Source organism: Melanerpes formicivorus, unplaced genomic scaffold, assembly GCF_026170545.1.
Source record: "Melanerpes formicivorus ecotype bairdi unplaced genomic scaffold, bMelFor1.0.p_v2 SCAF_23, whole genome shotgun sequence".
In the NCBI taxonomy this organism is placed as follows: Eukaryota; Metazoa; Chordata; class Aves; order Piciformes; family Picidae; genus Melanerpes; species Melanerpes formicivorus.
In genome coordinates this window covers 12,035,641-12,162,124 of record NW_027142375.1, presented here as the reverse complement: position 1 = coordinate 12,162,124, position 126,484 = coordinate 12,035,641, and the positions used below count along the sequence as shown (strand labels likewise).

The following is a 126,484-nucleotide window of genomic DNA, read 5'->3' as shown; positions in this document are numbered from 1 at the left end:
TTTAATTGGAATTCACCCTTTCAAAAAGCACCCTCATTAGTTTTCTTTCCTGTAACTGAATCACTCTTAAAATAATTAATATCTGTTACCTTTTCCATTAATAAATCAAGCTAGACACAAGACAAGTCTTTATTTTCTTTCGCTCCACCATTTAATTAGATCATTGTTTGATAGATCTTTAAAACAGCTGACTGTACTCACTTGTAATAGGGTTATAAATCCTACTAAAGATCAAATTATACATTTCTTATTATTATGCACATCATTTTAAAATGTCACCTAACTCTTTGTGTATTCTTTCTTCCTAATATTTCCATAGCCGTTGCCTGGAAATCTCACGTTGTGTAAAACTGGTTGATGTTTTTGTTTCTTTTCTTTTCCTTACCCATTTTGCAACACAACTGAAAATAACTGATACACTCAATAATACAAATTAGAATGTTTTGTTATACAACTGAGTGTAACTGTGTGCTAATTCTAGCAATAACAGAAACAAATAAAGCTATCATATGAGAAATAAATGTTGTGTTCTCTGAAAAAGTTACCCCTGCAGACCAGATCTGCTCAAATCACAGGCATTTAAGAGGGCTAAATTTACCACTCAAATCAGCATTTCCTTATTCAGGATATACGCAAAAATAATTCTGATATAAGCATTCTTTCAAGTTTCCTTCTCAGAATGACAAATACTGATTTTGCTGCAATGCTCCCTGAAAAGCTTTGCCTGAATCTAACACCCAGCAATTTTCAGCCCAGTGAGTCAAGTCTGACAAAATAACAAGGAACTGAAAACAGGGCCTGATAAGCTGAAATTGCTAAGGAAACTTACCTACAGGGCAGCCTTACTTGCCAGCTCTGCCTAGTATGGGAGGGATATTGAAGTATGGGAAGATGTACCTGCTGCTGTTGACTTGACTCACCCACAATCACAATATATTCTGACACGTTCAGACACAAAATTGGAAATTCATGTGAGTTTCAACATAATTTATCATTTAAGTATGACCATTCTTGATAGAAATCTTTCCATGTATATGGGAATATTAGTTTAATTCTTTCTTTTTGGACCTTTAAAAGTATTAGTGAATTAGTAAGTTGAATTTTAAGTATTTGCTCTAGAATCATGAAATTCTACTTATAAAATACACGAATACACAGTCTTAATTAAAGACCATCAAATGCAGTCTCCTCTGTAGATTATGCACCAGTGGTTTAACTTAACCTATTGGAGACACACAACAGGCTGTGAAGAGAGAGGTGCTTCTAGAAAGTTAAACTCTATCACTTTGTTTGGCAGTCCAGATACTGCCTGCTGAAAAAGCAATTTGTTGTGGGAAAATACTCAGCTTTTTCCCTAGAATGTGACTTTACTTATCATATTCTGTGCTTCTTTCCACAAACATCCTGTATACTGTGTATGGCTATCTACCATTCTTTACCTGAGGTCTCTACATGCCAGAAAGAATTAGATGCCGTATTTGCTTTTTCATTACTGTCTTCCTGATTGTCTTCAAGATTAATATAGCAAGCTTTGCCTGGATCCATCCCAGACCTCCTCGGTCCTGCTAGATACTGAGAATTATGACCCTGAGCTGGAAAAAAATTACACTTTTGCAAGGTCTTAAACACAAGGCTAGTATTGTGCCAATGGATGAGCCCTTTGGGAGAGCTATGGACAGAATATCTGCCAACACATTGTGATTCCTCATATGGGAATAGCTTATTAGTTTATATCTCCTGCTGTCCAGAGACCAGGGTCTGGCAAATCACTACAGATAAAGAGCCCACTCTGATCCTGAATATGCATTTTCTTGTTTTTACTGACTGCAAAGGAGGCAGAAATTGGAACTAGGGCAGCATTTAATAAAAGCGCTCTGATGTATTTGTGGATTTAAGCTCTTCCAAAATACAGAAATAAAATTAAATTAACTTTTTTTTTTTTTTTTTTTAGAAGAAGCTATCCTGAACTAATTATTTAGGGTAACACTTCTAAACAACAAATGATAAAAATAACTACAGCTAATCACCTAAAAGATACTATTTGCTTGGACGAGACACCTAAAAGAACATGACCACAAGTGTAGCGATGACAGTCCTGCAATGCAACAGATGGATGCCCTTATGCACGGAACCACCAAGGAAGTGGAATCAATGTGTACACATTAATTCAGCTTTATAAATAACCTTATTTGAATGGGTGTTAAAACGTTTTTCAACCATTCATAGTCCGTGCCCTAGAGGGTGCTTTGTAAAGGTATTAAATAGAATCACAGAATCATCAAATCCCAGGTTGGAAGGGACCACAAGGGTTCATCTGGTGTATAGTTATTGCGTAACCTTTAGAAAATTGTAACATATATGCTTCTGTGATAGTTTTCAGCAGTTGCCAACGCAGTAAGTTATGGTACCCTCTCTTCATGTGATTTTCCTTCCGAAATTTGAAACAATTCAGATATGGTTTTCGCACAGGTGTTGCAAAGCACTTTTCAGAGGTACTCCTGGTAGGGGTGTGCCAATGCATGGAGTGCTCCAGCACACAGGAAAAAGAGAGCAAGGATCAGACAGCGGGTGAATTAATATTCCTGGTCTCGGATTTTAACTTGGTAGGTCTTCCCTGCAGGTGCACTGTGACAACGACAGTTCCTGGTTTGTCAGTGAATCAAATTCAGCCTCTTCCAGGTAAACCAGTTAACTATCAGGCTGGAAGACAGACGATGTGGGGACACCGGGGACGGGCCGGAGCAGCTCGCTGCCAGAACTACTTAAAAGCCCGTCAGGGCTGAGGGCAAATGCTGCCCTCGTCGCACCACCGCTGCGCGGCACAGCCGCCCGCCCGGCTCCCTCCCCTTCACCTGCGGACGGCGCCGCCCCGCCTGCAGCCGCTCGCCCCGTCTCGGTGCCCGGCCCGGCGCCTCTTACCTCGCCGGCGGGGCCTTGCCGCCGCCAGGCACCCTAGCACGGCGGCGCAGAGCCAGAGCCGGCGACTCGCAGGATCGGCCCTCGCCATGGCTCCGCCGCACCGCCTCACCGCCGTGCTGGTCCCGGCTCCGCCGCCGCACCCCCGAGCCGCGCGGCAGCTGCCGACTCTTCTGGCAGCTCCCTGTGCCCAGCCCGCGCCTTAGTGCGGCCCCTCCCTCGGGGGGTCCTCGGCGGGGCCCGGCCCTCCGCCCGCCTCCCTGACGACCCGCGGCCCGGCCCCGGGTTGAGGTGCCTGCGACGGCAGGAACCCGCAGCTGGTGCCAGTGTGGTGTGGGTCCTGGGCGCCAGCTGTTCCCCTGTGTGCTTGGGCATCTCCTGCCCCGCTGTTCCTTGGGGGAGACTTTAAGCAAGAAAACAGCCAAACACCCAGCAATGCTTCTTGGTGGCTTCAGGAAGATGTATCCTAGACAGACCCAAAGCCATGGAAGAGCAACGTCGTACTATCCTCCACCCCTTAATTGTATGTGTTTCTTAATGTGCAGTAAAATGCTGACAAAAGAGGTGGTTTCAAATTGCTTGCTGTGAATCCTTTGGTCCTTTCCTTAGATCACCAGGAGTGTCATGTACTTCTGCTTTAGTAAAAATTGCAGCCTGATGAATCTGATTCCATTAATGCAGAATGAGTTTAGCAAACATAAAAGTTTCAGGTACCCAAGGTTCCAGGCTTGGTGAGAGATGCCTCTTATTATAAATGTCCATCAAAGGACAGAACAATTAAGTTTTGGTGATGCTGGTATTTTCCTTTCTAGGCCTGAGTTCACTTTGCGCACACCAGGGTGTACAGCAGTCCATAGAAATGTTTCACAATCTCTGCGAGCTATCAAAGAATCACAGAATAACAGAACAGCGGCAGTTGGAAAGCATCTCTAAAGGTCTCGCTGAACTCCCCTGCCAGAGCAAGATCACCTACAGTAAATCCCCCAGGAACACATCCAGGTAGGTTTAGAATGCCTCTAGGGACAGAGGCTCCACAACCTCTCTGGGCAGCCTGTTTCAGTGCTATGCCACCCTCCCAAGTGAAGAGGTTTTCTCTTTATGTTTACATGACACCTCCTGTGTTCCAGTTTGTGTCTATTGATGCTTTTCCTGTCTCTGGACATCACTGAGCCCTTAATTTCTTATTAAACGTTGCTAACACTAAACCAGCTTACTGCCATCCACTGAACATCTATCTGCAAGGGTAAAATGTTTGATGAGGACAGATTCCATGAGGTAGTGTGCCGGCTGGCTTTTTGTGGAGGTTTCCCTGCAGAAACAGGTATTAGGGCAGAGACATAGCATCTTTGTGTGGACAACCTCAGTCCTCTTTCACTCACACACCCTGAGCGTCTTATTGCAAGGAGTGGTTCAGCTCCATGACAGCAGCAAGTTTTTAAAAGGAATTTCCAGCCCAGCCTTAATCATATTTAGTTCTGAGTCTTGGATTTCTGTCAATTCTGTGATACAAATGCTTTTCTCCTAAGCATTCAAACAAAATTTAACTATGAGTTTTCTTAATTGTTTAGTCAACTGTATGGGTTATTTGTTACCAAATACAATAAAAACTTTTATCCTGAAAAGCTGCATGCATCTGAAATTGGTTTGGGCTTATTTTTTTCCCCCCAAACTGCTTGTTTATAAGAAAGACAAAAGTAAAGAAAGAGGTATTTTACAAAACAAGTTACAAAGTAAGGACCTACAAAGAGAGACATGAGAAACTTTGACAAAATTTAAACACTGAGCTACTTCTTTGACCCTTGCCAGTCATGATGGAGTGGTATTTACAGGAGGATTAACACCTTTCATCATGGATCATGAAGGAGACTGAAAGAGGTGGCAATAACGGCTGCTGAAGTACAGATGCCTTTCATCTTTTCTGTACTGGTTTTACTTTACCAGCTCCCTCTGCTACTATCAGCCTTGTAGCCTCTTGCAGTGACAGCAGAGCAAGAGCATATTGTGGTTAAAAGAGCTGACAACTTGCCAGAATTGCTCATGGTGACAGAGTTGTGTCAGTGACAGTGAATTTATGAAAAATGAAAGTAATTCTAGGACAGCCTCATGCCTATAACAGGAGAACAGGTCTTTCCAGCTGCTTGCAGTTTCAGAAAGTTTTAGACAGTAGTTTGCATAGCTTTGTATAATTAAGTAAATTATAGTCTATGTGAAATCAGTTTGCACTGCTGAAAACACCTTTTCCACTTTTGGTGCAATATGAAGTAAATATGGTTTCTGTGTGCATATTTGCCGGATGTTTGGAAGGAAAAACCAATACTGTTGAGTGGAAGAAGAGTTTAAGATACTATAAATGATTCTGTAGTCCAAATCATTACTGTTGTAAACAGTGTAAAGTTTGACTGAGAACGCGACACAGGGAGCAGTGATACCAGTGCTGTGGAGCAATTAGACATTGGAGCACAAAGCAGCGTTTCCCAGAGAGGATTTGATGAGTAGCAGTGAAGAAAGAGATATGTAAGATTGGTTGTGAAAATTAATCCAAGGCTAACTTCCAGTTCAGCAGTCTCAGACTGTTTAGTAAGCCTTTTAAATATATGTTTCATTTAAGGTGGATTCTTAAGTTTTATCTGTGGGTGAACTGAATTAGTTTTTTGAGTGAAGCCTGAGAAGTGCTTTTGCTGACTCAGGACTGACTTATTAGGGAGGGAAGAGCATAGTGATAAATGGGAGAAAGCAGACGTGTTGGATGACAAGGAGCAGGGACTTGGGCAATGTTGAAAATAGAGTCATTGCAGAAGTTTAACAATTCAGATGAAAAAGAAGGTGGCTCTGCTGATTCTAGGTCCTCGGTGCTGCAGCTAGATTGTTCTGGCTTAATGGTTTATTGTGTAAATTCATGACTGTGCAGCTCCAGCATGTGTGCTTTTGTGACAGGAATCCTAGAAAAACGGTGAAAGAAAAAAGGGAAATTTCTCATAAGAGCACCCAGCACAGCAACTTCATCTGTAACTTTTGTTGCCAACAAGCTGGGATGTTCTCCATAGCAGTGCACCTTAGATCAAGAATGTAATGTATACACAATACATGTCTTACACAGTATTTAACAAGATGATGTTATCTCAAATTGCATTTGGGAAGACAGTCCACAGTGGGCAGCAGGGAAGTGGACAGCAGGCTGATCAAAGTATCTTAGGTAACCAAATCAGGAAGAGCAATCAGCAGTGTTTGCCAAATAGCGTGCATAGCTGTTCAGGTGTGAACCGGAAATGAGAAATCACCTTTGAGTTTTCAAAGTATTTGGCTTCAGACAAAGCCACCAATGTTTTTTGTAGTTGTATCCAAGCCCTAAACCCTAAGATAAATAAGGGAATCACTTAGGACAAAGGCGGTGCTTGTGGTAGGCTACCTGGAATAAGTAATTAGTGTGAAAGCTGGTGCACAAGAGAGGAAATGCAGAGGTTGGAAGCTGAGAGCAGCAGCAGTGCTGTCCTGAGCAATGAAGACCCATCTCTGACACTTACAGATTCTTGGTGATATTTTGTAAACTAAGGTAAAAAAAATCGAGAAGAAAATGATGACGTTTAAGCTAAAATTGCTCAAGATACCTCATATATTATAGGCCTTTTCTTTCAAGCTGCATAGCTAAGAGTACAAATGGTAGTCTTTCTGAGATGAATCCTCTGTGCTGTCTGCACTGCAGGCAAGGTAAATCTGAATAAGCCCTTTAAACCTATGTTGCTGTATTTGTTATCAGTGCAGAGATAGAACATGGATGATAACTCCAAAAACAGCTGTGAGCAGAACTTGGAAGCTGGGAGAAATTTCCCTGCAAAGCTTCAAAGGGTCGTTACAGTAATGCCAAGTGCTGAATGTTTGGAAAGAGTTGCCTTCAGCAGATAACACTTCTGGAAGGAGCAGATGGCTTAGAGATAGCCCACAGCTCTGGACAGATCCAAAAATACCAGAGGGATGTGTTCAGTTGCACTTGCCCTTTAATGTTTTGAGCTCTTTCTGTTTGTAAAAAGAAATTTCTTTTCAACTGTGCCAGTTCATGAATGTGAATACTAAATGAACTTGCTTTTCTCAAACAATTAAGTTGTTAACAGTCATTGTCTAATCCAATATATTTTGTCCTTGAAGTCAAAATTCCAATCTTCACTTCCAGTTGTGGATTGTGTGACTTTTAACTTGGCTAATGTTCATTTGATTTAAAAACATGCTTTAACAACTCTGAAACTAATGTCCTGAAATACCACTAAACCACAGGAAGATACATTAGGACACGTTGCCAGTTCTAGTTCAGAACGAGCTGGTTGGTTCTATCCCCTATCCTTATCTCTGACACCAAATAAATAGAAACAGAGTAATGGTCATATGGATTCACTTACTTCAGTCACTCCATGGCTAACACCACAGCATTATAAGAGGTTGAATTTCCTTGTGTTTATTCTGCTGGTGTGTTTGGGTTGGTTTGTTTGGTTGGGTTTGTTTGTTTTGTTTTGTTTTGTCCTGAAAATTACATGGCTTTTGAGTGGCATTTGTTTTCCAAAATGCTTTTAAAATTTGTAGAGGGTATTTTTTAAACTGCCATGTAAGTGTACACAGCATTGTCAGTGTTTAACTTTTGAAATTAATGACATCTTCAGATGTTTTAGCTCCTAATTCTCTTTTATATTTGACCCCTTGTATATACTATATTTGGCTTATGTAGTAAAGAACTTCAGTATAAAAATCTAATGTAATTTGGCATGCATGAGCAGTATGAAGTTTAGTATAAATCATAGGATATCTGTCTCTGGGGTTATTAAGAGCCAAATAAAATCAGTGGTAGCCTTTCCATTAACTTCGATTGTCTTCGGATAACGCCCTTACTCTTTTATAGTTCTCAAGTATTTTTATGCTCTTCATTACATAATGGCTTGAAATCTAACTCAAAGGTCTATCAGCTGTATTTGCTCAGAGTGTGCCAAAATATTCTGAAGTCTGGGCAGTCTCTGGGCTAGTGGAATATTAATAGAGTAATCTTTGTTTTACCCCTACAGAACATGCAATTACATAGATTAGTTGCATGTGATACAACGCTCAACTATTATTTCTTCTCCTTCTGTCTCCCATGCTGTTTGTGTGTACAGCTTGCTTAGCTGCAATTTTTAAAAGTAAGAAAACACAGAATCCATTCTGTAGCTTGTACAGATTAAATACTACTTGAGTAAGGTCCAAAGCATTGAACCATGTAATTCATACTCCTAATCTTACCGATTTCAGCCTATCTGTATTTGCACTGCTACTTTTTATATTTATGAAATAAAAATTCACATTACTGGGGAAAAGCCTTGACTAAATGATGTGGTCTTCTAAAATGCAGATGGGAAAAAAATATTCTTAAAATACATAACCAATTTAGATGATGAACAAATAAGGAAATATTTTTCTCATCTTTCTTCTCTGGATTTTACCTTATATGTGGGACCAGCTTACTAGATTGTGAGTTAGTGAGGTCACTGAGCAGCCAGCTCTGGCTGTGTCCAAATGCAGACATGGCATCCCTGTAAGATGTACATCCTATCCGCTTTCAGTGGCTATCTGATAACACTGAATATGCAAACAAATAAACTGTGGCTAACTTGGAAGAAAAGCTACATTCACCAATGCAGAAACAGCCTGGTTTATGGCTTTGTTTTATGAAAAAGTCTGCTCCCTGTCTCGAGGAGAGTTCACAGCTGAGGATTATAACAGGAAGGAAACACATGAACAGGGTTTCCTCAGCTTTCTCTACTGTGCTGAGTTTCTGTCTCCCCTCAAGCCTTTGCCTGTGTTGTATAGAAAGTCAATATTTATTTAATAAACAGTGAGCTGGTAAGAACAGATGCACTGTAAAGAAGCACAGCTCATCAATTAGCTTTAGCTGGGTGGAGTTGCACTGATTTTTGCTGAAGATTTCATCCAGAATTCCTGTTTTCATGGGTGTCTTTATATAGTACGAAAAAACAGAAGCAGGCTTGCAGAGACAAGCAAATGCAATTATTTTTTTCTGTCCCAATTTTCCAGGGGGTTTTGTTGAGGCTTTAAACAAGTATTTAGAGGAATACAGCTTCCCCCTGCCTCACACTAATGGAAAATATATTTCCTGTCCATTCCACAGATAAAAATATGTATTTTTCCTGGAGAGGAGTAAGATATCTCACTATAGAGAGCACTTTCTTGGCACAGCAAAATATTAAAATGGTTTTTATCATCTGTAGTTTGAAGAAAGTGGAGGAGCAGTCTCAGTCTGGTGCCCTGTTAACTCCCCTTTCTGGCAGTTTGTCCATCTGAAGTTTTAGGTTAACACCACTGGTTTTTCAACTGCTTAAAAGAACAGTGCATGACTCGATCTGACAGAAATCTGTTGACACAGGAACAGAGCACAGACCTCATTTCAAGGTAGTAATAAACAAAATGCTCAAAAAATATCTCACAGAATTGTGCAAGGTAGTGTTGCCAGTTGGATTTTGAAAAATTAAGCCACGTGAAAATCCACTGCAAAGTTATTTCAGTAGTGCATCAGATCTAAAAACCTGGTGCTGAGTTAATTACACTGAACTATTTGGAGGGCTGTTAATTTCAAGAAACGTTAAACATGATCCAGCTACAGTGCCAGCTGGGATCTGAATATCATGGGAAGGGAGGTCTGCATAAATAATACCAAGAAGCAGTACAGAGAGGAAAGAGAAAGAACTCTTAAGCCAACCTCAGCTAAGAGAGGGTCAGCCTGAAAGTTTAGAGTTAATATTTCTGAGTCTGATCAGTTATGGGCCTCTGGCAGAAGAAACAGAAAAACAAAGCCAAGCTGTCAACAAAATTCCCAATCAAACCAATGCAGGCTGGGCTCAGCTTTTTTGTTCCTATGGCTTGTTTCAGTGCCCCTGGAGAGGTGACAATCTTTGCATAGGCTTTGGCCAGGACTGAATTTGATATTAACATCTGGATCTTACATGTATCTGTTCGCGTGTTTGTGTCCAAGGAGAGGAGGGTGATTCAGTTGCCAGACACCGAAGTCAGAGCAAAACCTTGTGGCATCTTTCTTTATCATACAAATTTTGTTCCAATGACTACATTGGTCAAGAATAAATAATAACTTCAGCAATAAAATTTGGACTGAGATAGTACTACTTAAATCAAACAATCAAACAAATACCTCCCCCCCAACAAACCAGCTAGTTTATTTCTCCAGCTAGAACATGAGTGTAGTGTATTGGCTTCCTCTAAGTTGCCTCTCCTACACAGACTATCTGTAGACATTAGTCTCTGTCTTAATCCTTCCCCAAACCCCATGATTATAACATAAGCTCTTATTTTTTTTCCAGTTGAAAATGCACCCTTTCTGTATCAAGGCTGTCTCACTCCAGAGCTGCTACGTTTACATCTGTGGTCCTGACAAAGGGGACTAATGATTAACTTGTTACATTTGATGGCATGTTGTTTGAGTTTGAGAAAACATGTAAGTGGGCAAGTTGAGAGTGAAATTCTTCTCTGCATTCATTAAGCAAAGACTCATTACTCCAATCTACTTTGCAGTAAAGAAGATACTATCTTTAATCTGATTTCATAGGTGTTACTTTTGTAGTGTACCAAATATTCACAGAATCACACAAAATCGCAGAATGCTGGGTTGGAAGGGACCCCAAGAATCACCTGGTCCAACCTTTCTAGGTGATAGTGTAGTTTAAATAAGATGGCCCAGCACCCTGTCAAGCTGAATCTTAAAACTGTCCAGCGTAGGAAAATCCACTACTTACTTCCCATGGGAGATGATTCTCCCATGTCTAACTGTTCTCATGGTGAACATTTTTCTTCTGGACTTGAATCAGAACCTTCCCAAGAGTAACTTGTACCCATTACCTCTTGTCTTTTCCATGTGATGTGTGGTAAAAATGGAGTCTCCATCCTTCTGGCAGCTACCCTTTAAGTACTGGTGAATATTAATAAGGTCTCCACTAAACCTTCTCTTATCAAGGCTGAACAAACCCAGTTATCATAGAATCATAGAATCAATATGGTTGGAAAATACCTCAAAGATCATCCAGTCCAATATGGTCCTTTGATCATTCTCATGGCCCTTCTCTGGACACTTTCCAGCCTGTCCACATCTCTCTTGTATTAGAAGGATATAAAAATCTCTGGCTTATATCTAGAAATAGCAAAGTCATAGTTAAATAAAACTATTTATTACATAAATGGATGTATTAAATGATATCTATGTGTAGATATAAAACAGATGAAGATACTGAATGCCACTGCTAGAGTCGCAATACTTTATTTTACAGTATGGATGTCTTTGACATAATTACTAGCATCAAGTCCTCATCTACTTACTATCACACTTCTTCCAACTTGAAAATGTTCTGAAGACATGTCAACAAGAAGATGAAGAAATGTGGTCTTGACACATACCTGAAGGTTTTGAAGGGTGACCAGAAGAAAGCCATGAATGTCTTCGCCTTTGCTGCCAGCAGTAGAAAGCTTAGTGCTGGTAAAATGCAGTCCCATTTCCTGCTGTCTCTCAGCTTTTGATTAAATTCAATCCACCAGCTGGAAGAGCTTTGAACTGCTGTGCTTAAGAAACTACAGAAATACTGTGTTACTGTCAGTAGTAGAGCATCCTAGTACTGTTGGTATTCTTAGAGTTCTTCATTATGAGCCTGAGGTATGAAAATATAAAATCAAATAAATATACCTTATTTTTAATAATCTTGTGTTAGGGCGATTGGTTTGTGATACCATTCAGTTTTCAGTTCCTTTACTGTATGGTCCAGAGGCCACCCATGGGCTTGGGGAGTACTTTCATCAGCTCCTTGCTGAAACTGGCAGATTGAATCAACATGAAAGATACTGGAGAAAAAACAAACTGTAAAAGCAGATACAAACTATACTGGTTTAATACAGCAGCATCTGAATGCGAGTTCGGAGGTAAAAGTTAAAATGAAGGGAAAAGGTTGTGTGTTGTAATAGTCCCAGATACACTGGTGGGGCCCCATTGAGCTACATGATTTTGTGCTAGTAATGTTAGTAGTTGGATTTGTATGATTTTAATACAGTTCCAGTAATTAGAGAGGGAAGATTTTGCATTTAAGTGGGGGTTCTTTCAGTACCACCTGTGTGATTTTAGTTTTCCACTCCATCTAATGTTTCTGCAGGATCTATTGCCATGAATGCAGAATACAGTCCACAAATACAAAATCAATACAAGAGCTAATGGAAAACACTGCATAATAAAACTTCCCATATCTTCAAGAGTCCTCAAACACTTGTTAAATACTTGTTTTGTAACCTGCCCTGAAACGTGATGAGTCCCTTGTGAAAAAGTAAAATGCCACAGTTTAAAGCTCCGGGTGCAGATTGACAAATGACATCTATCTCAAACATATCTACTGTGTCCCACCAGGCCTATTTCAATCCCTCTGCATTCAGATGAAAAGATTAATTATCCTGTCAATGTTGTTCTTTAACTGTTGGAAAGCAAAAACAACCTGCTTTGATCACTAACCTAAAGTGATTATTGCTCAGAAATGAAGATATGTAGAAGTAAAAGTGATCAAGACAATGAAACATGTATTGTCTTTCATTCTGCTCTGAGCTTACACGTATAACAAAAGGAACAAGCTGTTTAAAATCTGTTGGGTTTTGTCTGCAGTGATATAGACTTGTTCACAGGAAAAGGGGCTGTTAATCAAGAAGAAGAAACATAATGTAAGGGAGGCAAAAAGGTTATTTGTCTCGTGTATAATGCCAATCTTGAGAACTAAAACCAGATTTCTAAGCAAGAAATATCCTCTGTGACATTTCTTTCCCAGTCAGTCCTTGATAACCTCCTCGGCGTCTCTTTTCAGAGTACCCCTGCATATGTAGAAGCCAGCTCATCTGTATTTTAGGGATGAAGGGTCATTTTGATCTCCACAGCCCATCAACAGCAGGTTTACTGAAGTTAAACATTCAGTCTCTAAGCCCTCTTCAAAGGCAATGTAATCAGTCAGACCTGATTTCACCTTTCCTCTTTGAAGATGCAGATTTAATCTAGAGATATTACATTTGCTGATTTGTAAAACTAGGAATTCCCTTTCTGTAGATCTGTGACTCTTAGTGATGCTCTTACCTTTCTGTTTCCAGACTTGCTGCTAAGCTAAGAACAGATGTCCTGCTGTTTGAGTGGAGCCTTAGCATTGTGTATTTGAAGATAATCCCCAGACCACCAACATCTTCTTGGCATCTGTGAACATAAAGGTTATGACAGTTGCCCCTTCTCAGTGTAATCTTTGGTTTTACAAGAGTTCTGTTAAAAGATTTTCAAGCTGTGATTATCTCTCCCTGCTTTGTGTGGTACGGTTAGGGGGAAAAATACTCACATTTTTAACAGCAGTATATTCTGCAGTGTTTTAAGACCTTCAATTTGCAACTAAATTATGTGCTTAGCTTTACACACTTGACTTCTCTGGGCTATTTAACAGCTTACACTGTAGCACATGTTTAAGTGTTTGTAGGATCAAGATCCGCATCCTCTCTGCACCATTAAATGTTTAGCAATTGAAGAGTGGTTAGATTCCCTAAGGGCTTGTCTTTTATGTATAAATGGAGAACATCCATGGCTTGCATCTGGGATTTCTCATCTTGTTTGGGTGATCTAATCTTCTTAGTGTGTATGTGTGTACTCATGCACTTAAATATGTAGATATGGTAATGACCAGAATAATCTTGCTGGGGGGAAAAAGGTGAGCAGAGGAAGGAATTGCCAAATTCCTTAAAACATTTTCCCCCATTTTGTGGTAATCATAAACCAATTTGGTTTCTGTCTGGCTCAGTAAATTATCCCCTGCTTCCCTATGTCCTGTCTGCCTAGAAAAGATCAGGACAATTTTCAGTATTCCAGACCTTTGACTACCATTTAGTGCACCGACTAGAAAAGAGTTAAACCTACCAAATAGTCCTTTTGGTTTTTTATCTTCCCATATTAAATTTCATCTTGAGTTCTCTGGGCCTTCCTCCAATGCTGGTCTGAAGCATTTGTCATCTATGTCAGATTTTTATTGTCAAATTTCTACCAAAAAATAAAAATCTTCAGGCTGAAGAGGTAATCCCAGGCACAAATCCAGGCTGGGCAGTGACTGGCTGGAAAGCAGCCCTGAGGAGAGAGACTTGGGGGTGCTGGTGGACAAGAAGCTCAACATGAGCTCTCAGTGTGCACTTGCAGCCCACAAAGCCAATCAGATCCTGGGCTGCATCAGGAAAAGTGTGGCCAGCAGGTCAAGGGAGGTGATTCTCCCCCTCTACTCAGCCCTGGTGAGACCCCACCTGGAGTACTGTGTCCAGTTCTGGAGCCCCTATTACAAGAGGGGTACGGACATGCTGGAACGTGTCCAGAGAAGGGCCACGAGGATGATCAGAGGGCTGGAGCACCTCTCCTATGAGGACAGACTGAAGGAGTTGGGGCTGTTCAGTCTGCAGAAGAGAAGGCTCCGAGGTGACCTAATTGTGGCCTTGCAGTATCTGAAGGGGGCCTACAGGAAGGCTGGGGAGGGACTTCTCAGGATCTCAGGTAGTGATAGGACTAGGGGGAATGGAATGAAGCTGGAGGTGGGGAGATTCAGGCTGGATGTGAGGAGGAGGTTCTTCACCATGAGAGTGGTGAAGCCCTGGAATGGGTTGTCCAGGGAGGTGGTTGAGGCCCCATCCCTGGAGGTGTTTAAGCCCAGGCTGGATGAGGCTCTGGCCAGCCTGATCTAGTGTGGGGTGTCCCTGCCCATGGCAGGGGGGTTAGAACTAGATGATCCTTGTGGTGCCTTCCAACCCTGACTGATACTATGAAGACCTCAGTTGCATTGTCCACTAGAAACAAAACACTAAACCTGTCAATTCAAAGGCCCTTTCTTTCAGCTGTAATTTTATTCTGGAACTATTCTCTGTAAAGTAAATATTAATAGTGCTCTTCCAACCTGTGGACACTTATCTAAATAAAAAGAATCACAGCATCACCAAGGTTGGAAGAGACCTCAAAGATCCTCAAGTCCAACCTGTCACCACAGACCTCATGATTAAACCATGGCACCAAGTGCCACCTCCAATCCCCTCTTGAACACCTTAACATGATATTGTCTGTCTGATAAAACGTATTAGTGGCTTAAAATAGTGAAAAACATTGCTAGGTGTAAATACAATAATCAAGCTTCCTATATAGAATCATAGAATCATAGAATCAATAAGGTTGGAAAAGACCTCAAAGATCATCACATCCAAACTGTCACCCAAGACCTCCTGAGTACTAAACCATGGACTGTGTGTCTTGTATGTCATGTTTTTGTCATGTGTCATGTTTGTGTCATGGCAAAATTCACATCTTTCAATGAACACAAGAAATTACTTAGAGCTTATTGTCAGCATAATGTATTGTGTACATTAAATAAAACAAATAATAAGTAAACCATTAATTAATAATTAGTATTACACTACAAGTTATTTTTTTTTTAACAGCATTTATAAATTTGATTGATTTTTCTTAAAGTTTGCAGAATAACTATAACTGTCTGGGCATATGTAGAATGAATGAAGATAAAGTACTAGAATATGCCTGCAAAGTGCTTGTTTGTAAATAAGCTGATCTTAAATCAGTTTATTTAAGATAGGTTTTATAGATTTTCACTACTATTATGGGTTTTATAGATCACTAATATAAGCAGAAAGTATATACTGCTTTACCTTCTCACAGGGTTTTTGTAACTGTAATCCATGGGCTCTAGAGCAGTCAAATGATTAATGGAAATCATCAAAACTGTTTAGAGAAACATTTCCCAGCTGCTTGTTACCAGTGTTTTGTCAGCAGTTCAGTACAGAGCTGCACTCTCCGACCTTGGCTCTGCATTAGCCTTACGTTCTGTAGCACAACCATTCGGCACTCTGGATATGACTGAAGACATCCCACACTGCAGCTCCACAGGGCTGAGAGGGCTGCCTGTATGTGTGTTTAAGTGCATGCTAGTGGTTATGTCAGTGGTAGTTCTAGAGGTAGTTTTTAGTAAAAAGTGTTGCATAAAAGCTTACTGAATTAACGTTAAAGCCATCCTAAACTCCCTAGATGAGATAGCTGTATGTAAGCCACTGAGATTCAGTTACAGTAGAAAATAAAAGCATCTGTTTATTTTTTTGCAGGCTCTGCTAAAATGAGTTTTCCAAGCATAACAGTCCAGAAAACCAAACCAAAACAATAGAAAATAAACAGCTGGATGTGTGCCATTGCCCACAGCAGTATGAAGATGGAATAAAAGCTACATTTTTGTTACTGGCAGGGTAGGGTTTTCTTCCTACTAAAATATTTGTCTCTTGTGTGTATTCCTCTGTAAAAATGGAAAAAATAAGATAAGCCTTCAGTCATAAAATTAGTTGTCTCTAGAAGTATTTTGAAACTACTGAAGCAAACAGTGCTTTAAGCCCAAATTCTACAGATACCTAAGAACAAACATTTTGATTACAAACTTTCCAATTCACGTGTACAGAGTTGCAGCAGCATCTTGCCATGAAATAATTACAGAATCACAGAGTCACAGAATGTAGAGGTAGGAAGGGACCTCCAAAGATCATGAGTCCAACCCCTCTGCCAAAAGCAAGATCACCTAGGGTAGGCCACACAGGAATGCATCCAGGTAGGTTTTGAAAGTCTCCAGAGGAGACTCCACAACTTCTCTGGGCAGCCTTTTCCAGTGTTCCATCACTCCTCGTGTTGAGGTGAAACCTTCTATGTTCAAATTTGCCCATTGTTCCTTATTACTATGCATCACCAAAAAGAGACTGGCACCATCCACTTGACACCCACCCCTCAGATATTTATAGACATGGATCAGATCCCCTCTCAGTCTTCTCAAGACTAAACAGCCCCAGGTCTCTCAGGCTCTCTTTGTAGGGGAGATGCTCAAGTTCCTAATCATCCACCCCTGATTCTTTCTCTCTTATAAACATCATCTCCTGAAGGATCCTCAGGCTCTTTAAAGAGCTGCCACAAACATGGGATAGTATCAATATGTTTCATGCACACACTTTGGTATTTAGATTATTTCAGCAGAAGCAGTAATTGAATAAATTAAATAAACAATGGAAAAATTGAAAGAATCTTGAAGACATCAAGTCCCATTCAATACAAATCCCACATGAAATGTGAATTGTGAGACAATGCATAATTATATTTTTATTTTTATGACTCAGTTTAAAGATAACCTTTTAAAAGTCACTCAGGCAAGGTCTCTTTTATTTATAGTAGTAACTATAATTTTGTGTCTTTCTGAACTAGTTCTAGGTGAAAGCAATGACTGAACATGGAGGCCACTCCATATAGTGATTTTGTTTTCCTAGAAAGCAAAAATATGACATGATGAATGGCTATCACTGGAACTGATTTTTATTAAAGTCTGAATACTTGTTAGATGTGGAAAAACATTCCTTACATATTATAGCATTCTTTTACTTAGATGTCAGTACTTAAGTAGTTGAGGACCTTATACTTAAAATAACTATGGAAGTTCTGGGACAACTTTTCACATATCTTGAAAGCTCTTTCTAAATAGGACTAAGTAGAAATGCAGAATGCATGAAGAATGCTGTAAGGATTTGGAGCACAAGTAGCTTTTTGTGAAGGGTGCAATTTAAACAAAAAACCAGCTTTAATGATGATCTTTAGACAATAATGATGATAGCTTGATGTGCTAATTGAAGAAAACAAGTTAATCACTTTTGAGTCTGAAACACAGACTCTTCCTAGATACCTTCGGGGTCTGTGCCCTTAATATGTCACAGCTTTGAAGGCAGCTTGTTTTCCTGACCAAGTCAAATGCAGAATGTTGCTCCAGGGTACATGTTTTCCTGGTCATCTTTTCTTTCCACCATGAGCACAAACAGACTGAGTGGTGGTTTGCTTCCAGCACTGATGAATAACAGTGGGTTGATGAAGGATTCTGACATAAAGCTCAGCAAATGGGTGGATATCCTTACTGGATGAAGCAACGTGTGCTTCTTCATATTTGATGTGAGTGGGATGGCAGTGGGCTCAAGACTTTATTAGCCAAAAGACCAAATGAAATGTTCTGAAGGAATGACAAAAAATTCCACTGAGGTGCAGATAACTATACTGTATTTGATCTAAGGCTCCCCAAAATTCCCACATGAACAGGACTGCAATTATGCTGTCATTAGGTCCCCAACTGTGTCTGTTTTCAGCTCCTTACTTTTCCCACTAGGAGGTCTGTGAATGCATGGCACAAGAAAAATCTAGTCCAAATTAGATAAGGTTGGCAAAACTTCCAACGAAGCAGTTTGTCCTGATGAAAAATACCTTAATTCCTGTGAAATTTCAGTGAACAATAATCTGCTTCTTTGCCTGACAGGCTGCTTAGGAGACCAGGTTTCCTAAGTCTGTGGTCCCATCGTGACTTCTTTTGAGGCTGAGAATCTTGAACGGTCAAGCAGGGATGTTAGAACTACAGAAGACTTTTAGCTAAGTGTGGGAAGTTGATACCAGCTGGCAGCTAAGCCCCCACCCCCTTGCTCACTCAGTTCTCCCCCCCAGTGGAATGGGGAAAAGAATTGGATGAGCAAAAGTGAGAAAGCTCAGTTTAATAAGCCAAGGGGAAAAAAAAGAAAAACAGAAGTGATGCAAAAGCAATTACTCACAACCAGCTGACTAATGCCCAGACAGTCTCTCAGCAAAGTCTACTTTAGAGACCACCTCCACTAGTTTTACTGCTGAACATGACATTACATGGACTCTTCAGTCAGCTGGGGACAGCTGCCCTTGCTGCGTCCCTTCCCGGCCTCTTGCCCACTCTCAGCCAACTGGGGTTTGGTGGCTTAGTTGGAGACAAAGCCTTGACACTGTGCAAGCACTGTTCATAAACAGCCAAAACACTGGTATGTTAACAATGCTCTTTTGGTCACAAATCCACAACAGAGCACCACATGGGCTGCTGTGAAGGAAATCAGCTCCATCCCAGTGAGCCCCTGTACAGTAAGATGTTTAATAAGTGTTTGCCCCTGAATTCCACATAAGAAAGATGGGTCAGTTGTAACTCTTTCCTAGGGGAGGCAGAGTTCTGTTGCTCTGTACTAACATCCTGACTCCCTGGGAAAACACAAGGCTATTATATCAAACCACCTTTGTTAATTTGTCCAGTTTTCACTAGGAACTGGTGATGGTTTCATATTTGCAAATAACTTGGTTGTCAGTTGTCAATTCTTCTCATGCATTTTTCCCAAAGAAGAGAGAAGTTGGGAAAAGGATCATCTATCTATAGCTTTTAGATTGATTTTTGTGTGCCATTCACTACTTTTCCCCTGCCTGAGTTTCCCAAACCCTTTTTTGCATGTTTGATGTGTACCTGCATAACTTGGTAGTGTAGAAAGGAAAGGAACAGAGCATGAGAGTAATTTCTGCAGAAGTCATCAGCATGAGGCTTGTGCATTGTTGAAATCACAGGTGGATGGTTTAATAGAACTTAAGGGATGCACTAGATTTGTACTGACTTTCACAGTGTGGATGGTGAGCCAGACTTAACATTTTGAATCTCAAGCTAAATATAAATACCTAGCTGTTCACTTGAGATAAAACAGCTTTGGGGGATGTTAGCATCTTAACATCTTTTTGTATGTCTTAAACATCTGGTATAATGTGGCTTTCAGAATTGAGATGTTAAGATTATTGTATTCTTATCTTCAAGCAGAATCAATCCTACTTGAAATCTGCTGAAGGCAGTGGTGGTTATCTAACTTGTTAATTGTCCTGTAGAGTCAGTCCTTAAAAGTTCTTTTAGTTTCCTGAATTAGGAGTTACAGTATCACAGTGTCACTAAGGTTGGAAGAGACCTCAAAGATCATCACGTCCAACCTGTCACCACAGACCTCATGACTAGACCATGGCACCAAGTGCCACGTCAGATCCCCTCTTGAACACCTCCAGGGATGGTGACTCCATCACCTCCCTGGGCAGCACATTCCAATGATGAAGTTCTCTCGGTGAAGAACTTTCTCCTCACCTCCAGCCTAAAATTCCCCTGGCGCAGCTTGAGACTGTGTCCCCTTGTTCTGGTGCTGGTCGCTAGAGAGGAGAGACCAACCACTTCCTGGCTACAAACACCTTTCAGGTAGTTGTAGACAGCAATGAGGTCTGCCCTGAGCCTCCTCCTCTCCAGGCTAAACAATCCCAGCTCCCTCAGCCCCTCCTCATAGGGCTTGTGTTCAAGGCCTCTCACCAGCCTTGTTGCCCTTCTCTGGACACATTCAAGTGTCTCAATGTCCTTCTTAAATTGAGGGACCCAGAACTTGACACAGTACTCAAGGTGTGGCCTAACCAATGCAGAGTACAGGGGCACAATGACTTCCCTGCTCCTGCTGGCCACACTATTCCCAATGCAGGCCAGGATGCCTTAAAGTTACTGCATCCTTTCTAGGTTTGTACTGAAAATCTCTTCTATTAGGAACAATTTAATGATTTTTTTTGCAAATAATGTTTTGTTAAAGAAATAAAGTTCACAAATCTGTCATAATACAGCCTGCAAGTGAAAAAGTCTGTGTCAGCCTCAGACACATTGCCAATTGCCCAGGTGAGCAGCTAACAACGTGGGAAGAGCTGGTGGGTGGTGAAGTTAGTTTGCTTCCTTACACACCAGCCTGGCTTTTCACCCTCTTTATAATTATACCTGTGAACACATTAAGCAAGTGATCAGGCTCAGGGGAACTCCTCTTATTTATTATCTGAATAAAGTACATTGACATTAAATAACTATCATGAAGAAGTAAGTCATTGTCTCCCAGAGGGAAGATGTTCTTTTATCTTGTCTTGGAGATTGATAATTTCAGAGCCCACAGACAGGTCTCATCTTCTTTTCCATGTTTTTCCATTTACATATGCTAATGGCTATTCTGTCTGTAGATGGTACCAGTTTCCTAAAGCCATTGTTACAGAAAATTAAATTTCTCAGAATTGATTGATGACACAGTTAAAAATTTAACTTAATTAAAAAGTATAATTAGTTGCACGTGAGCTAACCTTGATGGAACGGGGAGTAGACTTAAGCAAGTACTATCACAAAAATAAGCTAATATAATACATAAACTGACATTTATTATGATCCCTCAGATATCTTATGGGATGAACAGAACACCTATTTTACCACTATGAAGAGTCTCAGAGTTATTCTTCTCGAGGAAAATAAAAGTATTTCTTGATTCTCCTAAGTGGAAACATATAACTTTCTACCTCAACTCTTATAAGAGTATTTTAAGCCTCTGGTATACTAGTACACTTCATGGTGTCAAATGAGGAGGAAAGACACTTCTCACAATTGAATATCTGTTTCCTATGGAAAATCCCATGCATTTGGGTTTCTCCTCCTCATGTGCACATCAGAATGGATGGTAGGAAAGTAGGGCCTCAATGTTGCAAGGAATTGCCTGTGTGCACAGCTGAATTCATAGTTTCATAGTTTCATCCAGGGTTGGAAGGGACCACAAGGATCATCTAGTTCCAACCCCCCTGCCATGGGCAGGGACACCCCACACTAGATCAGGCTGGCCAGAGCCTCATCCAGCCTGCTCTTAAACACCCCCAGGGACGGGGCCTCAACCACCTCCCTGGACAACACATTCTACTGAAACTCATGTTGCTTATACTTGAATTCCTAGAGTCACAAGGAGCTGTAGGCATGAAGAAGGCTCCATAACCCATCAATCTGTGATGATTTGCCATCTACAGATCTTATACCCAAAACTCCCAAGTTGCCCAGCTCTACAGCTGAGCAGAACAAAGGGGCAATAAAAGATCAGCAGTTTCCCTGTTGAATTTCCAATGAGTGTCAACTCAGTGGCAAACCACAATCTTATTTTATTTATGTACAAAAGCTGAATCATGGAATCATAGAATCAATAAGGTTGGAAAGACCTCAGAGATCATCAAGTCCAAGCTATTACCTAACACCTTATGACTAATTAAACCATAGCTTCAGGTGCCACGTCCAATCCTTTTTTTGAACACCCCTGGGGACGGTGACTCCACCACCTGCCTTGGCTGCACATTCCAATGGCCAATTACTCTTTCTGTGAAGAACTTTCTGCTCGAGCCTAAACCTCCCTTGGCACAGCTTGAGACTGTTTCCTCTTGTTCTGGTGCTGGTTGCCTGGGAGAGGAGACCAGCCCACATCCGGCCACAATCTCCTTTCAGGTAGAGAGCAATAAGGTCTTCCCTGAGCCTCCTCTTCTCCAGGCAAAGCAACCCTAACTCCCTCAGCTTCTCCTCTTAGGGCTTGTGCTTGAGACCTCTCACCAGCCTTGTTGCCCTTCTCTGGACACGTTCAAGTGTCTCAATGTCCTTCTTAAATTGAGTGGCCCAGAATTGGACATGGTACTCAAGGTGTGGTCTAACTAGTGCTGAGTACAGGGGCACAATGACTTCCTTGCTCCTGCTGGCCACACTATTTCTGATGCAGGCCAGGATGCCATTGGCCTTCTTGGCCACCTGGGCACACTGCTGGCTCATGTTCATCTGGCTGTCAACCAATACCTCCAGGTCCCTTTTTGCCTGGCTGCTCTCCAGCCACTCCAACCCCCGCCTGTAGCTCTGCATGGGGTTGTTGTGGCCAAAGTGCAGCACCCAGCACTTGGACTTGTTGAATGCCATCCCGTTGGACTCCGCCCATCTGTCCAGCCTGTCAAGATCCCTCTGCAGAGCTCTCCTACCCTCTAACAGATCAACATCTGCCTCCAGCTTAGTGTCATCTGCAAATTTACTGATGATGGACTCAATCCCCTTGTCCAGATCATCAATAAAGATATTGGACAGGATGGGGCCCAGCACTGATCCCTGGGGGACACCACTAGTGACTGGCTGCCAGCTGGATGTGACACCATTCACTGTCACTCTCTGGGCTCAGCTCTCCAGCCAATTCCTAACCCAGCACAAAGTGCTGCTGTCCAAGCCATGAGCTGACAGGTTGGCCAGGAGTTTGCTGTGGGGGATGGTGTTAACGGTCTTGCTGAAGTCCAGGTAGACTACATCCACAGCCTTCCCCACATCCACCAGGCAGTCACCTGATCATAGAAGGAGATCAGGTTGGTCAGGCAGGACCTGCCCTTCCTAAATCCATGCTGGCTGGGCCTGATCCCTTGGCCATCCTGCAGGTGCACTGTGATTGCCCCCAAGATGATCTGCTCCATAATCTTTCCTGGCACTGAGGTCAGGCTGACAGGCCTGGAGTTTGCAGGCTCCTCCCAGACAAAGTTCTTAACAGGCCAGTTTTCATGTTCCAAAGGAGGATGGATGTCTGTAAGTTTTAAAACACTGTTTCATATCCTGTCTTCAGTTTCATACATAATTGATACCTCATTATCAATTCTGGGTGTTTAATGAAATATGAAAATATTTTTTTGTAGGCAATGAATATGAAATGAGAACATTACTTCTCCTGGTGCCTCAGCTGAGTGCATTGGAGTTCCTTTGGGTTATGACTTACTGATTTGTAGTGTGTAGATTGTATAGGTTTTAGTGCTCGCAAAGCAGGCTGCTTTCTTTAGAACAGAGTTACCTTACAGGTCTAATTGCTGCAGGGAAAATGTGTCTTGAATACTTCATCAGGTTGCCAAACCAAAGTTTGCCAAAACTCTAGTAAAACAATTCCTTATTTAAGTTGAAAATTCAGCAGTCTCCCTAGAGATTATGATCTTGGACTTTTTCTTCATTGCTGATTTATCCCAGGTCATCAGGAGGAAAGTAAGGTGCCAGATCTTAGGTTCACTTTCCATATCTTATTAAAGACAACACTTCTAATATTTCTTCTCTGTGTCTAGATCTGCAAGTGTATTGTATATCTTGCTAAAAAAACTTCTGTACTTTAATTTCCTGCAGGAAGAAACTAAAGACAAAGAAGTTAACCCTCATAAAGTGAGGTTTCGAGTCCTGTCTCACAAATGGTATAGAAAAGCTGTCAAATGGGACATTTGGAAGGGTCAAATTCCTACAGTACTTCTATAGAACCTGATTTTTCTCAGCAGCTCTGCTCCTGGAGCCTGAGGCAATTAAAGCACCAACAGTTCAATGCATGATGAATTTCTTTTTGTCTGTGGTGAAGCACAGGCATATCTAAGAGTATTTTCTGGTAGCTGTGTTTTTTGTCTTGGATTTCAATAATAAATTAGTGTTCACTCAAGCTTTCCTCATGGATGTGATTCCCTTCAGAGTGAACCTAAAAGGGCAGTGAATTTAGACAGTGAAATTAAGATTGGGCCTAACTAGTCTGGATCTAATGCAAGAGTAAATATTAGACTACAGGAGCAGTTAAAGGAGGAAGGAAACTTGGAAAGGGCCCACAGAGTTCTGTGGGGACAGGTTGGACTCGATGATCTTTGAGGTCTCTTCCAACCTTAGTGATACTGTGATACTGTGATACACCCCAGACGGTGTGTGTCAACAAGTAAAATTCGTTTTGGGAGCTTAAGGCAGTTTTTAATTGGTTATACCTTTGTCTTTCTTACTGACATAGCAGCATCTGCAGGAGGAGCAACACCCTTACTGTATTTTATTTCTTTCTTAATGTATTTTTTAAAATGAGTGTCAAAAGCCCTACAGTTTGACAATGCAAGAGTTCAAGTGACATTGTTCAAGAGTTTAAAGCACTGGACAAAATGAGTTGAAGTTGTTCTTCTGAGCCTAATATGCCCTGTCCTAGGATAAAAAGTACATGGAAGACAGTTTTAAATCAGCCTGCCAGTGTGTATATGCTAGAGTTTATATTCTTTAACAGTCTGAACTCTGCTATATTCCTATCAATCAGGTAACCACTTTATTGTGCTACAAATAATTTTCCAGATATAAAAACTCTAAATGGCCAAGAACAGGCTTATGCCAGAGTGGGGCCACATATTTGGTAGCCATATTGAAAACTATGTGAAAAACTATGACACTTTTCACTGTTCAGCAGTCTTTGCCCCTTCTGGTGATGCTGGTACACTTAAAGCTGAGTGTCATCATCTAAAATTAGTCTGAATCTCTTGCTGCATTGTAGTCCCATAGTAAAATTTTATAGCTATAACTTCTGCTTTATTTCTTATCCCAGCAGGGCATGGCTGAAATATAACAATATTGCACAGCAGGGCTGTCTCTTTTCACAAAACATTTCACTGAGGCTTTTGAGCTATCTCCTACTAATCAGATTTCTCACCAAGGTGCCCACCCACCCAAATAAAGCATGGTCAGTGGACCTCACAGGTTACCACTTTGCAAACAGTTTAATGAATGTCTACCCATTTAATTTTGCTTAAGAAGAACCAGCAGGGTGGATTCATAGGGTGGGATTATTGCCTCAGCATCCCGATGTTCCTAACTGTGGGTTTAATTCCTGCTTCTACAATATGAGTTGGTGATTGTAATCTGAGATAGTACATTGAATCTTGCTGCTCCTGGCGATGGAGTCCCATTGAGTCACCTATTCCAAAACAATGTGTAGAGGTTTCTTATAAATCTATTGCCTGCCATAAAATAGAATATCTGACTGTAGAGCAACAGCTGGTGTGCAGAGGATATATTCATTTGCACCCTTCTGCACTGCCTCAAGCAGATATTGCTATACATAAAAGAACTGGAAGATGACATTAAAAATATTATTTGTAGAGACAGTATTTATTTCCACAGCTGTTTTCAGTCCTCTTGTTGCTAATGTTTTTCACTTACCTTCTTATTTCTTGCTTTTCCAGCGGTATCTGTGGTGCAAAGTTTAGTATACTATACAAAGTGTAGTATACTATATCCTTTGCAGAATCTTCCATGTAGAATTGTCACTTGTTTTATAATTATTACAATATAGATCATTACTTACTTAGGCATATTAACAGACAACTTTCTGGTCCAAAGGATGAAAACATGAAACCTAAAGCAGAAGGAAACAAAATAGCAGATAACTGGGAAGGGCTCTGAAACAGCCATTACTTTGCTGTCTGGTTTATGCTTTACAGAGTACAATGCAACCCAGAGTTAAGTACAACATTGTAATTGCTTTGATAGCTGCATTCCAACTTTATCATTAGGGACTGAATTCTGCAATTGCTTATGAACAGAATTCCCATTTAAGCCCCAGAGTGTGTATTCAGATTACAGAAGGAAACATGGTCTTTAGAAATGTGATTGCAAATACAGTTATAGACAAGTGGGTTGCTAAATGTGTCGTACAAAAGAAGACACTTAGCCTACAGGTTTTCATCTGGAATATGTGTAGCTGTCTGGAAGATGGTTATGTTTGCTCTAAGATGAAGTGAAGCTGTTAAGACAAAAAATGAAAGATTAAGCAATTTGTTGTCCCTTCCCTTCACAGGCATTCCCTAACACATTGCCTCATGGAGACAAATTTTACTTTGTGGCTAAATTATTATACAATACAGTATCCTGACATAGAATCTTGAACTTTTCAGGATGGAAGAGTGGCTCAAACACAGAGCAGTCAGAAACAAAAGAAAAGAATCAAAACAAATCAAAACAACCAACCACCACCACCAATAAAAAACAACAAAAAGAAGGTGTTGATAAGACACCATTTCAGAAACTTCAGAGCTGCATTAAACATTTATCTTTTAAGTGCCACAAGCAGCCCTGAAGCCCTGATGCAAGGAACATTGAAGCTACATGGACAACAAGTCTATCATCCACACACTGGTGAGACTTGCCAGGGCTCCTCCTGCAGGCTAAACAGTCCCAGATTTCTACCTCTTTTTGCTTCAAGGATGCTTTAGTCCCTTAATCATCTTCACAGCCTTCACTGGGCTTGCTCCAGCATGTCCATCTCTCTCCTGTATTGAGGAGCTTGGAAGTGGACACTGTATTGTCCACTAATAACCAGAAGACATATAGGAAGGAAAATACAGTGTTTCAAAATGATCAGATGTGACTGCCAGAACTAATTTGCTAGAGCCATGGGTTTCAAGGTCTGCAAAACTTAGACAAGAGTGACTTAGAAAATGTGGAAGAATTGTTTTCCTTTAGGCAAATCAATGTCAACAAGAAATCTGCATTGGTCATTTTTGGACCATCTTTGCGACAGAGGGTTTAGAAATTATACTGTTTTGGTGCTGAAAAAACAAAACAAAACAAAACAAAATCCCAAACAAAACCCCAACAAAATCAAACAACCAAACCAACAAACAAATATATCCTTTTTTTTTCTCCCTCAATATTTTCCCCTTTCTATGTGCAGTGGCTGGAAAGAGAAGACAATGACTAACCTACTGTACTCCAGGAAGCAAAACCTGAGAGAGGAATAAAATGGAGTTATTGAAGTAGTTAATGAGTATGCTGAAAGCATCTGTCTTTTCATTCTGTTTATAATTTCTCAAAAGAATTCTAATATATTTTGACATGACAGAATGAATTAATAGGAAAGACAGCAACATTACTGCACTGGAAATAAAGGAAACTAAAATCCCAAGAGGAATGGGAAATGAGGAATTTTCATGTTCTTCCATAAAGAGAATCACTCTTTGTCTAAATTCCTAAATCTCAGGTTGAAAAGCACATAGTAATGCATTCAGTTTCCTGGCTGTAGGTAGTTGCTTGTAAGGGAGTGTTGTGGAGTATATTTTCTGTTCATGTAAATGCTGAGCTTCTGGAATAAATCAATAATATTTTGTCCCCCATCCCAGGACCATTTCCAGAGGACACTATTGAGAGATGCTTTCAAATGGGAGTGTTTAATTACTCAGAACTTCAAAATTAAACTCTTCATAACTGATTGTGTCATCAGAGGTTTAAAAGTAAGGAATACCAACTTTTTTTTTTTATCTTCTTTTGCTTAAGAAGCAAGATCAAATCTTTCCAAAGTCTGGAAACTTTAAAGTTACACACTGAATGTTCTGTTCAGCATCAAGGCAAATCCCAAATGAAGCTTTTCAAGATGAACCGCAACAATACCATCACCTTATCTAAAGCCTTCCTTCAGAGGGCTCAAAAACATTCAGTAAACATTAGCAAATTTAAGTAATTCTCTGTGAAGCAGACAGTCAGAATTCTCAAAAGCCTGAAAGCACCAGGAACTCCATTAACTCTCTGTTATCAAAGGGCATCCCAGAGTAAGCCAGTGAAAAATAGAGTATGTTAGAAGAAAGTCAGTCACAGATTACACAGACTCTTACTGTCAAAAGAATATAACTTGAGAAAGAGCTGATGATAGGACTTCTCATACATTTTCATGAGTCCCACATTCAGGAAGAGTTCTGAAATTTGGTCTGTTAAAAGCATTTGATATCATGGTGTTTTTTGAATCTAGAACTGGAATTTCATCCTTGCTCGTACACAGTAAAGTAGTGACAGTGAGGTAGGAGCCTTCCAGAATTTTCAGGTCTCTTAGTCATGTGCCAAGTCTCTGCTGAACATCAGTGTTTACACCATGATCAGATGCTGGTTTTACAGAGAAACTAAAAGATAGAGATAAAACCAAAACCAACCAAACAACCAAAAGCAAAACCAAAACCCCCAAACCAAACCCACCAAACTATTAAATCTCACTGTTTATATAAAATCATAACAAATATTTTTTTTTTTAGCCTGGGAACTAAACTAAATCCCAAGTTTTACAGCTTACTGTTCTTACTTCACACTGCCTTGGTGAGTGGCTGCTTAAATTCAGCTCCTGAAATCTTTTGGCACAGCATAAATAACCTCTCTAGTGAGCTGTCATTAGACATATTGGTTTTACTCCCCCTCTGTACCTGGTTGGTATAAAATAACACCATCCATCTTGTGAAAAGGACCCCTTGTTTTCCTCCTCCAGCCCACTTATAACTGCTGTCTCTCCATAAGTCTCAAATACCCCTAGCACAGCAGGAATACATTAATGATTTATTTTTTCTAGGGAATACTCTTATTACAAATTATTTTGTTACCTTGCTGGGTACTCTCACTGCAGGACATTGTTGCTAATAGATCCCCTCGAGCATCTGCAGTCTACATTTCTCATTTAACTGGATCCCAGGTGCTATGCATGTTAAATACCTCATCTATAATCTCTTTAAGCATGAGATTTCTGTCATGATCTCTTTTGTTGGCTAGGCAATTTCTTGCAGCAAGGGTAAAAACAGAACAAGGCTTTTCTAAAATTCATGGGAGAAGTTGCTAGTTGTAGTTATTCATAGCTGCATGAGCTATGGGTCTTATTTAGGGAGAACTACAGATGCAGCAGCCTTTATGTCTGCCACTTCCTGTGAATTCTCAGTTTTCTGAAGTTCTAGATCACTTCAGGTACGGGGGTGTTGGACTAGATAATCTTTGAAGGTCCCTTCCAACACAAACCATCCTATGATTCTTCAATGAACAGTTTCTTCCTAGACTCATGTCATGGGTTAAGTTGAATATTTGCTGCTATTATTCAAAACCATCCTGCCTCATGCCAGCTTCAAAATGAAAGTACTGCCTGGAGAAAAGTATTATGGGGCTTGAAGTTTGGATTGTAACATGAGAGCTTTCCTGTTCTGGTTGCTGCTCTTGGGTTCTGGGTTGGGTTTTTTTTTTTTTTTTGTTTGTTTGTTTGTTTTGTGTTGGCTTTCTTCTGCTGAAATGGCAGCAGGGCAGGGAGGGATGGGGGAGCATCTCCCTGGTTTGTGTTTTTAGCTCTCTTGCTTCCACTTGCTGCTGCTTTTTCCTGTGCTTTTTCTGCAAATAGTCTAAGATAATTGTGCATATTGTTATAATTGTCATCTCTTTAATCAGTAAACTCTTATCTCACTCTCTGTCTCAACCCGGAGGGTTTCCTTTGTGTGTTGCTTTTCCCTCACTTTGGTGTTGGGGGAAAGAGACAGGGGAACCTGTTCTCAGCACCTAATTCTTAAATCTTTGTTGTTTCAGTACTGATCTGTAAGTTCTCTAATGCTTCAGCATTATTTGTCAGTTCTCCCATATTCAGTAAAAGCTGATCTACAAATTGCATACATTGTCTACAAACTGAAGAGTTTTGGTAGTGCCTCAGGCATGTAGAATCATCAAATCATAGAATGGTCTGGGTTGGAAGGGACCTCTAAATGTCATCTAGTCCAACCGCATCCGCAGTAAGCAGGGGCATCCTCAACTAGATCAGGTCACCCAGAGCCCTGTTGAACCTTACCTTGAATATCTCTAGGGATGGGGCACCAATCATGTCCCCAGGCAACCTGTTCCAGTGTTCCACTACCCTCATGGTGCAGATCTTGTTCCTAACATTCACTCTTCTCTAGTTTGAAGCCATTGCCCCTTCTAAAAAGTCCCTTCCTGGCTTTCTTGTAGATTTGCTTCAGGTACTGGGAGCCTTTTCTCCAGGCTGAACAGCCCTAGCTCTCTTAGCCTGCTCCTGTAGAGGAGGTGCTCCAACCCTCTGACCATTTTTGTGGCCGTCCTCTGGTCCTGCTCCAGCAGCTGCAAGTCCCTCTTGTGCTTGGGGCACCAGAACAGGATGCAGTGCTCCAGGTGGGATTTCATGAGAGCTGAGTAGAGGGGCAGAATCACTTCCCTTGCCCTGCTGGTCAGACTGCTATCGATGCAGCCTGAGAGACTGAAAATGAGACTTTGCCTCAAAAGACTTATGATTCTAGGGATTAACTCCAAGCCTGGCGTTACTGCTAACACTTAAATGAACATTCACTTGAAAACATCTAGTCCTTGCTCTGGGCCTTGTGCTTTTTTGTTTGTTTTTCACAGTGACATACACATAACTCACATACTCATCAAATTAAAGAAGTGCACGAATATCTTCATCTTTTTGCCATAATGCTAAAGGAAAGTGAAAGCTGCCACTGAATTTTAAAGGGAAACATGTCATAGGGCATTATTAGGCATACATGAGAGTATCCAGAAGATGAAGCCTACCAATGTTTGTGACAGTCTTCAGGCTGCACCAGGTGAGGTTTAGGTTGGATGTTAGGAAGAAGTTCTATACAGAGAGAGTGATTGCCCATTGGAATGGGCTGCCTGGAGAGGTGGTGGAGTCGCCATCATTGGAGGTGTTCAGGAGGAGGCTTGATGGGGTGCTTGGTGCCATGGGTTAGCTGTTTGGGTGGGTTGGATTGGTTGATGGGTTGGACGCGATGATCTTGAAGGTCTCTTCCAACCTGGTCTGGTCTATTCTATTCTATTCTATTCTATTCTATTCTATTCTATTCTATTCTATTCTATTCTATATCTTAGGTGTAACAGTTCTGCATTTCTGGGATCTTATGATTTGGATGCTCAACTTATTTCTGAAAGGACTGGGGAAATGCTGACATGAATTTGTAGGCTGATTGCTGTTTGGAGTTTCTTGGGCAATGGAAGCTGAGCACAGGGTTCTTGCAATTGATTTTCTGGTCTTATCTCCAAATTTTCCCTCAGCAATGGAGTTTTTAGGATATAAAAATTGTTTAAAATATTTGAAAAAACACTGGGCAGAAACTAGTAGTTGTTGTAAGAGAGAGAGATTGTCAGTAAGAAACACAGAGGTCTGCATCTGTAGCACAGGTTTCTGTATGTGATGTAAATGAGCTGGGGAAAAAAGTGACTAGGAAGATAACAATTTGCTGATCATCCAAATAACTCAAGGTAGTCACAAGGAAATAGACCATAAAGAAGTATAGGGAATGGCTGTGTAGTAAACTGGCAGTTGAAAATTTGCCTTGATAAATGCAAACAATGAACATGGGACAAGGCAATAATCTTTACTGTACTTGAAGGGCTCTTACTAATTTTTGCTGCTCAGAAGAGCTGACGTGTTATTGTGGATGGTTCTCTGAAAACAAACTGTTCATGCTGCAGTCCCAAAGCAGCAAGCAGAAGCTTTACTGGGAAAGGAATAGGAGTCTGCACGAGTCTAGGGGGTGGCCACAAATTTCAGTCTGTGCATTCATATACAGTGAAGGGTAGTGAAGGCATTTATGGCAAGGAATGGCTTCCAGGCTAGGGGAGAGTCCCTGTGAAGCTACTACTCTTCTGCTTGGAGAAAAGGGGGGGTCAGGTGAGGAATATGATAGGGATTTATCAGATTTGAATAGGATAGAGAAAATAAATGGGGAAAAAATATTTCTAACAAAACAAGGACTAGAGAATACTGGTTAAATAATCAAGTTTCTAGGTGTAAAGACAAAAGGGTGGGTTTTTTTGCTGGGTTTGGTTTTTGTTTGTTTGTTTGTTTTCAAACTGCATAATTAGGATGAATGTTTGGCATACCAAATGTTTAAATAGTTAAAAACATAGCTTAGAAATTCATTAAAGGGTTATCTGAAGACCATTAAAGATCTGAAAGATCTGCAGCACCCAATGTTCACACTGCCAAAACTAAGAGGATATACCAAGGAAAGTGCCAGTTTAGACTCCCTCCATCTTGTCACTCTTTATTTATTTATATGTTTGGTTTTGTTTAACACCATTTACTATTCCTGCTAGAAACAAGACTTTTTTTGCATAGATTCTTGATTTTGCTGAAAATTCACTGTAGGCTTAATCTCAATGTATGCTTCTAATTGCATTGTCCAACCAAGACACCCTGTTTCTCAAATGCTTTTATGTCAACTGTAGGCAGTTATACCCTGACTTTGAGGCACTTCATGGTAATAAGGCGTAACAGAGTCAGACACTACATGTGGAAACAACAAAGAGTGAATGCGCAGCCCCACATGGCTGCTGTGATAGGGATCCAGGCTTGAGATGAGATTTGGTCAGAAAGTACAGACTTTAATCACAATGACATTTGATAGTAGATGTCTTACTGAAGCATTAGAAACAGCCATTTGTTCAAATATTAGAGAGAACTGGAAACTCTGCAGTGGCATTAGTGTGATGCTCTACTCAATCTAGTTATTAGTGCCAGTTAAGTGAGGCACCTGTGTACCCTCTACAGTGTGCCATTTACTCTTAAAAGCAAACAGATGCTTTAATCCTGAAAGATAAATGTAAAAAAAAAAAATCCTAGTTCTTTCTCACACTTGCTACATGAATTTGTTTTAGTCTGATCTGTATTTTATTTACATTACTTACCATTGATGCAGGAGGATACTGTGTTTTTAAGGCAGCTTACCTTAGAGCAAACATCAAAATTCTCCAACAAAAAATTAAGAGTAGCATAAAAGAATTGTATTAACCTTTTAACAGGGCATAAGTATCACAGTATCACAGTATCACCAAGGTTGGAAGAGACCTCAAAGATCACAGAGTCCAACCTGTTACCACAGACCTCATGACAAGACCATGGTACCAAGTGCCACGTCCAATCTCCCCTTGAACACCTCCAGGGACGGTGACTCCACCACCTCCCTGGGCAGCACATTCCAATGACAAATTACTCTCTCGGTGAAGAACTTTCTCCTCACCTTGAGCCTAAACTTCCCCTGGCGCAGCTTGAGACTGTGTCCCCTTGTTCTGGTGCTGGTTGCTAGAGAGAAGAGACCAACCCCTTCCTGGCTACAACCACCCTTCAGGTAGTTGTAGAGAGCAATGAGGTCACCCCTGAGCCTCCTCTTTTCCAGGCTGAACAATCCCAGCTCCTTCAGCCTCTCCTCATAGGGCTTGTGCTCAAGGCCTCTCCCCAGCCTTGTTGCCCTTCTCTGGACACGTTCAAGTGTCTCGATGTCCTTCTTAAACTGAGGGGCCCAGAACTGGACACAGTACTCAAGGTGTGGTCTAACCAGTGCAGAGTACAAGGGCACAATGACTTCCCTGCTCCTGCTGGCCACACTGTTCCAAATGCAGGCCAGGATGCCATTGGCCTTCTTGGCCACCTGGGCACACTGCTGGCTCATGTTTAGGTGGCTGTCAATCAGCACCCCCAGGTCCCTCTCTGTTTGGGAGCACTCCAGCCACTCTGACCCCAGCCTGTAGCTTTGCATGGGGTTGCCGTGGCCCAAGTGCAGCACCCGGCACTTGGACTTGTTGAATGCCATCCCATTGGACTCCGCCCATCTGTCCAGTCGGTCGAGGTCCCTCTGCAGAAAACAAGAAAACAAGAAAACAAGGAAATTCTTGAGTTGGAAATAATCACCCAAAAAAAGCAAAGTATATTTTACATTACATAATTATGATAGAAGTAGGGATATATCAAAAAGTATTTTTCAATAAATTACTATTCTCTTGTGCAAAGCTCAATATGATTATTTTATATCTTAAACCATACTTTTCATGACATTCTGGCTGCAACTTTGTTAACAAACCAAAAAGTGGCCTCAGGAAGTTGGAAACACAAATCACAGATGCACATTGTCATCACAAATGAGGTTCATTTTCACAGGTGTGCCAGGTCAGAACAGGCAGGGATGTTGGTTACTGAAACCTCACTTTTGAAGTGGCCTTTGCCATGGAGCTGTAGAAAGCTTTCCAATGTTCACAAGGCTTCATTATGTGTATTTCAGCTGCGTACGCAGACAGGCAAGAACAGGAAAAATTCAGCTGTGAACTGAAGTTGGTTGTGAACCACTGACCTGTCATAAATCTTTTAACAAAAGTAATTAATTTTTAAGGTCTTTGATACAGGGAAGTCTTGGCTATTCCAGTGATCGTGATACACCTAGAAAACTTTCTGACTTTGAAAGGGAGATGGATAGTTGACCTACTGAACATTTTTCAATTATGTTCACATCATATAAAGCCTGTAGTGAATTTAAAGGAATATAAAGATTGTATTGTAATTTGCAGCTTGTTTAATATCTCTTTCAGTGGTTCAGTTCAGCTACAGAACTGAAGAGCACAATCCTACCATGCAAGCTGTCCACGTGAGTATTTAACTGAAATACATTTTGTGTAAAATGCTAGATTTATTAGTTAATAGTTGTGCTCTTTTGTAGAGTAATTCTACTAACTCCCAACATGGCAAAGCATAATTTTATGATATACTGACTTCATAAGTGTGTTCAGTTTTGTCAAGACAGCTGTTTGTGGGATCTGATACACCGTCTTGTCTGATTCCTGCTTGTCCCTGAGTAATCATGTGAGAAGCACATTTGAAATCTGAAGCCTTGTCTTAGGAGTATACTGGTTTTGCTTAAGCACAAACCTGCAAAGAGCTTCATTGACCTATCCTGTGTTCTTTTACTGCACTTCCAGTAAAAAGTTGGGACACATAAAACAGGAAGAGCACAGGGGAAGTTGTGCCCTCTAGTGAGGCTCAGTAATAGGCACAGGAAAAAGGTGACTCCAAAGACTCATGGAGAAATGGTCTTTGTATGAGGACCCACACCTCCACCTCCCATGACAGTAATCTTCACTGAGTGGTGGAGTCAGCCCACTACTTCTTCATTCTCAAATTCCTGGTTTTTCCATTCCTGGTTTCTCAGTCCAGCTTCAGTAAGGATGCACTTGCAGCAGCCTTCCCATGAAGCACTTCTCTAAGAATTAGGAACTATGACTTCAGCTCTGCCCATCTTCTCTCCCTTACAAATGAAGAGGGTGAATAACAAGTTCTTTGGTGGTTGTTGCATTTGGCCTTTATATGCAAGTCAGCATCATATCTGTAATTATACTTGTGTCTTGAGCTAATGGGCTCTGACCTTTCCAGAGACTCAAGCACAGTTTTACAATCCTGCTCAAATATCTCAGTGTCTCAGTAAAATATGTCTCCAGACGAGCATTCTGCAGCACACATGGCATGGGAAAGTGAGAGGATATTCTTACCTCAAAGTGAAGTTTTCAGTTTTGTTAGAGGTCAGAATTATGTTCTGGGACCTAGACACCAAAGCTGGAAATTGGGCAGAAGGCAGATATTTTGGTATCAACGACCCAAATGAGATGGTAAGTGATTACAAGGCTTTTTGATGCCTTTGTTGAAATGGTAGCAGCTGATTTGGAAAGTCTGTTCCATCTGTGGAGGATATTTTCAGTATCTGCAGAAGAAAAAAACATGCCTGTTGTTCCCTGCAAAGAAAATGCCAACATTAACTCTAGGTGGCAGCTGGAGGCAGAGATGCCATGCAGAGAAGAGTCTCTTTCACTGAGGGTGTATGAAGTAGATCCTCAGGAATCAACAAACACTAAACAGATTCTCTGGAATGACCAAAGATTAAAAGGACTTTTTTGAGGTGGAAATACAATCTATCTGACCATCTTAAATTAGTATCAGCTATGTCAGGCAATGAATTTATTAGTTATGCAGATTAAGAGACAAAAAAGAATTCCCTGTGATTTTATCCAGGCTATTATCTTGTGTCTGATTTTTTTCCAGAATGGTATGATGATGGCAACACATTTCTTATGAATTTTGTATAAATGCCTATGCCTTTACTTTATGTCAGTGATAATGAGTGTTTCCACTCCATTTCAGGAAAAAAGCACCTAGCTCTTTTTGTATTCATAACTCTCACAATAGCTTATCCATCTGTACACTCAAGTGACCTGATTCAAAGCAATTTGAACTCAGAGAAGCTTCCAGCATCATTCTCTCCCATACCAATCACCATCACAGAAGTTCTGCATATATCCTCTGATGTATTTCCAGTTGTCTTCATCCTTTGCTAGTTTTACCATGTTGTTTTTTTTCAAGATGGAGCACTGGGAAAATATTTCAGGATATCTGCTAATTGGGGAACAACATCTGAAGCCTCCCAGAACTGCAGTTGTGTTTTAAAGTGAGGGGTGTTTGTAGCTGATCTCTTGCTTCAAGAACAGCAGCTCAAATTATGTCTCGTGAGGGATATGCACCCGGATAAGCCTTGCCTGCCAGATGACACATCCCAGTCTGGATTTAGGACTTACTCTTCTAAGCTTTCACTGGAGTCTGCTGTGCTGCGCTAGCTTTTAACATCTAACCCTCTGCATCAGCCCTTATTAAAGGGAGTTTGTCTGTCAGTCAAATATGTGAGACCTAAACCTTCTTGCTCCAAAAGAATCTTGATTTTCATTTGACCTCTATTAGCATGAACATGTATCACCCCTTAGCTAGCTCTGGACTATAAATAGGCAATATCATGAGTGCAAAATATGATGTGCTCTTTTATTTCATTTAAATAGCTTTCAAAAACATTGTAGAAGCAAAGATGCTCTCTGGATAGCTCTTATTCCTGAATTTTGCGCTACCTTTTAGTGAAGGCATCAAAGAGTGAAGTCCTGAAGGATGTTGTTGCACTTGCGTTAGCACTTGGAACTGCAGCATGTACAGAAAGATGTTATTAGATTTGGCACACCAAATACAGGACCCTGTCAAGTTTTAATTACCTTCCTTCCACACCCCTCTTCTTCCCAGGCCCAGCTCTGCTACTTCCTCCTTCCTTGCTGCAGTGCAGAGGGTCAGGGAATGAGGGATGAAGTCAGTCACAGTTCATTCCATGTTGTTTCTGCCACTCCTCCTTCCTCAGGGGGAAAACTTCCTAGTCATCCCCTGATGTAATGTGGTGTCCCTCCCACAGAAGGTAGTCCTTTATGAACTTCTGCTACCATCATGGGCTGCTTCTGTGGGCTGCAATCCTCCCAGTAATTGATTGCTTCAGCACTGGTTCCCTCAGAGTCACTGACTTCTTTAGAATCAGGCCCCTGCCCCACAGGCTGCAGGAGGAATTCTGCTCTGCAGTTGGTCAGGAAGGGTTGTAAGAGCTCAGCCTGCCAACTCACCATGGGCTGAAGGAGAGTAGCTGCTCTGGTGTGCCTCTCTCCCTCCTTCCTCAGTGACCTCATGGTCAGTCACTCTCATGTTCCACCCTTGTCCCAGATAAAAGAAATCCCAAAACAAGAGAACTTACGAAACAAATTTTTACCCTCTTAAGTATTTTATTCCAGCAGCACTGACTGGCTTGGCCTTGAAAAAAGGTGTGTCCAACTTGGAGCTGGGAGAGCTTCTTGAAGCTTCTAACAGGAGCTATGCCAGTAGCCCACTTTCCCACTACCGAACCCCCACCTGATACAAATCCAAAGCAATTAATCAGGGAGATATTTAAGAGAGAAAAAAAAAGAGGAAAACAAACCCAAACCCAAAATATTTAAGTGTTGTTACATAAGCATTTGTTTTAAATGTTATTTTATTGCTAAATAAAGTTGAATCCAGGCTTCTTCATGCCCTGATCTACCTACATCAATCTGGCTCATTGTTTCACATTTATTTTTCAAGAAGGTAAGCATATTGAGTAATGAAAGCACACTCCATCCAGCTTCATGTGAATATATTGTAGGCCATACAATGTGACATATTATTGTAATGTAGGAGTTGAATTAATGATTTCAGGGTAGAAATGAATCAGTGATTTAGAGCCATGCCTGCACACAATCTATTTGAGTTGATATTAAGCCTTTGGAAGCAGTGTATATTTATTAGCACCTTTGTAGTAATGCAAATTATACCTGAGTTGGTTTCTGAAGCACTGAACAAAGAATCTTGGAATTCAGACCTTTTAACTCCTTATTGTACAGTTTACAAGTTCCTGTCACAGAACTTGGCATTCAGATACCCCTCCATCAAAACTGCCTACTTCTGTTGGCATAGAAAAAATGCTATTATATATGTGTTATAAATATTGAAGAGGCAGTCAGATGTATTCAAAATAGTGCTTTAAGGACCATCTTGCATCTCAAGCCTCCAGGTTATGTACTCAGACATAAAATTAGTTCACAAGACTGAGATACAGCATATTGAATGATGAGGGTTAGACACCCAGGATTCAATTTTCAGAAACCAGTGGGTTGTATAAATCAAGAAACAGGATTATCCATTTCTTCTGGTGTGCTGTTTCTTCTTTTTAAAGGAAATACCATCCCTGGATGTGTTTTCATGAGATTATGAAATTGTTCTGCATTGTTCTTGATTTGTAGAAGCTGGCCTGAATCACAAAGCTCTGATACAGCAGTTTCATACAGTCTAAAGAAACCAAGGTAAGGAAAGGTTAGAATCTTGTATTCCTATGTACTTAAGGGTATTATTTCCCATACCTCCCCTACTTAGCTCAGGGGACATTGCCCTCTACAACTACCTGAAGGGTGGTTGTAGCCAGGAAGGGGTTGGTCTCTTCTCCCAGGCAACCAGCACCAGAACAAGGGGACACAGTCTCAAGCTGCGCCAGTGGAGGTTTAGACTCAAGGTGAGGAGAAAGTTCTTCACCAAGCGAGTCGTTCGTAATTGGAATGTGCTGCCCGGGGAGGTGGTGGAGTCACCGTCCCTGGAGGCGTTCAAGAGGAGATTGGACATGGCACTTGGTGCCATGGTCTAGTCATGGGATCTGTGGTGATAGGTTGGACTTGGTGATCCTCGAGGTCTCTTCCAACCTTGGTTATACTGTGATACTGTGACAGGAATGACCTCATGATTTTTGCTAATATACAACCCTCATAGAGCTGCAGGTTTTGAGAACTCTTGTTTTTACACAGTTTACACAGTACTTGAACCCATTGAACTACTTACTGTGTATGAATGTTGTGAAGAAGCTTGAATCATTATAGAATCACAGAACCACAGAGTGGTAGGGATTGGAAGGGACATCTGGAGATCATCCAGTCCATTCTTGGAGATCATCTAGTTTGCCTAAAGCAGGTTGCAAAGGAACATGCCCAGGTGGGGTTTGAAAGTCTCTAGAAAAGGAGACTCCACAGCCTCTCTCCTTTGCTCCAGATGTTTCCATTAGCTGAATAATCAAAATTGGTAACTTCAAAATAATTTTGTAGTAGTTCTCACAGCCAAACCATCTGAGGCTTTTAGTCTTGTGTCATGCAACACCTTAACTATAATGGAGATGCTGGAAGGCATAACCAGATAAGAGGAGGAATTTATAAGGATTTGGATATGACAAGTGTGGGAGCTAATTTTCAGGTCTTGGGTTGTTTTGTTTCTCTAGGTATCTGTGATTTACATTCAGGAGAGGATTCCTACAGTATCTCAAATGTTTCTCCTTCCTGTTGTGTTTTTAAGAAATAGAAATTCCCTGTACCTAGCCTTTGAGACTGTTCTCTTTTTCCTTCATTTCTATGGAAGGAATGATGGCAAGGAATTATCCTCACAATTCTTTATGTAGTCCAGAGAACCCTAAAATAGCTCTGAGCTGCCTTGCATTTCTTAACTCCATCACTTGAATGCTTTAGAGTTATGTTTGCATTATGCTGAACACAAAGGCAAATTAGCAGAGATGAGTGTGTTACCTTGACCTGGACTTGCAGACATTGACTCTGGAGGCATTGGACATGCCTCTAATTCTGGGCTTGACGAACATTTGCTCAGAATAAGATGAATGAAATGGTTATTGTAGTGTAAACTAGGATTTATTCTACTCAGTCACTAATAAGATTTCAGAAGTGAGAAGTGGATTTATGAAATCTGTAGGCTTGTTCCTTCCTTACATGAGTTAGAGCAAGCTACCACTTAAGCCACCATTTAAGCCACCATTTGCCCTCAAGCACCAGCCTATATCCTAGTTGAGGGAAAATGACATACCACCCTGTAATCACATACTGATTTTACACAGTGATGCAAACCTCTGTAATGTGATCTCTTTCCAGTGCTCCAGCAGTGGTTTCAAATAGTGAATTCAGATTCACACTGCTTATACGCTGACTTCAGTAGACATACTCAGCTACTGCATAAATGCAAAAACTACATCAGAATTACAAACACCTAGTGGCATCTTCCTGGTCTTCTTGACTTATCAGTGGAGCATTGCTGTGGCATTACCCATACAATGCCCCTGAACTTAGCTGCCATAGAAATTCAGGAAAAAAGCAGGTCACTATCCCTAAAAGCTGAGATCCTAAGGAAAGGATAGATTCTATTTGTAAGATAGGCTGGAAAGTGGTCATAAGAATCATTTGGCTGTTTGCAAAATCAGAAGTAAATTTATTTTTTTTTAAAAATCCTCTTTGGAGTCAATACATCATAGAACAATTAAAGCTAAAAGCCACTGAAGAGCACACAACCTGCTCAAGTCATGGGAATGGTCCTGCCAAGTGATGTGTTCTTCTTACAGTCTGGGTTTTGGCTCAGACTGCTTCCAAATGATATGATGATTGAATAAAATATTTTTTCCATCCCATTTTCTTTCACAATTTATAGATAGTGAATGGGTAGGGTTTCTTTTTCTTCTTATTTTTTTTTCTTTCCTGATATCTCCTCTCTTGAGGTAGAAAGTATAGATACTGTTGGTTACGGTTTTCAAGGTTAAATCTGGGTATAATATTCCATCTGTGCTTGCTTTTCCCTAAGAAGATTCTGCAGCTCAGACTAAGATCCTGACTAGCTTTACTGCTTTTTCCAGCTTGTACTCTTAAGGTCTCCTTAATCTTATTTAAGTCTTCAAAGAGCTTATATTTAGCTGAATACATGAGGTGGGTTTGTGTAGGAAAATTTCAAGCCCCCTTGCTATGCTGTGGTAGAGCAGAAAGATTTACTCCTTAGCTTTCCTGGGTTTTAAAACTCCTTTACATGTAAAATCAGTCACACGCTGCCACCTACTGGCAATGCCTCGTGGTTTTATGTCTTCAAGGGATTCTAAGGAAGTTTGATGGTTGTTTTCTCTTCAGTCTAATTGTAGGTATCTCAGCAGCATAAATTTGCAGAAGCTCATCCAATTATTCCTTTCTATTCACTTTAGGATTGCTGTGAGATCTTCCTATATTCGAACTAATACAAGGTCTTGTCACAAATCTCAGCTACAGTCTCTCCAACTTTCCAGCTGAAAGCCTGAAAAATGTTAATGTGCTTAAAAATATATTGTATCTCTGTATAGGAACCTGTGCCAAAGGGGTCTGAATGTCATTCAAAACCAAACAAAAAGCAAAGGTCTTTTCCCACTTACCCTTTTGGCCTTGGCTGAGGAATTCCAGCAATACAAATATTGAAGGAACTGCACGGATGTGGTAGTTTTAGGATATGCCTTTAAAATTTAGCTGCAGATTTCGAGCAGAAAAGGAGAAAAATATAAATCAATCACTATTGGGTGTAAAAAGGAAAACAAAAGATTATTCTAAACAAATTCATTGCATAAATGTCTGGGATAAGAGAAGCTGTATTGTAACAATTCTTCACATTTCATTTCCATTCCCATTCCTTTCTTCTTCTCTTCCAATCTTGGCTGTTATTGCTTCGCCTTGGGAGATAACAGTGCTTCTGGCTGACCTTGAGATAAGCCTAACCCACTGCTTTCTCTCTCAAATCCTCTTTCTCTCTGGTACAGGGGGGTCTGGGAGGTTTGGGGGAGGTAGGAGGCAGGGGAGCAGTGAAGGAGCTTCCCTGTTTTTTTTGACTGGGAGGGTTTCATGTTGTTTGCTAATTGTAAATATCTGTATAATATTGTAAATACTGTATATTTTGTACAGATGCATTGCATTCCATGGTAGAGTGTAGATTTTGCTTGTAAATACAGCTTCATTTGCTTCTGAGTTAGTCTGGCTAGAAGTTAATGCTGAGGGAAACTTCAACCCACCACAACGGAAGTGCTGCAAACTTAGAAACATTTAAGAAAGACAGGTTTGGGATTCTGGGTTGTTTGGGGTTTATTTGTTTGTTTGCTTGGTTTGGTTTTGGGTTTTTGTTTCTTTGGCTGGGATTTTTGTTCTGTTTCATTTTGGGTTTTAATTATAATATACTTACAGGAAAGAAATCAAGGAAAAACAAGTGTGAAAACTGTTCATGTGGGTCTTGGTGATTTGTCATCCCTGATTTCTGCTTCCTCCTTCGTCTCCAGTTAACTTCACTTTGTACACAGTCATATCACATAGATGAAAAATAGCTTTTTATGATTTTACAATGAAACACCAGGAAAAAAAACCCCAACAACCAACAAACAAACTGAGCCCTGTTTTCTTCAGCAGAGAACTTTAACTCAGTTCAAATTTGTCCTGGTCTGCTGGAGTGCTGGCCAAAGTTTCAGCTGTGTAGTAAAAGTCTTTTCACTGAAAGATTTACCAAACACTGGAACAGGTTCTTAGACAGGTGGTTGAATCTCCATCCCTGGAGATGTTTCAAAGAGGGATAGATGTGGTGCTGAGGGACAGGGTTTAGCACCAGACTTGGTAGAGTTAGAGAATGGTTGGACTCAATGATCTTAAAGATCTTTTCCAACCATACCAATTCTATGATTCTATGAAGTTCTACAACCAGAGAAAACAGATTTTACAATGAAATAGCTGATTGAACTAGTGAAATTTGCAACAGCACATAACAACCACTCCTTAAAAGGTGGAAGAGTGCAATAATGTATTCCTAATTTTGTCTGTGTGCTCTATTCTTTTTTGTATTTGCACATAACCAAATATAGAAAACAGTCTGTGTGGATGCAGTTAAGACATGCTCCCAGTTATACAATCCATGCCATTTTAAGAGTGAACATTTCAAGGTGTGTTTAGCAGCTATCAAATTGTTGTGTTGGCAGAGTAAACCAAAAACTGAAGTACAAACTGGAAATTAATTCTGCTACCCTTACCCTTGTGTTGACACAGGGCAGACTGTCCAGAGCTGAATATTCAGGAAATACTGGTGTAAATGCTGATGCTGCTTTGTGTTCACTCCTTATGGTAAATAAGAACCTGCTCAAAGCACAGGATAGCAAAGCATTAGACCTCACAGGTCATAAAAGTATATTTAGTAAAAGATAGCTTCATCCCTTAGGATAATTGGTGATACATCAGCTCTGGTTTGTTTTCAAATTAATGTTTTCTTTTCCTCAGTCATATTTTCCTTTTAATACCATTGTTTTCTAACATGTAAGAGAATCACATTGAACTTGTGGCCTTGTTGCTAGGTTTCAAGCTGCATTTATGCGGTCTGCTGAGACACTATTTTCGTTTTTGAATCCTGAATCAGGTCCCAAGGCAACAGCTCCCTGTTTCTTAGCAACACAGATGGGTAGACTGTATTTTCCAGCTCTTTTGTACAATGGAAGAATAAACAATCCCCTGAATAGGGGTGTGCTGCAAGTTCATCCCTTTACTTATGTTCCCCTAGAAGAGAGGAAAGAGGAGCCTTCTGTGATGCAGCATATAGAGTTTGTCAGGAAGGCACTGTTCTTGCAGACAGGTGAGTGTTATCTCTGTGTTTTCGCTGTGTTTTCTTATGTATCACTGTGCATATGGATCTGTAGGTACCTTGGATCAGTGAGTTTCAGTTTCTAGGATACTAACTTATGCATGGAAAAACAGTAGGAACAAAGCTGGTAAAGGTGAGATGTGTGAAAATACACAGAGTTTTTTCCTTTGGTGGAATTAAAGGATAATCATAGAACTGCATCTCTTTAGAATCTTCCTCTAGCTGCAAAGCCTTGCTTTTAGGGGAAAAAAAACACAACAAAATCTAGGCTGAAGAAAATAAGTGGAGGACTGAGAGGTAAAGAGGAAGTGGGGATTGATGTGAGTGGTAAATTGGTGGTGTGCCCCACAGTAACATGAATGGAGCAGAGTTTCTCTTTCAACAAAATCTCTGCTTGCACAGCTTTGAGACTTCTTGGCAAAATAGGCAAAATCTGAATTCTGTTGCCCCCAGATTGTGGGACTGACATTGCCACGAAGAGGGAGCAGTGCTAGGAAAGGGGGGGGAGGGGGAGGGAGGAGGGGAGGGTCTGGGGGACGGGCAGAAAAGGACATGCAACTCTTTAGGGTTGAACATTTCTGCTCCGGACACCTGTGGAGGCACTGTTTTTATAATGGCAGCAGCAGCAATGCAAAGACTAAATTATTACAGCCTTGGCATGGAGCACAAGAGCAGGCATGCCTTTGCTGTTCATTCTGCTAACCATGGCATCTCTGTATTTTACCTATACCTAAATCTGGCCTGATGAGTCTGCCAGTATCTCTGTTTAGTGGCACAACAAGAAGAGGCTGCTTCACATGTATCAATTATCAGCTGGTTGTTTTTTCCTCCAGATAAAGACAACAGCTGGTTGCAGTGGGACACCAGGTTGCCTGTAGACTGGCCCATGCACACTTCATGGGAAGTCTAGGACACCTTAGAGGACAAAAGCAGAATGCTCACCTGAAACAACCCATACCTTCTCACCTCTTCCCAGGTAGGAACTAGGCCAAGCTGTGCTTCAGTATTTGGATAACCTGAGAATAATTTGAAAAGTAGGGACTGTGAGTTTTGGCCCCTTCCTGGAGCTTGTCCTCAGTGGGGCCCTGCTGCAGAGGGGAGTGCTCCAGCCAGTGAGGTCCTGGATTGAAAGGAGGCCTGGCTTGACAGCACAGAGCATATCTTCTGAAAAGCACAGAAATGTGACCTTTCAAAAGCAGTTTGTGGAGGCTTAGTTTATCTCCAGTAAGCTGCCTACCCAAATCCTTTTGAGAAGCACAATTTTGTTGGAAAGGACACATTTCCATTTGCCTTTGTGCTTCAACACACTACCATCCTCACTTACAAAAAAAAAAAAAGATGCATTCTGTCCCCTGAATGAATAAGCACAAAGAAGTTGTGCTTCTCTTCAGATTTCCTAAGCATGGAATATTAAAGGAAGTAGAAAAAACTCGTTTGTACTTCTTCTAGATTTTACAGGAGCCTTTTAGGGCTGCTGGTACAGCTAGAGTGTAAGAAAGGTAACACAGTCTGGGTGTGTCTTTAAGATAGTGAGTTACAGAGCAGTAATATCTAGTTTGTACACAGAAGTAAACACTTTACTGCCTATTACAGTGCAAATGCTGTTCCAGTGGTCTTTCACCCTGCCCAGAGGCACTGTAGGGTATAAGAAAGGGTATCCCTCTTTCTCTGGGCAAAAACATGAAGCTGGAGCTGCACTGGTGATGAGACAGCCCAGGGCAGCACATAACACCTGGGCACATACTAGGGTAGTAATTGGGCAGCTCTAATTTGTGCTGTGGCCTGGGTGGGCCCAGGAATGTGGAGAAACATGAAACTGCATCAAGGACAGAAACTGGGGTTTCCCTGATCTCACTCCTATTTGTGCAAAGCAAGGCAAAGGTGCATCCAATACTGCCAGCTAACACCAAATCCCCACTATCCTGCACTTGCACAGGTTTTGTCTTCCCTCAAGGATGGGCTGTTTAATGATGTGAAAAAGATGTATTTGTGTTCCTACCTAGTATTTGAGGCTAAATAAAAAACAAAGTCCTGTTCCTACAGGCTGGTATGAACACGTAGAATCATGAACATCCATGCTTTTGGCGTCAGATGGCCTTTCTCTGGAGTTAGGAATTTGCTTCTTCAGGTTACTTTGAAGAACTGAGAGAGAGAGGAATCAAGAAGCAATAATTCTTCATCAAAGTGTAGGTACAAAATAATACTGGAGTACAAGTGCATATTTATCTTCAGTAAATACACTAAGTTATAGAGTTAGGGCCAGCCACAATGCAAGTAACAGTCAATAAAAAAAGTTCTGTGTTTATGTGACTGTCTTTTTTTTTTTACCGCTTTGTTTTTGCCAGGGATTTCAGTATATGAGAAGGCAAAATCCATCATCAGGCCTTTGTGTTCACATTCCACCAAGATCAGAGACAATTTTTGTTTGAAAGTCAAACAAAATTTTCTGCAAGCCTTGACTGGCCTTTCTCCCAGCAACACACTGCAGTGCAGCAACCCAAAGCCCATACAGCTGTATGGCTGATGTAACCTCCTGATTTCAGTTACCAGCTTTAGAGATCATTCATAGAATCATAGAATAGTCTGGGTTGGAGGGGACCCCCAAAGGTCACCCAGTCCAACCCCCTCTGCAGTAAGCAGAGGCATCCTCAACTAGTTCAGGTTGCCCAGAGCCCTGTTGAGCCTCACCCTAGAGAGGTCCAGGTTTAGGTCCAGGCTCCTGCCCCTTTCAGAAAAGGGACTTGCCTCAGTTTGTCACTCGCTTTCCACAGGTCAGCTCTGATGAGCCCAAAATACTGTCTGTGGAGAATGGCAAATATAAAACTGGTGTGTGTGAAGACCCCAAACCATAGGATTATAGGTGGGTAATAGTCTGGCTCCCACACTTTCATAAACCAAAGAGGCTGCAAGAGAGGATGCTTGGGCATCAGTAGCGACGCCACTAGATGTCAGCCTCACTAGCCAGGAAAAAAAAAAAAGAGAGAAAAAAAAATGAAACCTCAGCACTTAGCACTGCAGTTGGGATCCAAGTTTGATAGAGAACACTGCTGAAGTCAGGAATTATTTGCCAAAAAGACTTCCATAAGGAAATCTGGTTAATCCAGGCTTGGAGCTCTATGTGCTAATTTGCTTTGTAGCTGACAAGACAGTTTTCATTTTGGCAGAGCAGACTGAAATACAGACGTCAGGGCTAATCAGTTCATCTTGCTCTCAGTGACAAGTCTGCCCATACTTCCTTGCCTTCCCCAGATTAATAGGTAGCAGATGAATTGCCTGACATGCTGGATGGAAATATTTTATAATAATGCTTCCATTCAGCAGCCCTAACTATGACCAGTGGTTCTAGCTGTTGTTCATAGTTACGAACAACAGAAGTTCATAAGAACAAAGACCCATTCTATCTACAGAAGTTGAAGATCAAATTATGCACAATAAGTTGTAAGGAAAATTAAAAAGCCAAGATAAAATGATAGCGTGAAGGAATGTCTTTAAGATGGATAACTCTGGATTTAGACTGCATTTTAGGAAAAAATTCTTTGCAGTGAGGATGGTGAGACACTGGAACAGGTTGCTCTGGAAGTTGTGAGTGCCACCTCCCCAGAAGTGTTCAAGGCCAGGTTGGATGAAGCCTTGAGCAATCTGGTCTAGTGGAAGGTGTCCCTGCTCATGGCAGGGAGGTTGGACCTAGGAGATCTTTAAGGTCCCTTCCAACCCAAATGATTCTATGATTTTGTGGAAACTTGGATCAAAACAACACACAGATATTCTCCAGGGCTTTGTGGTTTTGGTGGGGGGTTTTCTGGGAGGTGGGGCTGTGTGTAGGTATTTTTTTTTAATTTGTTTGTTGTTGTTTTTCAGTTGGTGGAGTTTGGGTTTTTTTGCAATATATTTTGCAATCAGATGCTATAAAAACAGACAAGAAGAATATTTCATTAATATTCAGTATTATAACCATATGTAATTTACTTTTATTCACAAATCCTCCTATAGGATATTCCCCAAAGAACAATGCAGCAATCTTACTGTTTCTACAATAGGAAACAAAACTGAGACAGTAAGCAAATCCCCTTCTGTTCTCCAAGGCAAGTATTTATACCTGGACATGGAGTTTGTTGAAGAATCACATAAAGAGCATATAGCCAATGCTACTTTTCTACAAGAAACAGTATTATTTTCTTCTTTCTGCCTTCGTGAGAGTACAAAGCATGTCTTCATGCAGCACGTCTTCTTCTGCAGCAGTGTGCCCAGGTGGCCAAGAGGGCCCATGGCATCCTGGCCTGCATTAGGAATGGTGTGGCCAGCAGGAGCAGGGAGGTCATAGTGCCCCTGTACTCTGCGCTGGTTAGGCCACACCTTGAGTACTGTGTCCAGGTCTGGGCCCCTCAGTTTAGGAAGGACATCGAGACACTTGAACGTGTCCAGAGAAGGGCAACAAGGCTGGGGAGAGGCCTTGAGCACAAGCCCTATGAGGAGGGGCTGAGGGAGCTGGGATTGTTTAGCCTGGAGAGGAGGAGGCTCAGGGGTGACCTCATTGCTGTCTACAACTACCTGAAAGGTGGTTGTAGCCAGGAAGGGGTTGGTCTCTTCTCCCAGGCAACCAGCACCAGAACAAGAGGACACAGTCTCAAGCTGCACCAGGGGAAGTTTAGGCTCAAGGTGAGGAGAAAGTTCTTCACCGAGAGAGTCATTCGCCATAGGAATGTGCTGACCAGGGAGGTAGTGGAGTCACCATCCCTGGAGGTGTTCAAGTGGGGATTGGACGTGGCACTTGGTGCCATGGTTTAGTCATGAAGTCTGTGGTGACAGGTTGGACTTCATGATCTTTGAGGCGTCTTCCAACCTTAGTGATACTGTGATACTGTGATTTATTTGCCAAGCTTCTATAGCAGTAGTTTAACTTCTCTGTTTATGAGTTTGCCTAAGGTAATTAAAAATAAACTTCTAGTTAGTTATTATAGCCAAAAGAAATTTGGCCAGTAATATTCTGTCTCAAGGACATTTGCTTTATTTCAACATGATCATGTTTCCATTGTGGTGATTAGAGGCTGATTTCTCTTAAAGCCTGCTAAACAAACCTTCATCTTTATATGTATGTCTCATTTTTAATAAATGTTTTCTTATTTTTAATTCTTATTTTTCTTTTTCTTATTAAGGTTTTTTTTGTGTGTGTTTATGTTTTTAATGTATGTGTTTAATAAATATGTCTTTCTTTTTTTCTTCCTCAAGACTTTAACAGCAACAAAACAAGCGGAATGGGGGAGAAAAAAAAAAAAAGGTTGGTGTCACAACATTCATGTTGTGCTGTTACTTTTTAGCCAACTGAAACTTCAGGCTGCTTAGTTCTTCCAGGCTGTAGCCTACAGACTATGAAGTGACTCAAATTCAGCAGAACTAAGGACTTGCCTCTACAAGAATTTCTACTGTTTTTTTTCTCCACTAAAATGTTCCCTGGGAAGAACCCTTAATGATATATTGTCAGGAGTTTAAAAGGAAGTGAGCAAGCTCAGAGCAAGGTCTGTAAATAAAACTGTACCTAAAATTGTACCTAAGGACTAGCTGCACTGGTCCCAAATTTTATTAGTATGGACTTGATTTTACACACACAAAAAGAGGCAATTTCTGTGTTCATATAGATGTGGAGTCCCTTTTTCACCATAAAGACCAATGAGAAATACTTCCTTAAATGGAAATAAGAACTCAGCCAGGAAAAAAATCAGAAAAGTGGGCCTGTTAAGAGAAAGGAAACAAGCTACATGACTTGTTAACACAGAATGTTTTCTTTCTTCTATGATCTTCTGGTGTGTATCACACCCAGCAATCCACAGTTAAACATTGATTACCATCAAGTTTCCAGCATGTAACTTCACATGCTATTTGTGTTCCCTCCCTGGTTTCACAGGGTTCTCATGCTGCTGCTTTACCCCACCATTTTGATATTATCTTGTTCAGTTAATCTATGAAACATATCTTGCTATTCATGCAGATGATGCTGATACCACCAGAACATCATGGTTATTGATTTTGTATCTTGTAACTCAGAAATCAACTGGCTAGTGAAATCCATTTCAACCTGTGAAGATCAGGGAAAACTATCAGTCAAATGTATGTACCCAGCAGTGTAGTCTTCTATAAATGATCTACATAATGATGTGAACTGCTTGTCACAAATGGGCTGATGGAGCAACCTCACCCTTTTAAGACTGTCTCAGAAAGGTTTTAAGACCAAAGTGCTGATATCGTATCTTGTCCTGCACTTATCTGACTCTTCAAAATGTGGTTTGGTGACCAGCAGCCAAACTCACAATTTCCTCTTGCAGCTGGCAGAAAACATTGCCCACTTTTAAAACTCTATCCACTTTGAATGCACAGATCATTTTTGCTTCCAAGCAACGAGAATACATTACTAAAATTTATATGTCATTAAGTTTAAATGACCCCTTTGTTTCAGTCTTCCTTTTAGCCCTCTCCTAAGTTCTCCAGCAACAGAAAGCTCTTAAGTTCATGTAGGGCAGACAACAGTAGGGTATGTTAATGATTAAGTAAATTCACTGGAAAGGTTTGAAAAAGAATGCAAATAACTAACTCTATGGAAATAGCTCCAAAGCATGCAATATATTTATTCCAAGAAACTACATCCCCTGTGTTTTTAGTATCACAGCTGCTGTCTCCAGAAGGGTGCTCTCTTTCTGTTCATCTTCCTCATCTGTATTGCAAAAGGAAGCCACTGGACTCATTTTGAGACCAGGAGATAGGGATTGTGTAATTAAAGAACTTTGGGGTAATGGAAAAGCCCAATTCCTGTCAACTCAAAAGCTTGACATGTTTACAAGTTAACAAACAGTTAATCAGATCTCCTAAATCTTGCATTTTTTAAACAGAAATTTTACCAGTATATTTTTTACCTTGCCCAAACCCAACATGTGGAGTTTACTCTGCAGTTCACTTCAGTGTTCTTGGTTCTAGGCTTACCTGATGTTCAAATAATATATTCCAATTCAAGTACATTACAAAGCTCATTTACCAAATCTTATAACAAGTTACTCCAGAGGTCCTTTAAATCCAAAGTTAAAATCACAGCATCTAAACGTAGGTAAATCCCTGACAACAGGAACATTCATCGAGTTAAAGAAATTGAGAGTTGGTAAGTGAACAGCAGGAGTAAGAGGTAAAAGGCCTCTACTGCCATGTAGCTGAAGTGTCCTTGGATGAAGCTTAGAGCCTGAACAGCAGTGTTTTCCCCAAGCTTCAATATCAGACAAAGTGTGGTTCCTAGTTCTAAATAACAGACCCGTATCAGGGAAGATACACCAGTTCACTCATCCAATGACTCATTAGCTCAGGGACCTGCTTGCCAGTGTAGGTTTGCTGATAAGACTGCAGTTTCAACCTTGTAATCATAGTTTACTCCCAGGCAACAGAATTAAGTCCAGTATCTGCTCTCTTCATCATAGATGCTGTGCAACCCAGTTCATATCTGCATGCCTGCTATGGTGGATACTCCATAAAGGGATGCCTGCCCATTAGTGTAGTTTCTGTAGCTTCACTTTTTTATAAGGATAGGTTATTTGGAAATAATTAACTACTCATTAGTTAAAGCACACACATAAGCCACAACTTTCTCTGTACAGTCACGACAAGATGGGGGCGGGGGGAGAATATTTTTTTGGCTTGTCATCTTGATCATAAATGTCTGGGTGCTATCTGATTAATGAAAAACATAGCTTAACAAATCCTAGAGTCTAGACAGTTTGTCCTCATAAATGCTGTTTGCTTAACATTTTCAGATCCTGGACTTGAAGCACTGAAAAGAAAGAAAGAAGGACTCTGATAGCAGATTTCTTACACACAAGCCTTCTGAAAGCTAATGGAATCCACAGCTGCTACTACCAAAGAATCCTTAGCCACCTAAATCTGCTTCATTTAACGGTTAGTCAAGTTAAAAGACAACTTACTGCTTTTCTCTGCAGCAAAAGATTTACAAAATTATTTTTTTATCCTTATTACTGTTATTGATATTATTACTTCTGATTTACATTGGGTTTAGAGTGTTTTGGATCACTCAGTAGCTGAACCTGAGGGTACAAGTGGCATGTCCCAGGGGAACTCTCACTTTCCTTTAGATTTTAGAATAGAGTAGAGTAGAGTAGAGTAGAGTAAAGTAGAGTAGAATAGAATAGAATAGAATAGAATAGAATAGAATAGAATAGAATAGAATAGAATAGAATAGAATTAACCAGGCTGGAAGAGACCTTTGAGATCATCGAGTCCAACCTATCATCGAACACCATCTAATCAACTAAAACATGGCACCAAGCACCCCGTCCAGTCTCTTCCTAAACACCTCCAGTGATGGTGACTCCACCACTCTGGGCAGGCCCATTCCAATCACTCTTTCTATAAAGAACTTCTTCCTAACATTCAGCCTAAACCTGGGGCAGCTTGAGACTGTGTCCTCTTGTTCTGTTGGTGGTTGCTTGGGAGAAGAAACCAGCATGCACCTGGCTACAACCTCCCTTCAGGTAGTTGTAGACAGCAATAAAGTCTGCCCTGAGCCTCCTCTTCTCCAGACTAAGCAACCCCAGCTCCCTCAGCCTCTCCTCATAGGGCTTGTGCTCCAAACCCCTCCTCAGCTTTGTTGTTCCCCTTCTCTGGACAGAATATAATTGTGTTTCCAGCTCTTGTTGACTTTGATGGAGTCTGGAAGGATAATTTCTTGAGGAACATGTCTTTATTTCAGCCTTTAGAAGAAAATTATACAGCACTGCCCAAGGCAATTCATTGGTATGTCCACATTAGAATATTCACATTTTGGAAACTCCCTGCCCTCTCCATGCCAGAGCTGATGATCAGCAGTGTGTGCCAAACCAAACCCTTTCCACACTTCCTCTTCACAGGATAGGAACAGTTGCTGTGCTCTTGACTCAAATTGCTACAGGAGTGATTGCTGAAAGGTAGTTTCAATTCCTTTTGCAAACACCATGTAGTGATGCTGAGTGTGGCAGGGGGAAGCACTTTTCAATCATGGTCTGCATTATTGAGAAATTTGGAAGCATGTCCAGAGCTAGAATTGGCCTCAGATCTCTAGATCTGCACAGTAAACGCACCCAAGATAGTGATTTAGCATAGGAAAACTGCATATTGGATTGTTTTGTCATTTCCAAAAGCCAGTGAGCTACACAACAGTGTGGAGAGCTTACTACATCTGTAAAAAACAATGATCTCATAGCTCTCTGTACACTGTTGTAGAGTTGAGCACTTCTCCAGAATTTCCCAGTTGCAACCCTTAATGGGAAAAAAATTGTGTAAGTTTTTCACCTTAAAAAAGGGCTTATTTTTTTGTTAGAGCTTCCTACTAGCCAGGGAGAAATTGCATTGCATCTACAGACACTTGTTTGAAATTTGGAGTTCCCCAAATTTGGGTTTGGAAATAGTAAAGTCCTCAGTCTGCCTGGAAAATCCCTGCTTTCTGAATGCCAGGTTCTGAATTTCCAGTGTTCCTGAGGAAAAGAGGAGCAAGCTTGTGTTTCACCTCCGTGCCCAACACCTCATCTTTAAAATGTTGATAGCAGAGGTATATCTTTGTTTTGACCCACAGGATGGGGGTAGCCCCTTGAGCTTGCTTACAGTGAGGAGTGAGACACAGAGGCATGTTACCGACACTCATTTCCTGGCTTAGGCAACTTCACTTTTTCATTAGAGGAGCCAGGAAAAAGCCACAAGGCTGCTTTGCAGTGAGGAGAATGCAAGTTGCTGGAGTCTCTGGGGTACAAAGGGTCTTAAGGAAATTAAGGTGCCACATATATAATAAGAGATATCTTAAGAATCTAAACTGAGACTTGTGAACCTAAGAGTTCCTTGAAAATACTGACCCAGTTTGTTCACCTGCTTTGGTGTAATTATGACATACACTATATGACATATACTCTATACTTTATATAATATATACCTCTTAAGAACACCATGAAGAACTAGAACATTTTCTTTTTCTCCAACACCACGTCCTTGCTAGGAAACAGCTCAGAAAGCATTATTTCTACTGAGAAGACAGATATCTTGGTTCCAAATTCCCACACCCCTGGGCATGTCATTCCCCATTGCAATGGTTCGTAGTTGCACAGGTTAGAAGCACAGCACCTGAGCAGAGTGCTGTGGCAGCTATCCATGCTGGTCCCACCTTAACATCCTCTTGTCCCTCTGTTGCACATCCAAATTCTTCCAGAGCCCAAAAGGGGCCTGGGATTCCCCCTCAGATAGATTTGCCATTCACATTGGTCTCCGTCTCCCTTGACATGCTTCACGAAGCTCTTAAGCCTCAGAAAAAGTGGAGTGTAAATTTTGTTTCAAGGAGTGTCTGAAGTGGTGTTTTTATGCCTCAGAAGTTGGAGACACATGCAAAATCTCTTCATCCTTTTTACTTTTGTGTTCTCATTGTGGGTGTGTGACTGCACTGTGGCTGATTTTGCTGCTGATGATATCAGTCATTGGGCATACAGTCAGCTGCAGAGTGGACACCTATTAGGCCAGCATATGAGAAGTTTAATGTTGCTGATGTAGAATCTGTTCCAGTCAGTTGGTATTTTTCCACTGACTGTGATGTACTTTGGCACAGGCTTATTGAAGCAAGTTCTTTTGTTTTAGGCAGCACTATTGGATTGGGCCTTTCAAACTGCTTTATCAAAATGTCTAAGTGTATATAAATGCAGAGACTCCATGTGGATAGTTTCTGAAATACTAAAAGGAAGAAGCAGGGTTAAAGGTTAACTATAAATACCCTGATCTCATCAAAGACCAGAAGCAGCAAGTGGTACACACAAGCATGTTCAGAGCTACCACCCATACATACTGATTTGATAAAGACAAATCAGTAGCCTCTCTAAGGATTAATCCATAATATTTTGTATATGTATAGAACTTATCCTACATAAATTCTGTATGAAACAGAAATATCTCCAAGTCTCTGTTCAGGACAACCTCTGCCCTCCCCCTCTCTCACGTACTTCAAATTCAGTGTTTCTCTGAAGCTGTTGCACTTTAGGCTAGAGTTAGCCATGTGTCCTGTGATTTCTTGAACTGAGATCCTACTACTGTGACTGATTGCCATGCAGATTAAAATCAGTATTTGAATTACACAGGACTCCTGATTCTGATCTAATATCTGCCAACATTTCTGTAACCTTCTTTACATTTTATTTGCCACAAATTTATGCCCAAATTAGAACCATAGAACCATAAAATTATTTAGCTTGGAAAAGACCCTTCAAGATCATCAAGTCCAACTTAGTTCAGCTAAAAGTCACTTCTCTATATCCACCCTGCACCACAAACCCATATGTTTGAAAAGTTAGGCACATACACACAGAATACTCAGATGGTCAGCAAATTTTAGGTACTGAAATGGTCCCAGGATCATACTGGTTGGGCTGAAAGTGTTAATATCTTTGTCACACTAAGCCTTTGAAATAACAGATTTTTGTGCCTTTCCTGTGGAACAGAATCATAAAAAGACACAAAACAGCCAATCTGACAAACAATAGACTGGCAGGCTGAAGCTTAAAGAATTATTAGTAACTGATTAAGATCTTTCTGAGCCCTGATTTAAAAAAAAACTGGTAAAGGTAGCAGGTTTGTTTGCAATAAAATCTCTCATCTTGACCACAATTAAAATTAACAGGCTGGAAAAAAAAATGTAAGGAATAATTTTGTGCCAGATAATTCTCTGCTCCATTAAACATTGCTTTTGGTGCTAGCAGTATGGTAATTTTGTTACCTTAACAACACCACTGCAGTTTGCTCTAGCACTGTGCTGCTGAGTTCAAATGAGGAAGAAAAATATTAATTTGTTGTAAAAGAGCCTGTTTTTAAAAGGCTCTAATTGCCTCTCAAAAGGCACATAGGAGAGCTGTGTAATGCTGAATAAAGGAGTGGAGCCTAAATGAAAACTGTTGTGGGATGCCTCTTCTCAATTAGATAAGACTAATACCCTCTTTCACCGTGCCACGAACTACTGGAACAGCTCAGGAAGTTCTAGGAATATTCTGGCTGAATTTTGTGCACACCATATTGAAGGCACAAGTTCAACTGTGACAAGAAGCAAAGAGGAGACTGGAGAGGAGGAGGGTAGCTAGCTGTGGGGAGAGGGGCTTGGAGAAGGCAGTGGGTGGCATGGAGCTGGAAAGGCTGCTGTTGCTTCAGGATGCCTGCACACGGTTCCTTTCATAAAGGGCCAATTTAGTTTTAGTACCATGGGATTTCCTCAAGTTACAAACCAACAGGCAGCGTGTGAAACACACAAGGTCTACTCTGTAACTGTTTAAAACATAAAGCTTTATAAACATTGAAGTGCACTTTTCCTCCACAGAGGCCTTTTCTTAGTTGGAAAAATAAAACAAGGAAGTGCCTGTGATGTAGGTTGTACTAAAATTATACTTAGCAGAATAAACTAATGTGTAATAGCATGTTCCTCAGCTGATGCTTTACCTGTCATCTTCTGCTTTGTAAAGAGGAACAGTTTATTTTCACTTGCTTCCTACACAGTTGAAGAAGGTAGTAACTAAGTAGTGGTTGTACTCCTTCAATGTTCATCTCAAGAGATGGACAGGAAAACAGCAATCGCCTGGCAGCCGGTGGAAAGTCAAAACATGGAGCCATAAAAAGTTGCATTCCCGTGCATGTTTTCCTGAGAGGATAATTGTCCTTGATTATAGTTATGTACCTTTGAAAGTAAATAACAAACAGCATTACTAGGGAAAATAACTAGAAACAGAGACATTCCAAGGACACCAGAGAGGTTTTTCTTTTCCCAACAGAGAAAACTTTCTGGCCTTGTGGAAAGGGCAAAGAAGGAAAGGGAATATAATGGCCTGGTGTACTTCAAATAATATATACATATGCTCCTCTCCTTCTGATCATGTCTGAAAGCTGGCTGGCATGCCCTGTGTGAAACATGAGCCCAAATACACAGAGGCTGTGTAATCACATAATGTTGGCAACCTTACATGGAATGAGGAAAAAGTTTCTCTTGAATCTAGGAAGAGCTGGACTATCCAGATCTGCAATGTCAAGCACACAGTCCATGTTCATAGCATTATTGATAGAGGGGAAGTAAAGGGATGATAAATGTTGGAGATATACATAACTCCATTTTTTTACAGTTAGAGGATTTACTCTGGGAATCGATCCTAATCCTAACTAGAATTGAGTCTGTAAATAAGATGTGCGCTTCACTGTCTCCTATCAATTATGCATTTTATCTCACAGTACTTTATCAGCTATCTGCCCTTTTTCAGTGGACTAACAAATTGGAATAGGACTCGGGAGAACAGGCTCTGCAGTGGTGATACACTTGCATCCCTGAGGATATGCCTTCTCTAGAATAATAGGCTCCTTAAAACAAGAAAATGTGTTGATTCTCACAAGATTATATTTTTTCCCTTGGAGTCTGGGGCTGAGGTAGTTGCAGGATTTGCTAATCAGACCTGAGCTAATAGGAAATGTGGGTTCTTCAGACTTTCTCATGACAAAAGTTTGTTCCTAATTAGTGGCAAAAACCCTAATATACTAACCTAAAGTACTGTTCCATGCTTTCCCTTGTCACTTAGACTTATGAAATCAGCACTGAAATAAATGTTGTGTTGACAGTACACATTTAATGCCAAGGCACCTTCATGCTTTCTGTGCATACAGCTAACCAGAAAAGAGAGGTCAGCGTCTTTTCCCGTAGCTACGTCTCAGACTCTTGAAAGAGGAATCAGTCCCATGCTTTGATTTAAAATAGATCTTTCGGCAGACCTCTTGAGCAACATCAAGACCTCATCTTGAACATACATTACCAACAGGTAACTATTTTAGAAGCTTCTCCAGCAGATTTGCAGATGTCAGCTGCTTTTTTGTGAATTAGTATACTTTCTATATTGCCGAGAAAAGGAAGAGTCTGGTGACCCTGATGGAGAAACAAATTTATGGATGCCTTTGATCTTCTTCAGAAAGTGTTGAGATCTGCTAAACTCCTCACTTAATCTGGAAGGGCTGATCAAGAAAGACCCAATCAATCAATCTATCAGGGTTTAACTTCCTACTTCTTTCCATCCTCTGTAAGATAAAATGATGTCACTTCATCTTTCATAATGGAAAACCATCATGATCTGATACACTCACTGCCCCTTGTGCAAAGCAAAAGGTTGATCTGGAGCAATCAGCTGATACTGACTTTTGTGTTATGACAGGGTATAATGTTCAGAGTACCATGTGCATGACATGAATGGAACCAACCATTTTTCATGAGGCATTTTGCTTCACAAAGCAGGGTGCAGCTGAAACCCACCGGTACTGGGAAAACTTACAAAAAGACAATGAAAGAAGTTTTGTAGCAATAACCAAAGTTTCAACTGATGTGAAGTGGCTTTGTGTTAATGTGACTTTCTGAGTAATAGTTGTGGCTTATACCTCTGAATCTTTCTTAATTAAGAAAGGCCTTTCCTTTTTTTTTTTTCCAACCAAGATTCACAGTATCACAGTATCACAGTATCACAGTATCACAGTACCACAGTATCACAGTATCACCAAGGTTGGAAGAGAACTCGAGGATCATCAAGTCCAACCTGTCACCACAGACCCATGACTAGACCATGGCACCAAGTGCCACATCCAATCTCCTCTTGAACACCTCCAGGGATGGTGACTCCACCACCTCCCTGGGCAGCCCATTCCAATGACTAATGACTCTCTCGGTAAAGAACTTTCTCCTCACCTTGAGCCTAAACTTCCCCTGGTGCAGCTTGAGACTGTGTCCCCTTGTTCTGCAATGATTCATTGAAAACTTGGACTCTTTGCAAAGAGCTGGAGATTTTCCTCACCAAACCGTATCTAAATATAAGGAAGCAAACTTAAGGATCAGTGGGATGATTTTGGTGAGACTTACTGAGTCATGAATCTATAGGGAACAGCAGGATTTATTCCCATAGCAGGCAGGTTCTGGCTTTGCTAAGGCTTCTGCTGTTGAAGCTGGGCTACTGAGCAGAAGGGTTTCAGAGATGATGAGAGAATGGAGAAAATTAGCAAGTGGTAACATCATTTTATACTCTGGCTCTGATAATTTGGCTTTTAAATCTGTATTGTCTAATTCTTCTCCTGTTCAGCTTCAGTGATTTTAAAATATTTTTTAATTTCTTTTTTTTGTTAGAACTATATTTGAGATAAAAAATTAGCTTAGCTCTGTGAACTGTGAGGCAAATCTGAAATAACTATTGATTTGTAATTCAGCAACAGAACAGATGAGAACAGGGGCTGTCCACTCCATCTGTTTGGACAAGAGCGTTCTTTTGACACATGTACTGTGTACAGAAAACTGTGCAATATGAAACTGGAGGAAAAGCCAAACATCTGTAATCCCATTGTTGAAGCAGGGTCATAGAGTTGAAGAGAGTGCTTGGCCTGTGTGGTGAAGAAAAAATAAGCTCTGTAGAAGGAAACACTTGTGACATATGAAAATATTCTCTCCTCACATTCCTTTTTCATGACTTCCATTGTTAGTTCCTGGAACTGTAATGCAGCACAGAGCATCAGCCTTGTAGAAGGACTTAAACCTTGCATGATCCACACTTGTTTTGGTTTGAGGCTGGATGCCTTTAAGAACAACAGAGTTCCTTCAGATCCTCCAGGAGGGACGAGATGGACCCAGGAAATTGTAACTTTGTTATCGGATCCCATAATTCTGCAATGTCTATATAAACTGGCTGCAGAGTCCGTTTCTCCCCTTTCCCTTCTCTCTCTGCTCCTGGGAACATGCGGTGGGTTATTGCCTTGTGGAAGAGGTTTGAGGCCTGGCAAAGCTGCCAATTCTGGCCTAGCTTGGGGGGGCAGTGGGGCATGGGGAAGGGGGGCATTTGTGGCGTGGGGTTTTGGCCTGGTTTGATGGAGGTTTGGAGAAGGCTTTGGCCTAAGGAGATTTTTGGATAACCATGGCTGAGGCGGACTATGGATTTTGTGTATTTTACATGCTATGTAAGGTTGTATTTAGTTACAAATAGTATTTGCATTTAGTAGTTCTCTCTAATCCTGTGTGGAGTATTTTTCTTTAACTCCTTTGATAAGGGGTAAAGAGAGCCTGTCTTGCTCCTTAAATGTAGACAATACTGAAAGTTATTCCTACTGAGAGAGATGCTGGAGCTCAGCTTCTGAGCTCCTTGTGTGCATCACCTGGAACCACCACCTTGATTTCACAGAATCACCAAGGTTGGAAGAGACCTCAAAGATCATCAGGTCCAACCTGTCACCACAGACCTCATGACTAGACCATGGCACCAAGTGCCATGTCCAATCCCCTCTTGAACACCTCCAGGGATGGTGACTCCACCACCTCCTAGGGCAGCACATTCCAATGGCTAAGGACTCTCTCAGTGAAGAACTTTCTCCTCACCTCGAGCCTAAACTTCCCCTGGCGCAGCTTGAGACTGTGTCCCCTTGTTCTGGTGCTGGTTGCCTGGGAGAAGAGACCAACCCCCTCCTGGCTACAACCACCCTTCAGGTAGTTGTAGACAGCAATGAGGTCTGCCCTGAGCCTCCTCTTCTCCAGGCTAAACAATCCCAGCTCCCTCAGCCTCTCCTCATAGGGCTTGTGCTCAAGGCCTCTCACCAGCCTCGTGTAAAATCAGAACTCAGTACATTGCATTCTGTTTTTTCACATGTATACATACACCCATACCCTGCATATATGCAGTGTAAGACAGCATACTTTAAGTGAAAAAGATCTCTTCATCAATATAAGAAAAAGGCTTTGAAAGTAATTTCGTAAAATTAAATGGCAAAGGTTTTCAAACATCTTTGAATTCTCATACCAAAGCTTTAAACTCAATGCAAGTTTGAATCTCTGCTGTTTTTAATGACTCAGTGAGGAGCAGGAACATCTTTTGATGATCCTGTGTAACTTGTTAGATAATTGCACTAAGAACTTGGAAAAATGCAGGCATTTAAAGATGGCCATATCTCAAAAGGTACAGTCAGGCAGGTAGGATTCCATGGATTTTCACTCTGTGACTGTCCTCCTGGTCTGAAGCAGCACCCCATTGCCATATCCCCTTTCTCACTGGGGAAAGGGAGTGAGGCAAAATTATTTCCCTTTGTTACCCCAAGCTATAACAGCACCACAGCCTTTGCTATACTTCTGAGAAGGCCATAGTTTATCAGCAAAATACGATCATAGGATAATAGAACAGAAGGGCCACAAGGATGATCAGAGGGCTGGAGCACCTCTCCTATGAGGACAGACTGAAGGAATTGGGGCTATTCAGTCTGGAGAAGAGAAGGCTCTGAGGTGACCTCATTGTGGCCTTCCAGTATCTGAAGGGGGCCTACAGGAAGGCTGGGGAGGGACTTCTCAGGATCTCAGGCAGTGATAGGACTAGGGGGAATGGAATGAAGCTGGAGGTGGGGAGATTCAGGCTGGATGTGAGGAGGAGGTTCTTCACCATGAGAGTGGTGAAGCCCTGGAATGGGTTGTCCAGGGAGGTGGCTGAGGCCCCATCCCTGGAGGTGTTTAAGCCCAGGCTGGATGAGGCTGTGGCCAGCATGATTTAGTGTGGGGTGTCCCTGCCCATGACAGGGGGGTTGGAACTAGATGATCTTTGTGGTCCCTTCCAACCCTGACTGATACTATGATACTATGAAATGTTAAGGTACTCTGAAATTCCATTACAGCACAATATCTAATGAGTGCAGTAATTACAATTTGACCCAGGACATGCAAGTAACAAAAAATATGTTGCTTTGTAGTACCCTCCACTTCCATTACTACTCCAAACAACATACAAAAGCACATTAAAGCAATAATATTATTTATGAATGTACAATTCCTAGGATACCTCTCTCTCTCTCTCTCTTTTCTTTCCCTCCCCCCTCCTCCAAAATTTCACTTTCCAATAACTGCATCTTAGAAACCTTTTGATTATTTAAAATGTTCTGGGAGGCTGTGTAATGTTACCAATGTCAGTGCCTATTTTTGCTACCAAAAAAAAAAAATATATGGAAATGGATCAAGGCAAAAGAGAGGACAGATTTCAAAAGTGAGATTTCAAAAGCAAGATTTGTCAACAGATAAATGTAATGTTGAAGAGTACTAACGAATATCCTGGCACACTGGATACAAACTTCAACCCATGGGGTTTTTTTGCTAGCAGCCAGTAAATCATCACATAAGTATGTCATCCTAGGAAGACAAACCTGAGCATGAGAAAACTTTGCTGTCAGTACTAACATTGTTGTGTCAGAGTAGTATCGCAGACCCCAAGACAAAAACAGTTGAACTTGTGCCTTGAACCGTTGTCTGTAGGTGTGTGATACTGGGCACAGACAATGCTGGACAAACAGCGTTAGCGTGCATCTTATGACAAGCAAGGTGGACAACTGAGAATAGTATTTGGTCTGTCAGTTGAAAATGTAAAGGTGGAATAAAGAGATATCAATTTGACTCAGCTGGCTCCCTGCAGTGTGTGCACAAGCACTCTTATCTTGGCAAGAGGGGCAGAACAGGTAGTAAACACGACGCTGCATAACGCCAGGCTAGTTTGGCTCAAGTATGGACAAAACCTGGCAGACTTCCAAAGTGAATGCCACTTGCCAACTTCAGCAAAACTTAGAGAGTGTGTGGTAAGTTCTACCTGCACTGTCTAAAGCTAACTAACACAAAGAATGTAAAAAGTTATGCAATGACAAAGAGAAAAACTGTTTGGTGTAATTAAGTGAGTAAAAGTGAAAAGAAGAACAACTGGCATAAATGGAAGGGTAAATCTGAGAAACCGCATATGAACATTTCAACACATCTGGTACCAACCATATTGAAACTGGAACTACTGGAATTTTTTGGCTGTTCTTCCTAACTTTTTTTTTCCTTCTTCACATGGTGAACAGTCTGGAGAAAAGTATGTTATTGTGGAGGTGTAGTGCTTTATCAAGCAGGCTCAGCCTCACCAAGCCTGCAGGCCTGGCAGAATGAGGGATGACATGTGTGGCTTTGAACTGGTGGAGGTGAATTGTAACATGCCCAGCTGGACCTTGGACAAAGCAGAACACCCACAGGTTCCTTTTTTAAACAGTGCTGACAGAGCTTGCCTCTGTCTGGCAAGCTGGTGACGGGATGCTCACCAAAACAGGAGGAAGTAGTGGCACTGTGTGATGGCATCATTTCCCTCAATAGCTAATCTCTACACCAGACAGTATGAAAAGAAGGCAGGGATGATTTCTTAGATGTGCTTTTTAATGTTTTTGCCAGGGCAGATGCTCTCCAGCTGCTCTGTTACATTCAGCACTGCCTGTCCTTCTACAATGAGGTAGTCTTGATTTGCCCATGGATGGATAACGGCACCCTGCTTGTACTAACTTGCTAAACCAAACTGGCAGGGAAATCACAAGCCTCAGAATTAATCCAGGTGGATTAATTAAGGTAATAGACCTAAACATAACCTTCTCTGAAATGTATCCTTTGATATATCAACAGCTTGAGGTGTACCTATCTCTATCCCATCCAGACTAATCTGCCTCCTATGCATATCAGATAAAAGCAGTGATTTGGCCTAATTTTTGTGTTGCAATGACCTGCCAGGATGACATACCAACCATTCATAAAGGACAGGTAGAAAGTGAGTTTAATCCTTTTGGATTGTTGCTGTTTGGATTTGGCAAAACACCAGCATGATACTTTCCATGTTCAGAGGAAGGGAAATGTTCACAAATTCTGGGCTTCATCTGGAGTCTTAAAAACAAAGAACTCAACCACCCAACCGACCAAAACTCAACCCAAAACAAAACAAAAAATCCCAACAACCTCACAAGACTTTTCATAGTTTCATAGTTTCATAGTTTCATTCAGGGTTGGAAGGGACCACAAGGATCATCTAGTTCCAACCCCCCTGCCATGGGCAGGGACACCCCACACTAGATCAGGCTGGCCACAGCCTCATCCAGCCTGCTCTTAAACACCCCCAGGGATGGGGCCTCGACCACCTCCCTGGACAACCCATTCCAGGGTTTCACCACTCTCATGGTGAAGAACCTCCTCCTCACATCTAGCCTGAATCTCCCCACCTCCAGCTTCATTCCATTCCCCCTAGTCCTATCACTACCTGAGATCCTGAGAAGTCCTTCCCCAGCCTTCCTGTAGGCCCCAAGTAAACAAGATTCCTGGCAATATTGGACAAACAGAACAAACTCACTGGATGGAGGATGAGAGCTGTGCTCTGCCACTCCAATCTGGGGTAGAAAAGTAACCCAAGACTGAGGGCAAGCTAGGAAAATGTGTTCTGATACAAGCAGTTTGCAAACCCAAGACAGATGTTATAATTGTATGAGCAACAGGCACAGCAGGGTAACACCAGTATTTATTGGGATAGTACATGCTATCAGGCATTGGAATAGGTTGACCAGGGAGATGGTGCAGTCACCATCCCTGGAGTTGTTCAAGAAGTGTGTGGACATGGCACGTTGGGACATGGCTTAATGGGCATAGTCATGTTAGGTTGATGGTTGGACTCGATGATCTTAAAAGTCTTTTTCAACTGAAACAGTTCTGCGATTCTATAGGCCGGCTGTGTGTTGCTTTCTTCTGACTTTTCTTCCTCACTTTAGAAACGTGAGAAATGGCCCATTTGCAGGCAAGGAGGCTGATTATTGTAGCCCCCTCTACGAGGGCTTTATGTGGCACAGCAAGACAAGGCGTGCCGGTGAGTTTTGTAGACGTGTTCGAACCCAGACGATAAACAGAGCCTCACCCAGCCCGCCCCGGGCCCGCCCGCGGCAGCCGAGGAGCGGTGGCGCATCCTCTCCCCGAGCTCCCCACCCGGGGCGGCTGCCGGGCAGGGCCAGCCGCGCTCCGCCCGAGGGGCCGGACCCGGCACTATAAAGGCGGTGCTGGGGGAGCCACCGGGGTTGACGCTTTTCGTCTCTCTCTTTACCATGGCTCCCGACCGGCTCCCGTCGGTGTTTGCCGATGCCGGGCGGCAGAGCGGGCTGCAGGTGTGGCGGGTCGAGCAGCTGGAGCTGGTGCCGGTGCCGCCCAGCCGCCACGGAGACTTCTTCGTGGGGGATGCGTACCTGGTGCTGCGCACCGTCCGCCGCGGCGCCGACGCCGCTTACCGCCTGCACTACTGGCTCGGTAGGCAGCGGAGCGATGGGGGTACTGCACTGGCTGAAGGTTCTCGGGGCTGCGCTGGCCCCGAGAAAGGTGGACATTGGCTTGCTTTGCGATGTTAGTTTGCAAGAGTGGTGAAGGGTTGAAGTCGAATCTTGGCTGCATCCAATCGAGGCTACCAAGTGAAATCCTGCTTTCCTTCAGATGAGTTTTCTTTCTTTTGTTTCCGCTAGCAACAAAATTTAATCTCGGCCATCTCCCTGTGGCATTGTTGCACTGCTTTGTGTCCTGATGTTGCCCTTTTTTTCAGCTGTATTAATTTGCTTTCTGATGATACAGAGACTGGAGGCAGAATTGCTAGGTTTCTGTAAAAGCTCTTCAGTCGTAGAGCTGTGTAAAAGCAACTGGGAACAGTGGAATTGGGCTGGTGTCTCTTGCTTTCAACCTCAACTAACACAGTGTCTGCAGTAAACTACAAGTCCGGCATAAGGATGCACTTTAGGTGGCTTCCTCATCTTTTGGAAGTTTCTTGAGACTTCCTGTCTGGTCACCAAATCATCTGACCATAGTGGTTGCTGCAGAGCTGCCTGAAGTTCCACCACCAAAAATGTTGTGTTTGTAGACAATTATGTTAGTGAATGGGCATAAAGACAGGTCAGTGTGTGTTAACACTAATGTGTTTGAGTTGCTGTGGTTCTTGGTGTGCTTTTGGGTGCATTGGAAAAGGACAGCAGGTAAAGCTGGGATTGTTTCTGCGTATATGTTTGAAGCTCGTTTAGTTTTGCATGTGTTATGAGTTATCCAGCTGGCATGTGGGACAATTTCTGTCTCTGACAAGAGAATAATCATAGATTAATTTCTAGCAGATGTTTTCTTGTCAACAGTACTGCTAAATAATAGCTTGACTGTTTAGACCTTGGATAAGAAGTTTATGTAGTAGTTCAGGTAGAGTAAATGCTTCCCAGGGAAAGATGTGAGGGCTCTTGGCAACTGGAAATGAAATCCAAACAGTGACTACTGTTTGCACTAATTAAAACCTCCTTGTTGTTGGATAAAGAGCTTTAGTTGTACATGCTAATGCACATCCCATGCTGATGTGATGTCCACGTATTGTAAATGGCTTCAGGTAATTGCACATGTTGCTCTTGCACAGCTGGCAGGTTGGCAGCAGGGTGGCTAACTGCTGGGGAATCCCTTCCTGCTTGCAAGGGACTCCAGTAGTGGGGAAGTGATTCTCAAATACTTCTGCAAGCTTAATAGCAACAAGAGACCAGAACTTCATGCAAAGTGTATGCAGAAGGGCAGAAATGTGGTCACAGCTGGGGCAAGACTCTGAATAATTTTGGTGGTTTTGCTGACTGATTTGCATCACTGTTAGGTGCATCAGACTTTACTCTCGAAGGTTGTATAACCTGTGGGCCAGGAAAACTTCAGCAGGGTCTTTCTGAAGACTTCCCATAAACTTTCTCTGAACAGTTAGTTATCAGTCAGATTCTGGGATGGAAAGAACTCTTGTGAAAATAAATTAATGGGAATCCTGGTGACTTTAGCCTTTGATACTTAAAATGGCCATGCCATTAGGTGACACAGTCCCGCTTGTCATGTGTGGCATGCATTATTGTGTGGGCCTCATTTGATGGGCTCTGAGTCTGAGCACATTTCATCAAAAGTGACCCCAAATTCAGAATAAAAGTAGAACATTGAGTTTTCATATTATAGAGTGACAGACTTCCTCCTAATAATCGAGAGATTAGAAGGTCTAGACCGTAGGAGGATAGTTTGGGACCTTCATGTGCTGCCAGTTTTGTGCTGTGACTAGCATTCTAGGGTTAAACAGTTGTTCCATTGGTCCAAAGTTTCTTATGTGAAAGCCAATGTTATACCAAGTATCTCACATGTGGTGATTTGCTGCCCAGGTCAGATAATTTCTGAATGAGCTAGCTCTGTGCTGTGGTAGCTGTATCCATTTTTATTTTTGAGAGATCTTGGCTTGGGTGTCTGCACTGGCACTTGAGGGAGGTCTCAGTAGCTAACCTACTAATGCAAAAGGAGTTGTCTCAACTCGAAACTCGCTAGTGGAAACAGCAGGCACCATGCCATTATGAAGCTACTTGTGGGAGTAAGGTTGGCTATACCTCACTTAGAATCTTTAAAATTATGCATGGTGTTTTTAAAGTAGAGATTAAGTGATATGATCCAGTGTGTGAACCAAGACCTAGTCTGGTAATTAATTTTTTCCCCTTTTCTTATATGTTCTGGCTTATTTATTGCTTTTTGTGCCTTAGATTGAGGTAAATCTGTTTTTGACACAAATCTGAATAACCTATACTTGGATTGATGCTCAATTTCTCATTTAACAATGTTCCACTGAGTATTTTACTGCATAGCAGCTATAAGACTGAGACCAGTAGTGGTTCTTATCTTTAATGCTCTTCCCAAACCATTTCTCTTTGACTCTGGACCCTATTGTGTAATTGCAGGCAATAAATCTGAAGGATCAGGTCCTAATTGACATAAATAACCCTTTTTATAAAACAACCCTCCAAACAAACAGCAAAACAAACAAATCCCACAAACAACCCCCCAGAAAACTTTACTACCAATTTTAAGGGTAGTGTCCTGGTCTGAGAAAGCATATTGCCGTGTAGCAAGTTCTGCTGTCACTGAATGATGGGGACCTCAGAGGCTCTTGGGCTGTATCTTTCTTTTAGTAGCTTTGCATAAGCCTTGTGCTCTCCTTTTCCCCATACCTTGACTGTTCTTTAGATCCTTTCCCTGTGTTATCCTTGCTGCTTTCTGCAGGCTTCCCTTGCACCAGCGCAAAAGCCATGATGGTGGCAGTGGTGACACTGCTGTGGAGAGAAGCACAGTTGTTGGTGGGCAGAGGGGGGTAATCCTGTGGTATTTGCACAGAGGGGCTGTGAGTAGAAGACTCATTCTCCCTAACAGAGGAGCTAGGTTAGTAATACCCTTAGGCATCCCTATTCTCCTTCTCCTGCTTTATTCTTTCCTGTTACCTTACCAACAAGCTTCTGGTGACACCAGTGACTCGCTACACTGTGAGGTGACATTAACACCTCTCTACATACTCTCCCTTCTCCCACAGCCTGAGAGAGGTACCTCTGCCCAGACTGCCTGGAGCTCTATGCTGTTTTTCCACTCAATCACCTAGAAGCAAAGAAATGGTGAAAAGCTGCTCTTGAGAGCTGTTGCTTGTGTACCAGCAAATTTCTCTTCTTCAGAAAGAGAAAACAAAAACTAACTGAAAAAACTCATTTTTGCTTACTATTCAAGAGTTCTTGAGAAACCTCTGTTTTTGAGACTCAATCTTACTTGTGCTCTTCCTGAAACAATCAAACTGCTGAAAATTATTGTTAAAAATGTATGGGTCCATGCTAAATGTTTGGTTTCAATGTGCAGCCTACTTTGCAGTGTGGTTAAGCTATTAAAACACTATGTAAGGGGGGCCATTTTGCCACAGTCCTAGGAAGAGGCTAATCTCTGGAAGGTACAAAACAAAGTATGACCTCATGAAGCAAATACCTCAGCCCAAAAGCTGCTTTTCTTTCTCCCAGCTGTACTAGGCAATCTAATAAAAGATACCTAAGCAAAATACCCTTGCTTGCATTATGTCAGGAGGACTGCTTTTGAATTATTTTAACTTGACAGCTGGGTGAGCTGATTTTAGCATAAATGCATGCTTTACCATCTAATTGGTCCTTTAACATGACCTTCCTTTGTCTTTGCACTTCAACTCAAAGTCCAAAAATCATTACTGCAGACCCTTGCCGTGCTGATTCCACTTAATTAAAATAGTCTCTTCTTGTTCAAAGAGGCTGAGAGAAGACAAATTTGGCTACTTTTCGCTCTTTTTGCTTCTGAAGGCAGTTCTACAAGTAGCTAAGAAATGCTCTGGGTAGTCATGCATTTGGTGATGAACATGATTATGATCTTTGCTTTGCTGCAACATAGGCTGTACAACCTGCTGAAGGCATTGCCTGGTTGTCACAACAAACTTCTCCAACAGAATTCAAGGTTGTGTTAGTACTTTATAGGCATACTATTTCATCTTGTTTCAGGGAAAGAATGTACCCAGGATGAAAGCACAGCTGCAGCTATCTTTGCTGTTCAAATGGATGACTACTTAGGAGGAAAGCCTGTCCAGAGTAGAGAAATTCAAGGATATGAGTCTACTGAATTTGTGGGCTACTTCAAAGGAGGAATCAAATACAAGGTAAAGAGCTAGCTGTCAAAATGTATTCTAAAAAGATATGTATCATTGTCCCCCATGTAAAACCAAGCATTTTGCTTCATGAATGGAAAAGTTTAAGTTATTTCTTAATGCTTTGTGGGTTTAGGTCTGAACTACCTTACTTAAACTATAGCAGTCTCAGTACTTTTGCAGAAAGAAGCAGTTTGTTTACATCTGATATGTGCAAACATTTCCCAATGTATTTGGTTTTTTTCCTTCTCCAAAATCAAGTTATCCTGAGATTCCATAATTGGGTGTCTAAGGAAGTTCACAGTAGGGACTCTCCATGTTTGGGAAGCGCAAACATAGAAGTGCTGTGTTGCAGAAGCCAATGTGCTTAGTAGTTAGAAACATGAATGAAGTGGAAAAGACCAAAAGCTCATTTCAGTCTATAAAAATGGTGCTTTTGCAGTCCTACTGCAGGTTGGTTGGTTGGTTTGGTTTTTTTCTTTGAGGTAGATGAAAAAGCCTCCCAAATACTTTTAATGAAAACTTTATATTGTAAAAAGCTGTAGTGTCAGCTTTCTCTTGTGTTACTTCCAGAAGTGGCATTTGTTTTAAAGGAAAAAGTACTCTCTCTCCAGAGAATCTCCCTGTAGTAGGAGCTCTTGGAGCCATCTTGTAAGAGAGCTTGGCAGCAATCTGCCCACCATCTTACTGTTTTCTTTGTATATTAGAAAAAATATGGTTCAAGTCCAACCCAAGGTCTGGGTCTCCTGGAGGAATGGAGAGCACTGCCTCACAGAGGCAGACAGCCAAGACAGCTTTTACAAGAAAAAGTGATGCTGGTATTTACACTTAATAGGTTGTCAACCAACACTTTAGTCTCACTTTCCTGTTTGATGCTCCTTGCTAGGTTGCCTCCTGAGTTGCAGATACTAATTTCAGAAGATCAGAGAGCTGCTGTGGATCTCTGTGCACATAATTAGGCACTAAAGCCACAAAGACCTCTGAGATTGAAGGAAATTGAGGGAAAACTTAGAGGCACATTCCTCTGCTTTTCCTCAGTTGTTTGGAAATCTATTTTGTCAGAACTGTGGTTCAGTATTACCTCATCTTCTGGATGATGACAAAGTGTGCTGTATATGTCTTCCCTTTCCCCATTCATCTGAAAATCTTTTGAAGCAAAGTGATGTCTGCTCCTTCAAATAAAAGGTCACACCTGAGAGTTCAGCAGCAGCAGTGTTCACCAGTGCTGCTTTTAGTATGTTACTTTGTCTCACCTCTCCATGTGTAAAGTGTTGTTTGGTTGTTTTTTTTTTATTCTTCCTAGCTCCTCATCTGTATCAAAATGGTAAGTGGACACCAATCAAGCAGAAATAAATCCTGCTGCTTTGTTTTGTTTTATTCAGGCAGGTGGTGTTGCCTCTGGATTTAATCATGTTGTTACTAATGATCTGAGTGCCCAGAGGCTTCTGCATATCAAGGGACGGAGAGTTGTAAGAGCCACAGAAGTCCCCCTGGCTTGGACCAGCTTCAACAAAGGAGATTGTTTCATTATTGACCTGGGAACTGTAAGTCTTTTGCAGAGCAAAGCACTCTGAAAAATAAGAGACGTAGCACCCTTTATAAGGTTTGAATCATCCTCTAGAATACACAACTAACTTTGTCATTCACTCAAACTAACAGAAATAATCTGCTTTAGAAAATCAGTTTGTGTCACAATACTCTGAAGGTTCAAAGCTACCCTAAGTGTTTTCTGAAGCATGCACAGATTATCCTTCAGAAAACAGTTCTCTTTCCCACCCAAGGCACTGGGGTTTTATTTTTTTACTACTGATGTTTGAACCTTAAGCTGTTCACAGTAAGCCCTGCCACTGTACTGACTGGGATTAGTGCTAGGCTTCAGAGCAGAACACAGATTGGACCTTTCTCCTAAGAGCATTTCTACATATTCATAAAACTTTGATTGTGACAATTCACCCTAAGGAAACAGCTGCAAAAGAAGTCATCATAATAAACTTGTTAGACAATGTGTTATGAAACTACATGAGTATTTCGAGATATTACTTAAGAAGCAATCCCATAGTTTCTGATGAAAGCAGGTAGATTTGGCACAGAAGCACATGGACAGGTAAGAGGATAATTTTGCTTGCTTCAGGTGACTTAGAGTACTGTCATCTTAGTGTCAAAAAGTCTTACAATGAATTCTGAAAGTAGCATCTGGAATGTAGATCATGCTAGCAAGATTCTAGTTACCAGTTTGAAACTATTCTTATGCCTGGCATGATGGCACATAGAAAATTAGGAGCATGTGAAAGAAAATAGTTTTTCTGCAAGGCACCTGCAGCTGGTCTCAACCATAGTGCTTCACAAGGAAGTGGTCAGTTGCTTTAAGATTTCAGAGAAGAGTTCTGACCTATAGATAAAGGAGCTCTTCAGAACTCATGTTAAAAATGTGGCTGTTCCTTCTGAAAAGCATGCTCTGGCATGATAATTGAATCTCATTGGTATCAAGTAGCTGTAGTGATGGTCTGTTAGAGTTTTATGATACTTAGCAGCCTCAGAATGACAAGCAGTGTTTTCCTTAACATCCTATTGCTTGTGTGGCACTGTAGGCTAATCAGCTGAAGCAGTCAAATGGTCAGCATGCAAACATGTCTCAATTCCACTTTATATTAAGGATGCATAGAAGACTCAAGTCATCCATTTCACAGTTAACCTGTGAGAGATGAGAAAGTTGGAAGTGAACATTGATAGAAAACGCTGCGTTTGCAGTCAAGCTGCCACACAGCTTCAGTTTTCTGATTTGGAGTTAACCTCCCATGTGGAAGGGTTCTACCCTGTGGTCTCAAGCTGCACCAGGGGAGGTTTAGACTCGAGGTGAGGAGGAAATTCTTCACTGAGTGAGTCATTCATCATTGGAACGGGTTGCCCAGGGAGGTGGTTGAGTCATCGTCCCTGGAGGCATTCAAGAGGAGATTGGACGTGGCACTTGGTGTCATGGTCTAGTCATGGGGTCTGTGTTGATAGGTTGGACTTGATGATCCTCAAGGTCCTTTCCAACCTAAGTTATACTGTGATACTGTGAACTGGGTGTGCTCCATGAATTTGACTTGTCCTGAAACTTACTGTGCCACAATGACTCAGTTCAACTAAAGTAATCACTTGGCTCACACTGCAGACATGACAGTGATGAAACCAACTATGGGTATCCAGTGATGTTGTATGTATAGCTTGGGTTTCATTCCTTTTGTGAGATTTCCTTAGAGGAGAACACTGGCATTAGGCAATTTAAATGTGGTACAGCTTTAGAGCCTTGATTTCTGACACTCTCACATACATTGTGAGGCTGTTTTTTTAGTATAACATCAGTCTGGTTCCAGATTTCCTGTTTGACAGGAGAGAGGTCAAGCAGCAATGCAACCCTGTGCCTTTGTCGGAAGAAAGATTAGATGTGAGCAACATCGAGATCTCTTCTTCACCACGCTATGAGAAGTGTCAAACTGCATGACTAAGAACAGTTCTTGATCTTGCTGTGTCAGTGGTATTTGAGGGATGGGTTTTCTTCAATGCATTAACAAGCTGAGCACTCAAATTTATAGTAATTTCATCATAGATTATTCTGTAAAGCAGGCCTTTTTTCAGGAGATGAAAAAGCCATGTCTGACATACTTAAATAGAAGAATTTTGTAAGCGTCTACAGACAAATAGGTGTGGTAGAAAATACACTGCCACACTGGAAATCTTGAGCAAGTTCTATGGGAATTCTATCTCGAGCTGAAATAACTGCATTTCAGATGGAAATTTTCTATGTTAGTGGTCCATTGTAAATAGGTGAGCCTTTACAGGAGCTCTTAATTGAATTTAGGCAATTTGGCTCAAGTAATTAATTTCATTTAATTGAAATAAAATGAACCTTAAATAAAGTTGCTCTGGAGTCATGGGATGTATCGCAAGGCACTTCTGAATCATTGTCTGAGAATAATGGGTTGTAATTGAATAAAATAATGAGCTTATGGTCAGTGCTTTTGTAATACCAAATTATTGTAGCGTGTCAAGTAAGATGAATTTCCAAGGCTTACTTTCCCCACTCTCTTAACTAATGAGAATGATGGTCTCCATGGCACTGCAAAACCACTTGTGCAGTCCATTTCCTGTTACATTTTATCAGGCCACTTATCTGATTTAATGAAAAAATATTTTCAGTTTTCCCATTAAGCTTAACTACTGCAGTATTGTAAACCCATGGTTTGAGCAAAAAAGGAAAATTAAGAGGGGTAATAATGATCAAGAAAAGTCATTATTGGTCACTAAGGTTCCCCTCCTGGTGGTAATGCCTCAAGTAGAAAGCTCTTGTGTGCATTTCCAGCTAGCTTCATGTATTTGCTCTTCAGGTTCTGATGGTAACTATATCTAGATACTAAGCCACATTTGCAACATTTCAAATATTCTGCATAGGTCTTATGTTGCTTCTTTTGAAGTATCCAGGCAGAAGCAGAAAATAGCTGCAGGAGGCAGAACAAGCAGTGTCTTTGATAGGAGGGAAGTCATTAGCCGTGGTTAATGAGCCGAGACCTTTCAGTTCCCTCTTCTGCAAGACCATGACTTAATCATTGTGATCACCACATTGATGTTCCAGTGGAATGAGTGATCCAGGAGGGTGTCTGGGGTGCCAGACCCTCATTTTTGTTTACTTTCTACAAGGGATTTCCATGCCACTTGTAAGATGAACCTGAGAATTCAGGGAGCCTTTGGGGCAGGGCAGGTGAGACAAGTGCTTTGTATAGGCCTGGAGTAAAATGAGCTTTACCTCACAAGGTGCTGCTTTGGGGCATCCTGTCCTGGCATAGCTGTGCTTAAGCCCTCCTGGAAGCCATGGTTTCACACACTTCCCACCCTTTTGTTTTGGCTGGAGGGTGATGAGGTCTTCCTGGTGTCTGACCCAAGATGCACGAGGACAGGTTTGGCAGTTCTTGGTGGCCATAAACTGTCTGGTGGTCTTCTGTTCTGTTCCCTTTACCTACAGATGCATCACCCTATCCTGCAGACATCTCCCCCAAGCCACATCCTTCTTTCTTTCTCTATCACCAAGACAAATTCTCAAAACAGTGCATGAGAGGATGTGGAAAATAACCATGAAAGGGAAGGAAAAAGATTAATCATTGTGGCATTCTGTGAATAGCAGGCATACTGGTTTCCAGGCTATTTTAGTATTAGCCATATGTTAATATAGATTCATAGAGTGGTTTAGGTTGGAAGGAACCTCAAAGGTCATCTAGGTCCAGCCCTCCTGCCATGAGCAGGGACACTTTCCACTAGACTAGGTTGCTTAATGCCTCATCCAGCCTGGCCTTTTGAACACGTTCAGGGAGGTTGCATCTACAAGCTTCCTGGGCAACCTACTCCAGTGTGTCACCACCCTCACTGGAAAGAGTTTCTTCTTAATATCCAGTCTAAACCTGTCTTAAGCGTCAATCCATTCCCTCTCATTGTATCACAACAAGTCCTTGTAAAAAGTCCCTTCACCTGCTTACTTGTAGGTTTCCTTCAGGTACTGGAATGCTGCTCGAAGGTCTCTTCATAGCCGCCTTTTCTCCAGGCTGAACAGCCCCAACTCTTAGCCTGTCCCCACAGGGGAAGTTCTTCAACCCTCTGACTATCTTTGTGGCCCTCCTGTGAACCCACTCTAGCAGCTCCATGTCCTTCTTATGCTGTGGGCACCAGAACTGGATGCAGTGCTCCAGATGGAGTCTCATGAGAGCAGAGCAGAGTGGCAGAATCACCTTTCTTTTGATGCAGCCCAGGATATGGTTATATATGTAGCTTGTATATATGTATTTCCAAGACAATGTGCTGAAGCCTTTCATCTCTCTTGTCTGTTTTCTGAGTGGTTGGCTTAAAGTGGAACGGAAACTTACCAGTGTTGTGAAGCTCAACCTATGTACACTGGTGTACAGTGGTGAGATACAGAATGTGAATGTTGTGATTTGCTCATAATTTGTTATCAAAACATGGAGCAGAAGTAATGGGGAGTGGCAATGCAATAAAAGAACATGAAGTGGTCAGCTGGTTTTATTGTAAGCTGCTCATTTCAGTTTGGGAAGCTATGCTGTATGGAGCCCATCTAAAGTTGTATCCTTAGTGAGCAGCAAAAATACTCTCTACACATTTGTTCAGATAGAGCTTTGTAAAAATGTAAGACACTATTCCCTTTGGCTGACTTGCCTCTTCATAGGAGGCAGCAGCAGTGCTACCTGCAAAGTGACTGCAGAGGGCTGTGTACCACAGCTTGGAAGGAATTAGGTGACCCTTGTTAAAATAAGGGGAGAGGGAGATGTGTGGTAAATGCCAAACAGTTCTGAGCTTGGGCCTGAATAAGGCTTGAGAGTTTTGTCATTTCCATCAAAGCTCTGCTACTGAAATTCTACCCTTCTACCCAAGGGAAGAATGCAGATGGTGAGGTGATAACTATCTCAAGCTAAATGAAGACTGAAGGTAGACTGCAGTCAGTTGTCCATACTTCCCATTCCTATAGTGGTGCTTCTAAACTGATTTATAAACAGCCAAGTGGCTGGTGGCTTGACATTTAAGAGCCTGCTGTGCGCTTAAATACAATTTCTTGTGCCATTCAGCAATGTCTGTGCTTCTCAAGGGCTCCATGAATCACAAGTGCAAATTATGATGTTAGAACTCAAAAGTATGGGAATGAATAAAGCTGCTGTGATCATGTATCTGTCAGTATGCTCCTACTTGAGCTCCTAGCTTGCCAAAAGGAAAAAGATTTCTGTCTTGCACTGAAACACTAGAAGATAACACATCAAGCAAAACAGGTGTCTTTTATGACAGCTGCCTTTCATATAAACTGTTAATTTGCTGTAAATTAAATTATGTTTACTGTTAAAAAGCAGAAGTTAATTTTCTTTTTGTAAAAGACCAAGAGATACTTGCTTTATGACTGTGGGGTATGATTCAGCATCACACTGCAGCCCTAGGCACCACGGTAGTTTTTCTCACTTCTGTAATCTCCCTGCTTTCTTGCCTGCACTATCTTGTCTAGGTGGCTTTCCTTCTGAGAAACCAGTTCACAAGCAGCATATTAATCACTTTGTTAAAGTCACTGTTTGGGTATAAACAGCACTGGAAGAGCAGCTAATTGCATATTGTTCATCACTCTAAGCTTCTCTTTCTAGCTGCTATCCCTGGCACTAAAAACTGACTAGTGTTGTCCTTTTTCCATGCTCTTCATTCACATGTTTCTCCTATAGCTAAGCTCTTCCAGTTTCCCCCAGCTGAGAATTAAATTATCACTCATGCTGTAGCAGGAAGTTGCTAAACAAGTAGTAGAGCTTGAAGAACTGAGCTGCTTTTGTTCTTTATTAACTTAATGGACTTACTTAATAGCTTCAAACCGTGGGTATATGTATGTACAGTGTATCTTAGTAAGCCATCATCTCAGTTTCCTATAAGTCTATAAACCAACTATTTTTACAGCTGCAGAACTGCAAACTCTGGCATTCTGGAGTCATCAGCTTGCAGGGGGGGAGGGAGGAAGCTAAGTTTGTTTTTTGTTGTGTTGGGTTTTTTTCTTTGTGTGTGTGCAGTGTTGTTTGTTTTGTTGTTGTTGTTTGGGGGGGGGTGTTATTGTCTTTTGTTTGCTTGTGTTGGTATTTTTATTGTTTGGGGGTAGGTCTGTTTTAATTCCCTCTCAGTGGCTGAAATAGAGACCATTGTGAAAGCTTCAGGTGGATAGGACATAGATGTATGCACAAGGATTCAGTTAGTTTTCCTTCATGGTGTAGGAAATCCAGATGTTTTGCTGCTTCAGCTGCTGCTGTTTAGAATGAATATCCTCCTGGTACTCAACCTTTAATACACTCTGGTATAGCAATAGCTATTCCTAAAATACACCAGCAAAACAGGAGTGAGAGGGGAAAATGAATGCAGTAAGCGTGTGACTGTGGTACATCTGACTTATTTTTGTTCCACTTGAATCAAGTGGAAGACATCAAGACTGGTTACAAAGACACCATTGTAATGACACCAGGACCAGGCTCAGCAGCATTCTGGCTGAAGGAACTCAGAGTTTGTTTTGGATTATCAAAACTCCACAGCTTTCAATGGTTCACTGTATTGCAGTTTCAACAAGTGTAAAAGGCAGATTTGATGAATATATGAAATTACTTATTTTTTATCTTCCCTGCCTCTATGAAAAATTCAACAGTCAAGACAGGAAAAAACACTGAATAATTTAAGCAGAAAAATATTTCCAGAAGCCATGGTTCCATCCAAATGTTGTTCTTGACATATATGTCAGTTCCTAAAAAAAAACCCCTCTGAATATCAGTGAAGTGACAAAATGTGCTGTAGTCTAATCACTTTTCAGTTTCATTGCTGAGTTACCATTCCCACCTTCTGAACTTTTTTTCTTGCTTTAGCACTCTTTTTAAAAACAAACACCCCACCCCACCCTCAAACTTACCAAAACCCAAAGACTCCACACTCTTGCTTTAGGGCTTATTGTTTTATGTCCCAAAACTTGATGCTTCAATTACCAAACACCAACCTAATGCCTTTTTGTTTTACAAATACTGTTGTGGAGAACTGAAGCCATGGAAGCTTTTCTCTTGTTTGCAGTTAGTATAAAACCTCTTTTTTCCACATCTGTTTGTATTTTGTATTGGTATTTTTTCTTTATTTTAAGAGGCTGGACTTCAACAAGGAACAGTTTTAGGCAAAAATGAACTTCTGCCTTATCAGAACAGCTCTTTATTAAAGGTCATGAAGAGAAAGGAGTCTCAGCTGAGTGCATGCCAATTATTTTGATAGCAGCCTGATAAGCTATGTATAAAAGCTTTGTCAGTATTCATGCCTGTTCAATCTGCCCCTAGCTTTGCTATTTCCGCCCCCCCCCCCCCCCAACTTCCCAAGTACAAAAGATACCAAGTTACCAAGAAGTGGTATCCTTAGGTTGCTCATGTGAGCATTTAGAATGCAGGCTTCTTTAGGCACTCCTGAAGCACACCTCCTCTCCTCCTGACCCACCTTTCTGCACTGACCTCATGAGCCTTTCTTCTACCTACCCACTGAAAGGCCACTCATTGGCTGTCTGTGATGTGGTTGTTTGCCCAGGCTGTGATCTGCTTCTGGGTAATAACCAGGTAGCAGCTAAACCTAAAACAGTAAATACGGAGGTAATAACTTTACAAGCCTTCCCTTGCTTTTTAGCCCTTCTGTATGAGTTGGGGGGTTAAGGAGAACACAATAGTGTTTCACATGAGTGAGCAGATTAATGTGAAGGGGTTTTGGTGTTGTGTGTGTTTTAGTTTGGGGGTGTTTTTTAATGTGCTAAACCCCTCTGCTTCATAACCATGCCTCTCTACCCAGTGTTGTGGTTTAGAGGAATGGAAGACAGATCCTGACTGACATACATTAGTTACATCATGTTGACCTGACAGGATCCACATTATAGATTTAGCTGATTCTCAATTAAGAGTGGTAACTATTTAATTTTTTTTAATTGAGGTGCAATTACATTCTAGGAGCATGTTCTGATGTAGATGTGGGCAAAGGTGGACAGGTTTAGGGTGCCTCAGGGCCTGCCATCACAGAACAGAGGTACACCAGCTTGTGGTATTTGGCTTAAAGTCTTTCATTAGTGAAAGCTTAAATTTTCATTTTAATATTTTAAGATGAGTGAGATTTTAATCTCTTAAACATTTCAGTTTTATTAGAAAATAACAGTGAAGTTTCACAACAAATATGCTTCAAATAAGAGGAGTCTGGAAACCTTTTAAATGTTTATCCAGTGCAAATCAGCAATTACAGCATGTGCCTGGAAATTACCAGGTATTGCAGCAAAGAGATGGATTTAAAACACTTGTATGTTCTGGACATGTTTGAAACTAGGACAAAACTGTGGGTTCTTCAGATTTAAACTTGGCTTTTGCTTTCATTGTCCTGGCTAAGAGTCACAGAAAAGACACCAGGATGCAGAATGTGTTTTTATTTGTCTCTGAACTGAGCAGGCTGCCAGTTGAACACAGAGGTGGCTATGAGTAAGAGAGGAAAAGTTGGTTTTATGTCACTTCTGAAATAAACAGGGGGTTTTGTTTGCTTTTCCTTCTCTTGCTCTACATGTACTTTCACAATCTCCCTCCATACAGGGAAAAGTGCCAAGATGCTCTTACTCAGAGTTACAAAAGCCATGCATAATCATCCTGCACACACTTCTGTACACAAGCTAAATGTTGGGTCATTTTTCATGTGCTGTAGTCATCTCATGTGACTTACCCGAGGTCACTCGTCAGGCCAGAAGCCATCAAGCATAAAAGCAGTGGAACCTGCTATGCTATAACTAGGAGACTAGGCTGTGTCCCAGAACGTGCAGATGAGGGGAGACCTTGCTGTGATCATAGAGCACATAGAACAGACCTGTTTTGCCTTCCTGATCCCTCAGGAGTTTGGGGGTGCTCATTGTGATTATTTTTGACAGCAGCTGAGCATAGTATCATAGTATCATTCAGGATTGGAAGGGACCACAAGGATCATCTAGTTCCAACCCATGAGAAAAGGTTAATTGTCCCACTGTATTCCAACAGGTATACTGACATCAACAGCTATTAAAATCAGGTAGCAGAATGGCTCTCTCCCATAGCATCTCTCTCACACTCTGTTAAAAAGATTTTTAAAAAAGAACAACCAAGCAAACAAAAAACCCCAAACCAACAGCCAAAAAATCTAACCCCCTACATAAATAATATCAGTACAAACTTCTGAAAATAAACTGGGTTTGGCATAGGAATTACTAATGAATGGAGTTTTTTGGTTTGGTTTTCTTTGGTGGTGTGTTGTTTTTTTTCTGAGAGGAGTGAACACTTGAAGTCTGTTTTCTATTTAATGGGGAAAAAAAAATGTCAGCCTGCCAATTCAAAATGAAGCTAGCAAAACAAGCCTAAAAATAGTGAAGGTGTAGCACAGCTAAGAAATTGTGAAAGCCCTGAGTGAGCTAAAGCTAAAAACCATATTATGGCCCTGGTTGAGCACTATATATATCTATGTCTAAAAATAAACACATTAATAACAAGGTACATGCCAAAAGCTCAGTGGTCTGCTGGATGTGGTTAGATAACTAGCTGACTATGTCAGGTAAATGCAGTTTTAAATGTTAGCTTTGTCAAGAAGAGGCTTTCATTTTTAAAAATCTCTTTTCTTGCTTTAAATTGTTAAAAGACTCCCAATCTACCTAAAGAGTGAGATGGGTAAGTTGTATCAGGAAGGTGAACTTGTAGATGTCTAGCTGAACTTCTACCATGAGGCCTCAAAATCAGACAACAAACAGAGAAGAGGTTTTTACTTCAGAAGAGAACATTAGAATAGAATAGAATAGACCAGGTTGGAAGAGACCTTCAAGATCATTGTGTCCAACCTATCACCCAACACCACCTAATCAACTAAACCATGCAACCAAGCACCCTGTCAAGTCTCCTCCTGAACACCTCCAGTGATGGTGACTCCACCACCTCCCCGGGCAGCTCATTCCAATGGGCAATCACTCTCTCTGTGTAAAACTTCCTCCTGACCTCCATCCTGAACCTCCCCTGGTGCAGCCTGAGACTGTGTCCTCTTGTTCTGGTGCTGGCTTCCTGGGAGAAGAGACCAACCTCTGCCTGTCTACAACCCCCCTTCAGGTAGTTGTAGACAGCAATAAGGTCACCCCTGAGTCTCCTCCAGGCTAAGCAGCCCCAGCGCCCTCAGCCTCTCCTCACAGGGCTTGTGTTCCAAGCCCCTCACCAACTTTGTTGCCCTTCTCTGGACTTGTTCCAGCAAGTCAACATCCTTCCTAAACTGAGGGGCCCAGAACTGGACACAGTACTCGAGGTGTGGCCTAACCAGTGCAGTGTACAGGGGCAGAATGACCTCCCTGCTCCTGCTGGCCACACTGTTCTTGATGCAGGCCAGGATGCCATTGGCCCACCTGGCCACCTGGGCACACTGCAGCTTTTAAAAATCAGTTCTTCCTTTTTAATATGTATGGAAGCTGGAGCTTATAGGAATAGTATGGCTCATCCATGTGAACTCCAGATCAAAGATGTTTTCAGGCACTGATTGTTGATTCAAGGTTTGGTTTTGTTTTTTTTTAACATGGCAGGAGCAAACCTTACCACACAAGATCTTTCAAGGTTACAGCTGACAGCATTTCATATTTATTTACTTCAAAGGACAAAGATATTTAGGCCGCGTTATTTTGCGTGACTATTTCTGTAGCTGAAGAATGTGGGCTCCATAAAGAAAATAATGAAGTCTGCAAATTAAAACCAAACCAAAACAAGCAAATTCTGAAATCCATTACTGGGTTTCTTGTTCTTCAGGCTGCTTGGAAGCCTAGAGCTGGTGGATTGAAGGAGAGCTCAGTTTAGTCACTGAGAATGTGGGATAGCCAGGGTACACTGCTCAGTGGGACCTTTGGGAGATGCTAAGAAAAGAGAGTGTGAATTTATTGTCTGAGACGTAAAGGTCTTTGTAAATTGCAGTGTCATTTTAAGTCTCACAGTATTCTTTGTGGTCAGTACAGTAAATACTATTCATTTTGTAGATGAGAATAGTTGTTTGAGGTTCCATGGCCAGCTACCAAAAGACCCAGAGAAGGCTAACACATAGAGCTGGCACTGAACTTTTAACCGTTCCAGACAAGTAGTCTCCATGAATTACATCATACATGGTGAGATAAGGCAATAGCTGCCTAACCCCTTCAACTAATTCTCTGTATTTATCTTCTTCCTCTTCCTTATTGCTTCTACAGGCTATGGGAAATAAAGAATTCCTATTGCTGCTATATCTCTAGTGACTTCTGCTTTCTCCCAAAATTTTAAGTAAGGTCAATTATTAGGAGGCAGGCCAAGAGAATGAGTAATTTCAAATGCTGAGATTCTCAGAAACTAAAGTGGTCTGTGATTTGAAGTAGTCTCCCAAACTTTGGGAGAAGATGGCTGAAGCAGTGCATTCCTACAATAACTATATTTCTTAGAAAATCCACTCAGATTTAAGCTTTTGACTTTATGCACACTCAAGGCAGTCTTTCTTTAATTCTTTAGCCATTTCTGTTTCCTCTAGTATGCATGGGTGTTTTCCTGAGGAAATATCAAAAGTCACATCTAAGATAAGCTTCAGACCTGAAGCCAAGTATGTGTCCAGATTCTGGATGCTTGGTAAGCCAACAGTATTTAAACCAGAACAGCAGACTTCCCACCCACCATGTCTGAAGCCTCCAGTCAAGCTGGTAAAGGCAAGCTGAAAACCTCACAGCTTTCATTCCAGTTCTGGGAATCTGTGTGATCCTGATATAAAATTAAAACTTTGCTTTGAAGGATGCTTCCAAAGGGAAGGGAACTTAGCTGTGTGATCACTGGATCTGGTTTTGGGTGGGGGTTTTGTGTGTGTATTGAAGCAGATGAAAAGTAAATATCAGAAGTCACTACCCGTGTTTGCATGCATCAGTGTTAGCTGTCTTCTAAAAGTGTGCATTTGCTAGTGCTGAGAAGCTGTACTGCATGTGTAAAAGATATATAGACATGGCACGTCAGGACATGCACAGTGGGTGTGGTGGTGGTGGATTGGTGGTTGGACTTGATGATCTTGAAGGTCTTTTCAAGCCAAAAATGATCCTACGATTCTCTCGCATGTCTCAAGCCACCATTTCAAGTACTAGTAAATAAAGATAGTGGCCACCAGAAATAGCATACAGTTTTTGTTGGGTTGTGTTTTTTTTTGTGTGTTTGTTTGTTTGTTAGTTAGTTTGTGGTTTTGTTTTTTTGTTTTGTTTTTTTTTAATGAAGCAGGTTTTCATCCAAAATCTTGGTTTATACATCTGTATGCATGTCATAAAGCTAAAACCGCTCAGTGAGAGCTGATTAAATCCTTATTATTTGCATTGTAGATGAACACAAACCAGTTCAGCATTTTTTAAAGTTAAAAATGACTGTGTATCCTTATTGCTGTACCATTTGGGCTATTTGGTAGAATTGTGAAGAATAATCACACTTCTTTCTTCCAGAAAGGAGGGGGGAAAGAAAGCACTCAGCCAAGCTAATTAATTTCTTTTGACTAGCTCCTTCCCACTCAGCCTCTAGCACTCTGCAGCTTATGTTGTGCCTCCTCTTGGCTATTTCCATCAAGACTGAAATCTAAAATCTCTATTCTGAAATGTGTTGCATTTGGGGGGAATAATGGGACTTGCCAGAAGTGGAGGTCCTTGGCCTGTGATGTGACTGGATTAGGTTACCTGTCTTAAGATGATTCTGGTGGTGCTCCCTCCTGAGCGGTGCCTTGGGAACGTGCTCCGTTTTGGTTGAGTTGTGCTTTCCCTGTCATGTGCAGGGCACAGCCATTCACTACCTATACAGCCAGATGAGAGGAAGCCCTGCTGCTTCAGTGTCTGAAGAGCTTCTTGTAAAGGTGGCAATCATGACAGGGTGGATTGCCCCTGTGACAGCAGTGTACTCCTAGCTGATTCTTTTCCTGAATACAAGTACTTTTTACAGATGTGTTGGCTGTCTTTATTTGCTGAGGAAGGAAGGGGACCAGTTATATGTCAGTTTTCTGCTGGAGAGGAACTTGGTGATTTAACCAAACGCAAAACCTGTATTTGTGATCTGTGAATCTTTGGAAATAATGTATAAAGATGTTTGTGATAGCACCATTTGGGAGGGCCTGCATTAATCTGAGGGTAATAAAATTTTATGACCAATAGATCTGCTGAAGAACCTTCCAGTGAGGGAGACTTTCTGTTGAAAACATGTCCTCTGTTTGTGGTTTGATGCAGCAGAGTGTGATAAATATTCTACAGAAAAAATAGTCACCAAAATAAAAACTGGATTGGAAGATCTATGAGGGCAGTGGAGCACTAGTATGGGTTGCCCAGGGAAGTGATGGAGGCCCCATGGATACATTCAAGGTCAGGCTTGATGGGGCTCTGAGCAATCTAGTGTAGTTGGGGATATCCCTGTTTACTACAGAGGGGATTGGATTAGGTGACCTTTAAAGGTCTTTTCCAACCCAATGCATTCTGTGATTCTATTATCTAACTTTACTTTTGAGTACCACATGCAATCAAGATTTCCCTTGAGGTTTTGATATTACTTTGTTTCATGCTACAGATGAGCCCCAGCACTGCTGAAGCAGCACAGAAGAGGAACTGCCAGATATAAAATAAAAATAATGTGCAGAAATGCATTTAGGAACTTCAGGTTCTTTACATAGCTGAAGATATCTCTGTATGTGGGATAAAACTCAGACAAATCAAAACTAACCATTCTGAAATATCTTGCATATTACAAATATCTGAAGTGACTTAGTAAATGTCTTCTGGAAAGTATTTCTGAAAGATGTCATTTCACTGATATTCTGATGGCTTAGATCCAGCAAGATAATTGTATTAATAAAGCATTCATTTCAGAATTTTGCTCAGTGTTGTATCATGTTGCTAATGTGTGTGTGTGTCTGTGTGCTCTGAATCATTTTAGGAGATCTATCAGTGGTGTGGCTCATCATGCAACAAATACGAGCGGCTGAAGGCTACTCAGGTTGCCATTGGCATTCGGGACAACGAGCGGAATGGAAGGTCTAAATTAATTACTGTGGAAGAAGGGAGTGAACCAGACCAGCTCATAGAGGTACTGTAAATGTGCACCAGTTACAGACATAGCTGTGAATAAAGTGTTTTTACATTTCAGGAACTAAACAGAATTGGGCTCGAACCTTATCTTCTCCAGGGATTCCAGGAAGTCAGATTTAGGTTATGGGTAGGCCAGTTTGTACTTCTTTTCCCTCTTTATCCATAGATTCATGGAGTGGTTTAGGTTGGAGGGGACCTTAAAGATCATCTAGTTCCAGCCCTCTTGCCATGGGCAGGGACACTTTCCACTAGACCAGGTTGCTCAAGGCCTCATCCAACCTGGCCTTGAACACCTTCAGGGAGGGGACATCCACAACCTCCCTGGGCAACCTGCTCCAGCCTCACCACTCTCACTGCACAGAATTTCTTCCAGTCTAAATTTGACCTCCTCAAGTTTCAATCCATTCCCTCTCATCCTATCACTACAAACCCTTGTAAAAAGTCCCTTCCTGGCTTTTTTGTAGTTTTCCTGCAGGTACTGGAAGGCTGCTCTAAGGTCTCCCCATAGTCGCCTTTTCTGCATGCTGATCAGCCCCAACTGTTGTAGCCTGACCCTCCTCTGGACCTGTGGCAGCAGCTCCATGTCCCTCTTATGCTAGGTGCACCAGAACTGGACACAGTGCTCCAGATGGGGTTTCATGAGAGCAGAGTAGAGGGGCAGAATCACCTCTGTTGTTTTGCTGGTCACACTTCTGATACGGCCCAGGACATGGTTGCCTTCTGGGCTTCAAGCATTGCTGGCTCATGTTGAGGTTTTCATCAACTAACACCCCCAAGTCCCTTTCCTCAGGAGTGCTCTCCAGCCTCTCCTTGCCCAGCCCATGTTTGTGCTTGGGATTGCCACAACCCAAGCATAGGACCTCACACTTGCACTTATCCAAGCAGTGTTAAATTTAGTGGGCAGTAGAGGCTGAGTTAATCATCTGAGAATATTTTTTTCAATAAGTAAATGCTTGGGGTTTTTTAATTATCTGTAGGGTGACTGAATTAACAACAGAGCTGTCTATCTCCTGCTCTGTATGGGGAAGGAGCAGCGTCAAGGTGGAACAAACATGTAATTATCATGTCTAGGATGTCAACAAAAGTAGCAAAGTTCATGGAGATGCATGGGGCTGAGCATACTGCTCGTGCATCGCCACTTCCACTACGACTCTAGTTGAAGACCCTTCCTCATGTTTAGAAAGTTTAACAATTTATTCAAAAACAGAATTCAGTTTTCAGAACTGAGCTGCAAAGAAAGAAATATTTCCAATGTATGGAGTTTCCAGGTCTTGAAGAAAATACTGAGCACTGAGTCGTTGGAGAATATCTACTAATGTTGTCCTGTGGCATGTTTGCTAAATAAAGCATTTTCCAGTCACCTCCTAAAAGAGGGAAGAGAGAAGCAGGGTTATAAAGCAGTGCTTCAATAAAACTGGAAAAGTGCAACTCCAATACTGATTTGTACTTCAGGTTAACTTCAGGAAGTAATGCTAATGGTGCATGAAGGTATGCCACTATTTTTCACAGTGCTTACGTTTGGATTTGTCGCATGGAGTGTAGCTAATTATTGCCTAAGCAGCAAAACGTGCCAGCTGCTGAGCCATCAGCCCTTGGCCATGCTAGCTGTGGTAACACCTTGGGATGATCTGCCTATCTGCTTGCAAAACCTTTTTGTCTGTGAGTGTGAGCATTGATGAGGCTGTGCTTATAAGTAGGTCAAGTGGCACCCAGTGCACCCAAGAGTTTTGAAGGGGGAAAAAAAACTCAGCCCTCTGTCTGGCTTTTTAGTTCCTTGCACAGACTTTGCACACCAGCTCTGGCATGGAATGTGTTTCACACTTAACTTTTATGGAAAGATCACAAATTGACAATTAGAGACCAACCTCCTGCTCCTTATTTCAATCACGGTGTTGGGTTGCAGCCCGCTGCAGGCCGTGGCTGGGTAGCACCAAGGGAACCTCCTGGCATGGTTCCCTGGCAGCAGCCTCCTACTGCCAAACCCATCCTGGTATCACTTCTCGAGGTGCTGCATGTGGTTTGTGATAACTCCCACGTGAGCTGTGAGTACTGATCAGAACAGCTGCACTTTGCACCTCTTATCTCACTAAGGTCCAGACGCAGACGCAATATTGGACTTCTGTGCCACTGCAGCAAGGACATATGCCCCTGCCAGGTTGTGAGTGGCAGGGATGTGCTGGCCTTGCTCCTGTTGCTGCTGGCCGGATTTTTTCAGCTGCGTGCAACTGTTGTTTTGTAGCAACCTTGGCAGGAAGAGCAGGAAGAATGCCAAGGTTGCATTTTGATTCTGTAGTGTACTGTTACTGTATCAGGGAATAAATCTTTTTGTCACTTGTTGAGCAGTGTTGAGGAGTTTCTGCATTTCTTTTTAGATTGTGAATATGAGGGAGGAGAAATATGGGTGGTTTGATGCAAGTAGGTTCATGGCTTTTATCATCATTGCTGTAATGAGCCTGATTTGAGTGAGTTTGTCAGCAGCCAGGATTTACCTTCTAGCCTTCATCATGCTAGATGGCATTGCTTTTGGAAGTGCTGCTCACACAACAGGGTTTGCAGCTCAGCTGTGGCCCAGTCCAAGCTCTAAAATGTGCTTCTAATAAGCCAGGAGGGTAGTCAATCTCACAAACTATTACTCCATATTCCTACTCAAATTTTATTCAGTTCCTGGTGCTCTTTTTGATTTCTCCTTACTTCCACTAAGCTGTCTCTTAACTTTCTGCAGCATTTGCATATGCTGACTGCTCTGAAACTTGTGTTCATTTCTTCTCTGCATATCAGGAAGGACAGATTTTTGCCATCTCCCCTTTCAGACAGAAAGGTGGATTTCTTTCAGGGGAAAAGAATTGTGTACTTTAAATATTAGTTTTGTCATCCAGTAGGCCACTGAAATCAGAATGAGACTTCCAAAAACTATCTCCTCTGATAAATGTTAGGAATGATTCCCTCTGCTGCGAGCTGGAAATCTGCTCCGTTTCAGTTGCTGAATGTGCTTGTGCAGTGCTGCTAAAAATGTGTTCACCAGGCATAGGCTGACAAACCCACATGAGTGGCAACCTAAAGAGCCCATAGTAATCTTATCCCTACTCCCTAAAAGACTGAACTGTCATGACTACATGGACTTACCTACATTTTAAGTATCTTGGGCAGCTGTGACTGTCTGCAGGATATAAAAGCCAATGAAAAAGTAGGCTGAGTTTTAACTAAAGTATTAAGCCTACATCTGTCCTACCTAATCATGAAGTGTTCAGATAAACACTTCTCATGATGGTTCTGCTTTTTCCCTGCAGTCCAAACTGTCTGATTCTTAGAACTGATTTATCATTCCCCTGAAACTGCAGCTCGAGGTAGCATGCGATTGCTGCAGTTTTTACTGCTGAGGCTTTTGGCTTTTGTTTCACTTCTGTAAAGTTTTTTGATGTTCATGGATGAAATAATGAAACCTGAGAGATGTGACTGCTGAGGTTTAAAACCATAACAAAATGTTAGCATACATCTTTGAAATGGCTCTTCTGCCTTGAAACAAAAAAATGCCACGGCATCTGTTTGCTCAGCATTTGCAGTCGTCGTGCGCCTGGTTTTATTTGAGTTCTAGTGGCCTTACAACAGGTGAGTGCAAACTCACCTCTCATAAAATATTTGTGTAAATATTCACCTAGCTTACACATTGAGCAACAGAGGGAACCTCTTCCTCCTTTCTGATAACACAGCCTTTCTCCTCCCTCCTTTTTCTTTAAAGCTCCTAAGCAGTGCTTAATCCTGAGAACTCCTGAATGCCACTGTGTTCAGTTTTTGCTGATGGTGTGAATAAATATTATGTGCAGAGTTATGGGAATGGTTTGATCATATTACAGCCAGCCCCCTCTTTCTAGAGAGGGACTGATAGCACTGAACAGTGCTGACTTGATCATGGGGATAAAATCTGAAGAGCATAGAAAAGAAGATCCCATCCCAACTTACAGAGTTTGCTTCTCTAGAGACCCAAGCAGTGCAAACCTGACCACAACATCAAGCTCCAGTAACTCTTAAATTAGCTGGGTAGGTGCCTGTGCATATGAACAGATGAGCAGAACCGCCTCCTCCCTCCTGGTTGAATTCAAGCCCCTAAAAATTATTTGCAGAACAAAGCTAATTTCCAAGGGCAGCATAAAGCACAGTGAAGTAGCTGGGGAAAAAAAATATGGCTTGCTGTGACTTATGACTAGCATAAGGATCTTTGACAGTGCAAGCTCTGAAGGAGCTAGACAGGTTCCTGCAGTCTCTGGTCCTGTCACAGAGATTATTGCATAAGGCTGAATGAGTGGTGTGCATCCTGCCAGTTTGGTGCATACTCCTTTGCTACAGCCATCAAGGGTAGGATCTTCCATCACAATTCTGCAGAAGCAGCTATTGCTGGTCTCAGAACGTTGGCATTCATAGTTTCATAGTTTCATTCAGGGTTGGAAGGGACCACAAGGATCATCTAGTTCCAACCCCCTTCTTGTTCCTTTGCTTTTCATTGTATTATGAGGTCAAGTCTCGCTAAGGAGGGGTTTGTTTGCTTTGTATACAGAGGAGTGAAGGAGCAGTGATAGTGAAGGTGACACAAGAGGAAGAGGAGGCAGAAGAAGGGTAACTTCTTTTGTGAGATACAAACTCCAGGCATTTTTAAAGGATTAAACAATTGTGTAAGGAACAAGGATTGATGGGGAAAATATGTACACAAAACCAGTCCTTTGAAGAGGCATGGATGTAGCAGGGAGGAGGAGGACCATGCCTGACCACATGGAACCAGGAAGCCAGCAGCAACTCTTTCGTCCCCATGAGGCAGAAGTAAAAGAGAGCAAATGGCCACAGTGTCTTCCTTTTTATAGGCTTTCTGGACAGGGAGGTGGAGTGGAACAGATTCAGTTCCCCAGGGGAAAACGCCCTCCAGGGAGAGCAAGGCTCTCACAAGCCCTCCTCCCCTGCTTTCAGGATGGGCGTAACCCATCACACAAACTCAGAATAGTCCAGGGGAAAAAAATACTGCACATGCCCACGCACCTTTCAGAGCAATGCCTGCCCAGTCTGAGGAGTAGCAGTTTATTAATCATTACACTGTTTAATTAAAAGTTATGATGGGCTATGAATGCGAATATGAAGTACAAATCCATTGCCTTGCAGGGAGCCAGTTTCAAGCTGTCAAAATCAGACCTCCTGTTTTCTTTCTAATTACTGAGTGTATCTCCTTCATTAAGGGCAGTACTCTTCCTGGATGAAAATTTCCATTTAAAGGACTTAATTATCCAACCTGTACTCACCACACACAGGCATGGCTTGGATTTCAGTGTAGACAGCTTCCTGCCACCAGCTGAGCATTTGGCCTGGCATTTTCTCCAGGCCCAGGCCGAAAATTAACAGGGGTTTTCCCAAGCATGGCAGAGGCTGGCAGGGGGATCTCTTCAGCAATGTAGTGAGTTGTCCACAGCGTCCTTCATGCTGCAGCTTTCAACCTTGGCTGCCTGAAGCCAGGTAGTTAAATGACAGGGAACTGAATAGGAGCTACAGGCAGCAAGTACATCTAAAAGTCTTTCTTTAGAGACCTTTTTGAGATCTTCTCAGGATCTCAGGTAGTGATAGGACTAGGGGGGATGGAATGAAGCTGGAGGTGGGGAGATCCAGGCTGGATGTGAGGAGGAGGTTCTTCACCATGAGAGTGGTGAAACCCTGGAATGGGTTGTTCAGGGAGGTGGTTGAGGCCCTGTCCCTGGAGGTGTTTAAGCCCAGGCTGGATGAAGCTGTGGCCAGCCTGATCTAGTGTGGGGTGTCCCTGCCCATGGCAGGGGGGTTGGAACTAGATGATCCTTGTGGTCCCTTCCAACCCTGAATGATACTATGATACTAAGTCAGGCTTTTAATTAAGTCTCTAAATACGAATTTCAGTGTCTGCCTTAGAAATTTTACTTCAGAAAATGTTTGGGCATGGCATGAATTAAATCATTTGTGAACAGCTCTAAAAGATGCTTGGAAATGTAATTTCTTGTGCTAGGAAAGATGCTTCTATGCTAGGTATTTTAGTGACTTTCCAAAATCATCATGAATTTCTGGAAGTGCTTGCAAATGAATTATAATGTGGCTGGTTTGCTTTCTTCTGGGTGAAAAAGCCACTCATCTTTGTTATGTTTTCTTCTCCATCAGCTGTAGCACTTGCAGGGTTACCACATTAGTCAATTATAATCTTATAATTACATGTTAGACTATTAATGGAGTTTGTAATGGCTTTTTTTCCTTTCTGTGTTAGACTATCAAGAAATCTATTGATGAAAAACCACTGTAATTTTCAGTTATTAAATGAACATAATTAAGAAGACAAAGAGTTCTTAGCAGTTATCTCCCCGTGGAGTAGTTCACAGTTATTTCCATGTACATTGCAGCAACAAGGGAGTTTCATGGAGAAGAATCACAGAATGTTAGGGATTGGAAGGTACCTACAGAGATCATTGAGTCCAACCTCCCTGCCAAAGCAGGATCACCTAGGGCAGGCTGCACAGGAATGTATCCAGATGGGTTTTGAAAGTCTCCAGAGTGTGGTGGGTTAAGATTTTCCCCCAACATTAACTCCACAAGGAGACTCCACAAGCTCTCTGAAAAAAAATGGAAGGGCAGAGTTTCCTTGCTGCATAGAAAGCTCAGAGATATGCTGTCTTTGGAATCCTGCATCTCTCCAAGACAAATGCACCGTGAAAGGACTTTTGTTTGCTTTTTCTGCAGGTGTGCCTCACCCCAGCCCCTGGGCAGGGCAACTCTCAAGGGATCTCTGCTCAAGGTTGCCTTTGAATTTTCTGCATTGAAAGTTCTGCAGTGCAGGAAGGGCTCAGGGTGGAAAATTTTGCAGGTTTTTCCTTCAGAGGAGCCTGCATGTGCACAGATTGCTGTTCTCTATCCAGACCATGTAATGCTGGAGTAAAAGTCCTCACATCTGAGCAAGGGAGAGCAGCAGTTGTACAGAAGATAGTGTCCTGTCTGTCATGGGATCAGTATTTCTGCCACCACCAGTGAGGGTGCAATACTGAAGACATATGTAAATATAACAACTGTATTTACTGCAAAGCAGGTTATTAGAGCCAAGTCTTTTCCTTACATAACTGCCTATGACTTGGATACTACCTGACTGCCTGGAAAAATAAGATGTAGATTAAATTGCATAAAGGGGATTTAAATATCAGAGTAATCAGTTCGCAACTACCAAGAATGTCTTCCTCAGTCAAAATGGGAAAGTCAAATTGGGAGATTTTGGATCTGCACACCTTCTGGCACATCCAGCATCCTATGCTTGCACATATGTTGGAACTCCTTATTACGTACCTCCAGAGATATGGGAAAGCATGCCATACAACAACAAAAGTGATATATGGTCTCTGGGATGTATTCTGTATGACCTGTGCACTCTTAAACATTAGAGCTGCCAAACAGAAAGGGACCTGGGGATGCTGATTGACAGCCACCTAAACATGAGCCAGCAGTGTGCCCAGGTGGCCAAGAAGGCCAATGGCATCCTGGCCTGCATCAAGAATAGTGTGGCCAGCAGGAGCAGGGAAGTCATTCTGCCCCTGTACTCAGCACTGGTTAAGACACACCTTGAGTACTGTGTCCAGTTCTGGGCCCCTCAGTTTAAGAAGGACATTGAGACTCTTGAACATGTCCAGAGAAAGGCAACGAAGCTGGTGAGAGGCCTTGAGCACAAGCCCTATGAGGAGAGGCTGAGGGAGCTGGGATTGTTTAGCCTGGACAAGAGGAGGCTCAGGGCAGACCTTATTGCCCTCTACAACTACCTGAAAGGTGGTTGTAGCCAGGAGGGGATTGGTCTGTTCTCTCAAGCAACCAGCACCAGAACAAGAGAACACAGTCTCAAACTGTGCCAGGGGAAGTTTAGGCTTGAGGTGAGGAGAAAGTTCTTCACTGAGAGAGTCGTTCGCCATTGGAATGTGCTGCCCAGGGAGGTGGTGGAGTCCCCATCCCTGGGGGTGTTCAAGAGGGGATTGGACATGACACTTGGTGCCATGGTTTATTCATGAGGTCTCTGGTGACAGGTTGGACCTGATGATCTTTGAGGTCTCTTCCAACCTTGGTGATTCTGTGATTCTAATTTTTAAGAGCTCTAACTCTGCCCTTGGAACATATTGCCTCCTTTAAACAAATGTTGAGGAGCTATAGGGACTTAAAACCAAAAATCAGTTAGTGGAGGGCACCAAAACTATCTGGAGAAAACAATTTTCTGAGAGCTAAGCAGGACACATCTCCTATATAGCCAGGTGAAAGAAACATTCTTGCTCTTTCTCTTTTTCTGTCCTAATAAATATTTAACTTATTTCAAGCTTCCTGAGAAAGCACTAGAGAGAGATCTATCAAAATACTCTCTGTTTTACTTCCTTAAACATTAGGATCCAAATCTGTGCTCTGTCTTGCATGCAAGAGTTTGAGTGTCATACCAGAGAGGATTCTCTGGTCTGTTGGGCTGTACAGGACTGAAAATGCTCAGCTTCTGAATGCAGACAGTGGTGCACTAGGAAAGTATTTCAGTGCTTTGTGTAGCTTTATCACCTTGTCATCTAAAGGGCTGAGCCGAAACACCTTGCTACATCTTCCTCTGCTCACCCTGACACTGCTGTATATTGTAGCTAGCTGCTTCTCTCTCCAGCACATCCCCTGGGAACACGGTTTTCTAGCAGGGCCACTGTCTGCCAGTGACCTGTAGCTGCCCCCCCCCCCCCCCCACACACACACTTCAGGCTTCACAGGCTGTTTGCCATGCTCCTCTTTTTACTCCAGTATTGATATGGTCCAGCCTCTCACAGCTGTGGGGTCAGCCTGAGTGGTGGCACTGCAAATGCCCTGCTTCAAAACTAGGGGCACTTAGAGTACAAAAACCCTGAGCATTTTGTGGATTTTAGCAATGTGTGAGGCTGCCTGTTGATGTGAGTTACTGATTTATTCCCATTATTTTCCAGTGCTTAAGGATGTACTGTCATACAGCACTTCATTTTGCATTTATTTATTTTAATCCACAAGACTTCAAAACCAAGATCTGCAAAGCTACAATACTTTCAGTGTGTGTCTCTGTCCCAGAAGAAACCCTATGCATCTCAAGCACCTTTGCCATGGGAGTAATGGAACGCTGGAACTGATTGCCCAGGGATATAGTTAAGGCCCCACCCCTGGAGATATTCAAGGTCAGGCTCTGGGCAGCCTGATCTAATTGAGGACGCCCCTGCTTAGTGCAGAGGGGGGTGGTCTTGATGACCTGTGGAGGTCCCTTCCAGCCCAGACCATTCTCTGATTCTATGATTTTTAATGATGCTGTGGGTAGTCAGGTCACTTGAACAGCTCAACTCTCAATGTTTGGCAGCAGTCATGGTTACAAAAAATGCTCCCCATTTCTTCACTGTGGGATCACTGTTCGTCTTGGAGGCATCTCAAAAGCCAGGCAGTTGAAGATAGCACAGGCTGGGGATTCTCTCAACTCATTTCATGCACATCTGGTCTCAGTGTAAATAGTTACCTTAGACACTGCTAGCTGTGCACTCCCTGCAGGACAGAAGAGAGCTTGTTTTACCTTGGGGGCAAACTACTGAAAAAACATTGAATTTGTACTCCCAAGACTTATCTAAACAGTTTCTTTGTGAACATGTTATCTGTGGCCTGTCCACAGAGTGGAAAATGAGTGTTAGAATATCCTTATCATACTGGCAAAGGCTTTGTATTCAAATTAGCCCAGACAGATATGCAAAGTTGCAAGTATTGCATGAAAAGCTGCCAAAGCCTAATGCCCTATTTTTTAGGAAGTTAAGCATAGAGCTATGAATAAAATTATCATTTGCATTTGAAATTCCTGAGACAACAGAAACTGGCTAAAAATGTAGGCCATAAGCATGGCCCAAAGCCATGAAGACATTAAGTCAAAAGCAGACAGATCCCATTTAGACTTTACCACCCGAAGGTCCTTTTGAGAGATTGCCTGCTCAATCCCCCAAAATAACATTAGCATAAAGCATCCATGAGCCAGCAATGTGCCCTTGTGGCCAAGAAGGCCAATGCCCTCCTGGGGTGTATTAGAACGGGTGTGCCCCTGGTGAGGCTGCATCTGGAATATTGTGTCCAGTTCTGGACCCCTCAGTTCAAGAAGGACTTCAGGGAGCTGCTTGAAAGTGTCCGGCACAGAGCCTCAAAGATGATGGAGTGGAACATGTCCATTATGAGGAAAGGCTGAGGGAGTTGTGTCTCTTTATCCTGGAGATGAGGAGTCTGAGGGGTGACCTCATTTGCATTTATAAGTATGTGAAGGCTGAGTTCCAGGGGGGTGGAGTCAGGCTCTGCTCAGGGATGTCCAACAATAGGACAAGGGGCAATGGGTGCATGCTGGAGCAGAGGAGGTTTCACTTGAACATAAGGTAAATTTTTTTCACTGTGAGGGTGACAGAACACTGGAACAGGCTGCCCAGAGAGGTTGTGGAGTCTCCTTCACTGGAGTCATTCAAGACCTGCCTGGATGTGTTCCTGTGTGACCTACTCTAGGTGATCCTGCTCAGGCAGGGGGGTTGGGCTAGATGATCTTTTGTAGTCCCTTTCAACCCCTAACATTCTGTGTCTCTGTGATCCTTGTGTCTGTTCTTCAGTACGTTATGGCTGTTTTAATCTTGTTTTCAGTCTCTTTTCAGGCTCAATTTGAGTGTGCATTGACATCTGTTGTTGTTGGAATTGGTAGTGAGAGGCAGTTTCAGCAGAAATCCTGCTAGCTACCTAGGGGCAGTTTAGAGAAAGGATATTTTTTCCTGATGTAATTTTCTTAAGACTGTGAAAGTTTGCTTAGATTGCTGGAAAGAGCTCCAAGTTGCAGTAACCTGAGAAATAAGCATATTTGGCTGTTCATAATCTGACCAATGTTAAAAGTCTTTTTTTGTTTGGACCAGAGTATCTTCTGCAGTGGCTGTGATCATGCAGAAGAGCTAGTAAGTCAAAACTATTCAAAATGGAACTATGCTCAGTTACTTAAGTGGTGAAACCCTAAAGTCTTCTTTGCTGGGTGAGTCTCAAGGTGCATGTCTGTACTGGTGCTCAGAGTCAGCATGCTGGTTCCTAGCCTGCGTGATAGAGTCTGTGGTAGTGGAACACTGCAACAGGCTGTCCAGGGAGGTAGTTGAGGCCTGGAGATATTCAAAGTGAGGCTTGACAGGGCTCTGGGCAGCCTGCTCTAGTTGAGGATGCCCCTGCTCACTGCAGAGGGGGTTGGACTAGATGACCTTTGGAAGTCCCTTCCAACCCAGACCACTCTGTGATTCTATGGTCATACAATGGTTTCAGTTGAAAAGACCCCTAAGATCTTTGAGTCTAATGGTTGATGTAAGACCACCATGGCCATTAAACTGTGTCTTGAAGCACCATGCCTGCACATTTTTTGGACCATCCTTTCCAATCTCTGCTTGATGTTTTTTTTCTGTTACAGGCTACTAGAGTAGATATTTAAGGCAATACTTATTTCAGGGAGATATTCCTTGTAACATTCTTCTCTGGTTTAAAGGTTAGTAAAAATCTGAGCCTTTATCTTCCCGTGAGTTCATGGTGTGCCTATAGTTCAGACCTATTTTCCTGCTCAGAGGATTTATTCTCTGTCCCAGGCAACATATGTACCTTGAGTTTTCAGGAGCAGGATATACTTGCTTATGTCAGATCATGTAAAAAGTAAAGTAAACGATGAGCTACTAATCCTGATTGTTTGGCAAATATATTAAGTAATAAATTATCAAGTCCACGAGACATCTTGAAGCTATGTAAATATCTCACTTTTTTCTTTCTGTTGCTCTTAGCATAGAAAGAGAGGAATTCGGGTGGTGTTTGTTTTGTTTTGTTTTGAGATCTGGCACTTGGAATCACAGCCACAACAAACAGTTCAGTTTCAGGCCCATAAACCTATCCCAAACTGTGTATAGTAAGAAGAAACACAAACACAGTCCTGGTGTACACAGGCTATACTGTACTAAACTGGTTTTCTGTCTTAATTAACCTTCACCTGATGTATTGTTTTTCTAGCTGGATTTTCAGCCTCACTGAACTTCTTACTCCTATTAAGTCAATATCAACTGTTTTATGATACAGAGCTGGCTTCTTCTGTTATGAAGACAATATTTGCCACTTTTCTGCTTTTGATGGTTTATTTTAAATTGTTTACCTTGTCACATTCCTACCAATTAGAAACCTTTTGTCTGTGATTTCTTCTGCTCCTTTTGTCTGTGATTTCTTCTGCTCTTTTTCAAGGGCAACAGAGTGGAATTTATTGTTAGTAAAAGCTTTGGCTCTGTATTTTGCACTTGTCAGGGGCAGGGGGGTGCAGCTATTTAGAGAGAAGAGCTCATGCATGTGAGAATATGAAAGGGGATTATAGTTTTGCAGGCAGCTGCAAGACTGAACTTGGGCAGTTGTAGAGGAGCTGATGTTCTGTTGGTTTCCACTATGATATTCGTGCAGTAAACAAAGAGCATCAACATAAAGATTTAGCAGAACTTAAACCCCCAAAACTTCTAAAAGTAATGCATATTGACTTCCTGTTATACCTTCTGTAGACAGGATCTAAAGGTGTGGAGTTAATGAATCCCTTTGGTAAGACAATATCTCTGCACTCTGATGCTCTCTTTGGGAAGCAAGCTGGCATTAGACTATAGCCATGTAAAGCAAGGTAGGCTCTGCCATAGCCAGCTGTGGGCAAGTCTTGTTCTGAAGGAGCTGTAAAGCAGGTTAAGCTTTGAGTGGTTAAACAACCTCATGTACCCTGTGAGGTCAGAGTGTGCACACTGGTGGCCACTGTGGAATAGCAGCACTACACCTGTGTGCACCATTGCTGAGGCCAGAGTTGCTCATGCTTTTTCTTAGGACTGTTTTCTTGCACACAACAAGCAGTAGTGGGGAGAGGATAAGCATCATTCTGTGGCAGAGCACCAGAGAGTGAAGGAAGGGTGGTTTGACACCTTAATCTGTCCATGGTGAAGTGATATGGAAGAGTCTCTGTGGTTTGACAATCATCAGCTGCAAAGAAAGATGCTAAGCCCAAAGAACGAGGAAGCCAGGGCTTGGTCATGCTTTCAGGATTCCTAATTATTCTTTAGATTATTTCTGTTGCAGCAGTTGTTAATAATGATGATGATGTGGTTACAAAACCTGTGTGTGCACCTGTGTATTTGTGAGTGACGTGGTTTGGAACTGTCAATATGGTTGGACATCCAGGGCAAAATGTGACTCTCTTCTTCTTTGTCCCTGAGAGGGTATTGCTATTTTCAGATGTGTAGGGTGGATCTGTTGGTCTGAATTCTTGGCAGGCTTGTGAGTCAGGGTTACAAACTGCTCAGGAGAGCCAGCCAAGGGTACACTGTGGAGGCTCAGGGGTGACTTCATTGCCCTCTACAACTACCTGAAAGGTGGTTGTAGCCAGGAAGGGGTTGGTCTCTTCTCCCAGGCAACCAGCACCAGAACAAGAGGACACAGTCTCAAGCTGTGCCAGGGGAAGTTTAGGCTTGAGGTGAGGAGAAAGTTCTTCACTGAGAGAGTCATTAGTCATTGGAATGTGCTGCCCAGGGAGGTGGTGGAGTCACCATCCCTGGAGGTGTTCAAGACTGGACGTGGCACTTGGTGCCATGGTTTAGTCATGAGGTCTGTGGTGACAGGTTGGACTTGATGATCCTCGAGGTCTCTTCCAACCTTAGCAATACTGTGATACTGTGATAAGACATGAAGACCCAGTGGAGCAGCTGGAGTGTCTGTACTGGGAGAATTATACAAATAAGAGGATGGCACTGCCCTTGTACTTGATGTTAATATTGAGTATTCAGATGTATCAATTCCTGCTCCATAAAATTCTGTATGTAACAGTTAGATCTGGTCATATATGAATCGATAAGGAAAGGTGATTAACAACCAGTAATGAGGGTTTAATAATGACTGCCTGGCCACAACATATTCTTGATGAAGCTTTGTAAATTTCTTGTAGTGGTAGTTGTTATAAGGTTACCTGTGGTGTAAAATCACTCTGCTGTAAAACTGCCATGGTGGCAAAACTGACACAGAGCAAGAAAATGTTTTTCTCACTCCATTTTTTCCCCCCAAGACTTCAACTAATTTTTCCTTCTTAAAATGGGATTAAGAATCTGTCATTTTAAAGATTTCTTGCACTCACAGTCTGATGGTTTGTATTGACAACTGAAGCAGTTTGAAAGGTAATTTCAGCTCATTTATTTAACTTTGCATGCTTTCATCTTTATTACTGTCAAACTTTATAAAAATAATATCACAGAATCACAGAATCACCAAGGTTGGAAGAAACCTCAAAGATCATCAAGTCCAACCTGTCACCACAGACCTCATGACTAAACCATGGCACCAAGTGCCCCATCCAATCCCCTCTTGAATACCTCCAGGGATGGGGACTCCACCACCTCCCTGGGCAGCACATTCCAATGACGAATGACTCTCTCGGTGAAGAACTTTCTCCTCACCTCGAGCCTAAACTTCCCCTGGCACAGCTTGACACTGTGTCCCCTTGTTCTGGTGCTGATTGCTTGAGAGAAGAGACCAACTCCTGGCTACAACCACCCTTCAGGTAGTTGTAGACAGCAATTAGCTCTCCCTTGAGCCTCCTCTTCTCCAGCAAAACAATCCCAGCTCCCTCAGCCTCTCCTCATAGGGCTTGTGCTCAAGGCCTCTCCCCAGCCTTGTTGCCCTTCTCTGGACAAGTTCAAGTGTCTCGATGTCCTTCCTAAACTGAGGGGCCCAGAACTGGACACAGTACTCAAGGTGTGGCCTAACCAGTGCAGAGCACAGGGGCAGAATGACTTCCCTGCTCCTGCTGGCCACACTATTCTTGATGCAGGCCAGGATGCCATTGGCCTTCTTGGCCACCTGAGCACACTGCTGGTTCATGTTTAGGTGGCTGTCAATCAGCACCCCCAGGTCCCTCTCTGTTTGGCTGCTCTCCAGCCGTTCTGACCCCAGCCTGTAGCTCTGCATGGGGTTGTTGTGGCCAAAGTGCAGCACTCGACACTTGGACTTGTTGAATGCCGTCCTGTTGAACTCTGCCCATCTGTCCAGTTGGTCAAGGTCACTCTGCCCTCTACCAGATCAACATCTGCTCCCAACTTAGTGTCATCTGCAAATTTGCTGATGACTGACTTGATCCCCTCATCCAGATCATCATTCCAAAAATTGTAAGACTTGTTTTCCAACAGTTTAGAAGTTTTCTGGGAGGAAAAGGGGAAGACAGGTACATAAACACATACACAGAGCAGGAGCATGCAATCCTCTCTACACTCCGTGTGCCTATGTATCCTTTAGAAGCTTTGTTGTTTGTTTGTTTGTTCTCTCTATATGATTTCCTGTCCTACTTCAGAGATGAGGTTTGCTGGAAAGGGAGCATGTAGAGCTAAAGCTACTGGAGATTTCACACAGTTCTCTAAAGTTACCCATCTGTTTGTGAGCAAGTCACCCATGAGTTTGGATTTAGATTGGATTATATGTAAAGATGATGCCAATGAGTTGATTCCTGGGACAACACATTACAGTGTAGGTACTACAGAACCTACTCTTTCTTTGCACTGAATTTCTTATTCTCTTGTCATACAGGTTTTAGGGAGCAAGCCAGAGCTTCCTGAGTGTGATGACAATGATGATGAAGTGGCTGATATTACAAACAGGAGAAGTGCTAAACTATATATGGTAAGTCAACAGTATTCATGCAAGTAGTGCCCTCATAGGTGGAGTTCTGGCTTCAGCTGATCGACAAATAGTCGATTTGCAGCCAACAGGCAAGTTTCTCAAAGGATGTCAATCAAGGCAGCTCAGGTAAGATGAGGAAAAAGTATTGATTACAGCCCTGTTTAGCAAGGAAACAAATTAAACATGGCCTGTGAACCACTCAGTGCAGGTCCAAGAAGAACTAGGTGGTCTTAAATTAAACTGTTGGACAGGAAATATTTCCTATCCTCTTGATTATAGCAGAGTTCTAGTATTCATACATAATTGTGTTAGCAGAGCTTGAGGTGTGCACAGTTATCTTATATTTTATATATAGAAATCCAAGGAATTTGAATGCAAAACTCCTTTCCTTTGCCATGCCCTTTTCCTTCTTCTCCACCTGCAGTGGCTTAACACTGACCAGGACACAGCCAGAAAAATTACCTGTAAACAAAATGTAATAAAAACATTCTCTGTTTAAATCAGTAGGAGTTTTATGATCACATTCAGTGAAGTTGTTATTTTTCCTCATGTGATGCTCTTTCCCAGACTAGGCATGGAATTTATCCCTCTCATTATCTTACAAGGCTACACCAACTGTTTCTTTTTCTGGAAAAAAGAGCCCACAATTTCCAAGCCTGTGTTTTCCCTTTTCCTACCCCCATGCTACCCCAGCTCCCCTTTCTTCCTTATTGTCCCAGTTGAGAAAAGAAGTAAGACAGTACTTGGAAAAGGATTATGTTTTCAGTGAAATCTGTTAATTTCTTTATCCTCCTCCTAAGAATAATAATAATAATAATAATAATAATAATAATAATAATAATAAGTTAATATATTTTCTCCTGAGAGTGCAAGAAGGGGTTTTGGGGTTTATTCACAAGCTCTCCTGAGCATTGAGGTCTGGACCTTTCTTTTAAGTGCCCTGTGCTCTGGCAATGAGGTTGCTTCTCATGAGGGAAATACCATGTACTGTCTTCCTTTCACCATAGTCACTTAACAAGAAAGGTCTGGTCAACCAGTGGCAACACTCCGACAACACTAAGTGCTACTGGATCCCCATGAGTGCACCCTTCTGTGTGTCACCTACAGTAGATTTGAAGCTGCACTGTAGTGTGAGAGAACATGAGTCCCTGCCTTTGCAGCCCCTGCACAGAATCATAGAACCATTAGGGTTGGAAAAGACCTCTAAGATCATTGGCCCAACACCACCATGACCATTAAACAGTGTCATGAAGTGCCAGGTCTACACATTTTTTTAACACTTCTAGGGATGATGACTCCACCACCCCCCAGGCAATCTATTCCAATGCCTGACCACTATTTTAATAAAGAAATTTTCCTAACATCCAGTCTAAACCTCCCCTGACCACAATTTTAGGCTATTTCCTCTCATTCTATCACTTGATAGTAAGGAGGAGAGACCAACCTCCATTTCACTCCCACCTCCTTTTTGGTAGTTGTAGAGATCAATGAGGTCTCCCCTTAGTCTTCTCTCCAGAGCAAACAAACCAGCTACCCTAGCTGCTCCTCACAAGATCTGCTCTCCAGGCCCTTCATCATCTTTACTGCCCTTCTCTGGACACTCTTCAGCACCTCAATCTCCTTCTTATATTGAGAGATCCAACACTGAACACAGTACTTGAGGTGTGGTCTCACCAGTGCTGCGTACAGGGGCATGATCACTGCTGGCCACACTGTTCCTGATTGAGGCTATTGCTGTAAGGCAATACTAGAGACAAGGGCTTGCAGTGAATTTTGGAGTCCTAAGGACACTCAGAAAATTATGTGGCTACCTAATAAATAGTTCTAAGTACACAGGTCGTGCTAACAGAGCTCTGATAGCTAAATGTAAATGTGCTGCAACATAGTAGTGAGTGCTGGGGGACAGCTGTAGCCTGAACCCTCACAGTAGGAAAAATAGTTGATTTTTATTTGTTGTATGCAGTGGTAATTTCCACCTTGTGCTTCCATAATACACAAGATAGAATGGTGTATTTAAAATTAATATCTAGTTATGAAAGGAAATAAAGACTGCTAGAAAATTAGGAGCCACAATAGTAATAACTTCTTTTCAGTGGTAATAATTGGTCTTTTCAGACATGCAGAAGGGAATTTTAAATGGTTAGAAAGATATACATGGAATTACAGTGGTAACAAAGCAGATTCTGCAACAGGTCTTGTATGACACTTTCCAGTTAAAGAATTGTAGGTTATAAATGTAGACATTTCACTGTTAATATCAGTGTAGAACTATCTAATTATACTGTTAAATGCTCTGTTCAGCATGCAAATCATCCAATGGCTTAGATTGGAAGGGACCTTGTAGATCATCTACTCCAACCTCCCTGCAATGGGCAGGGACACCTCTTAACGAGATTCAACTGCTCAAGGCCTCATCCAAATTGGCTTTGAAACCCCCATCGAGGAGGCATCCACAACCTCCCTGGCTAGCCCCTTCCAGAGTCCCACCACCCTTGTACTGAAGAATGCCTTCCTAAGATCCAGTCTAAACCTACTTTCCATCAGCTTAAAACCGTTCCCCCTTGTTCCGTATCTAAACATGCTTATGAAAGGTCCCTTTCCAGCCTTCCTTGTAGAATCCCTTCAGGTATTGGAAGGCAGCTCTAAGGTCCCCCAGAGTCTTGTTTAGGCTGAAAAACTCCAGCTCCCTTAGTCTGTCCTCATAGCAGAAGTGCTCCAGCCCTTGGATCATCTTTGTAGCCCTCCTCTAGACTCACTCCATTTGTTGTGGGTTTTCTGCTTTTCAGCAGCTGAGTTGGCAGAATTTCTCCAAGGTCTTCCTTATTGTATCCCACTAGTTGTGGTGTCCTTGCCCCTCCAAAAGCACTGGTTTACTCACAGAAGAGGAAAAGTCTACACTCATTGGGTGAATGTAAGTGTGCCTTTGGCTTCAGCAGTAGTCGTCTGGTAACAGGAGATTAAACCTAAGGACTGCACCAGCTCAGCTGCATGGAAAGGGTGGCCTGAAGAAGATACAGATTTTCAATTGTGAGGTGTTCAGCAAATGAGCAGTTGAATTGAAAGCCAGAGAAATGGATTTAAGAAGCTGTGAGACAGAGATCCTGCAAGCTCACAAAATTAACACTGTGTCTCCCTCTGCTGGTTGTAAAATGGAATGAAACAAAATGAAAAATCATGAGCCTACCTTCTTCTCCAGCAGCACACACATCTCATAGCTATTTATACAGCAATGGCAACTGATTTTAGAGTCATTGTGGAAGAAGACATTAATTTGCTTATAAAAGCCAGAGTCAATCTAACTTTGAAATGATTGCTTTCTTAGGTGTCAGATGCCAGTGGATCCATGAAGGTGTCCATGGTAGCAGAGGAAAACCCCTTCTCCATGGCTATGCTGTTGTCTGAGGAGTGCTTCATTTTGGACAATGGTGCTGCAAGGAAGATCTTTGTTTGGAAAGGTAAGAGATCACTCCTGTTGCAAATGTAGAAGCTACAGACATAGCTAAGGAGTCATCACAACATAGCTGGGACACTAGCAAGAATTCAGTCCTGGCTGGGCACAGAACCCTGCATACAGCTCTTGGTGCAGTCAACAGGCAAGGATTGCTCATATTGAATAATGGCCTCAAGACTAATTCCCTTCCTTGAATCCTGGCTGTTTTGCGGTATCTGTAAGTTTAGATGCTTATCTAATTGCAATTATAGAGCAAACATAAAGAATCCTACAAGTTTTGTATATTGCCATCAGGTCCCTAACTTCGGGGACAAAATGTGGACACTGATTATGGGTAGATATTATACTTCCATACATTGCTCCATGGGGATGTGAAATTGAAAGGTGAGTGTCCCAGGCATCAACTGAAAGCATAAATTTGCATTGATGCTTCTTTTTTTCTGGTGAGTGTTTTTCTGTGGTGTCATCATGTATCTGCAATTACTTTGAACATTTCCCAGGAGGGTATTACTACTGGGAATTAGGTCTGGATACCTTGTAGCAGGATTGTTGTGGTGTTGCCATGGCATCCAGTGCTGAGTATCTCCCCTTTTTTGTCTGAGGCAGTGTATTAGTGACTATGTGGTGCTTGCATTTCTTTTTAACACGTGCAATAGCAATTAATCAATGCTGTTGTCAAATTGCTGAGGTCAGCCCAGGAAGCATTGTGAGCATTTCGTTTGGAAGCCTCATTTGCAGGTAGGGAAATGTCCTTTCAAAGGAGCATTTTGGGAGCACTGTGCTCAGGTAGTGTATAGGATCAGGTATAAAACAAATAAAATACAATTTAGGCCCTGTGCCTGTGACCCTGTGTGCTCCTCTGTGTGCCCTCACTTTGCTGCTGTTGGTAACAATAATGTGTGGAAGAACCTCATTAATATGAGAGCCTCACCTTTGCACTGGCAGGCTGCAGTTATCAACTCTGCTGGAAATCTTCAGCCCACTAAGCTGAGAAGTGTGAATTATCTTGCTAATAGTCTCATTCAAAATGGAATACAATGAATAGCTTATTGAAGCATCTTATTAGACTGGGAGTATAGTTACTGACAACCAGCTGGGACACAGACCTGATACACAATATCATCCTACAGAGACTTCTAGAGATGTCTAAGGCTCAACAAGGAGGAATGAGTGGGGAAGAGTGGTGGTAAATTCCCTTTACTGGCACGGTGGTGCTTCCTGAAGAAGTGAAGGCAGTTCTGGGTGGCAACTTTATTTAACACAGGGCAGTCCAGCAAGGGAGGATTCAGAGAAAAGGGGCAGGATGTTCTTGTACCTTGAAGGAAGGAGACATTATGGACAGTATTTTTTAATAGAAATGCACATGCTGAGCAACAAAACAAACAAACAACAACAAACTCTCCCCTCCCCAACCAACAAAACACCACAACCAAAACCCCAACCAAACAAAAACCCATGAACAAACCCCACAACCTTGCCTTTCTGCCCCCTCTGATTTTGTCTTTATTTTCACTGGTTTCAGAGCTGCTGAGGTACTGCCTTGGCCATTCAGTTTTGTGTGAGTCTTCTGACTCCCTTTATAACCAGCATTTGTTCAAGTCTGAGGCAAGAGCAATGTTGAAGAGAGCCTGGCTCAAGGACATGTAGTTTTTGCAGGATCTGTGAGCTCATTGCCCTTTCCCATGCATTGTTATCCTTCTGTTTTAACCAGGCAAAGATGCTAACCCACAAGAGAGAAAGGCTGCCATGAAGAATGCTGAACAATTCATACAGCAGATGAATTACCCTGCCAACACACAGGTGTGATCTAGCTATGATATGATACCAGGAGAGCATGAGCTCTGTAAAAGACTGGTTTGAAATCATCAAAAAATATGTTTAAGTGCTCAGAAGACAAGAGAAATACTTCACTAACAGATAATTCACAAAAGTTTCTGTTTGAGTAGCTGTGTCAGTTTTGTTTCCCTTCCACTTGATGTTACTTGCTTCATTTCAGATTCAAGTCCTTCCTGAAGGAGGTGAAACACCAATTTTCAAACAATTTTTCAAGGACTGGAAGGATAAAGATCAAAGTGATGGCTTTGGCAAGGTGTATGTCACTGAGAGAGTGGCTAAAATTGAGCAGATTGAATTCGATGCTACCAAGTTACACGAGTCTCCACAAATGGCTGCCCAGCATAACATGGTAGATGATGGTTCAGGGAAAGTAGAGGTAATTTTTGTGTTGTATTAAATTGTATTCCACACACCTAATGCACTGTGTTACTTGTCATGGGATAAGTTGCTGCTCTGTTTAGGGCTCCCCTCAGTTTAGGAAAGATGTTGAGTTGCTGGAACATGTCCAGAGAAGGGCAACAAAGCTGGGGAGGGGTTTGGAGCACAGCCTTGTGAGGAGAGGCTGAGGGAGCTGGGGTTGCTTAGCCTGGAGAAGAGGAGGTTCAGGGGAGACCTTATTGCTGTCTACAACTACCTGAAGGGAGGTTGTAGCCAGGTGGGGGTTGGTCTCTTCTCCCAGGCAACCAGCACCAGAACAAGAGGACACAGTCTCAAGCTGCAGCAGGGGAGGTTTAGGCTGGATGTTAGGAAAAAGTTCTTCATAGAAAGAGTGATTGGCCATTGGAATGTGCTGCCCAGGAAGGTGGTGGAGTCACCATCACTGGATGTGATTAGGAAGAGACTGGATGGAGTGCTTGGTGCCATGGTTTAGTTGATTAGATAGTGTTGGGTGATAAGTTGGACTCGATGATCTCAAAGGTCTTTTCCAACCTGGTCTGGTCCGGTCTGGTCCATTCCATTCCATTCCATTCCATTCCATTCCATTCCATTCCATTCCATTCCATTCCATTCCATTCCATTCCATTCCATTCCATTATTTTACCATTTAAACTGTTGAGTAGAGTGCCACTACATCAGTGTCACAGTTAAATCTACCATCAGAAAAGGTACTTCAAAGTAGAAGTTGACTCTCTTCATCAGCTGTATGATGAGTCATGCTTTTTTGGTGCTTCTGAAAGATGTTGTACCAGTCATCAATAGAAATCAAACAACAGAAATATTTGCCCTTCTTCACAATGCCTTTTAGAGAGATACTTCAAATGTGATCATTAGCCTAAAGAAACATTTCTAGCTCACATCAGCTGGAAATCTGACATGGAAAAACTTACCCTTGGAGTCAAAAAACATTCTGTCTCTATGTATGTATCCAGTCCCCTTTCTAGAGAAACCTTCTTTCACAGATTGCATTGGGTTGGAAGGGATCCTCAAAAGTAATCTTGTCCAACACCCCTGCAGTGAGCAGAGACACCTCCAACTAGATCAGGCTGCCCAGGGCTGCATAGGGTCTGATTTGAATGTCTCCATTCTCTCCAATGTCTCTAGTCCCTTGAATAGCCTAGATGTGGGAGAAAAATATGACTGTGCAGTCTTTCTAGATCTATCCATATCACTCTGCAGGGGTATCTTCAGACAGCACGGGGCAGGTTTGGAATTGTGCCAACACAGCCATAGCTTTGTATGTTGGGATTCTGGAAGAAAAAGTAGGGATAAATACCTGCAGTCTCATTGATACATTCTCTAGGTTTCTAATTTCATGCTTGGAATGGTTTGTAGGCTTGAGCCAAAACAGCTTAGAGCTGAAATATTTTGTACTTTATAGTTTTATCACCATTGTATTGGAGAGCAGCAGTTAACTGAACTGAGCTCTAGTGAATCAACCTGGAGGAAATCTGCCTGCCTGTTACCTGACTGCAGTGTGCTCCTCTCAAAGGAAATGATAGTTCTATGATGAATCAAAAAGTTGTGCCATTCATGTCATATTATCATCTTAGGATGTTAAGAAAATAAGTTCATCATAGCATGATGAGGTGAGCATGTGGGATTAGGCCATCAAGAAAAGAAAAATGTTCAGAGATGGCCTGTTGGTGGTCATTATTCAGTCAGTCAGTGGGTGCAGAGTCTATCTGTTTACTTCATGAAGAATCCTTCCTGGGTTTATTCCATTACATTTGGGAGCAGAAGCAAAGGCCTCTCAAGGGGTGACACAATATATTGCTTCTTGATGACTCTGGAGATGAAGTTCATCATTTCCCAGTGATTTCTCTGTTTCCCCAGATCTGGCGTGTAGAAAGCAGTGGCAGAGTTCCTGTGGGACCTGAGACATATGGACAGTTCTATGGTGGAGACTGCTACATTATCCTCTACACTTACCCTAAGGGGAAGATCATTTACACATGGTATGTTTGGTCACCTTTGCACAGACCTCCAGTGTGTGGATACTATTTTCTGCTAACTTTATGTCCTTTTGAAAAGAACCACATGTAAATGCATTTGTCATGCAGTGTAAGATCTGGATTATTCTGAAACTGAACTTAGCTATTCTCTTTCTCTTTGTTTCCTCAGGCAAGGAGCTCATAGTACAAAAGACGAACTCACTGCGTCTGCATTCCTGACTGTTCAGCTGGATCAGCTATTGAACGGTCAGGCTGTGCAGGTTAGTGTCCTTTGGATCCCATTCAGCAGAGTGTGCAATATCTGCACATTTCAGTGAGAAATGCAAGGAGGAGGTAGTGTGTGAAGCCTTGGAATAACAACTGGCTGCATTCTTGTGGAGCCAAACACCATGGGCTCCTTTTAAAGTTGCCAGAGATTTCCCATTGGAGTTATCCTTTCTGAATGCAGATGGCCTAAACAACACAGATGTAACACAGCCTAAACCTGCCTCTTCTTTCCATTGTCTTTTTCTGTCTAAAAAGTAGGGTTTGGTCCTTCGTAGCCTTGTAGACTTTATACATGGTCAGTGGAGACTGAATGATAAGATCCTCCCCAAGCAACTCCCTCTGGAGGAGGTGTCTGGCAGGGTGATAGCTGCCCTCTCTTTTTTGTTGAGCCCAGACAAGACAACTGACTTTTAGAGGGCCAAAACTGGGAGACATGAAAGCCACATGATAGCTAGAACAGTCAAACCTGCCTGAACTGTGCCACAGGGTCTGGCTTGTCCTTGTCTTAGTGAGGAATGTAGCTTGGGTTTTCCCATCCCACAGTGCTTGCATCTCTGTGAAAGCAGGATACACATCCTGCCTTGCAGAAATGGTATGTGCACAGCCAGGTGCAGGACACTGGTAGCTAAAAGGTGTGATGAGATAAGCTAGTCCCAGCATGGCTAGGGTGTGTGCTCTCCTTTCATCACCAGTGAGGAGCACTGGGTGGGTGGAGAGGTGTTAGGTCTTCCCTTCACAGAAATGTCAGAGCTGGAAGATGACCAGGGACAGGCAGAGATTTTCGAGGCAGCAGGAGGTACAGCTAATTCAGATGGCAGGCTGTACTTTTTAGCTATTAATCAGTTATGATTGAAATGCCATTAAGGAAATATTAGAACGCTTCTAGGTAATCATTCTTTGAAATACATGTTCTACATTTGGGCAGAGTTCAGCACAGTATGGCCCTGCCTCGTACCTAAGGCAAATACTAGCACTAAATAATCATAATATCACCATTAACAGCTGCAGTAATAATGTGCTGCAAAATCCTTTCTGTTAAAGCTGAAGGAGATCCATCTCACTGCAGTGGACATGATACTTGCAAGTATTTTCAGGCTGCAGTGAATTTAGGAATATATATATACACATACATATATACGCATGTATAGACACACACCTGTATGAAGGCATTTAAGTACTTGTACATGGCAATCTGGAGCACATGACCTGCGCTGAACGTCCGCATTACCGTGATTTGAAAGGTCTGAAAGTTCTGGGTTTGGTCACCAGATGGCACCATAGTACAGATGATGCTTAAAAAGGGCTTCCCCTGTTTGTTTCGCAGGAACGTAGAATCATAGAAACACCGGGGTTGGAAAGGATCTCTAAAGGTCATCAAGTCCAACTCCCCTGCAATGCTCAGATGCATCCTCACTAGACCAGGTCGCCCAGAGGTCAAGCCTTACCTTGAGTATCTCCAGGGATGGAGCCTCAACCACCTTTCCGGGCAACCTGTTCCAGTGCTCAACCACCCTCATTGGAAAGAACTCCTTCCTTACATCCAATCTAAATCTAATGTTCCCTAATTTGAAACCATTGCCCCTTGTCCTATCACTGCAGGCCTTTGTAAACAGTCCCTCTGCAGCCTTCTTGCAGGTCCCCTTCAAGTACTGGAAGGTCTCCTCAGAGCCTTCTTTTCTCCAGGCTGAACAGCCCCAGCTCCCTCAGCCTGTCTTCACAGCAGAAGTTTTCCAGCCCTCTGATCACTTTCATGGTCCTCCTCTGGACCCACTCCATCAGGTCCATGTCCCTCCTGTGTTGAGGGCTCCAGGGGTGGACACAGTACTCCAGGCCTGTTCTTACCAGCTATGTTTCCCTCAGTAGTTAGGTGGTTTTGTTGTTTGGGATTTTGTTCTGGTTTGTGGGTTTGTTTTTGTTGGGGTTTTTTTGGTGTGTGGTGGTTGAGTTTGGGTTTGGTTTGTTGGTTGGTTTTTGTTTTGTTTTTTCACTTGTAAAATCCTGCTGCAGCTTGGCACCTATAAGCATACATGTCCTAGGCAACTGTTCTGGTCTCTCCAGTGGTGAGATATGCAAAAGCACCTACTCCATGACCACCAGCAGCCTGGCTGCAGCTGCAGCCACTCCCCTTGGCACCCTGCTGCCCCAGGACTCAACAGACAGGTCTAAAGGGCTGAGGTTCTCCACTTCTCCTCTGCTGGCTATGCAGCATGCCCCATGCCCTGTATTTCCCTTTCTTTCCAGGAGTGAAAGGCAGGGAGTAGCAGCCCTCCACCTTGGCAGGAAGAACAAATGGTTGTGCACAAATAACTCTAATCATATGTTAACCTGAACCCAGTTGTTCTTCATGGCTGAATGAGGGTTTGTTGAGTACCCTTTGCATCTGCAGTGGAAGTTCATTTCTGCTATCCATGCCATCCCCTGCAAGATACATTTATGCCCATCCTTTTCATTCTCTTCCAGGTAAAATTCCACATAGAAGTAATTAACAGGATGGGTAACTATTCTCTTTTGCTTGAATACAGGGCACCTATAGTTCCCAGGCAGATTTTCAGAGGAATGAAGTCACTGTATCAAACTCTGTGAAATGACAGTTCCTTTGGCAATTTTCTTGGTACAGTAGATAGCAGCCATTTTAATCAGCTAAACATTATGTTAGAAATTTGAATCTTGTCTTTATGTTAGCATGATTGACAAAAAATCTCAGGAATGCTCCAGCTTTAATGTGTCTGAAACTGTATTCATAATCTTCTCAGCTTGCCACTTCTCATTCTGGCTAACACGTGTAGCATGATTGGCTTAGGACCCAAAATAACTGCCTGTGTCCTTTGGTTTCTTTTACTGCCTTTCTATACATATGTATAGATCCGAGTCAGCCAAGGCAAAGAGCCTGCACATTTGCTGAGCCTGTTCAAAAACAAACCACTGATTATCTACAAGGATGGGACGTCCAAGAAAGAAGGTCAGAAACCTGCTCAACCCACACGACTCTTCCAGATCCGCAGGAACCTGGCAGCCATTACTAGGATTGCAGAGGTAAGGTCACCTGCTAAGTAAACCATGGGAAATACTACAGCTGCCACCAGCCTCTCTGACTAATCTTGTTGGATAGCCCCACCTGGTAGGAACACACAAGTCCAGATCAAATCCACTGCTCCATGAGACCAACCCATTTAATAAATCAAAGAGAATATGCTGTAACTGGCTGCAACCAATCTACATCTCTCAGAAGAATCCATAAGAAAATGTGTAGCCAACAGTCAGCTGACAAAGAATGGACCGAAAATCAGCAGTATTTATGAGGCAGTCTTTTCTGATCCATGAAACAGTCTTTCCTGCTTCATGAGATAGGCTTTCCCACTACCAAACACCTAAGTTTTGCCCTTCAAGTCAGTTCCTTCTCTCAAATTAGGTTCTTCTCTAATTTGTATCAGTATAAATCTTGAGAAAAAAATGGAGAAAAAAGCATAGCTGATTAGCATCTATCTACACATTTGATATAAACATGCAAAACAGTGATCATGTCATTTGAAAACATAAAGAATAAAACAATTTCTTTTTTGATCTAGGTTGATGTTGACTCAACATCTCTGAACTCTAATGATGTCTTTGTTCTGAAACTGCCAAACAACTCTGGCTACACCTGGGTAGGAAAAGGAGCAAACAAAGAAGAGGAACAAGGGGCTCAGTACATTGCCAATGTTCTTAAATGCCAGACTGCTAAGATTAATGAGGGCCAGGAACCAGGTTAGTATGAAGCCATGTGGTTGCTAATAGGCAACTGAAAATTCACAGCATTGCATGGAAACACAGCCAAAGTGGGGTTTGAGATTGTGTATTTTATAGCAAGAAACATATACTCTATCCCTATGAAAATCCAACCAGACCATGGAGATCTATCCAGGATTGCTGCCATGCCCTGGAAGGCTGTAGAAGGAGACAGTAGAAGGAACTGCAGAGGAATGTAGTCCTTTCTTCACCCTGAGTGAAGGGAGGGTAGAAGGACATAGTGCATTGCTCTTTCTAGGTCTGCATGTGGTACCTTGGTAACTGCAGGAAGAGTTGTAAGCAAATGCACCCATCTCTGAGACAGAAAAGAAGAGACTGGGGATTCTAGAAACACTAACAAGCTAAAACATCAAATGTTAAATCCACTGCTGAATCAATTATATATGGTGTGTTTCAGAGGAATTCTGGAAAGCACTTGGAGGTAAAAAAAGATACCAGACTTCATCACAACTCTTGACAAAGGCTGAAGACCATCCCCCTCGCCTGTATGGTTGTTCTAATAAGACTGGCAGATTTGTTGTGAGTATGAGGGATTCTTTCCTTTCTGTTTCAATCACACATTTTCTCATATATTTTGTCTTGGGAATCAGCAGGCATTAAGTTAATTTGGGGACCTGGCTTAGTTAGCCGTGCTTGGCAAGAACTAGAGAGTTGAGGTTTGCTGCTTTAAATGAATCCAAATGCAATGGATGGACAGAAGAGTTAATACTGCAGATGTTTGCACACGGCAGCCTGGGACTAGAGGCTGGAAGATAAAAAGATAAGGTATTTGCCTAGTCAAAAGCAATTGTGTTCTTGCAGAGCATTGCCAGACTGCTATCATTCCACTGAGAAAGTGCAGGTCAGTGCCTTGCCCCTTACGTGTTAGATAGCGGTGGTGAGGGAAAGATATGTCCCCTTGCCAAAAATCCCTAGCAGCCAGCCTGAAATTTTCCATGGAGATTTAAGACGTGTAATTATGCCTCTAAGGTATTGGCCTGTGCCCAGGGAGGCAGGAAGAATTATTTCCTTAGCAGAACTACCCAGAGCTGTGCACTGGGTATCAGGCCTGTGACTCAGGCTTAATTACTTACCATATTCTGGGAGGGCAACTGTGTGTCAATACTTGGCAAGATTGCAGTAGTTTTTAGGCAGGGGACTTAGTTGGCTACTATCTCTGCAGTTTCCTTAAGGCACAGCCCATTCATTTGGAGAGGGATAAAACAAACAGGATCCTTTAATAAGGGCTTTAAAATCTTATGAGAGTAGTAAAATGTATTCTTCTAGCAAACTTCTAAAACACTCACGTCAAATACAGTAACAGGAACCAACCCCTAATGGTCTGCTGGGACCTATGCACTCATTTGGCTTTTGTTTTAAATACCCTCCAAATTCTGAGAAATCCCCTCTTTTCTCTAGCATTTCTCTAGTAACAGAGTCAGCATCATTATTGCTCACCAGAAGAGGTAGGTCAGATCACTCTTGACATTCTGGCCACCATAAAAGGAGAGTTTTTTGCACCAGTTAGTATGCCTGCATGACCAAGCATAGCCAGACACTTGTTAGTCCTTTAAAAGTAGAGGAGCTAGGCCCTTGTCAGTCATTTAAAAGTAGAGGGCTGACCACTAGTTGCATTATTACCTCTCCTTCCTGTACATGACATTAAACTGCTTTCCCATCTGTCTGCACAGCCACGGGAGAAGCAAGCAGCCTGCCTTTAGGGACTAATCCTTGATCGTTTAGTCAACTGTAATGCCCCATTCTCAAGTGACTGGAAAGCTTGCTTGGGTGTGTATTTCACCACTGAGCTCACCAGTACAAATCAAAGCAGTGTCTTTTCCTTATTAATGAATGTAAGCTGCAGGAATATAGCAGCTGATGTCAGCTGATTGATTTGGTTTGCCTCATATAAAGGACTATGGAAAATCCCCTGTCCACTTCTTCTGGCAGACCTCAGTTCCTACTTAACAATAATCACAACTAAAACATAAACCTCTGCCTCCCCTGAGGATATCCTATCAATTTTGACAAACTGAGAGCTGGTTTTATAGGACATGTGATTTGTTTTCTTTCAGTGAAACACCTTTGACACATTCATCAAATCGGTTTAGGGCCTGTCTCTTTAGGAAGAAAAAGAATTGCACACCAGCTTCTGGGCTTAGCCTCTTAAAAATACCTTTGGTCTGTGCAACATCAGAGTATCTACATAAATAGTTAAATACAAACAAACAAAATCCAAACCATAATATCCATTTTAGATTGAGGAGGTCCCAGGAGAATTCACTCAAGATGATCTGGCTGAGGATGATGTCATGTTGCTGGATGCTTGGGATCAGGTAAGCTGTGTACTTGATCACTGCTTTCTGTGGTAAAAAGGATAATTAATTGTTAACCACTTAGATCATAAGATGGGAGGGAAAATCATCTTTGTGAGAAGGGAAGAAGTTTTATTTTCCTTAAATTATACCAGGGGGAGCAGTATTTTTGAGCTATGTGATGTGCTGGTGTGAATATTCATGGATGAATTTCCAAGCATAATGTGAGATCATGGTAAGCACTTCCCTTTAAAACTAATGGAGGCTGCAAGAGTATAAACTCTGAAAGGCTGTCAGTTATGTTCTTAACTTCATCATTAACATTTGTTAATTAAAAAAAAATAAGTTATTGCATAGAATGTCTTCCACAGCACCCAATTCATGTAGTAGCAGCAACTAGGAAAAAACCTCACTAAAGAATGGGGTAAACACCAGCACCTTACACAGTTTGCTTCAGAACTGGGTGGAGGATGACAGAAAGAGTCTCTGTCAGTTTCCTGGGTTCACTGAAAGCTGAAAATGTTGAGAGCTTTTTGGATGACACACTCAGCTTACTGTGAGTGTAAAGGACGCATCTGTTTCTCAACAGTAATTTCTCTCTACCCATGCTATCCTTGGAGGGCAAGAGGGAGGAGGCCACAGATCCCATGCTTCATTTGTCCTCTTCAGCCTAACCCTTAATGAAAAAAAGGCTGAGGTTTTTGGAAATGAGAAGGAAGGTCGAGGGTCCATGTGGGAATGAGTGATATTGGAAGGTGGGTGGAAGAGCTGGACTGAGAGTAGTTGGTACATACTGGCTCAGGTAAGAAGGAAAGAAGTCTGGGACATGTAGCTGGTTTCCAAAAGGATCCTTGACAGGAAAAAAGACAAATGTGGGGACTGCAGATTGAGGCTCTGGTAGCTGGGTCATTCACTGGGTTATAACTAGCAGTTACCTGGGGCAGCACCGAGCACAAGGATTGATGCACACACGGGAACTCAAACCAGAGACAGCTCCTGTTTGGTGTTTTCACATGCACCAAAAGACTGATTTCCATGGCAAATTGTAAAAGATATCTATGGAAAAGGTAATTAGAGTTCTTTTCATCAGACCTTGCATAAAGGTCTGGCCTTCTGGTGTCAACAGAGCGATGAGATTTCAGAGGACAGAACTGTAGTCGCTCATAAGGGAACAAAAAGTCATCCGTCGTGGTTTGTGAGATCACTGTATCTCTCAGGTCTTCTCACAGTGTATATTATTTCTTCTAGTGGAATCAACTAGTTTGTGTTTTACCTGCTGTACACAACATCCTTATAACAATGTGGGAGCTGTATCTTTTCTCTCCTCTGCAGGTTTTTGTCTGGATTGGGAAGGATGCTAATGAAACTGAGCGAGAGGAATCCATTAAATCTGGTAAATCAAATCAATTCGGCAGAACTGAGCGAAGTAGCATCTGTATTACTTAAAGAAGTGGGGAAAAAAGATGATGCAGAAGAAATTTAGTTATGTTTACAGTGTTTAAATGGGTTACTGATATTATTAGGTAGGAGGAGATTATTTTCTCCTTTAAATGTGCTTTAAAACTCATTTTTCTCTTACCTGTAAATTTATGAAGGGTAGAATTAATCAAGAGAGTGTTATGAGACTGCAGTACTTTTTAAAGAACATATGGGAGAGCTTCATGGAAAGAAACTGCACTGTAAAGAGGAATAATTTTAAAGGAGATACCTAGTGAGCTGCATGCCACACTAGTGTATATAGTCACAGGAATGATGCTGACAATCCTCAAGTCCCTACATTGTAAAGAGGAATAATTTTAAAGGAGATGCCTAGTGAGCTGCACCCCACACTAGTATATATAGTCACAGGAATGATGCTGACAATCAAGTCTCTACACTGTCCTTCACTTAGTTAAAGCTAGAGGAGGAAGTTCCAACTGCAGAACAAATGAAGTCAACTCATGTGGCGTACAGTCTCCTCTCTGGTGTAGTTTCACACAGATGAGCTGTTCTGACAGAGTTTGAGCTAGCAATGCTTGCAGACATTTCCCTGGAGCAGCTGGGGTTACCTGGCTGTGTTTCTGATAAGGACTGATGTCACACTGTGATATCAAGGGAAACTATCAGCTGGAAAAATGGGACTGAATCTTACACCATCTGCACAGCACCAGCAAATTCAATTCTTCTGTTCAAGAACCCAGACCCATCTGTTTGGCAACAAACTGATCAGAGCAATCCCTCTGTTTAAACCTTGTGCAAAGTTCCTTCACTGGCAGCTGGGAGAAACCTGATCATTTTGTGCCATTGCAATAATTTATTTGGATCCTGTATTATAGCAGCCCTGGGTTCTTTCAGTATGGCTTTGAATGTATTTTTTATACCAGAGGAATGAACTAACGTGTTTCATGTTTTATTTCCTCTCTGTCTTTAGCCAAACGCTACATTGAAACAGATCCTTCTGGCAGAGATAAGGGGACCCCCATTGTAATCGTGAAGCAGGGGCATGAACCCCCCACATTCACAGGCTGGTTCCTGGCGTGGGACTCCAACAAATGGAAGAACTGATCTCTCCAAAGAAGCTGCAGCTTCAAGCCAAAGGATGATCAGAGCCAAACTACTTCCTAGTATTTTTAAGCATAAGCTTCTGCAACGATACGATGCACCCATTGTTACACCTTCCTGAGCTTTGATATATTTCTGTGAATAACTTAGAAGTTCTTAGCCCTGGAAAGGATAAATAACAATTGTAAATTGGTCAAAGGGGGGGAATAGGGTTTTTTGTGTAGTAAATATGGAAAGTGCTACCAATACTTTGTTTAAACTATTGGTCCTTCACAGAGAAGCTGTGGATCAGTTTATTGTAATGTGCTAAAATGGACCAAATTTTGCCTTCACTTAAAAATCCAAACTAATGCCACAGAAATTCCTTTAGATTATGGTTAGCATAATCTTGTGCAGAATTTGGCCTGGTAAAGGGCTAATTCTACATCTATTGCAAGGGTAGGGCTGAACATAATAATCTCTGATGCAGAATGTGAGCTGTATCTAGCAGGGGGCAAGTAAGGGATGGATGTTTTGAGGAAGCTGTGCTTATATGTTTGTTTGGCTTCTTAGGGCCTACATTTGCAGCTTCAGACCAAATGGCTGTGAGAATATGAAGCTGATAAAGGGTTTTTATGGGACTGTCTAGCTCATTGCCATAAACTTCTTCAGACTTACCTCTGTGAGCCTCCTCCAGCTCCATCAGATCTTTTTAACCAAAGCTCTTAAGCACACTGTAATGCACTAGTGCTTTTAAGTGGAAGCAGAGGAAGCAACAGCTTCAAAAATATACACTCTGCTTTAACCAGACTGCACATAAGCCATACTTTGCCTCATTTGCCTTAGTCAGCAGTCCTTAGCTCTTTTCCAGCATGCAGACCTCTCATCTAATCAGTTGCAGGATGTATTTCTACTGATTTTCTATGCAGGTCTCACTCAAATAGCAAGTAACCAAGCATAGGGAAACCCCTTCTTTCACTAGCATTCCACATCCTGGGAATTTGCAGTGAGTATGCACCATAAAACATGGCCTTCTCTTTCCTCTCAGACACAGTTAGTAGAGCTTTATTATTATTATTCTGGTGAATTTGTGGGTACATTTTCAAAGTGTTTTTCATTGTAATTTAGCCAGAAAAGTCTAGTAAAGGCAGGAGGAAAAAAAACCTGCTTCAAATCCTTAGCACTGCTTTGATCACTTATCCTATAGTAAGTGTTTTAAACTACAGTTTGTACAGCTGTAAATCATGTCAGTGTGGCTTTTTAATGAAAGCATTGCAGTGGTGTTAATTGCTCTTAGAAGTTAGGTTGGGAAATGCCATTTTAGACTTTTTTGTGTTTTGGTGGGGTTTTTTTAACATGATTGCAGTTTTGAATCTAGGGAATGCAAAAGAGTGAGTCTAATCTCAGCTCATAATTGATATCAATGACAAAAGGATTGTGAAAGTAAGAGATTCATTAAAGGAGTTTGTTACCTTTAAATATTTCTTTAAACCTCTGCTAATATAACTGGGATGTACCAGAATGCAAATTTGTTTAAAATAAAATCACAAACCCCAGTGTTCTATTTGCTGAGCTGATCTTCCTCTCTCTGACAAATTGTTGCTTGGTGCTTCCTCTGATACCTAGCAAAACTTTCTAGGAAACCCAGCAGGTGCCTTCCTTTTTTACATAGTTTCATAGTTTCATAGTTTCATTCAGGGTTGGAAGGGACCACAAGGATCATCTAGTTCCAACCCCCCTGCCATGGGCAGGGACACCCCACACTAGATCAGGCTGGACAGAGCCTCATCCAGCCTGCTCTTAAACACCCCCAGGGACGGGGCCTCGACCACCTCCCTGGACAACCCATTCCAGGGTTTCACCACTCTCATGGTGAAGAACCTCCTCCTCACATCCAGCCTGAATCTCCCCACCTCCAGCTTCATTCCATTCCCCCTAGTCCTATCACTACCTGAGATCCTGAGAAGTCCTTCCCCTGCCTTCCTGTAGGCCCCCTTCAGATACTGGAAGGCGACAATTAGGTCACCTCGGAGCCTTCTCTTCTGCAGACTGAACAGCCCCAACTCCTTCAGTCTGTCCTCATAGGAGAGGTGCTCCAGCCCTCTGATCATCCTCGTGGCCCTTCTCTGGACACGTTCCAGCACCTCCACATCCCTCTTGTAATAGGGGCTCCAGAACTGGACACAGTACTCCAGGTGGGGTCTCACCAGGGCTGAGTAGAGGGGGAGGATCACCTCCCTCGACCTGCTAGCCACACTTCTCCTGATGCAGCCCAGGATCTGATTGGCTTTGCGGGCTGCAAGTGCACACTGAGAGCTCATGTTGAGCTTTTTGTCCACCAGCACCCCCAAGTCTCTCTCCTCAGGGCTATCCTCCAGCCAGTCACTGCCTAGCCTGTATTTGTGCCTGGGATTGCCTCGACCCAGATGCAGGACCCTGCACTTGCTCTTATTGAACTTCATGAGGTTGGCCTGTGCCCACCTCTCCAGCCTGTCAAGGTCCCTCTGGATGGCCTCCCTTCCCTCCAGCGTGTCTGCTGCACCACACAGCTTGGTGTCATCAGCAAACTTGCTGAGGGTGCACTCAATGCCACTGTCCATGTCCCCCACAAAGATGTTGAATAAGATAGGTCCCAGGACTGATCCCTGAGGGACTCCACTTGTCACTGGCCTCCACTGGGACATGGAGCCATTGACAGCCACTCTTTGGGTGCGGCCATCAAGCCAGTTCCTTATCCATCTAGTGGTCCACCCATCAAACCCATGTGTCACCAGTTTGGAGACCAGGATGTGGTGCGGGACAGTGTCGAAGGCTTTGCTCAGGTCCAGGTAAATGACATCAGTTGCTCGCCCCTCATCTATTAATTTTGTCACCTGCTCATAGAAGGCCACCAGGTTGGTCAGGCAGGATTTGCCCTTGGCAAAGCCATGCTGACTGTTCCCAATCACCTCTTCACTATTCTTTTGAGCGAGTAGTGACTCCAGGAGGATCTGTTCCATGATCTTTCCAGGCACAGAGGTGAGACTGACTGGCCTGTAGTTCCCTGGTTCCTCCTTCTTGCCCTTTTTGAAGATGGGGGCAATGTTTCCCCTTTTCCAGTCTGTGGGGACTTCACCAGACTGCCAGGACTTTTGAAATATAATAGAGAGGGGTTTAGCAACCTCATCTGCCAGTTCTCTCAGCACCCGTGGGTGTAACCCGTCGGGTCCCATGGACTTGAACACTTTCAGGTTCTTCAGATGATCACGAACCTGATCTGCACTTACAATGGGCAGTTCTTCCTCCCTGTCCCTGGCTTTGACTTCCATAACATCAGGAGTGTGGCTAGAGGCCCTTGCAGTGAAGACTGAGGTAAAGAAGTTATTAAGTACCTCAGCCTTTTCCTCATCACAGGTGACCATGTCACCATTTTCTTTTCTGAGGGGGCCCACACCTTCCCTAGTCTTCTTCTTCCCATTAATATACCTGTAAAAGTTCTTAGTATTCCCTTTAATCTCCCTGGCTAGATTCAACTCAAACTCTGCTTTGGCTTTCCTGACCAGGACTCTTGCTGCTCGGGCAGCTTCCTTGTATTCCCCCTGTTCTACCTGTCCTTCCCTCCACTTCCTGTAGATTTTCCTTTTAAGTAATAGTGTGTTCAGTAGCTCCTTGCCCATCCAGGCAGGCCTCCTAGCATTCTTACCTGCTTTTCTCTTTGTTGGTACACAGAGCTCCTGGACACAGAGGAGGTGGTCCTTGAATACTGACCAGCTGTCCTGGGTCCCTCTTCCCTCCAGGGCTTTGTCCCATGACACTTTGGCTAGCAGGTCCCTGAAGCGATCAAAATCTGCATGCCTAAATTCTAGGGTCATGAGCTTGGAATACTTCCTCCTGATTGCCCTGAGGATGTTAAATTCAACTGCTTCATGGTCACTGCAGCCAAGGCCGTCTATGAGCCTCACATTGCTTACCAGCCCTTCCCTGTTGGTGAGAACAAGGTCCAGCATAGCACCATTTCTTGTTGGTTCCTCCACCATTTGGAGGAGGAAGTTGTCTTCTATGCAGTCCAGGAACATCCTGGATTGCTGGTGCCTTGCTGTGTTGTCCCTCCAGCAGATGTCCGGGTGGTTGAAATCACCCATGAGGACCAGGGCTTGTGACCTGGAAGCTGCTTCTATTTGCCTATGGAGGGCCTCATCTGCTTGGATCTGCTGGTCAGGTGGCCTGTAGGAGACCCCCACAGTAATATCTTCTTCCCCTGTCCTGCCTTTAATTTTGACCCATACACTCTCAACTAGCTTATCATCCCTCCCCAGTTGGAGCTCCACTGATTCCAACTGGTTATTGACATGTTTGGGTTTATTTTGATGCCATTTTAAAAGGAGAAGTTGTTTGGTTTTACTTTGATGCCGTTTTACAACAAGAAGTTGGGATTACTTTGGTGCCATTTTACCCACTGGAGGGTTAACTCTTCCCAACAACTCGGAAGTGGCAAAGCAAAGGGAAAATGAAAGACCTGGGTGCTCATTAGCTTGTGATTTCATCTTTAGGAAAGATTGCCATTATGTTGTTATGAGACTCTTTGGGTTGGTTTGGTCTGCTTGCAAAAATGACTGCCTGCAGAAATGACTCTTAATAAAACAGGAGGAAAGAGCTGCATGCTGGTTTTAAAGGACAGGTCTTGCTTTTTGTCTGTGAGAGTAGATAAGGTGTCTTTCTCCAGCTGGAAGGCGCAAAAAGACCTTTTCCATTCCTCAGATTGTGCACTGCATGCAGCCACTGAGCAGCCTGTAATTACTGCCTCCAGCACGGACATAAGATACTTCTCATTTTTAAGAAATAACAGCTACAGTAGTTTCTGAAGCAAGCATCGGACAAGAATTGCCCTTCTTGCACATAACCATCTTCCACAACACTGAGGCCTGTGAACTGGCGCGGCCTGCCAGCATATTCTGCAGCACTGTGAAGCCTATTTTCAGCTCCCTCACACAACACAGAGGAGCTTTTGTGGTCTCCTGGCCTGGTCATTTGGGTTTACAGTACATTGTCCTGGCACGCTGATTACTGATTGAGCATTGAGAGCTCATAACAGAGCAGTGTTCTCAACTGGGCTTGACAGCTGCTAGCAACATTGTTCTTGGGTTTACTTGCTAGGGAGGAAGTTTATTTTTCATAGATATATGTGCAGTACGCACAAAGACGTCTTTCTTCCTCGCCCTCTCTAAAAAAGAGAGGGAAGGAGGACAGACAGGATGGGCTATGAGTGAGCTTGAGCTTGGAAATATTAAAGGCTGAGGGAACTGGGGTTGTTCAGCCTAGAGAAGAGAAGGCTCTGGGGAGACCTATTATTGGCCTTTCAGTACCTGAAGGGAGCCTATAAGAAGGCTGGAGAGGGACTGTTTCCAAAGGCCTGCAGTAATAGGATGAGGGATCTGGGGGTGCTGATTCACAGCCGCCTAAACATGAGCCAGCAGTGTGCCCAGGTGGTCAAGAAGGCTAACGGCATCCTGGCCTGCGTTAGGAATAGTGTGGCCAGCAGGAGCAGGGAAGTCATTCTGTCCCTGTACTCTGTACTGGTTAGGGCACACCTTGAGTACTGTGTCCAGTTCTGGGCCCCTCAGTTTAGGAAGGACATCGAAACACTTGAATGTGTCCAGAGGAGGGCAACAAGGCTGGGGAGAGGCCTTGAGCACAAGCCCTATGAGGAGAGGCTGAGGGAGCTGGGATTGTTTAGCCTGGAGAAGAGGAGGCTCAGGGGAGACCTTATTGCTATCTACAACTACCTGACAGGTGGTTGTAGCCAGGAAGGAGTTGGTCTCTTCTCTCTAGCAACCAGCACCAGAACAAGAGGACACAGTCTCAAGCTGCACCAGGGGAAGTTTAGGCTTGAGGTGAGGAGAAAGTTCTTCACTGAGAGAGTCATTTGTCATGGGAATGTGCTGCCCAGGAAGGTGGTGGAGTCACCGTCCCTGGAGGTGTTCAAGAAGGGACTGGACGTGGCATTTGGTGCCATGGTCTAGTCATGAGGTCTGTGGTGACAGGCTGGACTTGATGATCTTTGAGGTCTCTTCCAACCTTAGTGATACTGTGAAATCTAAGTATATATGACCTAAATAAATAAATCAATAAATAATCCCATAAAACTGGAGGTAGATAACACTTCAATGTGCTGACTTTTCGAATTCATGCTTCATTATTTATATATTTATTCACTTATTTATAAAAACAATAATTGTCCTTTTACATAAAGAAATATTACACTTTCACCTTCTATGGCTGGAAGTTTTACTGCTAAAATCAAAGGAATTCTGAGTCCATTGAAAATACAATCAGATCTTTAATCCACAACACAGCCTTAATGTCTCATTATATCTTCTCTCCACTGGCCTGAAGTTACTTTGACCTCTTCTGACTATTAACACATTACCTTATGCTAAAAATTAATTAGCTATGCTGAGTGCAATTAAAGCTTCCAAGGTGCAAGAGTGAGAAGGGCAGACCAATGGGAACTGGGAGGCCCACCATGCCATAAAATTAGTTAATGACTGTTCTGGCCCTTCTCCCCCTGCATGCCACTTTCCTTTTGACATTGCAACATATTTGCATTACAGGAAAAATAAATTAATCTGTCCCTAAAGAACAGAGTATGTGTGAGCTGATTTTGTTTATTCTTCTAAGTACAAGTGAACTGAGGTATTGAGGGGAGCAGATAGAAGGGGAATCAGCCTGTACCAAGATTCTTCCTAAATCATAGAGTTGTTTCCATTGGAAAAGACCTCTAAGATCAAGTCCAATTGTCAGCCCAACACCACTGTAGCTATTAAACCATATCCCAGAATGCCATGTCCACACATGCATCATCCACACTTCCATCCTGCAAGTGCTCACTCCTCAGTAAGATGCTGAGTGTACTCAGATCCACAACACTGTACCATTTACCATCACATTTGGTTAGTCATCAGTGAAATGTGAGCCTCCATGCACATGACCTGAAAGCATCAAGTGAAAACATCCATTTTTATTGTTTGATAGTCTACAGGTCATTTGCTTAGAAAAATACCTGGATGGGGGGGGCAAGTAGGGCCAGTGAAGGTACATGCAATGCTTCTTCAGGAATGCATCAGGAAACCAAGCAGTGAGGCTGGGACAATCTGAAAGGCATCCCACTGCAAGGCCCATTATTGCTTTAGCAGCAATAATGCTTTGATTATTCTAACCAGGCCTCCTGAGCAGTGCTGGAAGATCTCCCCGATGCTCTTTAACAGATTTCACAGAGGTGCCTCAAGGTGATTTCACAGCAGTTGGCAATATTAACATCAAGGCTGGATGCAATCAGGTGATTTTATCATCGTTTACCCGACCATTTACCATGCATTGTGTTGTCTGATGCCCTTCTGGCAAGAGAATCAGCTACAGCAACAATCCTGATTAGTAGGAACCTAAAACTAATTTACCTCGGGGCTTAGATTTTTTATAGGGGTGGCTCAGAAAGGTTGCAGATAAGGGCATAAGGGCACAACTGAGACCCTGGTAACCAGCTGAGTGGGTCTGTAGGTGTCTGTTGGTGCCCCAGATTGCTGTCCTTCCTACCACTAATGAGCCAGTCTCCTGCTGGACTTGGGTGAGAAGTTAGTCGGTGTAGCAGAGAGAAGAGATGGGAGTGGTAGTGAATGTCTCATCAGCAAGGACAATAGGCAAGAAGCCCACTCTATCAATTCCCTATTTTCCTGTTAGATACTCCCAATCAACAGCAGATACCTTGCACATCTGTTGCTGCCAGACTCTGTCCCATCCTAGTATTTGCAGATGCATCTATTAAATAACCCACGTGTGAATTCCCAAGGCTCAAAGATTTCAAGCCTGTGTGAGGAAAGGTGATGGACATTTATCCTGTATTAAAAGCAGCAAACAAGGATTCTGGGAACCAGCATTTCCTGTGGCATGTATATCCTTGTGTAACCTGAAGTAAACCACTGAATTTTGGCACTTAAATTCTGCACCTATTAAATGAGACATTCTTCCATCCTTTTGCTTTGATTTAAGCTACACTATCATGTACTGTGTTTGCACAGTGGCTGACCTAGTGAAGTCACATCTCAACACTGTCATTTCGCAGGTACTGCTCATAATCCAGACAGATGCCACCTTAATTGTGCTAGGAAGCCCAGGCTTCCTGAGAGAAAGATGAGACAACAAGACAAGTGGACACTTGCTGAAGCACAGATGCAGTTTCATCAAGCTGCATTGGAGCAGCAAAGGAAGGGCAGGTGCCAGCTCAGCTCAGAAGTAAAGCTTCCACCTCTCAGTGCCTGAAGAGGGCCTGCAAGAAGGCTGGAGAAGAAAGCCTGCAATGATAGGACAATAGGCAATAGTTCAAAATTAGAGAAAAGTAGATTTAGATTGGATGTTAGGAATAAGATCTTTACAATGAGGGTGGTTGAGCACTGGAACAAGTTGCCCAGAGAGGTGGTTGAGGTCCCATCCCTGGAGTTATTCAAGATGAGGCTCAATGGGCCTCTGGGTGACCCGATCTGATTGTGGATGTCCCAGCTCACTGCAGGGGGAGTTGGACTAGATGACCTTTGGAGGTCCCTTCCAACCCAGGTGTTTCTATGATTCTAGAATATAAAACAGTATGAGAAAAAAATAACTCAGCAGTACAGTTCAGGGTTGCTTTGTTTGAGCAACCTCTATAAAGCTGTAACTCTAGGTGCACCTGCAGTAGGTCCGCATAATTCCTCTCTAGATGAGAAGCAGCTGCACTGGGGACAAGAAGTATGAAGGGAAGAGAAAGCTCTGCTGTGTTTACAAAGGAACAGCAAAATGCTTGGGTGCCTTTTTGACCTGGAGAGTGAGAACCATTGCTTTGAAAAGGTATGTCAAGTCCTTAAGTTTTTCTGCTGCTGTTAATGACACAAGGCCTCTCAGCAGTCTTGCACACTTTGTTTCTTGTAAGTGGTGTTTTCTGGGTGACTGAAGGACTGTGGCTGTTGGTAACTTATTGGACCTTTCTTCTGTCATTACTCAATTATGCTGGGTAACAGACATCTGCTGACATAGCTTAGGTCCAGAGGCTGAGCGTGAGGAATCCTGTCTGTGGTAAAGTATATGAACTGAGAGGACTAAAGAGTGCCTCCTGACTACAGATGGAAGAGTCAAGATAACTGCCAAGTACCTTGCTCATTTTGAGGCTTTGGTTTGCATTTTAATGGTATCTCCTCTCTTGAAAGCCTGCTGGCTGCTGCTATTGGTGTTGCATAAAAGGAAGAATTTCATAGTTCTGCAACAGTGTCAGCTTGAAGTTGGGGACTCTGGTGGCTGCTAATGGCTATCATTTCATCTCAACTCTGAATTATCACAGAAAGATGTAGATGCTGTATGTGCTAGACTGCTGGGCC

General features: G+C 42.3%; 1 protein-coding gene across 2 annotated transcripts; it reads left to right on the top strand.

The window, feature by feature from the left end:
* Positions 1–43,768: 43,768 nt before the first annotated feature.
* On the top strand, positions 43,769–118,684 carry SCIN (scinderin). 2 transcript variants are annotated; one of them, XM_068152518.1, is made up of 18 exons: positions 43,769–43,860; positions 49,096–49,144; positions 51,654–51,795; positions 69,064–69,218; positions 70,589–70,750; positions 84,698–84,847; positions 100,468–100,560; positions 103,883–104,015; positions 105,723–105,811; positions 106,008–106,223; positions 108,122–108,243; positions 108,410–108,500; positions 111,370–111,540; positions 112,074–112,251; positions 112,691–112,812; positions 114,531–114,608; positions 115,920–115,980; positions 116,998–118,684. In XM_068152518.1, exons 4-18 carry the CDS (start codon positions 69,117–69,119, stop codon positions 117,129–117,131), a joined length of 1,902 nt encoding a protein of 633 aa, XP_068008619.1. In that variant the 5' UTR covers positions 43,769–43,860; positions 49,096–49,144; positions 51,654–51,795; positions 69,064–69,116; the 3' UTR covers positions 117,132–118,684. The 2 variants fall into 2 exon arrangements, with proteins under 2 accessions (XP_068008619.1, XP_068008618.1); XM_068152517.1 differs by lacking the exons at positions 43,769–43,860; positions 49,096–49,144; positions 51,654–51,795 and adding an exon at positions 64,783–65,008.
* The last annotated feature ends 7,800 nt before the right edge of the window (positions 118,685–126,484 follow it).

Coding starts and splice junctions, on each gene's coding strand:
- SCIN (XM_068152517.1), top strand. CDS start 64,810: ATGGCTCCCGACCGGCTCCCGTCGGTGTTTGCCGATGCCGGGCGGCAG. Junction 69,219..70,588: donor AAGGAGGAATCAAATACAAG/GTAAAGAGCTAG, acceptor TGTTTTATTCAG/GCAGGTGGTGTTGCCTCTGG. Junction 115,981..116,997: donor AGAGGAATCCATTAAATCTG/GTAAATCAAATC, acceptor CTCTGTCTTTAG/CCAAACGCTACATTGAAACA.